This window comes from Schistocerca gregaria, chromosome 6 (genome assembly GCF_023897955.1).
Source record: "Schistocerca gregaria isolate iqSchGreg1 chromosome 6, iqSchGreg1.2, whole genome shotgun sequence".
Lineage (NCBI taxonomy): Eukaryota > Metazoa > Arthropoda > Insecta > Orthoptera > Acrididae > Schistocerca > Schistocerca gregaria.
The window spans coordinates 423055442-423199620 of NC_064925.1; the positions used below are offsets into that span (position 1 = coordinate 423055442).

At 42.2% G+C, this 144179-nt stretch overlaps 1 protein-coding gene and 1 pseudogene across 1 annotated transcript; one reads left to right on the forward strand and one right to left on the reverse strand.

Moving 5' to 3' along the window:
- The first annotated feature begins 25416 nt into the window (after positions 1-25416).
- Positions 25417-25533, forward strand: LOC126279769 (5S ribosomal RNA; annotated as a pseudogene).
- A 4562-nt stretch (positions 25534-30095) lies between these two features.
- Positions 30096-108308, reverse strand: LOC126278900 (splicing factor 1-like). The gene is made up of 4 exons (XM_049979175.1): positions 108169-108308; positions 99391-99571; positions 58597-58840; positions 30096-30277 (listed from the first exon to the last, which is right to left on the reverse strand). Exons 1-4 carry the CDS (start codon positions 108306-108308, stop codon positions 30096-30098), a joined length of 747 nt encoding a protein of 248 aa, XP_049835132.1.
- Between the last annotated feature and the right edge of the window lie 35871 nt (positions 108309-144179).

Sequence of the window (144179 nt, forward strand, 5' to 3'; positions counted from 1 at the left end):
ACATGAAACAAGCATTCAAATTTTCAATGTGATCTTCAGGTGTACGAGAGGCTACGACAATATCATCCAAATAGTCTGAACACTTTGTCACTTGAACAGTCCGCTTTTCCAAATACCGTTGGAAAATGACGGGTGTAGAAGCACTGGTAAAAGGCAAACACAAATATTTAATCAAGCCATATGAGTATTCACTACACACACTTATTGAGATTCTTCATCGAGCGATATTTGAAGATACACGTCACCCAAATCAATTTTTGAAAAGTAGCGATCAGCGCCTATTCTGTCCATGAGATCCTCTGAGCGTGGCAGTGCGTAAGTATCAGTCACAGTTTGTAGGTTGACCGTACACTTGAAGTCAACACAGAGACGAACGCGATCTGAATGTTTGGGGAGCAAAACCAGTGGACCAGCCCATTGACTTGATGTGCGCAATAGATCCTCTATCTTGCAATTCTTTGATTTCAGCAGCGCTTTGTGCCGTAATGCGATGGAAACAGTTCTGGTCCGGCAAAATTTTTGCTGAGCATTGTCTTTCATTGTAATATGTGCAACAAAATTATCAGATTTGTCTAAACTTTCAGAAAAGTGTTCAGGGAATTCTTTTATCAAGCTAGCTACAATGTCTTTGGCATGGAATGCAGACACTGACAAGACATTATCCTGAATGTTAAAGCAAAACAAATCAAATGAATCAACACCAAATATGTTCTCACAATCGCGTGATTGTAGCACCGTAAAAGTCACTGTTTACGTATGAGAGCGATACATGGCAGCCAAAGTACATTTCCCGAGAACGGGAATGTCTTGTCCAATAATAATCCGTCAGATGGAAGCTACTTTTCGACAGGCATGGGGAGCCTAACAGCAACTAACAAATTAGCAACGTAGCAGAGGCAGCTGTGTCCAATTGAAATTTCACACGTTTTCCACAAAGAAGCAAATGAACAAAAAGTTGTTGGACTGGCGTAGCACTGAAGAAACTGTTCGCTTGCTAGTTTTGTTAATGCATGTAGCGGCTCTAGGCGCTTCAATCCATAACCGCGGAGCTACTACGGTCGCAGGTTCGAATCCTGCTTTGGGCGTGCATGTATGTGATGTCCTTAGGTTAGTCAGGTTTACGTAGTTCTATGTCTAGGGGCTGATGACCTCAGATGTTAAGTTCCATAGTGCTTAGAACCATTTGAACCATTTTGAAGCTGTTGCAGGGATTGAATACGACGCATTAATTACATGGGCCTTGTGACTAGATTTTTGTGAGTGGGCAGAACTCTTATGTTTGTTCCGTTGCAAACATAAGGATTGTACATATCCTTTCTTGCCAAAGGTTTAACAATGTGAATAACACCGAGGGCATGACTTAATTCTGTTCGCCTGTGTCACCACCTGTTAAGCGAGCTGCTTACATGGCATGGAAAATTATTGTTTACGCAGCGTGGCACACCCAAGGTGTTGCTTAATAGGCCGGTAGCAGTGAAGGTATGTCTCAACCTGACAAATTGCTGGCTGCTCAAATTTGTCGGTCAACAGGGCACCTGAATCCTACTGATCTAGTATTTGCACTACTTGCTGAAATGATAGATCTGACTGTTTCAGAATCTGTTCTCTGAGTCCGGCATCAGTTACATTGTACACAACCACATCACGCAACATAACATCTGAATGTAATACACCATAAGCATATTTGAATTTTCATTTCCTTGTCATACCCTGGAAATCTGTTACCCACTCGCGACAAGTATGTTCCGACCGTGTCTTTCAATTAAAGAATTTGTGCCTAGCCGCTACCACATTCACTTGTAAGTCAGAATAGTTAGTTGAGAAATCCACAACCTGATGATATAAAAAGGCACTCGGAGTGGCGTTAGGAAAGAGCTTTAGAACGAACTGGAGCACTGCATACTGGGTCTGCTGCCCCTGATAGATTTCGCCCAATTACTTTCTTAAACTTTGATTATAAGACTGTGTCGCGAGGGCAGTTAATAGCAGGATGACGGCTCTGATGGTGACTATTGTTGCAAACTGACAAAGCTGCGTACCATTCCTACCCCTACGCCGGTCGCGATGGCCGGGCGATTCTAGGCGCTACAGTCTGGAACCGATCGACCGCTACGGTCACAAGTTCGAATTCTGCTTCAGGCATGGATGTGTGTGTTGTCCTTAGGTTAGTTAGGTTTTAGTAGTTGTGAGTTCTAGGGGACTGATGATCTTAGAAGTTAAGTCCCATAGTGCGCAGAGCCATTTGAACCATTTTGAGCCTACCCCCACAGTTGAGTGTCCTGGCGTGGTTTCGGTCGCTGCTGTAACATCCGTTCCTTGTACCCTAGCTGTTCTAGACTCCGATAAAACGTTTGACCAAGTTAATCACGACTTTTTCCTTCGGATTCTGTCGACACATAGCAAGCGTCCTCAAATGTGTTTAACTAGTATTTCACCCCCCCCCCCCTCACCCCTCCACCCCCCACCCCCCCCCACCACGGATAAATACCCTACGGGGAGTGCCTCTAGGAAGCCTGCTGTCAATGACTCTTTTTGTGTTGTCTCTCGAACCCCTGTTTCCGACACTGGCATCCCAGTTGAAAGACTGGACGCTTTCCAGACAGACTATAACTGTTCGTGTACACGCGGATGACGTGATGGCCCTACTTCGTAATCCGCTGGAGAGTGCTCGACTGAAGGCTATAATCAATATTATTGTCGGAGTTTCTGGTACACTGCTTATTGAAGGTAAAAGCAGGCTCCTTACTTCTTGAGCTTTTAATGACGTGCTTGTTCCTTGGGCTACTGCAATGGCCCGGGATACGTCTTTCGGTATCATCATTGATCGTACGCGACGGTTAACTGGAAGTCTGTTACGGACAAACTTCAGGGTGAGATACTATAACATGAACTACATTCTCTTACTCTGCTCCTGGAAGTCCAAATACTGCATACATATGTCTTATTCAAAGATTATTACGTGGCTCATGTTTATCCTCTTCCCTCGACGATAGTGAAGAAACTGCAATAGTTGTCCGGGTTTTCCTTATGGAAACGACATATCCTTCGCTTATGTGTAGTAGTGGTAACGGAGGTTGAGCCTGACTGATACAGGAAGGAAGACGCAGATGCTGGACGAGATCGCGACGAGAACTCAAGAAACTCACACATTCACATCTCGTTTATTTCTTTCTGTCGGTCCTGCTTGTCTCGGTCCTCTATTGATGTTGGTCGCACATTTAGGATCTGTTACGGAAACCCGTCCTCACCATGAAGTTCCTAAAGACTCGTTGGAAATCTCTTTTTTTTACGCCGGCCGCTGTGGACGAGCGGTTCTACGCGCTTCAGTCCTGAACAGCATTATTGCTGAGGTCGCATGTTCGAATCTTGCTTCGGGCATGGATGTGTGTGACGTCCTTAGGTTAGTTAGGTTTAAGTGGTTATAATTCTAGGGGACTGTTTCATAGTGCTTGGAGCCATTTGAACCATTTGAACTTTATTATTTATTTATTATTATTTATTGGTACAGTATTACTGTCATTTTGTAGTTTTCTGAGTTCTCTGTTAATTTTATTGTGACTTTTGTAAGTCTTTCGAAGAAATAGATTTCTGTTAATCTAAGTCCTGCCTTAGATAAGGCCATAGAAGAAATCTCCTAGAAGAAACCTCTGTGATTCAGAATCGTCGCAAACCCTACATTTTAGCAGGATAATGCACTACCGCATGTTGCAGGTCCTGTACGGGCATTTCTGGATACCGAAAATTTTCGACTTCTGCCCTGGCCAGCACATTCTCCAGATCTCTCACCAACTGAAAACGTTTGGTCAATGGTGGCCGAGCAAATGCCTCTTCACAATACGCCAGTCACTACTGTTGATGAACTGTGGTATCGTGTTGAAGCTGCTCGGGTAGCTGTACCTGTACACGCCATCCAATTTCTGTTTGACTCAATGCCCAGGCGTATGAAGGTCGTTATAACGGTCAGAGGTGGTTGTTCCGGGTACTGATTTCTCAGGAACTATGCACCCAAATTGCGTGAAATGTAATCACATGTCAGTTCTAGTATATTATATTTGTCCAATGAATACCCGTTTATCTTCTGCATTTCTTCTTGGTGTAGCAATTTTAATGTCCAGTAGTGTATTATTAAGCGCAACGTCGGAAGTGACTGTTAATTTGCTTTCTCCACTTTGTTATTGTAGACGGCTACTTTGATGATTCATCTTTAACGTCATTGTGCGTGATTACTGGCGTCAACCACCCTTACTACGTTGCTTGTTTGGACCACTCCTATCCAAAAATCAGATTATGTATCTCCGTTCTAATAGACTGTAGACATCTCCCTAAATATTAGCACATAGTCGTTGTACGTCTACAGATACGATGCACATCATTTTACTTGTGGAGGTCATACAGCAAATTCGACTTGGATTAGGACTCAATTGACGTTCCTTACTCGAGCTTCTGAGACTGTATACATTACTTGCGCCCAGATTCTTCCTATTTTTCGACGGTCGGAAACCTACAACGTAATATCGTTTCTAGGACACTTCGTGCATTATGTCATAGAAGGTTAGGGGAAGATCACATGACCATCAGGCAGAACATGATTACGGCTTATTAGTCATGCTTGCGACTGCCTCGATATCAAGACCTCTTTGCTAACACGCTGAATCTGGTTTTTTCTCGGCAAGATGTTGGTTAGTTTCATTTTTCTAATGATAGATGTTTTCTTTGATATGTATGTTCTCGTCTGTTTTGCTTCGACTTGTTCTCCCATTGTTTCAGTGATTAGTTTGTTTTGTGTCTTACCTCAGTATCACTTCAGTTCTATCGTATAATTGATATAGAAGAAGCGTATGTACACACGAGCGTATATAATCCTCACAATTAAATTGGAATTTTCCTTTAAATGGAAGACTTAGTGTGCAGTTTAGAACATAATCGTTGTCCTTCTGCTTGTACATTCTATTTAACAACTAAAAAGACGAATATAAAAAAATGAAATAAGTAATGGAAAATGTTATAAAATGTTAAAGAACAATTAAAAAAAATTGTTGTTACATAGCATAAGAGATTGGTAGTGTTTTGACAAGTACGTTCTCAGTTTTTTCTTCTTTTTCTTTTTATTTATTATTCTATTGTAATAATTAAATTTTTCTCCCATTTGCAGCTTATATTACATGAAGATTTTACAATGGTCCACTAACGTTTCATGATATTATCAAGTCACACTCATAATTTTAAAAAAGTGGTCAAGTGATCAGCGTTTGAGTTTCGTAAGACGAGTGTGTAAGAGGCGACAATTCGACTCCCGCTCAAATTCAATTATTAATCTATTTTGTTCATCACTGGTAAAAATGGAGAGGCAACCGGTCGCGTTAAGTGGGACATCCGGGTTCGAGTCCGAGTCTGGGAAAAATTTTCACTGTAGTCATTTCACTCTACAGCTTATGGTTGTCCAGATTCGGAACTGCGAATACATTTAACGTATTTTTTAACGGCTGTAGTCGCTTGCTCCTATGAAGATGCATCGTATTCGGAACAACACAGGTACTGCAATATCGTACGATGTTTTGTGAACTTTCGACCCTCAGCCAGCATAATTTTGGGTATCTAAAACTGTCGTAATTGCAGTAGCATGACCTGTATTATGATCAACTGACTACCTGATTTCTTCGCCACGCAACTTCTCTTCCTTAATTTGGTTCTAATTTGTGACATATTGTTAAAACTTTAACTTCGACTTCGCTAGCTGCCCAGGTGAGCAGATCATCTTGCGTTTTCTCCATACAGCTATTATCATTTAATGCTACCTCGCCAAAGTGTTAGAGTCATTTTGTAATTTCGTCTGAGTTCTCTCTTCACTTTTGTAGTGACTGTTGCCAGTCTGTAGAAGAAATAGATATCTGTTAATCTAAGTCCTGTCTTAGATAAGGTCTTACAAGAAATAGGGATCTCTTAATCTCAGTCTTGTCTGTGATAAGACCCTTTATGTTCTCCTTCAAAATTAGGCAACCCACTAATAACTAAGATAACTTCGTGCACACTCAAGCTTGCTGTTCTCAATGTGACGGCGTTATCATTGTGCACAATATCCAAACTCAACTATCACTTACATCAAGGATCCAGGGTTAAGAATGAGCGTTGTACCCACTCGTCTTGAACGACCGGCAGTATGTTTTAGAACGCCCCTGGCAATTACGGCAACTGCCTTGTCGCAGTGGATACACCGGTGCCGTCACATCACCGAAATTAAGCACTGACGGGTTTGGCTGGCACTTGGATGGGTGACCATCCGCGCGCCATGCGCTTGCCATTTTACGATCAGCCTCGTTATGGCAATTTAGGAGCTACACTACCGAGAAGTAGCTACTCTGGTCACAGAAAGCCATTGTAACGACCGTTAGAGCGTAACGACCGGGAGAGCGTTGTACTGACCTCACTCCGCTCCTATCCCGATCCTCATTTCAGGATGACACGGCGATCGGGAGGTCCCGATGGGCCACTTGTGCTTGCAATTAGGCTCTTCGATTGTGAAACAGAACGGCACCAGTTTTCAAAACGTTCATTTCGCGAGAGGACCATGAGAACCAAAGTACATTAGGGATCATCCGGTAGGACGAATGGAGTCATTTCTCTATCGCCCCATTGTTGAGTGGATCAAAAAAGATAATGAATGTAAAAAGTACCCTTTGCAATAACCGTTTAGTGGCGTGCAGAGTTTCTATACATATGTACTACGGCGTGGTGAAAAATAACGCCTCTAAACTTTTTTGGGAAAACATTAAAACCTTTTAAACTAAATAAACGTTGTTATCATTGTACATCTTTATGTTTCATGTCTATACTCATTTTTCTCACGAGAGACCAGTTTTTGACACGTAATCTCAGGTTACACTGTTTCATCACTTCCTCAGCGAAGTCCTCGAAGGTGTTATTGAAGTACTGGAAACAGATGAAAATCGGATGGGGCCAAGTAGGGACTGTATGGAGGATCGTCGATTGCAGTGAACAAAAGCCGTCAGACTGTTGTAGATGTCGAAGCGATCGTGTGTGGTCTGGCAATGTCGTGTTGAAGGAGAGGGTGCTTCATGAGTGGAGCCTCGTTTTATGCTAAGAGGAACACGATTGCAGCACACTGTTTCTCAAGACCGACAGAGTTAGGCTACAGACCGCCATGGAGAGGGCTACACTACGTACACGTGAACAATAAAGATGTAGAATGTTAATAACGTTTGTTTTATTTAAAAAGCCTTAAGACTTTTCAGATAAAAATTACAGAGAATTGTAGAATTTAGGAATTATCCATCTGGTACTTTAACGCTGTTCTGATCACAAAAAAACCTCCACCAGCTTATGATTTGGTGTGTCTCAGATTGATTTGCAGGGAGGAATCTGGGCTCCAGTGACATCAGAATACCTGTAATCCTCCTCTTCACTTGATAGATATCGATGGTTTTATTCCTGTCATCTCCTCATGGGCGTCTAGTAGGAATACATATATATATATATTTTTTTTCTTCATTTGGAGTAGCCACCTACGTAGCTTCACTAGTTGCCATCCTGAGTGGATGACGCGAAGTAGTATTTTCCCGCGTGGTGGGCGAATCTTCACTTTGTGCAAACCCCCATTTTCTTGCAAAGTAGTACGGACACTAGAGCAGAACCATGATCGTAAGTAGTAGAACCACTTCCATACCATAGAGCTAGACCGATAGGAATGTTCAGGTAGCGTGCAGAATTCTAATCAGCTCACAGATTTCCGTTATTCTCATTTTTTATCGCTCTAGACAGCCTTAGCTTGTTATAGTATGTAGCGGAGTAGCACTCTTTGATAGGCAACACCGAGATACGTAATCACGTTTGGTGTAGACTTCAGCAGCGCACCTAACGCGATTGTGTTACCACCACATTAGACGTTCGTAAACAGCAAAACTGAGGTACAGAATCTTGTTATGTTAACTAGCGGGACAGTTGTGAAAAAATGAGAGCTGTAACTCATGCGCAGCTTGCAGCTCCGCTAGGTCTGTCTACACTGGAGCGTGTGAGGTTTCATGCTGCAACCCAAGATGGTCGTAACTCGAGGGCACAGTTCAGTATGCTAGCTATAGGTCCTCTCTAGGCAGGCTGATAACACCACGTACAGAACAGGTCCTAACACAGAAGACTGAGACACCCCATCATAGAAGAGAGGGAACACTGCCTTTTTGTCTTACAGCTTCATGCGCTAGTTTCAATCAGTGTGTCAAGGGTAGAGAAAACTGACGTGAGATACTCACAAAACATACGAATGCCACAACCAACTAATTAATGTAACAATCCTAGATTCTGCTAAATGTTACAGTCACTGGAAAGATAATTCCATGTAGCATCATGTTGAGGAAAACTCATGTAGAACTGAATGTCCCTTTACGATCGGTCTATGCTTACACATATCTTGGTAGTAAGGGTAATAACTAAAGAGAATATTTTGCCTTAGCAATAGGGATGGATAAGTGATGCAATATATTCGTATTAAATTTATATACGAGGTTAAGATGCTTCGGTGTACTGGAAGGTGTCGAAGATTACTGACTGTAGGATGATACAACGTAACTTAAGATAAAATTGCTAGTTGTGTGATAAATGGCTGCTGGCTTTAAATGGAGGAAAATGTAAGTTAATGTGGATGAGTAGAAGAAACCAAAACTACAGTTTTCGGATACAGCACGACTAGTGCCCTGCTAGTTCCAGCCACGTCGTTTAAACATCTAGGGGAAACATCATCAAGCGATATGGAAACGAACGAGCACGTGGGGATTGTGGTAGGGAACGTGAATGGTCGACTTCGGTATGTTGGGAGAATTTTAGGAAAGTGAGGTTCTTCTGTAAAGGAGAACTCATACAATATGCTTGTGCGACCTATTCTTGAGTACTGTTCGACTGCAATAGGAAAGGAAAGGAAAGGCAAGGAAATGACTTGTAGTTGTCATCCACCGTACTGTGTCTAGCGCAATGAATATGTAACTGTAGATGTAAGAAAATCGACAGGCCACATTATGAGACAAATTTTGTCATGACTACTGAATTATTAAATACTGTTCCATTAAGTATTCTAGTGAAATTTGCGCTTCTGGCAATGGTTTATAGTGTAATTAGCTATAGTAATATCGATGTAATTCTCTTCATCGCAGTATGGTGCTCCAAGAATAGGAAGTGGTAGGCTCGTTTAGAAACAGCAGGTAGTTTTACTCCATATAAAGAATTTAATCTTTATCTAGATATTGCTCACACAGATATTTATGCTGACATTTATTTAACAGCAGGATGCTGTCCAGAAATATTATAGCATAGCTTTCTTTTCCTCCTGCATTACCTAGTGGGACTTGGTGTAACCACCAGACGGCAAATCTTATATATGATGTCAAAAAAGCAATCTCGAATGAGAATCTCTCGCTCCATTTATATCTACGTTTATAACATTGTTCTATAATTCACACTTAAGTGCCTGGCACAAGGTTCTGTAAACCACCTTCAGACTGTTCCGTATCTTTCCACTCTATTACAGTACGTGTATAAACCTTGCACCAAGAGCAGCTTTGCAATGTTCAAGATAGACCAGGTTAACAACAAGAGTAATCAAGCGCACAAGATAAAGTTGCAATAAATTTTGCTCAGAACTCGAGTCATTTGCCACCTACATAAGATTCGTTGAGTACACAAAGCTAAATGTCAATAACATACTCTTCAGTTACAATCTTCATGTTCTTCAAGATATATATTAGGCCGCCTCTAACTGCTCTTTAAGTGCTTTGATATAATAGTTACATATGCCAACATTCATTAAACAATGCACTAGATTTAATATTACACGTATAAGGCGAGGACGGACAGCGATCTCTTGAGCGGTGATGCATAGCAGGCTCTAAGTCTTACGGGAATCAGCGGAATGCCACAAGTAATGAGAATAATAAGGAAGAGCACCACACACATAGTAAAAGGATAAGTTGAGAATTTTGGCTTGACGAGCTATGTGCTAGATTAGCCCGTGAAGTTTCGGCGACCATAGTGTGCGGATGGTTCGTCGACACGACAGCTCAGCGTGTTCGGTCAGAGGGTTAGCTTCTCTCCGTAAAAAGATGAAAAAAAGCTGAGTCCACCCTGAACAAATGCAACGAACAAATGGAGATAAGAGAAAAGATGGATTAGTGGTCAGAGCATCCGCCTTTTAAGCAGAGACTCACGTTAGAATCTCGGTTCGGCACAAATTTTCAACTTTCGCCATTCATTTAAATCAGTGCCACTTGCTGCCAGTGTGTGTAATTCCTTTGTGCCTTAATTCATAATGGCTACTGGATCAAGAATGGAGTCTGTTCTTTCGGAGATGTCAGAAAGGACGGATACTACGTATATGATACACTTATTGTCTTTGAATAAAAGTGTCATTTCTGCTCCTCTTACTGAGCCTATCTTTCATTTACCTTCTGTACTGTATTAAACTCTAGCAGTACTTTGTACGAGGGGCCTAGTTTCATCGATCTATGTTACTTGGCAGCGACACATCAAGTGACAGTTAATTTCGCCCTTACGTTTTATACATCAGTGTAATTTCTGAGCGAATATTAGGAGGGGAAATGCATGCAACGAACAAATGATATCGGGTAGCTCATAAAAGACCATTGCAGTGATACAAAGAGCTGCACATTCGCCAGGAGAGAACAATACAAATGACATAAGAGTAGCTGATTAGAGCTCTATAATATGTCTAAAAAGTCACTATTTTTCTTCTTTTCTAACAATACGGAGTGTAAAGTGCACTGTCAGCTTAATTTGTCTTTGCCCGCAGTGTGTGGACGGCGTAGTTCCGGTCATACGTTGTTCTTCAATGTTGTAGCGGTATTTTTCGCACAATAATATGAGGCATTGCTTCACGTTACTGGATGCAGCAGGATGTTTATTTCTACATTGTCGGTAGCAAAGAGTTGCCCTTTCTTCTAATATTTCTGACGAATATGCTGTGGGCACTTCCTAATTGATAGCAGCTATATTCACTGGGCTGTATGCAAACTTTCCTGGTTTGACATAGACCCAGACACCCTATAACACCTCCACGGACCTGATTTTCACACAGAAAGCTCCACAGAAATTATTATTAACTTTTGGCAACAGCTGCTCAAACGTAACAGTTAACATTCGCGCTGTTTGGTAACTCTACGTGATCTCATCGTCAATGAGTGATTTCATCTGCATGTGGCATATTTAAAGAAGTTTTTGACTCCCTACCGCTCCGAATTGACGCTACCAAACGTTGGGACAGTGTTGCTCAGGGTGATGTCTCCAGGCGGTCAGTCTTTTTCTGTAAATTAAATTTACTTCTATCATAGTCCGGATTACTAGCTATCGGTTGATTAACTGTTCCATTTAACATAAGGGGAACATTTGCTTGTGAATTATCTGTACTTTATTTAAAACATTAATATTAATACTTTAATAATTGTGCTTTTAAACAGAACTATAAACTATTGGTGTCTGGACTTTACATCATACCCCGATTCCGTTTTCTACACATCATTTAATACAATTACCCGAAGATCATTATGTTTATAATCAGTATTATGATGAACGATTTCATATTCATTACAGGATAAAAGTGAATAGACTGGAACACCGAAAGAGCTATAAATTCATTATATTTAAATAACAAAGCATGAGTGAAAGTGAGAAGAGAAAGTACCACCTGGATAGAACGGTCTCCTACCTTTTTTTAATTCATACATAGAAAATACAAGAAGAAGATACCAGTTGGTAGGACATGTTCTGAGGCATCAAGGGATCACAAATTTAGCACTGGAGGGCAGCATGGAGGGTAAAAATCGTAGAGGGAGACCAATAGATGAATACACTAAGCAGATTCAGAAGGATGTAGGTTGCAGTAAGTACTGGGAGATGAAGAAGCTTCCACAGGATAGAGTAGCATGGAGAGCTGCATCAAACCAGTCTCAGGACTGAAGACAACAACAACACATAGAAAATATGATAGACCACTGCACACTACATGACAAGGGGGTTAAAATTGGAGGGAGACAAAATAGTCCTTCTGGCAACAGGTCAAAAAGAATTACGGGATACGATAGATGTTATTGAAGACAAGGGAAAAATTCACGGGATGAAAATAAATACAAAGGAAACAAAAGTAATGGAACTGGGAGGCAATAAAAATAAACATAATGCTGAATAGAGAAATATTAGAACGTGTGAAAAGTAGAGTACAAACCGTCTTGAAGAACAGCACCGAAATTAAAACAGGAAGACCAATGGCAAAAGAGACATTTTATAATAAAAGGAAATTTTCTGCAGGAGTATAGACACAGATTTTAGGAGAAGAGACATAAATTTTTTTACGAAGTATGCTCTTGCATAGTGGTGAAACATGGTGATTGTTGAAGAAAGACAGAGTTAGGCTGGAGGCTTTTGATATGTAGACATAAGGGAGGGTACAAAGAAAAAATGAGAACGTGTGAAAAATGAAGAGCTGCTGAGAGAAGTGGGAGAGCGTAGGAAATTACTGTATGTAACAAAAAGAAGGAAACGAAGCGAGATTGTACATGTACGAAGAGTGATGGAGTGGCTTGTAAGGACATGTGGAAGGAAAGAGAACGAAGTAGGAACAGATATCAGATCCTGGATGATGTGGTGAACGGTAGCACATACATCGGCCTTAAGAAGGAAGCACTGGATGGCATGAAATGAAGCCACCAAGGACCTGGCAGTATAACAGGAAACTATTGATGATTACAGGGTTTTCTCTCTTCTCAATCTTTCTTTATATATTGAAATGCGGGAACAATATTTCTCTGATCCTCTCCTGGTCATTCCCTTAGCTATCTGTCCTTCTGAGCACCACCTGACCTTAATTACAATAACAGTTCGGCCTTCCAAGTCTGACAGTCTCCTGGATCGTGTCATCTCTATAACTGTTTACTATCTTCCTTAGTAAATGTCAAAATGTAGCAGTCTGTTTTTCTTGAATAATATTTGTAATGAAATTAGTATCTCACTTTTAACAAACTCGTATTGTTCCTTTCTGACACAAATGTTGCTTTCCCTCCCTAGTCTACGAAGAGCCGTCTAAGACATTTCCACACTTCTGTTCATTCCTTTAGCTGTACAATCACTTGTTGTCTTCAGCTGCCCTGAAGACAAGTAGTCAACTGCTTGTTCTGTGATTTCATTGTTAATTTGAACATTTTTCTTTTCGCTGTGACTGTTACATATGGTGGTTGTGTCTTTACAATTTATTTCAGGGCAGTTTTCGAAATTCCCATACAGGATTCTTACATTCGGTTGCAGTTTTCCTGTATTTGTGGAAAACAGGACAGTATAAAAAAGAAATATAAGATGGTTCAGGTAGTTTACATTAACATCTATTCCTCTAAAAAAAATCTAAAACCTTCCTCGTCACCTCCTGTGGATGGTTTTAGTGATATAGACTCGGCTTGCCTAACGCATGACCCCCGTTGACTCGCTCTCGATAAACACAAGCTGTAGCGCTGGCGTACATACACCTCAAAACATTTACTTTGGCTTGTTCTCTATATGTGTTCTGAATACACGCAAAAGCAACATTAAAATTCCATGCTGCACAATAATTACTAATCACTGCACTGTTTTACAATGCTGTTCAGAAATTTCAAATGGGCGGTTGTCTTATATCAGTTTCAAAACCCAGCTACTTTCTTTGTTGTTATATATATTCGATGTGGTGTTAGATTTTAGCCACTCAGCTTCTAGTTTCAAATATTAAGAACCACACATTTTTTCAAAGACCTCTTAATTCTTCTTCTTCTCACACAAATGGTACAAACAAGATGAGTGACGCAGTATACTTGCACTTGAATTAAAATAATTGCTACTATATCACTTCACGACTGTGCTTAATAACTCAAAAGAAGACTGAGAATGTCTTTGAAGACTATGATTTAGACTACTGAAAATGTAAACGGATCAGAGAGTCATTTCGTAAGTTCTTAACATTGAAGGTGAGAAAAAAATTTAAGCATCTTTATATCATTTATGTATCTAGAAATAATTTCGACAGTTTGATACAGTGAAAGATATTAGAAGTCGTCAGATAAATAGGTATACATCATAGGCACAAATGAGCCATAAAGAGTGTATACGAGAACTAAAAGGGAGCAGTTAAAAGATGGATTAAAATGCTGTAAGGAAGCTATGAATGAACTAAAGAAATGTTTACATATGGTACTAAAACTCAGGGTGAGCGGGTGTCAATGAAGCTGTTGTATTCACAGAAAGTGAGACAGAAGTACATTATTTGCTAAATAGAGTAAACAGACTTTCGAGCACAGAATATGGACTGAGACTAAAATAAAGAATGGCGAAAGGTGCTAAGAATATTAAGATTATCATCGTCGCAAGTAATCGCACTCTCCAGTATCTTAAACGACACGCCTGACCTAATGTTCGGATAGGACGTCAATTCCGAATAATGTATATCAGCATAACAGAGGCAGTTGCACTGATGAAGAAACGATCCAACACAAAATATGTAATTATGTGGAATAATTAATTTCATCTGTTCATGAATTTGATTTAACTAGGAAAAAAATTTATTGTAACAGTCGTTTAATACAGCAGCCAGCCTGTTTAAAGATAAAAGTTATGAAAGTGACTACAATGAATTCAAATTGAAATTACATAATAATTATTGAAACGTATGTAGGTGACAACGGTCATAACACATGCAGGAGTTCACTTATAAAAGCATGAGGTTATAAAATGTTTGAGAGCTAATTGGTTTTGCACTGAACACTTAAGTATCATAAAAAAAACCAAATGAACATATTCTTGCTACTTGCAACACCGATGTCGGTAGTGAGAGAAATGTTGCTTCGTTTTAATGTTCTATGTCAAGATTTTACTAAAATCATTTCAGTCTGAGGAACAAAATTCGTTACAAGATACATAATAGTCCAGCGCTAAAAGTCACCGCTATGGGCAATAGAAAAACGATGACAAAAGTACTGAAGCCAATATCAGAGAAGTAATCACTTCTAAATTTGAGCGCAAAGTATTAACTTGCCAAAATAACTGCTTTTCATATCCAATAAACTATCATCTCAAAATTTTAGTAGTAGAAGCTATATTACAATGTCGAAATAGTATCTTGAATTATCTTGTGAGCTGTACCTTTTAATTTGCAGGTAACTTGATGAATCTAATAAGCAAGTCATGTACATTAATGTGGCACTCGGTTATTACAATGATAGGAACAGGAGCCTACTTAGGAAAGTCATTAACCCTCCGTCGCTCGCGCGGGTGACACGCGTCATCCACGGGTCTTTCCCACTCAGTTTGGTCTGACAGTGCAGGACTGAGATCGCGCCATTTTCAGTACCTTTCTGTTTACTCTCCAGCAGTTAGATCCAATTGTTGTTGGCTTTCAGTTACGAAAGATACATTGTTTATGAAATGTTATTGTAGTTTGGAGGACACAAGTCATGGGCGCCGGCTATACTGCCACAATCTGAAACAAAGTAAGTCTGTATAACTTTATTGCTTTCTTAAATTCAATCGATCATTCATGTGCGTATATTTGGACTTATTGAAACTGACTGCAGTTACCTTCCGTGTTACCTAGTATTCTCTTTATGTTTAGGTTGTGGAAGAAATGTCAAAAGCAAAAAAAAAACAAAAAAAAAACACGGACATATATTATTTGAGATCCTAATATATGGTTGGAATGGTTCAATGAACTGAGTGATGAAGATGCTCACAGTGATAGCGCTGACTCAGAGACTGTGTTCGTGAAAGCGGTTATGATTCAGGAACAGAACAAGAAGTGTCAGAGAATGATGAATACGAGTCACAGGAAGAAGTAACTTAAGAGGATGCGTTTCTTTTAGGGAAAGGTAGAATAACTAAACGGAGGAAAAATAAATATCCTACCATTGTTAGAAGCAGATCTTGTAATATTATTACGCATTTGCCTGGACCAGGATATCAAGTTCGTATAAACAAGACAGAAATAGATATTAGCTATTTGTTTTGGGATGAAAACATAGTAAGCATTATCGCAACATGTACTTATATATACATCATTGAAGTTCATAGTAACTGATCTAGGGAAACGGATGCGATAGAGATCAGAGATTTCATTGGTTTGTTATATTTGTGAGGATCTTTGAGATATTCTAGGAATAGATACCGAAATTGTGGGATAACTCAAAGAGAAACGGACTTGAATCATGTTATTTATGCATAAGCGAAAAGCGATTCAGGTTTCTGTTGAGATGTCTTAGGTTTGACAATATCCGTGACAGAGGTGTTTGCAGAGAGACTGACAAGTTGGCTGCTATCAGAGAGGTACTTGAACTATTCATAAACTATTGCCAAAAAGATTTTTCACCTAGTGAATATCTTACTGTTGACGACGGGCGTTTGGCATTTAGAGGAAACTGCCCATTCCATTCAGGCAATATATCCCTAGCACATCATCAAAGCAGGGGTTAAAAGTGTTTTCTTTGGTTGATGTAAAAACAGCTTATACTTTGAACTTAGAACCGTACGTCTGTAAGCAACTAGAGGGACAATGTAATGCCAGTAATGCAGCTGAAGCTATTGTTCTTCGAATGGTCGAACTGTTTGAAACGTTAGAATATGTTATACTGTGTACCAATATTAAATGTATCATACTTAGATTTAATAAAAAATCATAAAATCACTCATGAAGCCGTTCGAAGTATACAAGTAGACCGCTTGCTTTGTGGATGACACCTGCCATCTCTGCAGGTAACCATGTCACTAATTTTCGCGCGAGTACCGGAGGGTTAAAGCAGGACAGGGATGAAAGATTGCAGAAGCACTGCGTTATGCAGTAGACTGATTATACAACACTGGCATGTCTTAAATTTTTCTATACATCCTCTGGAATGGCACAGTCTTTCTTTGATGTATAGTAACTGTTAGCGTGACTTATTGCTTTGGCGATAATAGTTATTAGACAAAAATCTCTTCTTCCAGTTACAAACAAATTTTATTTTCAATAATCCTGCAAAAACTTCTTCCGAATAACCATCGTTCTGTATTGCATGCAGCCGTCTGGTGGTTGTATCGATAATGCATTCATACAACTTCCGCCACCACCCCGTTTACACATAAACATATCTTGGATGCTAGCACTATTGAGACAGTCTTTTGTTGTTGTACATTGGAAAGACCCTGACGTTGCCAGCATGTCCACTACATCCTTTACAACACTGTTTCCAATAGCCCTCAACTAGATTATTTTACAGTCAGCAATGGCAGTAAAATATCGAACTATATACATTTATGTTTGAATAATGACGTCGAGCCGTCCGGGGTGGCCGAGCGGTTCTCGGCGCTACAGTGTGGACCTGCCCGACCTCTACGTCGCAGGTTCGAATCCTGCCTCGGGCATGAATGTGTGTGATGTCCTTAGGTTAGTTAGGTTTAAGTAGTTCTAAGTTCTAGCGGATTAATGACCTCAGAAGTTATGTCCCATAGTGCTCAGAGCCGTTTGAACCACTTTTAATAACGTCGAAAATATATATAAAAAAGGAATTGTTACGGCTAAAAGTCAATCGCCGGCACGCCAGTCGGGAACGAGACAGCAAATACGGCTGTGAAGAAGACGTCAGCAAATAGCACGCTGACCGATCCCCCTCCAGGACGACAACGCGACAGCAGTGGCCTCTAGGCGAAGAGGACATAAGCGCCGGCCCCGACTGGTCGCGGCCCATTTCTACGAGAAGCATCCAGACCAGGCACCTGCATAGAAGCGTCAATGCTCATTACTTTGTTCGTATATTCTATGTAGCTCAAACTTGGAATTGTTATATTGAAGACAGTTCTTATTTTGTATGTCATCCTTCGCTTGCGACACATATGTTTATCACGAAGTTAAGTCCTGTATTTTTTGGTTTAGTAATAAAAATCATTAATAAGACTTACTTGAATTGCTGTCTAGCGTTCCGAGAAAGCAGGTTTCCTAGACGCCCCATATTCAACGACTAGGTAGGATTCAACAGGAAGTATGATGTACTATGTTTCAGACTTATAACCTAAGGTTCAAGATAATTGGAGACCTCGTTAGTTGAAGATGTGAAAGATTTGTACAACCTTGCAAACATAACGCACGGTAGATGTATCAGTGAGGAGCTGAGGAGCAGACTACAGCAAGTAAAAAGAACATTTCTGGCTAAAGAGTTTCACAAGTATCAAAAGTAATATTGTGGGAGATAACTGAGAAAGATATTTCTGCGAATGTGTTCGTGGAGTGTGGGTGACAGGAAGAGAAAAGTATCGAAGAGTAGCGAGGCTGCTGAAAGTTAAGAAGAGCGACAAAATATCAAATGAGTCAAATTTGTCGAGAATCGGTGAGGTAACGAATATGAGGAGAATACTAGCTAGAAGTAAAATGAGGATCACGAGACATGAATCAACACGGTACGAAGTAGAGTCCATGGTCCCAGATGGACAAATAGAGCACAAAAAATGTAGGGAAAGTCTGAGATTAGAATGTATACAACCAGTACAGTGAATCAGATCGCAGCTACTATCTGCCTCCATTTTTACCTTGACTGTTCTCTGCAGTTTTATGGTCAGTGTTACTTGATGCCTCGGTGAAGGCATACAATAATTTATTGTAAAAGTTGTTCATACTTTCATTGTCTTGTATGCTTAATATATGGCACACTGTATAACCCGATTTAATAATTTACAAACCAGCACTTACACGTTCACATCGTTCTGTTTCCTCTTGGTGAGTATTTTATTTTCACCCTGAAAATAGAGAAGTGTATTTTTGCCTATCATTTTTCCAACTTGCTACTACATCCTTTAGTTCCCTATGTTACAGAAATTGCATGCGCTCTTGTTATGCAAACGGCGAAAACTTTGGACATCGTCGAGACGAGAGATGTCCAATCAATGGCCTGGTTTCTATATGCAGCCCAAATCAAATAGTCCACATCTCGATTAAGAAATGAACATCTATCAAAAGTTCGGTAATTAAATTTTATAAAGTTCCCTCCAGTAACGTTATGACGGCAATGAAACCTCGTTTAAAAAATCAAATGAATTCGATTTTGCTTTCTTGGAATAAACAATCGTAAATTAATAAATTCCGCATGAGTTCACTCGATTACTCCAAATGTCCCTGTTCTTGCTCATCCGTCACCATTAGTGTTAAATACATTATGTGCGGCCCAAAAATAGTGATATTCTTCCATGTGTCCCAAGGCAGCTAAAAAGTAGGATCCCTCAGTGCAGACTAAAAATAGTTATCCTAAATTTTCACTCAGTCACACATTCAAACGAGCGAGGTGGCGCAGTAACTAGCACACTGGACTCGCATTCGGGAGGACGACGGTTCAGTCCCGCGTCCGGCCTTCCTGATTTAGGTTTCCGTGATTTCCCTAAGTGACTCCAAGCAAATGCCGAGATGATTCCTGTGAAAGGTCACGGCCGACTGCCTTCCCTGGCCTTCACTAATCCTATAAGACCGATGACCTCACTGTCTGGTCTCCTTCCCCAAACAACCAATCCAAACTCAAAAAGTGGTTCAAATGACTCTGACCAGTGTGGGACTTAACATCTGAGGTCATCAGTCCCCTGGAACATAGAACGACTTAAACCTAACTAACGTAAGGACATCACACACATCCATGCACGAGGCAAGATTCGAACCTGCGATTTTAGCGGTCGCGCGGTTCCAGACTGAAGCGTCTAGAACCGCTCGGTCACACCGGCCGGCAATCCAACCTCACTTTCATGAACTTTCGCGTTTTTATTTGCCTTTGGCACAATTCCTATGTTATGTAGTGTGTTTATTCAATGATCCTTCATATTGATTCGTACTTCTAAATTAGCAGCTGCACTTCTCAAACCACCTTACGGTGTATGGCGGAGGATACTTCTAGTAGGACTGTTGTTTTCCGCCCTTCCCTGCTCATTTCGCAAATGATGCGTGTAAAGATCGACTATGGGCGACAGCCATTCAAGCTTTAATTTCTGTGATTTTGTCGATGAGTTCATTTCACGGGAATAATGAGGAAGTAAGTTATGTGTTGCTCGACTATGGGCAGTTCTCAAGGAACGAACGAGTGTTCCGGAAACCACTTCACCAGGAGATATGTTCCATTTCCTGAAAACTATTCCAATGTATCTTAACCCAGCTTCTGATTTTCCTACAAGTAATTCATAACCACAAGTATTGTATCGTTGGCAGGCGTTAACACGAGACTTTAATGGCTACTAATTACAACAGCGCAAAGTTTCTTAATTTAAAAACCATATAAATCAGAATTACTCCTACCTTCTCAACCGAGCGATGTGACGCAATACTTACGACACTGTACTTCCATTCGGATGCAGCTAATTGAACTCTTATTCTTTCTTACTGACCTATATACTACATGGTATTCCCACCGATTAAAGCCATTTCTGAGATGGTTACTTTGGAAAAGGCATTGCTGATTTCGTTCTCACTCCTGCCCCCAACAGAATTTGAGTGTCTTATTAGATGACCACATCATAGACTGAAAGCTAACATATTTATTGATTGTTGACCTTTCTTAAAACATACTGCTCCTTCTCCATTTCAAGTGTTATCGTCGGAACCGCGCGGCTCCTGCGGTCACAGGTTCGAATCCTGCCTCGGCATGGATGTGTGTGATGTCCTTACGTTAGTTAGGTTCAAGTAGTTCTAAGTCTAGGAGACTGTTGACCTCAGATGTTAAGTCCCATAGTGCTTAAATCCATTTTTCCACTCTTATCCCATCACATTTTAGAACCCCGAGATACAAGCCTGGTCATCGGAAATTTTTCCAGTTTCATCTCCACCGTCACTCGTCTGTAATGAGATAAGAAGAGTTTTCTTTCCTTTCCATTTAAGTTCTTAATAAATAACCTGTTTCTGCTCCCTTGCTTTTACGATGACGAAATTTTAAACGTATCCTTTAGATGTTTCCTCATGTCGTGCTCTGTGCTCTTTAGTTTCACTCATATGGGAGCGCATTCCACCATTCATGATTCGCTTTGTCAGCCAGAGTTTCCCTGCAGTCATAGCGATCTCTGGAGGGGTGAAATCACACTTAGTTCGTGTATAAAAACAGAGCGAGAGTAACCATGAATCAAAAGTTGTTTGTACTTTAAATAAAGCAAGTATTTGTGTCTTACACAAAATATTACACTTATTCCGCTGAAGAGTAAGGAAGGAGATATACTGCTGGCTGCAAGAACCGAGTCAGTGCCACTTAAGTTCAACTCAGCCGCAGGTTATCACCCAAACTTAAAATTGAACACAGGACGCAAAGTCTTCAAATCAAAACCAAAGGGAAACTACAGTTTCAAATTTTAATTAAATTACTGAGCCAGATGTCTTTAAAAGAAACGGTGTCCAAACAGATAAGCTAATTGCCATATGTGTTTGAGATGACCAGATGCCAGCGGCTCCTTCAAATAATCACCAATTAAATGCAAAACGCAGGAACACGGCACAACTGAAGCTGAAAACCAAGCGGATGGAAAGAGTCAAGTTGCTTCAAAGAACTCGCAGGCAACTTCGACAGATTCCTGGAGAATGTCAGAAATGACACTCACCCGTAAACAGAAGGACGCACGACGTGGCGCTGTCCTCGACTGGAAACCCAAAAAGGCGTTGGACCGGCGTCCGACAAAGTCTTACCATGAAGGCGAACGGGGCAACCCGAGGCACGATCCGTTAACTCCGCGGTGGTCTCGCGGTTCTAGGCGCGCAGTCCCGAACCGTGCGACTGCTACGGTCGCAGGTTCGAATTCTGCCTCGGACATGGATGTCCTTAGGTTAGTTAGGTTTAAGTAGTTCTAAGTTCTAGGGGACTGATGACCACAGCAGTTGAGTCCCATAGTGCTCAGAGCCTTTTGAATCATTTGATCCGTTAACTTCCCCAATTTATGTTGACTTCTGCAGAAGGGACCCGAAACCAATTGAACTAGCTCACCCATGATCAATCACTACGATTTCTCAAGCATTACACTGGATAGGTTTGTCTTGTAATCCAGAATCAATTTTAGATTCAGTAGTTGTAAACACTCCGCACAGCGCAACACCCTTTGTCTCCAGAATAGTGTAATTTCATTGGATAGCCCTAATGTTATTCGGAGATGAAGGGGCTCGCACAGAATAGAGTAACATGGAGAGCGACAGCAAACCAGTCTTCGGACTGAAGACTACAACTGCAACAACAACTCCTAATGACCAAATGCGAGTCATGATTCTCACACCATGGCAGCAACATGTTTTGAAACTATTACGCATAAAATCAGAGGACATTGGAATACCGTTAGAAGCAAGCAGCTAGCACGCAGTTATTGTACAGGGATTGATTTTTACAAGTGGTTAGAGTAAATTACTGTTCACTGACACACATGCGTGTTTAACCAGACAGAACTGCCCCAGGGATTTTTGAATTGGTCTCACCTTGACGGCCCTTGGCAACGCATTCTCATTGAATTTTCTGGCCCTTTCTGGAATACACAGAGGCTGATTATCGTCAATGCATACAGCTGACATCCATTTTACATTCCAATAAATACAACAACTACCATTAGCACCACAAAAGCTCTCGCCTCTCTCTCTCTCTCTTCTTTTAAGTTTTGTAGAAGATTCACCACAGTCTATCGTTTCGGACCACGGTGCACATTTTTGTTGAACAACTTCGTCAACAAAACGGCATTCGTCATCAAACGAATGGTGAAGCAGAACGCTTTGTTCCCTCTTCCAAGTAACAGAATTCCCAACTTAGAGGTTACCACTTAAAAGGAAACGTTTTCTCGTTTATTCTCAGCTCCTGTCGCACTCCGCGTTTTTCACAATTCTTCCCTAGTGGAATTGTTGCATGGCCATCGTACCCGCACTCTACTGCATGTATTTCACTCTTGGTAGCCTGCTTGAGCACCCAACTTCGCAACAAAGTTCAGAACGAAGAACGAATTTTTCTATTGGGTTTTTAACAAACTTCACAACAGGCAACCTGGCGTGTTCATCCTTACGACTGCCCAAACACGTTATACCGTTTGCAGCAAACTGGGCACCCACCGACGGAGGAAAAGTAACATTGTTAATCTGTCCACATCTGAAACTCACAGCCGGCGGTGTTTTGACGAGTGGAAGCTCTTTGAACCAATAATGTTGAATGTAAATAACAGATGACGCTGCCATGAATTAAGCACCACACGTGTACCTTGTCTAATTCTACAACCACATCTACATGGATACTGTGCAAATCACAGTTACGTGCTTAGCAGAGTGTTCATCGAACTACCTTCATATTAATCATCTGTTATTGCACTCTCGAACAGCGCACGAAAAAAACCAACACCTATATCTTTCCATGAGAGATCTAATTTCCCTCACATTATTTTGATGGTCGTGTAGGTAGGCGTCAACAGAATGCTACCGCATTGGGAGGAAAAAGTTGGTGATCGAAATTTCGTGAGAAGATCCCACTGCAACGAGAGGCATCATTGTGTTACTGATGGCCACTCCAAATGCGGTATCATGTCCGTGACACTCTGTATCTTGTTTCTCGGTAACATAAGACCTTCTGCTCTTATTTGACCTTTCTAAACGAACTCCGTTAATCCTATCTGATAAGGATACCACACCGCAGATCAGCATTCAAATAGAGAACGGACAAGCGTAAGTAGGCAGTCTCTTTAGTAAATCTGTTGCATCATCTAAGTGTTCTGCCAATAAACCACAGTCCTTGGTTCACCTTCCCTACAACATTTTCTATGAGTTCTTCACAATTTAAGTTGTTCTTTATTGTAATTCGTGGATATTAGTTAATTACCGCCTTTAGATTTTATTGTTTTATCGTGTAACCGAAGTTCAGCGGATTCCTTATAGCAGTCACATGGACGACCTAACACTTTTGATTATCAGAGTCAACTATCTATTCTCGCACGTTACAAATATCTTTTCTAAATCGTCTTCCATGATGACTTTACTAGACGGTAGACGACAGCGTTATCTGCAAACAACGTAAGACGGCTGCTCAGATTGTCTCCTAGATCGTTTAAATGGATAATGAGCAGCAGAAGACTTATAACATCACCTTTGGGAACGCCAGAACACCATTCTGTTTTACTCGGTAGCTTTCCGTCTGTTGCTACGATCTTCCTGACTAGAAATTAAAAATTCAGCTTGTTCGGGCGGAGTTTAGTTTTTTTTAGTCGCATAAGTGAGACGATATTCAATAAGGATGCAATTTGATTACAAGCCGCTTCTGAGGAACTGTGCAAAAGCCTTCTGGTAATTTATAAATACGGAATCAGTCTGAAATCCCTTGTTAATAACAATCAACACTTCGCGTGAGTAAAGAGCTGGCTGTGCTTCACAAGAACGATGTTTTCTAGATCTGTGTTGACTGTGTGTCAGTACACCGTTCTCTTCGAGGTAATGTTCAAACATAATGTATGTTCCAAGTCCTGATCCGTATCGACGTTAATGATATATGCATATATTTTATAAGAGTGATATTGAAATGTAGATGTAGTGAACATAAACGTATTCAGCGAATAGCGTATCGTTTCCCGTGACTCTCTCTCGAGAAAGAAATTGCATCGATAAGCATTTATTTATGAAGTATATATATATGTTTCCTTTCAGTCATCTCTGTTCTGACGACACTGCGATCGCTTGATACCAATGGTCAACCTTCTTCCAGGAGGAACAGTACTTTTTATAAGTCTTATCCTTGACGTCTGATTTCATCTGTTTCAGGCATGATATTCTGCTTTACTCCTGCCCGGAAGTTGGCCCAAAATCTTCCTAATCACCGCTCAGCTGACGATACTGGATCCTCTTGTTGGCGATTAATGGGTTCCTCAGCCACCTCCCTCAGCAAATATATGTAAGAGGAAAGGAAAATTCGCTAGGGTGCTGTCCACAGTTGTTTATTGGTTTTTGTGTGGACCAGGATGCAAGACATCTCAGCATTAATCCGAATTGGGCAGTGCATCAAATGACAGCGCCTTGAGAAAATTAGAATGTAATTTTCAAGTTGATTATGCAAGGAACAAAAATTGTAGAAATAAAATGTGACCTTTTTCCCCGAATGACGCAACAGTACCTCGCATCTGCACTGCAAAATAACCCGAATAATGTTCTTGAATGGAAGAACTACATCAATCCAACTTCATTCTTACATGTACGTGTATGTTACAGGTGTGTTGATGTTGGTGAAAGGGAAATGAATATTCTCGTATTTAGTTACTGAGACAGGAACATTGTTAATACACGTGCTTGCCACTGAATGTTTATTTATTAGTGAAAAGCCATAAGTTGGTCCCTAAGACAAACGATGTAAAGTGAACACTACCATTAAGTGTGAGTGTTACTAATTATTAGTATCTCATACTCCTATGGGCGACGGCCTTGCCGCAGTGGATACACCGGTTCCCGTCAGATCACCGAAGTTAAGCGCTGCGGGCGTGGCCGGCACTTGGATGGGTGACCATCCGGGCTGCCACGTGCTGTTGCCATTTTTTGGGATACACTCAGCCTCGTGATGCCAATTGAGGAGCTACTCGACCGAATAGTAGCGGGGCCGGTCAAAGACAACCATCATAACGACCGGGAGAGCGACGTGCTGACCACCTGCCCCTCCTATACGCATCCTCAACTGAGGATGACACGGCGGTCGGTTGGTCCCGATGGGCCACTTGTGCCCTGAAGATGGATTGCTTGTATTCCTATGATCTGTGTGAGATACTATAGTAAATGTACAATGGCAAAGAAATGACGAGAGTTGTCTATGCAACATTTCTATGAATGAATGACACACTTCTTTTTGTAATAGCAATAAAAATTGAACTTCCTAGCAGATGACCCTTTTTGCCGGACGGAAACTCGAAATCATGACCTTTGAAAAGCCCCCGAGTTCTAGTTCCATTCGGGCACACAGTTTCATCTGCCATAAAAATCCATATGAGCACACACTGCACAGAAGAATCAACATTCGTTCTGGAAACAATCCCACAGTTTGTGCCTAAGCCATTTTATGGCAATACCATTTCTTCCAGGAATGCTAGCACTGCAAGTTTCGGAGAACTTCTGTAAGGTTTGGGAGGTAGGATATGAGATACAGAGCGAAGATAAGCTGTGAGTCGCGGACTGACAGTCGTGCGTCGGTTGTGAGCCGTGCATGGCTGGCGTTTACCCCATTTCTTATTTTGGATTTGAGGTCCGCCAGTTATGCAAAACACCGTTTTTCTTTAACACCCAAAAACATGTTTCGGCACCACTGTGCCATCATCAGTGGGTTTCCTTTTTATTTTGCACTTTACATTTGATCCAAAATATTTCTAACTGCAAACACGGCCAATACAAGGAGCTGCACATCAAAATGATGAATACCGCATTTCTTGTTTGTCATCTTATGTTACGGTACTGCAGCATCGTTTTCTTATTCCATTTACCGCCGTCACTAACATCCTGTCTTACCTGCCCGTGAGCGGCAGCAGCAGTGCGTATCGATAAGTGCACTGTCGTACCATCTCTGGAGCGACCGATAGGATTTTAGGGTCGTCGTGTGTCTGTCGGTCAGTTCGGGACGGACCAGCAGTGTAGTCAGTTGGAGACGGACCAGCAGTGCAGTAGTGACGCTGCAGCAGTGAAGTCGGGGACGGCGCGGGTGAGGCGCCGACAGCCAGTGCTCTCCGACCTCTGGCGACACACATTAACTGCCCGACGGAGAGAAATTGGAGCAGGACGACCGTTGGTTGGTCGTTCGGTTGGTCGTCTCATGGGCCAACATATATTTCGTCCTTTACCATTTACGTTTCTGGGGAGTCGGTCAGTTGGCGTGGAGCAGCGAGGAATTCTCCCCGGGACGTAGTTTGGACGGGGCCGCTGGCGGTCTCTTCGTGGTGTCGCTGTGTGTGGGGCTATTCCCATTACTACGAAGTCCATGGCTCACCGAACCTGGACACGAAAGTTGAGTTCTGATTCAATCTACTAGCAAGAAAGACTGTCCACATTGTGTCGTTTGTAGTTCGTTGTCGGCTGTTGGGATATACCAGCGAGCAATGACTTAATTTTCTAAGTTGGAAAATTCTAGCCACCCTCCTGCAGAGTTTCACTGTATTTGGTTACTTGAACTGAAGTGCACCAGTGAAATCTGCCTCGTGACCGTTGACGCAAATTTCAGGCAGTGTAGTTTCCTCATCGTGTTGTTGCTCTCCAACAGGATGTGTAGTTTGACAGCTCCAGGTATTAGTGATTGTGGGCACCAATATCTCCTATGTTGTTCCGTTGAACTCCCTGTTGTGCCTTGGTCGGGTGAAGTGGAAGTTATCTTGTCGGTGGGTCCGGTGACTGTCCGTCGGTTGGGTTCTCGTCGGATCGTGAATGGTGGGCCCGACTGCCTGTCTCACCTAAGCGAGCGTTAGTGTTTGTATTCCAGGTCGACCGTCGAACATCTGAGCGCCTTGGGTGTACTGCCTCTTTTTTATTTGTTCTTGTTGTTTGTACTTGTATGGCTTCTAGCCGATTTTTTAAAAAAAATTAAGGTTAGTTTGCCATTAAGGCGTAAGATTCTTTTGGCCTTCAACCTAATTTAGAGAACTGATACACGTAAGGCCTTTGGTATTTAAAAAAAATTAGTGTTATGGAGCTTTAAATGTTAGGCCTTCACCAAATTTGAATTCAACTTGTTTGCTCTTGAAGTGTCTGACTCTTTGCGCCTTCAACCTAACTAAATAACTCTTTTAAGGTAAGGCTTGCCTTTTAAATTTCTGATTATGCTAGCGTTTGAAGTTATTGGCCTTCAGCCGTTTTTAAATTAAAGTGGCTTTCACCTGGTAATTAAGTCCAAAAGATTAATGCTGTGTGTTTAAATTTTTTTTATTTTTTTGCTTTTGTATGGTTTGATCAAATAATAAAGTTGTATGTTCAAGTGCAGCTCACAGCCCTTTATTATGGCCCCTTTCCACAATTTAAGCTACCTTTCTTGTCCGGCGAGTTAAGCAAGGCGTTTCAGCTTGCTTAATTGATAGGTTACTTGGTTGCGAAAGATAGAGGTACCAGTTGGAGTCCCGATCCGGCAAACAGTTTTCATCCGCCAGGAAATTTCATGCTGCAGAGAGATAATTCATTCCGGTAAAAATATAAATGTACAAGGTAAATGAGCCGTGTGGCTCCATCAGCGATATTCCCGCCTCCGGCGTGCGTCATCTTTCCGGTGATGTGCGCAGAGCACGCAGTGGTGTCAGCTACCGGGCCGATCGGGGAGCGAGGGATAAGGTGTAGCAAGTAGCGAGGATTTTGCTTTGGGACACCCAGCAGTAACATCGTTTGGGAAGTCTGGCGGACAGAACAGGCGCTGTGCGAGGTAGCAGGAAGAGCACATCTAGAAGGGGCTGCTCACCCGGGTGACGGCGCCATAAGAAATATCGCCGGCGTGGAAGCAGTCACGTTACTGGGAAGCCGTTGGTGTATTTCGCTTCCTGCATGTCTCCTGACACCGGGATATGAGGCGGCTGTCTTCGTCGAAGAAGCAAGGGGGTAAGGGTCTTGCTTGTGCTGTAAATTGTGGCCGGAATCGATGCCGGGCTCAGTTACGTTGACTTCATTTTCTTGTCCTGCCGTTGCTACTCGTACTGAGTCTGTCCTCTAATGTGTTAATTTCAGCTTGCTTATTACGCAAGGTTCTAGTGAGAGCTGTATGCGATGTGATAATAACCAATTGCTAGGTCCTGGAGTGCTGATACATTCTGCTTGTAGATTGTCACTATCAGTGTTAACCGCCATTGAAAACAGTTTGGCTGGTCCTTGTCTAAGTGCCGCCTGGTTATTGTATTTATATCACACAATTGAGTTGAGCTTGCCAATTGCTATTGATATATATGAATAAAATTTTCCTGGATATATTTTGCTTCGAATTGCAATAACATTACTGTTAGTTTCTATTTGAAGTGATGCTGTGTCTGAGAGACACGTGTCTAATTCTTACAAGTTACTGAGAGGCCAGTTGTTATTTTGTGTTTAAATACTTTGAAACTGATTCTATTAATGAAAGTAGAAGAATTCCTTCAATGACAGTATGTGGATATGGTAATTAATTCTGATTTAGTCACAAATTTATGTGTGGCTAACTGTAAGTAGCCTTGTGTTTTGAGTCGGGGAAGGGGGGGTGGGTTGGGGGTGTTCCAAATATGTCGTTAGTCTGCACGCTAGTTACTTGCACTTGATTTCGCTTTATCGGGACTTCAGCTGTTGGTCTTGGCAGCGTATGCGGGATCCTGGGTTGCGTCCTGCTTGTGCTGTTGTGTATTTTCTGCCCCCTTTGCCCGCGCGTGCCGGGTCACCGTGTATCTAGTTCACTCGGGGCAAAAGTATAATTGGTCTTACACACATGAGATAATAGATTTGCACTGTTTAGCTGATGTTCATTAATATGTTGTTTAATTCTACAGACGACACGATGCAATGAATTATTGTTTTTCTATTTACTTAAGGCAGATGTCAGTCTGTTGTACAAACCCACTAGTTCTGGAATTTCTCGTGACTGTTCGTGACCGTTGTTGCCCCCGTTTGAGGGTCCATGCAGAGCCTGTATTGGAAACAGTTTAGTGTTACGGTGTCCGCTTCTGGGCGTAGTTTGTTGAATCTCACGAGGTTGCTTGGTCATGTGAAATATTATATTTTATATCCTACATCGTAAGGTGCCTGCCATTTAAGTAACTTGCTCTCATCTAAATAGTAATTTTAAAAATGTGTTGATGGTTTTAAATGTTATTTGTTTGTTTAAATGTGCTAAATAAATGTTCAACACAACTGTCGATGGTGATCGCCTTATGTGGAATTCTGGATCTCTGTCACATGGCTTTTCACAAAGTAGTGCCGTGTTTATAAGGAACGTTTGTTAGTGTTTACATTCACTGCGATCTTCTGATTTGAGCTCTTGAACGGAGGTCAGCAGCCTAACTTGCTTGTCCATTGTGTAGCCCCTCTAACTCATAAGGGGCTCTACGACATTTCTCCATCTGCAAAAAAAAAAAAAAAGCACAGCACCAAAAACATCCATAGGAGTAGCGGCATCCTGTCATCCTTCGACGTCCATAGGCTCGTGGCCGTCTGGGGCTGAAGGCGGCGACGCAGCAGGGGCAGCTGCCGTTGGAGGCAAAGGCTGAGATGGGGGTGGAAGTGGAGTTTCCATCACAGGGTTGACGCCGATGGGCACTGGCATCGTCCCTGGGGCCTCGTGGTCGACCACACGGGGCGGTGCTGGTTGAGGTGCCAGCGCTCAGCGGAACCATCGGCCCACTGGAGAGATGCCATCGCCGGGCCACCGAGCTTAGTGATGTCGGCAAGCGCCCAGCGCGCCCATGGATGAGAGACGATCTACACCCAAACCCACACCTCCTGCCCGACACAGAAGGAGAGTGCTAAAGTGTGGGGGGAAGATGAGAAGTCTTGGGAACAAGGACCGATGAGGGAGAGTGGAGTCGTCAGCGTGATGAATCTTCATGGACTTTTATCGGCATGTGGGGTGGTGCAGTATGTAGCCAAAAAAAGAAGCAATGCTTCCTCTAACGGGTTATGCAACAGCAGTTTATCGAGCTGGCTCTTGAATATCCATACAAAACGTTCTGTCTTCCTGTTTGTCGAAGGGTGAAACGGGGCGATGCGGACCATCATCTGTAACGATCGTTTTGAGAGTCCCTCGGTAGCATAAAGACGCCGGAGAATTTTTATAGTCTCAGCTGAAGTGGTGTTCATCATGCGGAAGATATAAGAGAATCCGACATGTATTCGATCAGAATGCACCATTGGGATCCATGAAGTGCCCGTGCGTAAGCCCAGTGAAGACGTTCCCACAGAGCAGTTGGATCTGGCCACGAAAATCACTGGCGTGGGGGTGCTACCTAACGTGTTTGGCATGTGGTGCAGGCCGTAACGAGGGAGAAAATGTCTTTATCCAATCTGCCTCAATAAATGTGTCGGGAGGCCAGCTGTTTGGTGAAGACGATTTCCCAATGGCCAGCGTGGAGGAAGTAGACGGCATTGCGCCACAATGCCTGCAGTACGACCACCAGGGGAAAGTCCGAATCAGTATGCAAAAGGAAGACGCCACGGCGGAATAAGAGATTGTGTCGGTATCCCAAAAATGCTTGACTTCAATGTCATGGACGTTACGACGTCTGTTCGGCCAACCCGCAGTGATTTGGCGGAGCAGAGTTTTCAGTGTCTGATCCTGAGCGATGGCCTGCTGGTCTGCATCGGCATACAACGGAATCCCGTCCAGAGCTACGTCCACGTTCGGATCCAATTGGAAACAAACCAAGGAGGAGGCGTCAAACTCACTGTCCACTCCGGCAGGCAGCCACGAAAGGAAATCGGCGTTGGTGTTCCTTTCCGTGGTGCGATAGACAATACCAAAGTCGAGCGTCGCCAGGCAGTGTGCCCAACGCTGGAAGCGTCACACTGACCAGGTGGGCACTGTGGCGCCTGGGCGAAACAAAGAAACCAAAGATTTGTGGTCGGTTTGCAATGTGAAATGACGCCTATTCCAGAAATCGTAGAATTTAGTTAGGGTGAAAACCAGCGCCAACGCTTCCTTTTCAGTTTGACTATATTTGGTTTTAACATCGGCGGTGACCATGACTTTCAAGGAAGGGTCGTAAACGGCCAGACATGGAGGTTGGGAGAGAGCAGACTTAACACTTGTGAAAACGTGCTCACACGTAGCGTCCCAAACCCAGCGCACACCCTTACGCATCAATCCGGACAGGGGCGCCAAAATCTCGGCGGCGTGGGGTATAAAATGCCGATAATAGTTAAATTGAACGAGGTTGGATTGCAGTTGCTTCACGTTGGTGGGAGAAGGCAGGTTTTGAATCACCTCGACATACTCCTTAGAGGCTTGTAGGCCATGGGCATCAATCGTGAATCCGAGATAACTGACCTCACGCGCAAAGAAGTCACATTTTCTTTCTGGCAAGGAGTCTAGCCTCGAAAAAAACCTGAAACAGCCCATCCAGCTTGTCCGCAACGTCCACCGCTGATGAGCCACCGACGATCACATCGTCCAGGTAATTTGCCACACCGGACACCTGATTTGTGCGGTGTTCCAAATAACGTTGGAAAATGGCAGGAGCCCTAGCAATGACAGTCGGGAGGCGGTTGTACTGGAAAAGGCCCACACGGGGTATGATGACTAGGATCTGCTGATATCCCTCGTCCAACGGCAGCTGGAAATACACAAGACGCAAATCAATTTTGGCGAAAACGCTTGACCGTGTGAGGTGGCGCCGTGGTTAGCACACTGGACTGACATTCGGGAGGACGACGGTCCAATCCCACGTCCAGCCATCCTGTTTTAGGTTTTCCGTTATTTCCCTAAATCGCTCCAGGCAAATGCCGGGATAGTTCCTTTGCAATGTCACTTCCTTCCCAACCCGATGACCTCGCTGTTTGGTCTCTTCCTTCTCCCCCCCCCCCCCCCCAAACGAAAACGGTTGACCATGCAACTCGTGTGAATATGTCATCTTCCGATGGGACAGGATATGCATCTATGTCGGACTGACAATTTACCGTGACGTTAAAATCACCACAGATGCGAAAACCACTGTCTAGCTTCTCGACTAAAACGATAGGCGTCGCTCAGCGACTGTGCGCGACGGGAGAAAGGATACCTTCAACTTGTCACGGAGCCTGTCTTGGTGAGCAAAGGGGATCGGGCGGGGTTTAAAATACGAGGTATAGCAGAGGGAAGTAGCTATGAGAACAACGTTTCGTATTTCCTGACCAACGCTGCGAGGAGGGTATCCGAGGAGACGATCGAAAACGCCTATACTTCGTCCTGCACTGACAAACCCAGGAGACAAAAACTGCCCAAAGCTGAAGGCTAGTAGTTCCAGGAGAGCCGGTACCAAAACTGAGCGGTGAAGAAACGACCGTTGTAAGAGACTGGTGATGAAATAACGCCTTCGACTGATATATGGTGATTACTGAAACTATGCTAGTCGCGAATGTACGAAGTTGGTGAGCGTAAGCGTTGGTATGTGCCACCATCCACAGTAGAAACGGAAGATGCCGAGTCAATTTGGAAGACCATAGCAATATGCCTGAACTGCAGCGTAAAGAGGAAACGGACTCCCATCTGTGGAATGATGGAGAATACTTGTCCGTCAATGGAATGCGAGGATTCCAGGTTCTGCGGTGACGATTTGGGACGACCCTTTGAGTCTGTAGGAAGCATGGCATCTCTCCAAAGCCTGACACCCGACGGCAGTGTGGGCCGTTCGGCTGCAGGACTCCCGCTCGGTGCTAGGCAACTGGCGAGACGCGAAAACAGCGGGATCGAGACGCGGTGGTTGTAGCCGGTGAGACTATTAAAACGCACGAATGATCGGCAGACATTTGTCGAGGAGCAGGTCCTGCAACTTCAAAATATCAGCCCGAAGACCCTTGTCTGGTGCGTGAAACACCAGCATGTCATGAATCAACGAAGAGGCATGAGACTCCTTGCAGGCAACGGTGGAGCACCGGAATTTTCAATCGCTGGAGAGACCCTGGAGCGTCGTAATCCATTGCCGATATATCTGATCTGGGGACTTTCGACCAGAAAAAGAAGTCTGATGCGCAGAGGTGACGTGTATTTGTGCGTAAAAGTACTCCAAAAGGTAGCCCTAATATGGAGAAAAGAGAGACAGCTCAGGGTTCAGTTGTTGAATTAAACGATACAGCTGTGGACTGACTGCTGCTAAAAACATCCCGACTTCGAATTTTGTTACGGATCCCATGTGCTAGTAAATGTGGTGCTAACCGTTCAACATAATTTGGCCATGGTTGGATAAACTTCTTGAAAGCCGGAAACGTCGGTGGTGCCGAGTGCAAGCGTTCAATTTACCCACTATGGAATGAACTCTGTGAGCTACATCTTGCAACGCCGGGCAGTGAGGGCGATTTTCTGACTTAACGAGCACTGCCTGAATGTGCTGTAGGGTTTCCATCAAGGACTGAAGAAATTCCTCTATGGTAGCAATTTCAAAAAAATGGCTCTGAGCACTATGGGACTTAACATCGGATATCATCACTGCCCCAGAACTTAGAACTACTTAAACCTAACTAACCTAAGGACATCACAGACATCCATGCCCGAGGCAGCATTCGGACCTCCGACCGTAGCAGTCACGCGGTTCCGGACTGAATCGCCTACAACCCCTCGGCCACCGCGGCCGGCGTATCCATTTAGACCGAAAATGAAACATTTACCCTCTTCGCCAAAAACTGTTGTGGGCTGCGGTCGGCGCGAAAGAACTAAAGATCATGTTTGAATACACTTTATTTAACTAAAACGCCTTCTTGGGGTGCACTAATTTCCAGACTCAAGAACAACAAGAAACACAATAATTCTTTTGGTGGAAAAAGCCAGATAAGAGTTACAAGACAATGGAAAGAAGGAAATGAGAACCAAAATACTACGCTACGCTATTTCAAAGTGGCGTTACGCCCAACAAGATACAAATTTTTAAAGAAAGACTACGACGAGTGTATACTGTGCTAGAGCCGGCATGGATATTGGCAGCACCTGTCGTAGCTGTATGTACACACTGTCGGTCTGACTCGGCTGGTGTGCTTATAACATCGATTCTGTGGAATGCTACACTTAGGCACATTAGTTTCAGTTGGTGGATCTCTGTCACATGGCTTTTCACGGAGTAGTGCCTCGTTTATGCGGAAAGTTTACTATATACATTCACTGGCGATGTTTTGATATGAACCCTTGAAGGGAGGTAGGCAGCTGTTGTGGAGGCCCTCTAACTGATAAGGGGCCGCTACGACACGCTCAGAATGTTTCAAGCATGGGGAAGGAAATCGGCCGTGCCTTCTCCAAAGAAACCATTCCTGCATTTATTTGCCTAGAGCGATTTAGTGAAATTACAGAAAATCAGTATCGGTTTGGTCGGACGTGGATGTGAACTGACGTCCTCCCAAATGTTGACGCAGGAACGGTTCATTCGTGCATCATTGTCGCTTTTGGAAAGAATAATTAAACAAGGTGAAAAATCACTGCAATGAACATTCATTAATAATAGAATACGGTTGTTCACTTATACTTACTGATCGTCTTATGCATTAAAGATGTTATTAATGAAAGATTAATTATTAAAGGGTGTCTCGCATAGACATGGTGAAAACCAACTGTAGTAATTAGTGTGCAAATATTTCCACTCTTGCAGAATAGCTGGATTGATGCTAATAAACGATCCTGCAGATATACGGTTAAAGGTACACGTTTTTAACTACTATCGGCGTCATTATTTATTCACAGAAATATCTCTGCACTTTAAATCTTATTAATATCATATACGTAAGCAATTCCTCTCTTAGTTCGCGAGATGGTACATCCATCAGCGGCAATTCGCCCTGTGGTTGTTATTGATGTTGATCCAGGGCAACGGAACCGCGTGACTGCTACGGTCGCAGGTTCGAATCCTGCCTCGGGCATGGATGTGTGTGATGTCCTTCGGATAGTTAGGTTTAAGTAGTTCTAGGTTCTAGGGGACTGATGTTAAGTCCCATAGTGCTCAGAGCCATTTGAACCATTTTTGATCCAGGGCAAAACGATCACTTTCCTCACCATCGAATTCCACATCGGGGTGAAGAGTATGGCAGGAGAGGACGTCTGTATTGTTGCCTTGGGTGGTGGGGCGAATGAAGATTTCATGTAACCGTTTAACGGTTAAAAGTAAAGCCTGATTTTGTAGGCGCTGTGTCGTTTTTGGAGGGGGCTTAGAATAATTACCTAACAACGAAATCAATCATTCTGGAAACGAAATCAAAATTTTGCGGCCAGTCAACTAATTTCATTTACTCCAATATCAAAATGCACGAAATATTTCGACCCCATAGATCATTAATCAGCAACTTTTGGTGACCAGCAGGCTCTATTAGTGTAACGTACGTACTCGGAAGCTCGTGGGCCGGTAGTCACGAGATACGACAGCACCGCTCCTCCCCAATGAAGAAAAATCTCTCGCCCCCTTAACATCAGACTGAAGTTCCCGCCTTAGTCTCAGTCTCATGCTACCGCTCCTCGACAGATGTGTGCAGCCCATAGTAGCTTGACTTCAATATTTTATATTTTAAAATTCTCTGACTAAAGATTTATCGCTTGATATTTATTTCATACGTGACACGCCAGTTTAAATGTTTTATTTATGATAAAGGCACTGTCAGAAGTGGCCGAAACCTAGGTCAAAAAGATTTCATTTTGCAACCGAGGGCTGTTTATTGCTTTGTCTTACGTTGTAACGGACGCTGACAACGCTGCCATGTTTAAAATTTTTTTAGTGTTATTAACAACTTTATCGCTGTAAGTTTCTGCGAGGTACAACACAACGCTAACCCATGAGCGGCATTTTTCGTTACACCTCTTACGGTATTTTATTTTTTACCTCAGATTGCGTTTATGTTTTCAGGATAACACCTGTATAACATGCAACTATGTACATTCAGAATGTTCACATTTTTTTCAGCCCAAATACGTCAACAATATGTTTTTTTCAACAGGCTGAAGAAAAAATGGTTTTTCATTTTAAGTTTTTTGTAACGTTAGCTTTTTTTTGTTTCGTAGCAGCCTGAAATAACTTTCCTTTGATAAGTACACCATCATATTCTGGACTAAAAATGGAACATTCGAACAGTTTTTTCGAAATTTTTACAAGGACTGAATGAAAAGTAATGCCTCCACCTTCGTTAATTGGGTTATGACGGGAATTATATTAATAAATCAGACGCAGAAATAATCCTTTTAATGTGATCTTTAATAACCAATTTTCACTTTTCCATATAATCACCCGGTCGCAGGTTCGAATCCTGTCTCGGGCATGGATGTGTGTGATGTCCTTAGGTTAGCTAGGTTTAAGTAGTTATAAGTTCTAGGGGACTGATGACCTTAGAAGTTAAGTCCCATAGTGCTCAGGGCCATTTTTCAACCACATAATTACCAGCCAATTGGATACATTTCTGCCAACGATGGACAAGTTTCCTGAAGCTGTCACGGAAGAAGTCGACCCTCTGTTTCCGCAACCGCAGTCTCACAGATCTCTCACTTTCTTCATCAGAAGATTAATGATGTCCCCGCAGATCGTCTTTCATTATCAGGAACAGATGGAAGTCAGACGGTGCTAAATCTGCACTGTATGGAGGATGCCGTACGGTGGTGAGAGTCAATCTCTGAAGCTCTGCCGTGGTGGCACGTGAAGTGTGTGGGTTGGTATTGTCATGCCGCAGGGAAACATTTCGCGTTTCCTTTCGGACCCTTGTTGGCCGTGTTCGCAGCGTTGCTCTCTGAACTTACTGTAGTTCAAATAGCTCTGAGCACTATGTGATTTCTGAGGTCATCAGTCTCCTAGAACTTATAACTACTCAAACCTAACTAACCTAAGGACATCACACACATCCATGCCCAAGGCAGGATACGAACCTGCGACCGTAGCGGTCGCGCGGTCCCAGACTGTAGCGCCTAGAACCACTCGGCCACTTCGGCCGGCCTCTTATTGTTGTTCCACGGTCAAGGAAATCAACATAGATAACACCATCTGCGTCCCAGAACACTGTGGCAGTGATTTGTTTGTCACTCAGGTCAGATGTTCCCGCCTCAACATATTCTTACTCTCCTAACGACGCACAGTACTCACATCATCACAATCACCATAAACCTCTTTCTTTCTCTGATTAATCTCCTTTGGCGTGACATCTTCTGATGTCAAGAATTCAGTTACTGCACGTTGCTTAAATAGCATTGACCTACCGTTCCCTGCTTTACACTGTAACAACACAATCGTCCAATGCTAAGGCCTCCGGCCAACTGGAACTGTACAGAAGAGGCTAAGGAAGAAGCCAGTACCTGACGGGTACCAATGCTGCAAACTGTTGGAGAGTTACGAACGTGGAGGCTTTACTTTTCAGTCAACCCTCGTAATAGCAATTGAAATTGTCACTAAATGGCAATGCTGTAAGACGGCGAGATGACCATCAGATGCCGACACATTTTTTTGTAACTGCTGCTCAGAGTGACATGTTAGTCGTGAAGCTCGAATTCCAAAGGCTGGCCGAGCAGCATCACGTCCGTCTGCCCCGCAGTTTTGACGGAATGGACCACTCTGTTGTTCCTATGCCACAGTTCAGCGCGCGGCCGGTGGGCCACTTGCAGGCACAATGCTGCTACGTGGGCCACCTATCTGCAGACCAGACAGTCTACTGGAGGCTGCGCCCAGCTGTTTCTAAAATACCAGCTCCCACAGCCAGAGCAGAACTGGAGCTTCTTCGACTTGTATAAAACATGTCGAAACGTCAAGTTGCGAGGGCATTTCTGACCAACCCTGTTCACATGCCAACTGCGAGCTGAGAGGAGACCAGAACGTTTGATGTAATTAAGTCTCTAACAATTCACCGAAAATATGGATGGCCATCAACCTGGGTTAGAGGGAGACAGGCGGAGAGGATTATGATTCAGAATTATCAATACACTGTTATTCGCGACGGTAACTAATTACTTTTGACACTTGAATTTAATTTGTGAAAGCATGGTGGGCTGCAAGAGGAACCTCGAAAGACTGAGAAATTTTAAGCACTTCACCAAGACAAATATCGAACATTGCCAAAGCTTTTCCTGTGACTCCCTGTTAGGGACAAAACTCACCTTCCTCTGTCCCGATGTGAATGCATAATTCGTAAACAAAGCCAAGCTTGTCAGGATCAGACCTCTGAATATACAGTAATGACGATAACCAGAAGTTAAATTTCCACGCAGAGGCGGGATCCAAATAGCAACTAGTCTACTGTAATAACTGGTGCTGCATTTTAAACAGGACTTATTCCGTGCCTGGTGACTGGACCCGATGCTGTAGGCTTGTGGGCTCACTTGAGGCACCACTAATGCCTATGGCACTCGTCAGTTACGAGGTGTAGTACCTCTGAGCCACTATCGATGTTGGCCAACGGCTGGGTTGTTAAAGATTCAACTAAATGGCCATGTACTAGCAGAATGTGGTTACAGTACCTATTTTTATTCTCTTTCAGCCATTCAAGATGTGGTATTTGCAGGTTCTTCGTTCATTTTTGGGCGTGTTACAAAGTTTTCATCATTAGAATCCAGTATCCACAGACATGCTTTAGGAAGAAGGAGGAAAACCAATTTACCTCTAGTGAAACCTCCATCTACCCATTTAATGAAATCTGGGAATAAAAGTAATTCCTGCATGGCATCACAGTGGCTGTGCACTATTGAAACATCCCCTTAGAACAATTATACAAGACTGTGCTTAAACTGACACACAATATTTTTTTTGCGCAACGCAATCTGACTTTCAGTAATCCCTACAAGAGGATGGCCCTGACTAACATTAATCTATATGTTTCACAAATCACTTACCTCACAAAAATCTTCGTTACTCGAACTATTGCAATACAGCGAGCGCCACTACTGGCACCTAAATAAAAGATTCAAACTACGGAAGTCACTAACTACTGATAGGCACAGTTAGCAAATGAAAGATTTTAATAGAGAACAAACAATGTATTTACCTTAATAGTCATAATATATATAGCAGTTCATGACACCAATTCTTAAAAATTTCAAAATTTCGCCATCTCTCTCCCCACGTCCACCACTGCTGGCGGCTCACCTCCAACTGCACAACAATTCGCTCTATTAGCATCCAGCTGCCGCTGCCCAACACTACAATGGCAGACAACAATGCAAACCAACCACAGACTGCACACGGCACAGCCAGTGATTTTTCATACAGAGCGCTACGTGGCGTTACCAATAAGAAAACGTAAACAGCCTACTTACATAGCCCCCATGCTCCCCATAAAAAATTTAGAAATTGTTTTGGGCAGTGGCCAATACAGATTTGAAATTTTTTTCATAATTATGATTACAATAGCAAAGAAATCAAATGCACACACTTATTGATACAATGCTGGTCAAAAGCTAAAATTTTCTCACAGTCCATATAGACAGTCCTGATCATTCATCACAGTAAAATTGCTGTGTTTTTTTCAAATACTGAGCAATAAAAGAAAATGCACATGGAAGTAATGGATTTCCATGCAGTCTTGAAGAAGTAGTGTTGTCCTTCCAATGGAAAGACAGTGCTGACTCTTGACTTGCAGACAGGTAATGAACCACAACAGAGCAAACCCACAGCAGAGTCAGTCGAAGTTTTGAAGAATATTGGTAGGTAGGTCAACACAGAGTACACCCATTGTAGTCCTGGTAGAGATTACAGTATTGGTGGGCCATCAGAGATGCAGACCCACTGCAGTCCTTGTAGAAATAATGGTATTGGGGAGTCATCAAAGGTGTAGACCCACTTCAGTCCTTGTAGAGATAGCCAGCAGCCATCTGTTTGACTGTGCAGGCGCACAATCACCATTGAAGAGTCTTGTGGATAATATAGCAAGTCCATAACCCACCACTTGTCCACTCACAAAGTTTTTCGAATTGTCTTTAGAACCAGCAATGCTGTTAACCAGTCCCTTGCTGAATTATCAATACACTTGCAAACACTATTAGTCCCTACTTCTCACATATTGTGCATATACTATGACCAACAGAAACGTGTGCAGTGAAATGTAATTTACAAGTTACTAAATTTGATGAACTGGTGTCAATTACAATTTTATAACATAAGAATACAATAACAAAGGTACAAAATACATCATTAAAGAATATAACAATACAGATAACCTTTGTAGTAGTACAGGCTTTACAAAAGAATCGAAATAGCAAATACATCAGTGTTATAAAAATTACGACATAAGTACATACATAAAAGATCAGAATAACTTTTGAAACATAAACTTCACACATGAGCATTAGAACAAAACAGAGTAAATAATGTGTAAACATCTTTACAAAGTAAATAACATATTATTAATGCAAATTATATTTAAGGATAACAGTATTCCTCAACATAGTGAATGTAGCTTAGTATTAGAAAAATTCTGCAACATAAGTCTTATCAGATAAACATATAAAGACAGGAAGAACATAAATACACAAGGGTACACAAACACATAGTGGGATAACACAAGGAATGGACAGGGGTTGTTTTACTGCAATATTTTGCAAACAATACTTTCTTTACTTCTCAGAGATCTCCCTTCGTTCTTCATTATTTCCAAACGTCCTATCTATACCTTTTCTTCTGTACTTTTCTCATATAACCTCTCAGTGCATTTCTTCAAATCCATCGCAACTCATTCTCTTATATAGGCTATCCCCTCTTAAGCTAACTTAAATCTACTGAGCTCAGATGCTTAACTAAGGGATGAGGAAATGCAGTGGCACAAAACAATTAATACAAACAGCTATGACAAAAAAATGCAAGTAAACATAGCGAGCAGCAATAAATGTAATAATTTATATCTAAACATGACAAAGCTGAAGCAAAAAAGATATTACAGTAAAAATGTTTAATACCTATGTCACATCTCAACACTAGAGTGATGCATCACGAGAACATACGCTAGCAGACAAGTTACCAAAACGTAAAAAAATTATTTTTGCAATTCCTGTGAAGGGAAATGTCTATTTGTGCTCTCTTTTACAAGAAAGTACATCATAAAATGATTCTTTACTGGGTCTGTAGACAGAAAATAGTGATATTAGTACATCTATTCAATTTTATTTTAACCAACGCTGCAGTGCAGATAGAAATTGGATATTAAACAAAATGAGCAATCTCTCAGCTAGAAAGACAATAGATATAAAATGTTTCTCATCATTTCATTTCAATAAATGTCATAAATTAAGAACTCTACAGTGTAATCATGTTTTCAAGTTTGAGGGTGTCGTATTTACGATGCTTTCTACAAAGGAATGTCAATAGCGAGGATAATGGCTTTTTTTTACCTGTGCCTCTGAAAGGCACACACTAATGGCTTTTTTCCCAGGCGACTGTCGCACAGCTGGGTTCCCACGACGCATTACGTGCAGGTGGTCACTTACCTTTCTTACTGAAAAAGTTACGACAGCAGTTTCCGCTACAGTGACAGTCCCATATAAAAATATATTCACAGATTGAGAATTTGCGTTACAAATTTGTAGAAACAAAATCCTTTAAATATAATAGTGTCCAAAAAATTTTCACCAGCATAGTGATACATTCACGCATATACACACATTTCATAACCCTTAAAGTACGATTCTCGGTTTCCAACATCCTTTTCCACAAACCAGAGTCCCTAACCACTACTCATTTTTCCTAACCTTATTACACATATACATATTCGTCGACACTTCTTCAATATTTCATCATAACAGATATGTAGCATAACCAAATAACTCATATAGCATCAGCTTAAACATACCTCAGCAGCATAATTCACATCGTCGTCGTCATAGTAACATCATAACACCTCAGTCAAATCTCAAAATCGTCGTAGCTTCCTCCAATAATTTCAAAACCTAAAAAAAAAAATTCTCTGCTCATGTCAAGTGTCATCAGCCTCAAACGTACTTTAAAAATCATGTCTCATACCAAATACATGATTCAAAGCTCTTATAGTATCACAATGGTTCCGAAAAAATATGAACAGTTCACAAAATACAGACAAAATACAATTTCGTGAGTGTGAAGTTATCCAACTGTGTAATTAGGTAAACATCTGTCACTGATGTAGTAAAATAAATGTTTTTTTCTTTCAGTTAAATGATCACATAGCTGTGTAATTCTGCGTTAGAGAAATATGGTACCAATGTGTAGACTTGTATAAGCAAATACCATATTAGCTAGGGCTCCTTGTGCTTGCCAAACACATGGTACACAAAGAAAGCGTGTACCCCCTGAGGATTAATGTAATTATATTCTCAGGTGTTACAGATTACAGCAATGGAATGAAATGTATCATGGAAAACCTTTGTATCATTGTACTTCAAATATCTTTAAAAATAAATGTTTTAAGTACAAAATTAATCACTCAAATACGTGTACTGTAATGCTAAACTGTGCGTCTTGTTGTAAGATAATCTCTGTGCTGTGGAAGTGTCGTAGTTATCGTCCTCTGAAAGCTAAGTTCTGCTGAGGTCAGTGTACTTACCTCATCATAGACGAAAGTGAAATGCTTTCCGATATCGTAGTTTTTACGTACCTTACCATGATCAAGAAAGTACTATAATGTAACGTATTGTTGTGCTACGATAAAGGCTGTCTCATTGTAGCTATACCACAAAAGGTACTACTAAAACACGTTACACTTTCCAGAAGAATTCAGAAAACTGTGCAGATATAAAACAGGAACACCGCAAAAGCAACATTGTAAATTGTCACTCATTAGTAGCGTCGTGATAAAATCGTGTAGCTGTCACATATACTAACCACTATGTCATCTGGTATCTCACAAAAAGTACTTTAAATCCAGAATGTATGTTCAAGTAAACCAAAATGTTGCATTAAAATCTCATTAGCAGTAGTGGTAAATGGTCTAAGTACATGAGCATTACGGTTGTTACGTAATCGTGCCACTAAGAAGCAAGAATATACACACACACAAGAGCACTGTGTCGTCTGTTCACTATAACAATGCATTCGTAATTTCTGTTTAAAAACGTTCTCTTGGTTCTTGATTGGATATTTAACTTCAAACATTGTTGCGTGTTAACAGTTTCTCACTGTGACAAAGCATACTAGTAACGTGAAGTGAAAAATTTTATGGCAAAGACTAAGTTAAAAAACAGATTATCTTTCAATGGACGGTTTTACATGTGAAATGTGGTGCAAGCCTTTACTCTTCCTACTATGCAGAGCTTCAACGCAATTATCATGTGTAATACGTCGGTAAGGAACACTGGAATTTTGGTCAAGGTTAGCTTATTTTATTTTTCTCTGAGCCCGCCGGCGCACGCGGCTGCCTGCGGTGGGAGTCATTGTCTGTTTCTTGGTTGGCGCGCGTCGTTATTGGGATTTGGAGACCTAACTTCTACAAATTCACCTTGCCGAGATGACCCTGTTCTGTTTGAATCCCGCCAGTTATGATGCAATTCAGGTCTGTCGTTACGATCATATCGTCTGTCGTCATGTCGGTAATTTCTGTAATTAATTTCTTGTCGGTCACGTGGTGGAGAATTTCTCCCTGAATCGTAACTGCACGCTGGATCGTTCCGTCTGAAGTTATTCCGTCTCCCTTGATAATAATTATTTTGGTTCCCGTATTGTCTGTTTCTCTGATTGTGTCTGTGATATTCATTACTACGGAAATGCGATCTTTCTCTGTAACTATTACTCTGCCAGTGGTGGTCATATGGGTGGTGTCTGTTTTGGTAACGATTTGTGTTGTGAGAATGGCCTTGTCGTGTCCAGTTATTGTTTCTTTCATCGCGGAATTGCGACGGATGTGACATGTAGTGGTTGTTTTCCTGTTTTCGCATCCCGTGACTGTCTGTGTCAATTTCTAATTCTTGTAAGAGTCCCTGGAAAGCTTCAATGTCGTCTTTGCAACCGCGTGCCAAAATAATATGCCGTAAATGATCAGGTAATTTGATTAAGCAAATGCGGATGAGTTCTGAGGGGCTGTATGGGTTTGAAAGATACTGATGCTTATGTAACATATCTTCAAAATATTTCACAAGACTTGAAGATTCAGATTGTTCGAAATTTTTCATCATTATGATGCCATGTTTTACTCGATCTTGTGTGGCTTGAGACCAATATGCTGAGAGGAAGGCATGGTAAAATTCTCCTTCACTCTGGCAATCGTGAATGACCGATCGCATTCTTAGAGCTGGTTCATTCTCCAAGTAGCCACACATAAATTCTAATCTGTGCTCTAATGACCAGTTGGGAGGAAAACAGTGAGAGAATTGATGAAGCCATGCTTGTGGATGAATTTCGTTGCCAGAATTCTTAAATGTTTTGAATTTACGTGTAGTAATGAACAGCTTATAGTCTAAATCATCGTGTCGGCGGGTCGCATGTCGGTGACTGTTACGTCGTTTCGGCGGTTCCATCTCAAAATTCGGTGTACTTTGCCAATTTCTTTCATAAACTCCAAAGTGCCCTGTGTTATTATTTTGTGGCAGTTCCATATTTTTACATCCCTCTTCCTGTATTGGAGTGCGAGTGTCCTCTGAAATACGTAATTCTTATATTACCTGTGTCAGCTGATCTGGTACTTCCCGGATTTCTCTTTGGTGTTGCGTATTAATTTGATTCTGATTTTGTTTGAATTTCCTAATTTGTTGGAACTCTTCTGTGTCATTAAAGACTACCGGTTTTGTGTCATTCAGATTATCATCTACCTTCGTAGATAAATTATTTAGCTGATCCGAAAGTTCAACTACTTTCTCTGATAATGAACTAATGTCCACCATGTGCCTTTCTGAACCAATTTTCAGAGTATCTACTGCGTCCTTTAAGTTCGCTTGAGTTTTTGCAAGTTGCGAACCGAATCGGTAGATGCAACTCAGTCAGTTTTAGCTTGCAAGGTCTCATGAGTTTCATGAACAATAGTTTGCAGTTCTTTTATGGCTGCTTCGTGATTCTGTAATGCATTTTCATGCCGCGAAAAAGTAGGTTGGAAATGCTCACAAATTTGTGTTTTTACGTCTTTACAGACTTTTTGACATTTCGATTCGGTTTTATGTAATTCAGTAGTTAAATCTTCACGTGTTTGTTCAAGCGTATGTTCCACTGAGTCTAACTTTTGAAGCTTTTGTTCCATTGCGTCAAACTTTTGAAGATTTTGTTCCATTGTGTCTAACTTTTGAAGCTTTTGCTAAGTTTGTCTCTGATTTTGTTCCATGGTGTCTAACATTTGAAGCTTTTGCTGTGTTTGTCTCTGATTTTGTTCCATTGTGTCTAACTTTTTAAGATTTTACCCCATTTGTTTCTGATTTTGTTGCATTTGTTGCATTAATTGCAATAATAATGTATTAGTGTCTGGAATCTGTTTTTCTATGCTTTCTGGCAGTGCATTTTCAATGGCAACATTTACTTTTTGACAGGCAGAAAATGTGTCTTCACTCATTTGAGAAAACGGTGAGGTCCCATAACCTAAGTCTACAGTATTTGCAATTTTGTGTTCTGTCATTTCGGATTCCTGAGGCGAGCTGTTGCCGACTGATCGATCGATTATTGTTCACTGTTAAGTACTTGTTTCATTGTCTACACCATTATTTGCCGCCCGCTCCGTTTCCCTATGCACAATTACCAAATTACTACTTCGAATGTTTGTTAATTCACTACACAGTGGTGCTGATAAGCGACGCTCGTCGTCACTATTATGTCTCAGTTTACTTTGGAGCCTAGTGTTACGTTTTTCACACGCCATTATTGTCACAATATTTCACACGATAACACATAAAAGCACAATTTGAAGAGCAAAAATAAGAGAACACATTAACATAGCACTGAAAATAATATCTAGTTAATTGCAAGCGAAGCTGCGAAATACTTGGTGCAAATCTACATTCATGCCACAACTGTTTTACTGTACAACAATGAAAGACTGCAACTACAAAGGAAATTCTCTCTATGATTACGCGCTAGCAATAAACAAAGGCTACACTAACTACACAAACTACAAGGAAAAATCAGACTGTGCTTAAACTGACACACAATTTTTTTTTTTTTTGCGCAATGCAATCGACTTTCAGTAATCCCTACAAGAGAATGGCCCTGACTAACATTAACCTATACATTTCACAAATCACTTACCTCACACAAAATCTTCGTTACTCAAGCTACTGCAATACAGCGAGCGCCACTACTGCCAGCTAACTAAAAGATTCAAACTACGGAAGTCACTAACTACTGATAGGCACAGTTAGCAAATGAAAGATTTTAATAGAGAACAAACAATGTATTTACCTTAATAGTCATAATATATATAGCAGTTCATGACACCAATTCTTACAAATTTCAAAACTCCGCCATCTCTCCCCCCACGTCCACCACTGCTGGCGGCTCACCTCCAACTGCACAACAATTCGCTCTATTAGCATCCAGCTGCCGCTGCCCAACACTACAATGGCAGACAACAATGCAAACCAACCACAGACTGCACACGGCACAGCCAGTGATTTTTCATACAGAGCGCTACGTGGCGTTACCAATAAGAAAACGTAAACAGCCTACTTACACTATGTCTGCAGTTGCAGCCTTGAGATATGGGCTTGTTAGATATACATATTATTAACTTACAACGAGAGAAAGAGATGGTGTGCTTCTCATTCAAGGCCCTTACAGAATATTACACAAGGGACATTCAAATGAAAAAGAGACGGATGGAAAATAAAGGAAGTAAACTGTCAGCCGTGACTGGCTCATGCTATGCGTTGGATTAAACCTTCGTTGCTCTTCTGTATTTAGTTTCCCGCGGTTATAGCGATTGTGCTGTTATCCTCTCTTTCCTCGGATGGCAGCAGCCGTGTGTGTCCTACGACTATCTTTGGCCTGGCGCTTATAGTTTCCAGTTGGGCTGAGTGCGGCAGTTGGTCGGTTGGTGTGGAGCACCGAGGAAATCTCCACGGCGGGTAGTTTGGCTGGGCCCGCCAGGAGGCTCTATGCGGTGTCGGTGTGTGTGGTGCTGTTCCCATTACTACGAGGTTCGTTGCTCACCGATCCTGGACATGGAAGTTGAGTTTTGGTTTAATCAATCAGCACGTCACGACAGTTAACATTATGTCGTTTGAAGTTCGTTATCTGCTGTTGGGATGATCCCGAGTGCAGCAATATGTGTCTTCAAGTTTAACCACCCTCCGGTGGAGTTTAACTGCACTTGGTTATTTGAAGTGCACCATCAGAATCTTCTGCCTCGTGGCAGTTAACGTTCCGGTTACCTGACCTGGCCGTTGACATATATTCAGGCAATGTATTTTCCTCATCGTGTCGTCGCTTTCCAGCATTGGTGTGTAGGTTGACAGCTCAATGCATAATTGGTTTTGGGCTCCAATAGCTTCTAAGTTGTTCCACTGAACTCTCTGTGGTGCGCTGGTCTGATGAAGCAGAGGTTATCTTTTCCGTCGGTCCGTTGACTGTCTATCGGTTGAGTAGTCGTCGGATCGACAGTGATTGGGCCAACTGCCTGTCTCACCTAAGCGGACGTTAGTGTTTGAATTCCAGGCCGACCCTCAGAACTTCTTAGCGCCCTTGGGTGTACTGCCATCTCTTGTTTGTTCTTGTTGTTTGTACTTATATGGCTTCTAGCCTATTTTTAGATTAAGGTTGTTTTGCCCTTATGGCGTCAGATGGTTTTGGCCTTCAGCCTAATTTAAGAACTGTTTACGTAAAGCCTTTGGCATTTTTAAAATTAATGTTATTGAGTCTTAAGTGTAGGGGCTTCAGCCGATTTTGAATTTAAGTGGTTTGCTCTTAAAGTATCAATTCCTTGGGATTTCAGCCTAGTTAAGGAACTGTTTTAAGATAAGGCTTTGCGTTTTAAATTTGTGATTTTGGTTGAGCTTTAAGTTATTGGCTTTCAGCCCGTTTTAAATTAAAGTGGTCTTGTCCTTAAGGCATGAGATTGTATGGCGCATTCAACCACTAATTACGTTCCGAAACTAGTGCTGTGTTTTTTTTTTTTTAAATTTTTCTTGGCTCTTGTAATGTTTCATCAAATAAAAGGTTTTATGTTCGAGTGTAGCCGACACCCGCTTATTTTGACCCCTTTCCATAACTTAAACTACCTGTTCTGTCCTGGGGGATTAGCAGGGCGTCTCAAACTGTTTATTCTTTCAAAAGCAATCGCCATAAATGATAATACATTATCGTACTGTGAGACAAGACTTTATATTCCTTCATGGAAAAATGTTTGCGGTTGCCTGCAGAACCACAATTGTACCCAGGCACCCGCTTCTACGTCCGAAGCCACGAACGTCTTTGTTCCGGTCTTTCAAAATGAGGATATCCCACGGGGAGAGAGCGGGACTGTACGGAACATTTGTAAGGGCTTATCAGCGAAAATTTTGCACTGTACTCGAAACAACTGTGGAAACATTTGGACTGGCATTATCCTGCAAGAGAACGATACGGCCCCTCACCATGCATGGGTGTTAGGACTCGATGCTGAACTGAAATTTTTGCCAAAAATTCGGTTAATTGCGGTGCCGTGTGATAGGAGTATACTGGGGGCGAACTTCAAATTTTTCAAATGGCTCTAAGCACTATGGGACTTACCATCTGAAGTCATCAGTCCCCTAGGTTTCCACACAGCGCCAGACCGAGGAACACATGTATGTGGCACGAGAATAAGATAAGAATACTAATAAATTACAATGAAACTAGTATATTATAAACGATGCAAGTCCCTGATGGGCTCGATAATGCAGTTCGCTAACAGTGAGCGACCGCAGAGCCAAAGATCTCTTGTCTGACATTATCAGAGTGTTTGAGTGAGACAGCGATGTGCGCACAGTAGTACGTAGCTATCTGTGAGGGAAAGACGATGGAGTAGGCACTTCTGTTGTGGGCTGTGTGAAGCCACCAACAGTTAGATTAATTTGGGTATGTAAGTATTGTTGAATGTGGAAGCAAAATTCGTCATGTAAGCAGGGTAAATACGATAATTATGATTTGTGATTCACCTGTGCGTTAGTCTAGATGAGTTGGCTGATAATTTGTAACTGTTGAGTAACCCCAGAATGTACGTAAACAGTTTTGATAAAAAGGCTAGTTAGATATTTCACTTTGTAATGCTTTTAGGATTTGTTATCAGAGCTATGTGTAATTTGATGATATGCATTTATATTGGATTAATGAAGTTAGATAATACTTGCTGTTTAAATAACATTGCTTGTGAATCAATTGTGAGTAATGTAACTTTAATGGTCAGATGTTTCAGAAAAGACAAAATTTATCTCTGGTATACTTCTGCCAAAAAAAACAAACTATTGTTACTAATTCGCCATGATCAGGACCTCCTCTTTAAGTAAGTTACATTTTCTTAAATGTTCTCTTTTATCAGCCAAAATTCAATCCAAGTGCATTTCAAATATTATAGCCAGCAGTGCACACTGCTGAGCCTATAGCTTGCATGTTGTTGTGATGCTGTTGTTGTGGTCTTCAGTCCTGAGACTGGTTTGATGCAGTTCTCCATGCTACTCTAACTTGTGCAAGCTTCTTCATTTCCCAGTACCTACTGCAGCCTACATCCTTCTGAATCTGCTTAGTGTATTCATCTCTTGGTCTCCCTCTACGATTTTTAAACTCCACGCTGTCCTCCAGTACTAAATTGGTGATCCCTTTGTGCCTCAGAACACGTCCTACCAACCGATCCCTTCTTCTAGTCAAAATGTGCCACAAACTCCTCTTCTCCCCAAATCTATTCAATACCTCCTCATTAGTTATATGACGTAGCCATCTAATCTTCAGCATTCTTGTGTAGCACCAAATTTCGAAAGCTTCTATTCTCTTCTTGTCTAAACTATTTATCGTCCATGTTTCACTTCCATACATGACTACACTCCATACAAATACTTTCAGAAACGACTTTCTGACAAATTTCTCTTCTTTAGAAACCCTTTCCTTGCCATTGCCAGTGTACATTTTATATCCTCTCTACTTCGTCCATCAACTGTTATTACGCTCCCCAAATAGCAAAACTCCTTTACTACTTTAAATGTCTCATTTCCTAATCTAATTCCCTCAGCACCACTCGACTACATTCCATTATTCTCGGTTTGCTTTTGTTGATGTTCATCTTATACCCTCCTTTCAAGACACTGTCCATTCCGTTCAACTGCTCTTCCAAGTCCTTTGCTGTCTCTGACAGAATTACAATGTCATCAGCGAACCTCAAAAATTTTTATTTCATCTCCCTGGATTTTAATACCTACTACAAATTTTTCTTTTGTTTCCTTTATTGCTTGCTCAATATACAGATTGAATAACATCGGGAGAGGCTACAGCCCTGTCTCACTCTCTTCCCAACCACTGCTTCCCTTTCATGCCCCTCGACTCTTATAATTGCCATCTGGTTTCTGTGCAAATTTTAAATAGCCTTTCGCTCACTGTATTTTACCCCTGCCACCTTCAGAATTCGAAAGAGAGTATTCCAGTCAACATTGTCAAAACCTTTCTATAAGTATTGCCTAACGTTTTCCAACATTTCTACGGAATCCACACTGATCTTCCTCGAGGTCGGCTTCTACCAGTTTTCCCACTAGTCTGTAAAGAATTCGCGTTAGTATTTTGCTCCTGTGACTTATTAAACTGATGGTTTGGTAATTTTCACATCTGTCAACACCTGCTTTCTTTGGGATTAGAATTATTACATTCTTCTTGAAGTCTGGCGGAATTTCGCCTGTCTCATACATCTTGCTCACCAGATGGTAGAGTTTTGTCATGACTGGCTCCCCCAAGGCTATCAGTAGTTCTAATGGCATGTTGTCTACACCCGGGGCCTTGTTTCGACTCAGGTCTTTCAGTGCTCTGTCGAACTCTTCACGAAGTATCTTATCTACTATTTCGTCTTCATCTACATCTTATTTCATTTCCATAATATTGTCCTCTCCATTGGTAACATTCTGTTACCAATGGATTTCTACTAGCCCTCGTCTTTTTACCTACTTGACCCTCTGCTGCCTTCACTATTTCATCCCTCAAAGCTACACATTCTTCTTCTACTGTATTTCTTTCCCCCATTCCTGTCAATTGTTCCCTTATGCTCTCCCTGAAGCTCTGCACAACCTATGGTTCTTTCAGTTTACCCAGGTCCCATCTCCTTAAATTCACACCTCTTTGAGGTTTCTTCAGCTTTATTCTACAGTTCATAACCAATGGCCAGAGCATACATCTGCCCCTGGAATTGTCTTTCAATTTAAAACCTGGTTGCTAAATCTATGTCTTACCATTACGTAATCTATCTGAAACCTTCTAGTATCTCCAAGGTTCTTCCATGTATACAACTTTCTTTCGTGATTCTTAAACGAAGTGTTAGCTATGATTAAGTTATGCTCAGTGCAAAATTCTAACAGCCGGCTTCCTCTTTCATTCCTTAGCCCCAATCCATATTCACCTACTACGTTTCCTTCTCATCCTATCGAATTCCAGTCACCCATTACTATTAAATTTTCTACTCTCTTTACTACCTGAATAATTTCATTTATCTCATCATACATTTCATCAATTTCCTCATCATCTGCAGAGCTAGTTGACATATAAACTTGTACTACTTTAGTAGGCGTGGGCTTCGTGTCTATCTTGGCCACAATAATGCGTTCACTATGCTGTTTGTAGTAGCTTACCCGCACTCCTATTGTCCTATTCATTATTAAAGCTACTCCTGCATTACCCCTATTTGATTTTGTATTTATTACCCTGTATTCACCTCCAGCCACCGAACGTCACTAATTCCTACTATATATAACTTTAACCTATCCATTTCCCTTTTTAAATTTTCTAACCTGCCTGCCCGATTAAGGGATCTGACATTCCACACTCCGATCCGCAGAACGCCAGTTTTCTTTCTCCTGATAAAGACGTCACTTTGAGTAGTCCCCGCCTGGAGATCGGAATGGGGGACTATTTTACCTCCGGAATCTATTACCCAAGAGGACGCCATCATCATTTAATCATACAATGAAGCTGCATGCCCTCGGGAAAAATTACGGCAATAGTTTCCCCTTGCTTTCAGCCGTTCGCAGTACCACAACGGCAAGGCCGTTTCGGTTAGTGTTACAAGGCCATATCAGTCAGTCATCCAGACTGTTGCCCCTGCAACTACTGAAAAGGCTGCTGCCCCTCTTCAGGAACCACACATTTGTCTTGCCTCACAACAGATACCCCTCCGTTGTGGTTGCACCAACGGTACGGCTATCTGTATCGTTGAAGCACGCAAGCCTTCCCACCAACGGCAAGTTCCAAGGTTCATGGGGGGTCGGGCCTTTCATATTTAATATTTATATTATTTCACGAGAGACCAGAATACATCGTGTTACTCCTTTGGTGCTTTAGGTAAGAGGACCAAAGTTATAAATTTTGAACATTGCCAGATGATTCAGTGCCTAGGGAGTTGAATGTATGTTGCAGTGACTGTATTTATTTATTGGTATTGGGAATTGGATATTCCAGTCAAATCGTGTGAAGTTTTGCCAACAATAGGACAGAGTTAGCTCACCACTTGCACTTACAACACGGGACACGACAACTCCAGTACAGTCCTCATGCCACAGTTCCGACATTCAATCAATGAAATCTTATATCGTTTATTTCTGTAAAAGAACGTTACACGTTTTCGAAAAAATCAAAAGAAGTGCTCGCCTTTTTAATTAAAGAAAAATGTTTCATGACTTTCCCGGAGCTGACCTGCCCGTTGTTTCGACTACCGTGCAGTAGTTTCGCTTGGATGTATTTACACGTCATAACAGTCACGAACATTACCCATGCGATATCCATGTTTCTGGAGCCCTGAAGAAAGACATTAGTGGTCGTTTAGTTGATTTAAACGAAGAGGTGCACACCTGGGTACCATCATCTTTCCACAGGCAAACTCAAGCATTTCTCTGTGGAGGCAATGATCGTCTTGTCTCTCAGTGAGGTAAACGTATCGACAGATACGGAGATCACTGTTCAAATAATTTAGTTTTTTTTTCATCTGTCTCGTATTCATGTGCCTCCACGGTATGAAAGTCTGCTGTTGAAACTTATTTTTGATACTTCTCTTTTTAGCTTTAAGTTTCTGTTCTGTGGAAACTGAATATTCTATGTTGCTTCTCATTTTATAGACGAAATGATGCTAGACATTTAGCTATGGATCTAGTTATCCCGGAAGGTTTTTTTGTTTGGCTGATAGAAAACTGTGTCAGCTTAAAAACTGAACACTAAAGGAATATAAGACTACGTGTATACTTCCAAAATCTCCTTTACTGTTACTATTTTATGAAGAGAAACGATACATTGGGAATAATCAGATTTGTATAATGTGTCACTTTCCTCAACGAAAAGGTCCGCATTTCACAGGATTATTTAGATATTGGTACCACCTTATTTGTGAGTATAAATAGCATTGCTTTAAGTTCGCTTCTGTAGAAGCCTCAACATGATTACGGGCTTGCGCACGAGCAGTCTGAAAGAACATTAACAAAGTCGTTCGACGGTATACGCTTCTGGCATTTGTATTATATGCATCTATAAAATATTAAAGAGCGATACCCTGTCTGAAAACGTATTTTTCAGACGAATTATGTGCATATAAAGGACGGATCTCTTGGAATAATTATAACAGTAATATTCCCTTATCTGGCGTTCAAAATGCGTAGTACCCTGTTCCTCTGTGAAAAATCACGTTTGGCGACGAGTTTTTATCGGCCGTTCTTTTGCCCGCTACTTTTTTCCCCATCCCTGCTACTTCCATACACTCGTCCTACCGTTGTCAACAGCACGGACATGCCTTTTTTGAATTTTTAAAAGCGCTTTTTCTGCTAGGCGAGGTGCTGTACAGGACGTAGAGAGAGGATTTTGTAATGAATTTTTCAGTTAATTTTGTTGTCGCAATCAACGTTCTATTGACGTTTCGGCCGCCGCCGCCAACGTCGTCGTCAGGCGTCGCAGGGCGAGGTGCCTCGCGCAGAGCAGGTGGGAGGGCGCGATAACGCTGTTATTGAGTTCCCGCCGGCGCAGCCGCCCGGCCGCGGGTTTTAATATCGGGCCCACGTACCTCTTTGTCGCCTCAAACTGGATTAAATCGCCTGCACAGTGGTCATCGATAAAGCGCCGCCAACGTGGATTGTGACACTCTTAGCATCACATCCTGTTCGTAAGGCGTTAAGAATGTAGAGAGTATCACACAAGTTTTCACGCACGTTTTATCGATAAATGAAACGCAAGATGCCTGATGATATCTCTTAGCCAAAGGAATGTTTTCCAGCGCCAATATTATCAAAAAGCATTTTCAAAATTGGCAGGACAGGTAGTAGGATGAGGTAAACATTTTGTACAGGAATTATTTCTTCTACACATCAAATGTACAGTCACCTGAGACGCAGTTAATAGCAGTTGTTTTAATTCTCGGTGCACAATAGCGACTTCTAAATCTGTGTACGTACATGCACCGCTGGCCACCGTACCGTGAATGGTGGAGGGTACCTTGTACCTATGCTAATCATTCCTTCTTGTTTCCGTCTCAAAGGAATCCAGGGAAAATGTATATGTTTCGCTACAAGCCCTGATTTCTCTTGCCTTCAGACCAAAAGCGGGATATTTGCTGGTAGCAGCAGGTTCGCTCAGCGATGTGTTTCAAATTTCTCCCTAGTCTTTCGTAAAAAAGAGCTTCCTTCCAGGGATTCTCTTTGAATTTCTGGTTTCATTTTCATAACACTCGTACGTTGCTCGTACCTACCTGATACAAATCTAGTAGCACACTTTCGAAGTGCTTCGATGTCTTCCTTCAACGGACATGGTGGCGATATACTAGAGCAACACTCACAAGCCGGTCACACAAGCCGCTGCAGCCTTTATAGACGAGCTACTTTGTCCTAGATTTCATTACAACCGACTTTGCATTTTCTTACTAATTCATTTCAGTTAGCCATTTGCGCCCAGATTTATCTGTGTCAACAGTGTATGATAATTTTACTTATTCAACTGTATTACGCACATCTGTCCACATCTAAGTGGAAATCCTATAAAGCTTTACTGTTTCCTTTTATAATTACCCAAAGACGACACTTTCCCGTATAGTACTCCCCCATCTGCAAAGAGTCGCATACCTGGGAGGTATTGCCAACGTACTACAAGAAAAAGACGGACGCAGCAATTCAGAGTTCACAGCTCGCTCTACGAAGAGTTGGGTGGAGGACGGACCCAGAGAGGCTCTCCTTCGACTGTTTCAAACTACTTTATGGAGCGCTTTTAGGAGCAACCTCCGAACTCTGAGATGTTGCGTACGTCTTTGTTCCTACAGAAAGATACCACTACCTTCGGCCACCGCAAATTTCACCTTCAGGAACTTCAATGAGTAGGCTCTACATTGATCAGCCAGATCATTACGACCACCCACCTATCGATATAAATCCGTCGAGGATATAGCAGCATCACCTGGAGGGGAATGACTGTTTATCAGATACGCGACGGTGCATGAAGTAACAGTGAGCGTGCTCTCCGTGTGTGTAATGGGCAAAGCGTACGATCTAGCTGAGACTGACCGAGGGCAGACCGTGATGGCCCTGAGACTCGGCACGAGCACTGGAAACTGCACGACTTGCGTGTGTTCGACGACTGCCGTGATGAATTCTTACGTGGTGAAACCAAGTTGAAATCACGCCCAGACATCGTGGGTTTGGACGGCCACCCCGCATTACAAATGTAGGACAGGTGGCCAACTTTGGCGAAAGTAACATCAGGCTTCAGCACTGGGAAGAGTGCAAGTGTGTCTGAACACACAGTTCACCGAAGACTCCCACTGTTGGGACTCGGCACCCGACGACCCACACATGTGCCTAGGCTAAAACAACAACAGCGGCAATTACGACTGAAATGAGCACATGGCCATCGATTCTGGACGTTGGCGCTGTGGCAGAGCGTTGCATCGCTGAAGACGACACGTCTCCATTCGTCCCTCCATTCACGCCTGTCGCGACACCACTGGGGGCGGGCTGCACGATGTTGGGGCGTGAGCGGTAGACGGCCTAACGGTGTGCGGGACCGTAGCCCAGCTTCATGAAGACGGTTGCGAATGGTCCACGGCGCCACCTCACACGGTCAAGCGTTTTCGCCAAAATTGATTTGCGTGTTGCTTATTTCCAGCTGCCGTTGGACGAGGAATATCAGCAGATCCTAGTCATCATACCCCGTGTGGGCCTTTTCCAGTACAACCGCCTCCCGACTGTCATTGCTAGAGCTCCTGCCATTTTCCAACGTTATTTGGAACACCGCACAAATCAGGTGTCCGATGTGGCAAATTATCTGGACGATGTGATCGTCGGTGGCTCGTCAGCGGTGGACGTTGCGGACAAGCTGGATGGGCTGTTTCAGGTTTTTTTTTCGAGGCTAGACTCCTTGCTAGAAAGAAGATGTGACTTTTTTGCGCGTGAGGTCAGTTATCTCGGATTCACAATTGATGCCTCTAAGGAGTATGTCGAGGTGATTCAAAACCTGCCTTCTCCCACCAACGTGAAGCAACTGCAATCCAACCTTCTTCAAATTAACTATTATCGGCATTTTATAGCCCCCGCCGCCGAGATTTTGGCGCCACTGTCCGGATTGATGCGTAAGGGTGTGCGCTGGGTTTGGGACGCTACGTGTGAGCACGTTTTCACATGTCTTAAGTCTGCTCTCTCCCGACCTCCATGTCTGGCCGTTTACGACCCTTCCTTGAAAGTCATGGTCACCGCCGATGTTAAAACCAAATATAGTCAAACTGAAAAGGAAGCGTTGGCGCTGGTTTTCACCCTAATGAAATTCTACGATTTCTGGAATAGTCGTCATTTCACATTGCAGACCGACCACAAATGTTTGGTTTCTTTGTTTCGCCCAGGCGCCACAGTGCCCACCTGGACAGTGCGACGCCTCCAGCGTTGGGCACTCTGCCTGGCGACGCTCGACTTTGGTATTGTCTATCGCACCCTCGGAAAGGACACCAACGCCGATTTCCTTTCGTGGCTTCCTGCCGGAGTGGACAGTGAGTTTGACGCCTCCTCCTTGGTTTGTTTCCAATTGGATCCGAACGTGGACGCAGCTCTGGACGGGATTCCGTTGCATGCCGATGCAGTCCAGCAGGCCATCGCTCAGGATCAGACACTGAAAACTCTGCTCCGCCAAATCACTGCGGGTTGGCCGAACAGACGTCGTAACGTCCATGACATTGAAGTCAAGCATTTTTGGGATACCGACACAATCTCTTATTCCGCCGTGGCGTCTTCCTTTTGCATGGTGATTCGGACTTTCCCCTGATGGTCGTACTGCAGGCATTGTGGCGCAATGCCCTCTACTTCCTCCACGCTGGCCATTGGGAAATCGTCTTCACCAAACAGCCGGCCTCCCGACACATTTATTGGAGCAGATTGCATAAAGACATTGTCTCCCTCGTTACGGCCTGCACCACATGCCAAACACGTTAGGTAGCACCCACCACGCCAGTGATTTTCGTGGCCAGATCCAGCTGCTCTGTGGGAACGTCTCCACTGGGCTTACGCAGAGCCACTTCTTGGATCACAATGGTTCATTCCGATCGAATACATGTCGGATACTGTAATATCTTCCGCATGATGAACACCACTTCAGCTGAGACTACAAAAATTCTCCGGCGCCTTTATGCTGCCGAGGGACTCTCAAAACGATCGTTACAGATGACGGTCCGCATTGCCCCGTTTCACCCTGCGACAAACAGGCAGACAGAACGTTTTGTATGGATATTCAAGAGCCAGCTCGATAAACTGCTGTTGCATCACCCGCTAGAGGATGCCGTGCTTCTTTTTTTTGGCTACATGTAGATACATCACGGTCGACGACTCCACTCTCCCTCATCGGTCCTTGTTCCCAAGACTTCTCATCTTCCCCCCACACTGTAGCACCCTCCTTCTGCGTCGGGCAGGAGGTGTGGGTGTGGGTGTGGATCTTCTCTCATCCATGGGCGCGCTGGGCGTTTGCCGACATCACTAAGCTCGGTGGCCCGGCGATGGCATCTCTCCAGTGGGCCGATGGTTCCGCTGAGCGCCGGCACCTCAACCAGCACCGCCCCGTGTGGTCGACCACGAGGCCCCAGGAACGATGCCAGTGCCCATCGGCGTCTACCCTGTGATGGAAACTCCACTTCCACCCCCATCTCAGCCTTTGCCTCCAACGGCAGCTGCCCCTGCTGCGTCGGCGCCTTCAGCCCCAGACGGCCACGAGCCTATGGACGTCGAAGGATCCCAGGATGCCGCTACTCCTATGGATCTTTTTGGTGCTGTGCTTTCTTTTTGCAGATGGAGAACTGTCGTAGAGCCCCTTATGAGTTAGAGGGGCTACACAATGGACAAGCAAGTTTTGCTGCTGACCTCCGTTCAAGAGCTCAAATCAGAAGATCGCAGTGAATGTAAACACTAACAAACGTTCCTTATAAACACGGCACTACTTTGTGAAAAGCCATGTGACAGAGATCCAGAATTCCACATAAGGCGATCACCATCGACAGTTGTGTTGAACATTTATTTAGCACATTTAAACAAACAAATAACAATTAAAACCATCAACACATTTTTAAATTTACTATTTAGGTGAGAGCAAGTTACTTAAATGTCAGGAACCTTACAATGTAGGATATAAAATATAAAATTTCACGTGACCAAGCAACCTCGTGAGATTCAACAAACAGAAGCGGACACCGTAACACTAAACTGTTTCCAATACAGGCTCAGCATGGACCCTCAAACGGGAGCAACAACGGTCACGAATAGTCACGAAAAATCCCAGAACTAGTGGCTTTGTACAACAGACTGACATCTGCCTTAAGTAAATAGAAAAACAATAATTCATTGCATCGTGTAGTCTGTAGAATTAAACAACATATTAATGAACATCAGCTAAACAGTGTGTAATACCAATTATACTTTATGCCCCGAGCGAACTAGATACACGGTGATCCGGCACGCGCGGGCAAAGGGGGCGGAAAATACACAACAGCACAAGCAGGACGCAACCCAGGACCCCGTATACGCTGCCAAGACCAAGAGCTGAAGTCCCGATAAAGCGAAATCAAGTGCAAGTAACTAGCGTGCAGGCTAACGGCATATTGAGAACGCCCCCCTTTTCCCCGACTCAAAACACACGGCGACTTACAGATAGCCACACTTAAATTTGTGACTAAATCAGAATTAATTACGATATCCACATACTGTCATTGAAGGAATTCTTGTACTTTCATTAATAGAATCCGTTTCAAAGTATTTAAACACAAAATAACAACTGGCTTCTCAGTAACTTGTAAGAATTAGACACGTGTCTCTCAGACACAGCATCACTTCAAATACACTCCTGGAAATTGAAATAAGAACACCGTGAATTCATTGTCCCAGGAAGGGGAAACTTTATTGACACATTCCTGGGGTCAGATATATCACATGATCACACTGACAGAACCACAGCCACATAGACACAGGCAACAGAGCATGCACAATGTCGGCACTGGTACAGTGTATATCCACCTTTCGCAGCAATGCAGGCTGCTATTCTCCCAGGGAGACGATCGTAGAGATGCTGGATGTAGTCCTGTGGAACGGGTTGCCATGCCATTTCCACCTGGTGCCTCAGTTGGACCAGCGTTCGTGCTGGACGTGCAGACCGCGTGAGACGACGCTTCATACAGTCCCAAACATGCTCAATGGTTGACAGATCCGGAGATCTTGCTGGCCAGGGTATTTGACTTACACCTTCTAGAGCACGTTGGGTGGCACGGGATACATGCGGACGTGCATTGTTCTGTTGGAACAGCAAGTTCCCTTGCCGGTCTAGGAATGGTAGAACGATGGGTTCGATGACGGTTTGGAATACCCGGCACTATTCAGTTTCCCCTTGACAATCACCAGAGGTGTACGGCCAGTGTAGGAGATCGCTCCCCACACCATGATGCCGGGTGTTGGCCCTGTGTGCCTCGGTCGTATGCAGTCCTGATTGTGGCGCTCACCTACACGGCACCAAACACGCATGCGACCATCATTGGCACCAAGGCAAGAGCGACTCTCATCGCTGAAGACGACACGTCTCCATTCACGCCTGTTGCGACACCACTGGAGGCGGGCTGCACGATGTTGGGGCGTGAGCGGAAGACGTCCTAACGGTGTGCGGGACCGTAGCCCAGCTTCATGGAGACGGTTGCGAATGGTCCTCGCCGATACCCCAGGAGCAACAGTGTCCCTAATTTGCTGGGAAGTGGCGGTGCGGTCCCCTACGGCACTGCGTAGGATCCTACGGTCTTGGCGTGCATCCGTGCGTCGCTGCGGTCCGGTCCCAGGTCGACGGGCACGTGCACCTTCCGCCGACCACTGGCGACTACATCGATGTACTGTGGAGACCTCACGCCCCACGTGTTGAGCAATTCGGCGGTACGTCCACCCGGCCTCCCGCATGCCCACTATACGCCCTCGCTCAAAGTCCGTCAACTGCACATATGGTTCACGTCCACGCTGTCGCGGCATGCTACCAGTGTTAAAGACTGCGATGGAGCTGCGTATGCCACGGCAAACTGGCTGACACTGACGGCGGCGGTGCACAAATGCTGCACAGCTAGCGCCATTCGACGGCAAACACCGCGGTTCCTGGTGTGTCCGCTGTGCCGTGCGTGTGATCATTGCTTGTACAGCCCTCTCGCAGTGTCCGGAGCAAGTATGGTGGGTCTGACACACCGGTGTCAATGTGTTCTTTTTTCCATTTCCAGGAGTGTAGAAACTAACATTAATGTTATTGCAATTCGAAGCAAAATATATCCAGGAAAATTTTATTCATATATATCAATAGCAATTGGCAAGCTCAACTCAATTGTCTGATATAAATACAATAACCATGCGGCACTTAGACAAGGACCAGCCAAACTGTTTTCAATGGCGGTTGACAATGATAGTGACAATCTACAAACAGACAGTATCAGCACTCCAGGACCTAGCAATTGTTAATTATCACATCGCATACAGCTCTCACTAGAACCTTGCGTGATAAGCAAGCTGAAATTAACACATTAGAGGACACTCAGTAGGAGTAGCAACGGCAGGACAAGAAAATGAAGTCAACATAACTGAGCCCAGCATCGATTCCGGCCACAATTTACAGCACAAGCAAGACCCTTACCCCCTTGCTTCATCGACGAGGACAGCCGCCGCATATCACGGTGTCAGGAGACATGCCGGAAGCGAAATACACCAACGGCTTCCCAGTAACGTGACTGCTTCCACGCCGGCGATATTTCTTATGGCGCCGTCACCCGCGTGAACAGCCCCTTCTAGATGTGCTCTTCCTGCTTCCTCACACAGCGCCTGTTCTGTCCGCCAGACTTCACAAACGATGTTACTGCTAGGTGTCCCAAAGCAAAATCCTCGATACTTGCTAGACCTTATCCCCATTTTGCTCCGAAAATTTTCCTCAAAATTATGTTTTCAAATACTCTAGATGGCTTTTCATTTTGCACAGTAAGAGACCAAGTCTCACACTCATAAGGCATAACTGGTAGAATAATATATCTTTAAATTCCTGGACAATATCCGTGATGAAAGTAATCTATTGAGTTAAAAGTAGCACTCATTTCCCGTCCGTAATCTCTTCTTCAGTTCGGATTCAATCTCATTTCTTTAAGTGATGTCCACACCTAGATACTTAAATGTGTTCACTTTTTCAACCTAGATGTCTTCAACTCTTAACATTTCCTGATCAACTTCTGTTGGAATTCTAGTAGTAACCAGGTATTTAGTTTTATCTTCACTTCTCCTTAAACCTACATCTTCACTAGCCTTGATTAACGCATTATAATTTGCTGTTACAGATTCTTTCCTATCGCTAATGATGTTTAGATCATCTGCATACCCTAATATCTTAATATTTCGATTTAACTCCACACCCTCCGAATTACCTTCTGCCATTCGTACGATATATTCTATGACTAACTTAAAAAGTAGCGGAGACAGGGCGTCTCCCTGCTTAAGTCCATTCTTTACTACAAATTATTCTGCCTCCAATTTCCCCACTCGCTTCTATAAGTCTAACATACCTCTTAGGTATTCCAAGTTCCAAAAGATTTCTGTACAATTATGATTGCAACCTGAATGAATGGTGTCAAGCACATTATTATGTTCTGTGTCGAAACAGAGAGGGATGGTATATTACCGCTCTTGAATGTTTTGAGCATATACCAGCAGTTTACTGGAAACCAGCGCCAACTGTCAGGTACGTGAACGCATATACTTTAATCTCCCTGCACACAAGGAAACAATTCTGTACATGTTAGTACACGTGGGGAAACATTATTTCTGAAGACGACTATCTATCTACAGTGTGAAGTGTAACATTTCAGACACGTCTTGAGCAAAGTGGTTACCATATGGCTCATCTTGCAAACGCTTTCAGGTTCCATTAACGGAGGATACCTCGTGACTTGGGAACATACACATAGCAGGTTGTATACTTCAATACAGTGGGCCTACGATCACCAAGATAATATGTTCGCTGCAAGCATGAGTGCCTCCAGGATAAGAGACCGGCTATGCACCCCAAAAAAGATAAAAAGTCTTCAGTCTTCAAGTTCCCTACGTGAATGATGTCCGCTGCGAAATCGGCTGCATATACGCGGGACAAAATAACCACATTATTGCTGAACATTATGCTGAGCTCATGTGATATATTAAACAAAGGGTGCTTGATAAGTCGGCAGTGGCTGGAAAACCGAATTAAAAAGCATTTTAGAAAGAAGAGAGTTGTGACTCTTGCGTTATCCTATTGCGATTTCATTACAAAGGATTCAGACGATATTATAGCGGAACAGTATAATTGTAAAAGGAAGCAGAGGTACACACTTGCTAGGGGATGGGGTGAACTTAGAATATCAAACGAAAGGAAAGATGCTTGTAGGGAGGCAGGATGCTTGTAAGGATGCAGGCGTGACAGTTTAAAACGTGACGCCTGTCCGTCGTACCAGCTGACGTCGCTGCCACCGCGGCGGGCCAGAGATGCTACAAGCTTCCCATCTCACCTTCCTCAGCTTGCGTCACTGCTGCCCTCTCTGAAACGATCAAGACGCTGTCATCGCGCTTATATAAGCAGTCGAGCATCCACGGGTCTTTACGTATAAAGAAGATGACGGAGACAGCTCTCGAAACGTTGGGTGTTTTATTTACAAACCGAGAAGGTTTTGTTCAAGCATACCACCGAGAAAGTCTCAGAGGACGATGACAACGGTTTGTGTGGAACAGGAAACCATACCTACTGAGTTCCAGAGCACTTGCACAAACGCTTGAGGAACAAGGAGGTAGTTCCTCGCTCTCCTGTAGTGAAGCACCACTTTTGAATTGCTGCAGTGGACAGCATATTGGAAGAGACTAGCCTCAGCATAGTGAGACAGGTATGAGTTTGAACGTAATGGCGAAAACCTACTTGACTGTCGAATATTACTGGCATCTCGCTTGTGGCCTTTCGATTCGAAGTGGATAGACAAGGCAGATCAACAGCGTATGAGTTTGTGCAAGGAAACATCCAAGCAATCTTATAAGTTTGACCCCTTAGTCATCTCCCGTGCGATTCATCTCTGAACGTCGGTCTAGCTATTAGCAGTATGCTAGAAAAATCTAAGCCATCGAAATGAAGTACGATCCAGGAGGCGTGGATGGTACATACTGGAGGCTTAAGCGCGATCTGGCTCAAGCCATAAGCACAAACACGAGGAATTTATTAAAACAACTCTGTTACGCCTAAGAAAGAATTGGCGAAATTAATGCCACATGTGACCAAGGTGAAGTTTGCTTTGAGTCTGGACGGGGTACTGAGAGCAGTCCGTAGTCAGTCGGCTGCCGCTGCCTAGATCGGCAATGATTTTCTTTAGCTGACTTGGTTCCTGGAGTTGTCAAGTGCTGGGGACCTTGTATCTATTGATACCATTGCATACTGTGCCTGATGCACCCAAATCCAGCAACTGGAAACAGTGAACCTCGGTGTGCTTCTGACAGATCAGAGTGCAGCTAATGTTGGCAAAGTGGTGAGTCGGATCACAAGCCGGTGTGAATATTTCTCATGAATCGAGCTTAATGGTTGGAACAGTATACAACTATTGCTCCTTAGTAATGTTATAAACTTCCACTGTTTTAGTGCACTGCTCCTGTAATTGGTAGCCTTTGTTTATGGCGGTTTAAGTGGTCTGGACGGATCAGTTGATGGAGGAGGGAAGCTGCCCAACTCACTACCAGGATTAGTAATATAGCTGTGACAGAGGAGAACGGGTTGGCTCCTTGGCTTTGGATTACTGACTAAGTTATGTGTTACGTTTATCAAGTGGTAAGGTCCTGTTAAAGTGCCTCGCTTAATTGGCTTACCACTTAATAACTAAACTATATTTAAGTGTGTGGCTAACAGTATCCTGTTACGTTCTGTGTAAGTGCAAGAAATTCATTAAATCACGATTTAATCTCAAAAAATGTTTACTATCCCGTTACAGAATATTGGTTTTACGATTTTAACCAGCTGTCTGTCTTGAGAAACGATTGTTTCTGAAATGAAGTGACTAACTGGTGTATTTGTGTTGGTATTGTTGATGTTATAAATTCAATCAGTCACTATCTTAACGTCAGTACTTGTCAGCTTTATGCTTTGGCACGAATTCAGGGAGCTGTTAGTACTTACAGATATTGATTGCCTCAATAATAAAAATATGTAAAGCAACTATCTCACATAAAATGCCAGTATTCTGAATATGTTCTTGAAATATGTTAAAGCTACTTATGACAGTGTTTTTAAGAATATGTTTATCTTCTTTGAAGATATATTTATTTTTGGTTTATTTTTAAGAGATCTTTTTTAACACACTCTTTATCTGAATTGCTGAAACTGAAATCAGAAAAAAATTATCTCCATAAGACATCATTATCATAACTACCTCATGCAATTAGTTACGGTTGCTATATCAAATTAAGCTTGCCCATTGTTAAGCAAATTTTGTGTTATAATTTTTTTATCTGTGAATGATGTTACTGTTGAGCTATCCCTGGGTTGTCCTACCACACCACACCCCTTGTGCTGGCCTGTACCTTCCCCCTGGTAAAACTGTTTTCAGGCACCCGTCACACACTTCTCACAGAAGAAAAATGGTCCATACCAATTCGTCTGCGACAATGCACAGAAAACAATACCTTCGGGGGAGTCTCGTGCATATGCCACAATTTCATGAGGATTTTCATTGCCCCACATTCCTACAGTGTCTCTCAATATCTGTTTGGAGTCGAATTTCCTGAAGTGCTTTTTGCATTGTGCGAGAACGGTAACTAGGAGGGATATGTTCATGTATCAATCATTTTTGTACTTTGAAAATGTATGGCACGTTGATAGTAGCTCTGTATTTTTTTATATGTTGTCCAAATATCTCAATTAGCGTGCCACTTTTGTACAGAACATCGCTGAATACTTTCCTCATGCTGCGAACGGTAAGCACTTTACGTTTACTTAATTCGCTTGTAAGATCCTACATTTAGTTATTATGGTACGTGAAGAAATTTTTTCACATTTAATATGGAGTGCTTGCGCTTAGCGACTGTTTTAGAAAACGTCGTTGAAAGTAAACACGGCATTCCCGTTATGTCCTCACATATGAGGAAGCTCTAGTTTGTGAAAAGTGGAAATTTATGCACCTGCCTAAGATACTGTCAAGTTTTTTTTGCTACGAGGGATTATCTGGCGGGGCACAGCTGAACGAGAGGGTGGCCACGAGAAGCTTCAATTTTTAAAAACTTCTTTGCTGTTGACTGCTAACAGCAGATGCCTGCAATCTCATCGGCCGCCAATATTGGCTTGTTAAATAATACACTTCCAGGCCCACATATGGGTACATACCCACCATTATGTGGAATAATGTTTTCCTACGTCAATAACCAGTTTGTTCAAAAGCTCAGTGTATTTAGCAGTGAACTGAAGTATGGAAGCGCTGTAACAAAAACGTCTGAAAACGGCCCGACTCTTAATAGCGGTTTGGTGGTGGTGGAAGGATGGGGGAATGGGTGAAATCTTGGGGCTCGTATCTGACATACAAATAGTGGGTAAAATGTTTTAGCATTATCCCGTACCAACAGCCCTTTATAAAGCAATGCGAACATTTTTACTGGTGCAGCTATGTTAGAGTACTTTAAGCAAGGTTTGAAAGACGGTCCGGAACCTGGCGTCGAGGCAGATTGTGCGAATCGATTAATTCCTTTTGCAAAGGATAGTAATTGGCCTGAACTTAATACAACATTTGTATGTGCACCGTTCGATTTTAACGTGCAGAAGAGTCACTCTTAAAAAACTACGGCCTAGAGCAATACTGATGGTTCAAATTTTGACCACCGGTATATGACGAGTTTTAACGGTTTGAAAAAAATTTTGCTTCGTTTGTATTTGGCGTGCCAAAACAAATTTTTGTGGCACGATTATGAAGAGCGCAGCCTCTATGCTTTAAACGTGTACGAATCGTAACATTGTGCGGAAGTAAATAAAAGGCATACACCCAAGACGAACTTCTTTTCATCCAATAATATTTATCGGTTGTCGAGAGACGATTGTTAAGATGGAAGATAATTATAGTACATAAAACTCGTTCTTACGCAAAGTGGTTGCGTGTAAACTCTTAAAAGCGAATCATACAAATAAAGAAGCATTCCTATCATAAAACCGAAAACGGTCTTTCAAAAAAGCTAGCTTCATTCGCATTTTACGTGCAAAAAACACTTTCTTACGAGGTTATCTTATGCGCTTAACTTCTGTGTTTCAAACTTGTGTGAATCGGTTCAAATTTTGTAAGAATAAAATACACGCAATCAGTGTTTCTCCAGTTTTATTCTTATCGCCTTATCCGTTGTCACATTATAAGCGACATGTTCCGAATCACAACAAAAACCTTAAAAACTGTAACTGGGTCAGTTGTCGACCGATACAACAAAAATCAACGTCGGTTGTTAGGTTATGGCAGCCTATGTCAAAATTGTAGTAGAGTAAAAATAGGAACCAGAGTGAAAAATACGCCTGTCATAGCAAAGGAAGGCGATTGTGTCCTGGGCAGAGGCAGAGATGTAAAAAAAAGATAAGTAGCTTTTCGACTTGCCTGGCATCTTCAAAAATATTTGCATAAAAAATTGTTAACATATTGCCGCTTTTCGAAAAGTTAAGCGTACTTCCCTAGCGCTGTGACCTCCCTTAGTTGCAAGGTGTTGCCATACCATTGGTCCATAGCTCAGAAATTAGCCAGACATAGGCATAGGAACCTCAGGAATACAGTAATACGTAGTCAAGTAATAGTAAAGTAAATAGCAAATGTAAGGAAGGTAATGCGATATTGTTGCATGAGAAATGTGGCGAAATCGAAAAAGGTATGATGTCGGAAATACTGATTCCGCACTTATGGAACTCAACACAGCCTTTGGTGAAATTAAAAGCATGAATGATAACATTAGGGGTGCAATAAGATTTCCTTTGTTAAATGAAGAGGAGAGAGCGGATATGTGGGAACAGTACACTGAAAACCTCTATAAGGAGAAAGACTTTCTGATGCGTTAGAAGCAGATACAGGAATCGCTGCAGAAGAGACAGGGGATCCAGTATTAGAAGAATAATTTAAAAGCGCTTTGGAGTTATTAAGATCAAATAAGGTAAAAGGGATGGATGATATTCCATTAGAATTTCTGAAATGATAGAGGAAGTGGCAGCAGAATAATTATTCTTGTTGTGTAGACTGTTTGAATCTGGCGACATAACATTTGACTTTCAGAAAAACATTATCGACACAATTCCGAAAACTGCAAGAACTGACACGTGTGACAACTATAGCACGATTAACGTAACAGCTCATGCATCCAAGCAGCTGACAAGATCAATATACAGAAGAATCGAATAGAAAATTGAGGGTTTGTTAAATGACGATCAGTTGAGCTTTAGGAAAGGCAAAGTCACTAGAAAGGCAGTTCTGATGTTACGGTTAGCAATATAAACAAGATTAAAGCAAAATCAAGAGACATTCATAGGATTTGCCGACCTAGAAAAAGCGTTCGACAATGTCAAATAGTGCAAGATCGAAATTCTGAGTGGTATGTGGATAAGCTATAGGGAGAACCGCGTTGTGTACAACATGGTCAAGAACCAGGACCGAGATAAAAGAGCTCGGATTAGAAAGGCTCTAAGACTAGTGTGCATTCTTTCGCCTCTACTGTTAAATCTATACATCGAAGAAGCAATGACGGAAATAAATTAAAGGTTTAAGAGTAGAACCAAAATTCCAAGTCAAATAAGATTCGCTCATGATGTTGCTATCCTCAGTGAAGGTGAATAAGAATCACAGGATCTGCTGAACGGAATGAACAGTCTAGGGAATACAGAACGTGAGAGTAAATCGAAGAAAGGCGAGGTAATGTGTAGTAGCGGAAATGAAAACAACGAGACACTTGACGTCAGGTTTGATAGTGATGAACTAGATGAATTAAGGAATCCTACTATCTAGGCAGAAAAATAACGAACCATGGACGAAGCAAAGAGGACAGCAAAACCAGACTAGAACTGCTGAAATGGGCATTCCTGGGCAAGAGAAGTCTATTAGTATCAAACATGGACCTTAATTTGAGGAAGGAATTTCCGAGAATGTGCGTTTGGAGCACAGCGTTATATAGTAGTGAATGAAACATGGGCTACGGGAAAGTGAAACAGGAACTGTGGGAAAACAACAAAAGAGAACTGAGGAATTTGAGGTGTGGTGCCACAGACTAATATTAGGAGTGTAAGTAGGCTGTTTAGGGTTTTTTATTGGTAACGCCACATAGCGCTCTGTATTAAAAATCGCTGGCTGTGCTGTGTGCAGTCAGTGGCTGGTTGGCATTGTTGTAATACTCGCCATTGTAGTGTTGGGCAGCTCGATGTTAACAGCGCATAGCATTGCGCCGTTGGAGGTGAGCCGCCGGCAGTGGTGGACGTGGGGAGAGAGATGGCGGAGTTTTGAAATTTGTAAGAATTGGTGTCATGAACTGCTATATATATTATGACTAGTGAGGTAAATACATTGTTTGTTCTTTATTAAAATCTTTCATTTGCTAACTATGCCTATCAGTAGTTAGTGCCTTCAGTAGTTTGAATCTTTTATTTAGCTGGCAGTAGTGGTGCTCGCTGTATTGCAGTAGCTTGAGTAACGAAGATTTTTGTGAGGTAAGTGATATGTGAAACGTATAGGTTAATGTTAGTCAGGTCCATTCTTTTGTAGGGATTTTTGAAAGTCAGATAGCATTGCGCTAAAAATATTGTGTGTCAGTTTAAAAACAGTCATGTATAATATTTCTAAGGGGACGTTTCAATATCAGGATTAATGAACATTACAAATACATTATTGCACAGTTCTTTTTGTAAGGGTGTATCGTTCTTGGAACATCATCAGGTTGTCTGCGGTTTCAAAATCTAGAAATTACTCTAAAAGCTATAGCGTCTTAAAGGATAAAATAAGCTATTAACCATGCCAATGGTCTTATTCGTAGGGATTTTTGGAAGTCAGATTGCGTTGCGCCAAAAATATTGTGTGTCAGTTTAAGCACAGTCGTGTATAATTTTTCTAAGGGGACGTTTCAGGAGGGCTGATAACGTAAGGGATGAGAAGTTTCTGTGCAGAATCAAGGAGGAAATAAACATTTGAGAAACACTAACAAGAAAAAGGGACAGGATGATCGGAAATCTGCTAAGACGTAAGGGAATGACTTCCATGATACTAGAGGGAGCCGTGAAAGACGAAAACTATAGAGGAAGGCAGATTGAAATTAAGCCAGAAAATAATTGAGGACGTGCTAATGCAGTGCTGTCAGTGCTATAACGTATCTTCGATGGCTCGTAACTTCCTAAAGCTCTGTTTTAATGGGACCTTTCATCAAAATGAAGTCATTTGTTTTTGTTAAACGGTTTTTAGTGAATTTTTAATCCAACATGCTAGACTAATTGTATATTTTTGTAATTAATTTTCGTTTTTATGCAGCAATATTTTAGTCCACACAGAAAAAAACTCCCAGGTACCCCGCCAAACTAGATTTCAACTACTATATGGATAATAGGTTTTGCAGCTTCTTTGATCTATGTATTATTTGTTGTCTTTCAAAATATTAGCTAACACTGTATGAGGAAGGCCATTACGTTCTGTAATCTAAACAACATACGTATAGAAGGCTCTCCACATCCACTGTGATGTACCCGGAAGGCAGTTGGGTAATAATTGTGAACAGCGGCCTCGTTGTGATTTGAAATGCTGCCATGGATACTCAAGTAGGACATGCGATAGTGATAATTTGACATCCATATTCCGGGTGCGTTACTTTATCATCTGGAATGGTACAAGGTTTATACAACTATAATACGTCTCAAATCCTGCATATGCTTGTAAGCAGTGATGGCAACTGCACAGTGGGTAGAGTATAGATATGCAATAAACACATTATTAGCGAGTCATTGCTGTATAGTTTCTCAACGTCGATGAATTAGCTTAGTCCTCCACCTGTATACAATCTGAATCACATAAGATGTGCAAACCAAAGATTGCGGGAATGGAAAGCATACTGAAGTGCAGCTTTCACAGAATAGTGTGATAGTCGGGATCACGTACTGTTAGCCAATCCAGACATTGTAATAATATTTAGCAACTGTACTTTTTGTGCTAGATTCACTTTATAAATGCAACAATGCCTATTAAAGAAGTAAATGAAATTATCGAATGGCATTGTCGGCCAGGAGGCCACATACGGGAAATTCGGCCGCCGTAGTGCAAGTTCTTTTTAGCTGACGCAACTTCGGCAACTTAGCGCGTCTGTGATGATGAAGAACACAGAACACCCAGTCATCATGACGTAGAGGAAATCTCTGACCCGGCCGGGAATCGAACCCGGGATCCCGTGCGCAGGAAGCGAGAACGCTACCGCAACACCACGAGCTGCGGACTATGACTATTAACATTAACAAACTAAAAGTATCTTAAATTAGAATGTCTCATTAACAAACTAAAAGTAGTGTAAATTAGAATGTCAGTAGTGATTGTTGCGGCATTCTAAAGCGAGTTGTTTGTGAGATAACGTAGTCTGAAAAGTTTCCACACAGTGTCGTACAACACAAAAAAGGGCTCTGAGCACTATGGGCTTAACATCTGAGGTCATCAGTCCCTTAGAACTTAGAAATACTTAAACCTAACTATCCTAAGGACATCACACTCATCCATGCCCGAGGCAGTATTCGAACCTGCGACCGTAGCAGCAACGCGGTTCCGGACTGCAGCGCCTAGAACAGAGTGGCCACCGCGGTCGACCGTACAATAAACTGTGTGATAAACACTATCCGGACACCTGGCTGAAAATGACTTACAAGTACGGAGCACCGTCCAACGGTAATGCTGGAATTCAGTATGTTGATGACAGCTTACACTCTCGCAGGCACACGTTCAATAAGGTCCTGGAAAGTTTCTTGCGGAATTCTTCACAGAGTACTGCACTGAGGACAGCGATCAATGTCGGTCGGTGAGGCCTAGCAGGAAGTCGCCGTTCAGAAACATCAAAAAGATGTTCTGTAGGATTGAGGTCATCACTCTGTGCAGGCCGTCCATTACAGGTACGTTATTTGTGGTATCATACCATACTTTTTAGGGGTTGAAGTGGCTAGGCGCAAATTGAGACACGTATAGCGCGTGTGGCGCGACGCAGCGCAGCGCGCGTGTTTGTAACATCACAGGTTCAAATGGGACCGCGCAAATTGCGACGCGACGCGACTGGGACGCGACACGCGCCTGCGCCAGGTCGCGCGGCGTTGTGGTTGAGGCACAGTTTCTCGTGGCGCGCGTCGCGCTTGCCTCGCTAGCACCGTGGGAAATTTTAGGAGGGGAGCGGAAAGGTAGCCCGGACATATGCTCACATCGGAACGGCGCATATCAGCAGTGGTAGTATTGCCAATATGATAAATTTTGCCTTACTGTGTACTGAATTTTATTGCCTTTGGGTAGTGTTTCGTTTTTCGCCACTTAAACGCTCCACCATGTTATACTTTTCTGTTATTTATATATGCATAGTTAAATTAAATCCTTTGGTAAGTTTCCATTCCAGTCGCTCAGTGTTAAAAATACGATTCGGTACGGTGATTCCACCAAAATTCCAACAGAATTGCCAATCTGTTTTTGTGTGAGTTGTTAACCTTTTTTCATTCGAAGAAGCATCGCCATTTATGAGTAAAGGCCACATTTCTCTTGGTGACTGGTTTAATTGTACTTTCTTTCTCACAATGTAATATGCCAAACTCATCTCACAGCAGCCATTGAGATAGAAATCAGAAACGGAGGGCCTCATTAAACAAGTAATTGGCAATCACAGAGCTCAATAGCTTACGTAAACCTCATAGTATCGGTTTGCAGTAACATAAAAGAAGACATTTCATGTTTATTTTCATACTAGGAAGCTATTGTTTCGCCAGCTGTCGATAACTCTTAAAAATTTACAGTCACTGGAGTGAAATAAATAGAAAAAGATGTATAAGTAGTGATATATCGCCATAGATAAGAAAGTTCCGTGTGTTTAATAATTGGCTAAACACTCTCCTACTTGTGTGCTATCATTCGCCAAACTTTCGTTTCGATGTCTCGAGCGGTTCAGGAGATACGAGAGATTTCATTCCCACGGGCGTGAGATCGGAAGTGAGCGCGCTACATGGGATCCATTTTCTCGAGATCGGAGGCTGATAGAGATCTCCTCCCCAGTCTAAACAAAAATTGAGCATGTTAGCTAAATTTCATACCCAGCAACTTATGGTGTAATACGCACCAAACGCAAAATCATAGCGACCCCTAATGTTCGTTGCAAAGTTTTTGAGTTCTGTCTAGTGTCTTACTAAAACGTGTACATCACAATAAGAATGGTCATTAGCGAGGTGATGGGCACTTCGTCACGAAGCTGACATATAACGCTACAAGTAAGGCAGAAATAATACATTTTCAGAGAATAGTTTCTGTAAAATCGTTTGAGAAAGATACGTTCAGTCAACGCAAAGCGTCGCCAGTCAGCGCTTGCGAAGTATGGTGTACGCGTCGCAATATGCGCTGGACCCCCGCGACCCGTGCGGCACGTGCGTGTCGAGCTGTAGTGTCGTGTACGTCACACGCGCTATACGCTTCTCAATTTGCGCGTAGCCTATGTGAGGCGTCAGTAGCATCTGTTTATACTTATATGTATGCAGCCAAGAAGAATCCTGTACACACTTATAAGTACAACATACAGTATTTTTTTACCAACGGCTTCTAATTATTTTAGTCGTTGGAGATCCAGACCATGAAGGCAGCACCTTATCGAAATTTCCGACAAACCCGTCATTTACATATTCCTGTTTACCTTTGGCCCCACTGGCGACGACTCCTTCGTCGTCATCATAATAATTTCCAACGAGATAAAGGTAAAGATTTTTTGGGAAGCGGAGTGGTGAAAGCAGAGCTATTAATATGTGTTTATAGACTATATACCCGGCTGCGTGATTGAAGAGTGCATGACATTTTTTCCTACTCTCATTTGTGACGGGAAATCCAGAGGAACAAAATGTAGTGGCAGAACTGTTACGATTACAGAATCAGTAGTCCAACGCACTACTGCATGCCTTGGGACATCTTGTCCAGGGACAAATTTTACCACTAGTCCCGGAGGCGGCCGTAAGGCGGTCCACGGCGGCGCCGTTCCGCGCGCTAGACCCCAACGCGGAAAGCTGGTAGGAGTGGCACGTACAGTTTTCACACCACCTTACTGCATATGACCGCCAAGGTGAAACTCGGCTGTATGCGCTTTCATCTTGTGTCGGCGTGGCATCTTGCAGAATTCTCCTAAAACTCTTCCCGAGAATTTCTCCAGATCAGCACAGTTTCTATGAACTTGTGCAGGCATTAACTGATTATTACAAGGTGTAAGTAGGCTGTTTACGTTTTCTTATTGGTAACGCCACGTAGCGCTCTGTATGAAAATTCACTGGCTGTGCCGTGTGCAGTCTGTGGCTGGTTTGCATTGTTGTCTGCCTTTGTAGTGTTGGGCAGCGGCAGCTTGATGCTAACAGCGCGTAGCGTTGCGCAGTTGGAGGTGAGCCACCAGCGGTGGTGGACGTGGGGAGAGAGATGGCGGAGTTTTGAAATTTGTAAGAATTGGTGTCATGAACTGATATATATATATTATGACTACTAAGGTAAATACATTGTTTGTTCTCTATTAAAATCTTTCATTTGCTAACTATGCCTATCAGTAGTTAGTGCCTTCAGTAGTTTGAATCTTTTATTTAGCTGGCATTAGTGGCGCTCGCTGTATTGCAGTAGTTCGAGTAACGAAGATTTTTGTGAGGTAAGTGATTTGTGAAACATATAGGTTAATGTTAGTCAGGGCCATTCTTTTGTAGGGATTATTGAAAGTCAGATTGCGTTGCGCTAAAAATATTGTGTGTCAGTTTAAGCACAGTCTTGTATACATTTTTCTAAGGCGACGTTTCAAAGGGAAGTGTGAGTGTTGTCGCTCAGCGGTAAAAATTCTTCTTCACAAAACGTACACCTCAGCAGAATTACCGTGGGTGGGTTGCCACTTTGCAAGGCCTAACTAGCGACTGTGAATTTTCGTGTTCTCTTGGCCTATCATATTCTGACATAATGGTACGGAACGCTATTGCACAAAACATGTTAGACACACGCGTTAGAGAGCAAATTCTTAAATTATCCAACTCCACCTTAGAACAAGTGTTGGAGATTTTGGACAGACAGGACACTTTGGACTTGGCTGCACATTCTTTTGAATCGCCTCCCGCTGTCTGTCAGTTTAGCAGACCGGATGCGCGCTCATACATAATGCTGTACCGGCTCAGCGCGTGCCTGCCCCATTCACTTCCAGCAAACAGACACCTGTTATGCGCCGGTAGCAGCCGCCTGCTTTGCGCTAATTCCCGCATGTAATTCAAAGAACTCGCGCCAGAACTGCCCATCGCGCACGGCCGTGTGCCATTTTTGGAACAATTTCCAGGCAGTGTGCCTCAAAAGACAAAAATCTGACGCTCTGCATCACGTTTCTGGACAAAGTAGCTTCCGCCGGAACGGTTTCCGAAATACGACCTCACAACGAGCCACAAGGAATGGAAATAAATGTTGTAAATTCGCTTCCAATACCTGTGACATTGTCCGAGTGTGTCAATTTTGCTTGTGATGCCAGTGCACGCCGGCGTAAGAAGTCCCGCCACATACAATCTGACCGTCAACATTTGTCAGTGAACATTGTATCTCAAGATGACATTTTTCTACGACGGCAGAACCAACATTTTGTAGACTTGAACATTCAGAATCATACGATTCCCTTTCAGATGGACACTGGAGAGTCTCTTTCATACATGAATCGTAAAACTTACGAACTGCTTGGTTCACCTCCATTGCATAAAACAAGCGTTACGTTACCTATCTACAGTGGTCAAAGTCCAGGTTTCGAGAGGGTGCACTTCTGGATGAGATATCGAATATATTGCTCCCCCCTACTTATACCTCCCGAGGAGATCACGAATGTAAAATTAGAGAGATTTGAGCACGCACGGAGGCTTTCCGGCAGTTGTTCTTCCCGCGAACCACATTGGTTGGTTGGTTTGGGGAAGGAGACCAGACAGCGAGGTTATCGGTCTCATTGTGTAAGTAGGCTGTTTAGGTTTTTTTATTGGTAACGCCGCTGCCACATAGCGCTCTGTATAAAAATCACTGGCTGTGCCCAGTGCAGTCTGTGGCTGTTTTGCATTGTTGTCTGCCATTTTAGTGTTGGGCAGCGGCAGCTGGATGCTAACAGCGCGTAGCGTTGCGCAGTTGGAGGTGAGCCGCCAGCAGTGGTGGACGTGGGTAGAGAGATGGCGGAGTTTGATGTCATGAAGTGATATATATATATATATTATGACTACTAAGGTAAATACATTGCTTGTTCTCTATTAAAATCTTTCATTTGCTAACTTACCTATCAGTAGTTAGTGCCTTCCGTAGTTTGAATCTTTTATTTAGCTGGCAGTAGTGGCGCTCGCTGTATTGCAGTAGCTTGAGTAACGAAGATTTTTGTGAGGTAAGTGATTTGTGAAACATATAGGTTAATGTTAGTCAGCGCCATTCTTTCGTAGGGATTTTAGGAAGTCAGATTGCGTTTCGCTAAAAATATTGTGTTTCAGTCTAAGCACAGTTGTGTATAATTGTTCAAAGAGGACGTTTCACATTGACCAGTCTTGTATAATTTTTTCTAAGGGGACGTTTCATATGGCGACCCTGCCAGGATACCACACTGGAATATTCTGATTTTTTCTTGTAGTTTGTGTAATTAGAGTAGCTTTTGTTTATTGCTAGCATGTAGTTGTAGAGAGAATCTGCTTTGCAGTTGCAGTTTTTCATTGTTGTACAGTAAAACAGTCGTGGCTTGCATGTAGATTTGCATCAAGTATTTCGCAGCTTCGCTTGCAGTTAACTACATATTATTTTCAGTGATATGTTAATGTGTTCTCTTATTTTTGCTCTTCAAATTGTGTTTTTCTGTGTTGTCGTGTGAAAAATTGTGACAATAATGGCGTGTGAAAAACGTAACACTATTCTCCAAAGTAAACTGAGAAATGACAGTGAAGACGAAAGCAGTGTGTTAGCGTCAGCATGCAATGAATTAACTAACGTTCAAAGTAGTAATTTGGTAATAGCGCATAGGGAAATGGAGTGGGCTGCAAATAATGGTGTAGGCAGTGAAACAATTAGTGAACAGGGAAGCATTATCGATCGATCGGTCGGCAACAGCTCGCCTCAGGACTCCGAAATGACAGGACTCATTCTTGCAAAAACTGTAAATTCAGGTTTTGCGTCCTCACTGTTTTCTCAAATAAGTCAAGACACATTATCTGCTTGTCAAAATGTGAATGTTGCCGGTGCAAGTGCACTGCCGAAAAGCATAGTGGAACAGATTCCAGACACTAATACATTATTATTGCAATTAATGCAACAAATGAAACAAAATCAGAGACAAACACAGCAACAGTTAGACACAATGGAACAAAATCTTCAAAAGTTGGACACAATGGAACAACACCAGAGAGCAACACAGCAACAGTTGGACACAATGGGACATAATCTTCAAAAGTTAGACACAATGGAACAAAATCATCGGAAGCTATACACCACACTTGAACAAACCCGTGAAGATTTAACTACTGAGTTACATAACATTGAATCGAAATGTCAAAAAATCTGTAATGACGTAAAAACACAAATTTGTGAGCATTTCCAACCTATTTTTTCGCGGCATGAAAATGCATTACAGAATCACGAAGCAGCCATAAAAGAATTGCAAACTATTGTTCGTGAAAATCACGACACCTTGCAAGCTAAAATGGATTCAGTTGCATCTACCGATTCGGTTACGCAACTTGCAAGAACTCAGGAAAACTTAAAGGACACAGTAGATTCGATTTCAACACAAATGGACACTCTGAAACTTGGTTCAGAAAAACACACTGAGAAATGTGTTCACTATTAGAGAAAGTAACCGAACTTTCGGATCAGTTCACTAATTTATCTGCAAAGGTAGATGATGATCTGAATGACTCAAGACCTGTAGCCATTACTGACACAGAAGAGTATGAACAAATTAAGAAATTCAAACAAAATCAGAATCAAATTAATACGCAATACAAAAGAGAAATCCGGAAAGTACAAGATCAGTTGACGCAGGTAATACAAAAATTTCATATTTCAGAGGACACTCGCGCTCCAACACGAGAAGAGGAACTTAGAAATACGGAAAAGCCACAAAATAATAACACAGGGCATTTCGAAAATCATGAAATATTGGCAAGGTGCACCGAATTTTGAGATGGAACCGCCGACACGACGTAACAATGACCAATATGCTACTCGCCAACTAGATGATTTTGACTATAAGCTGTTCATTACTGCACGTAAATCCAAAACATTTAAGAATTCTGGCAACGACATTCGTCCACAAGCGTGGCTCCATCAATTCTCTCATTGTTTTTCTCCCAACTGGTCATTAGAGCACAGGTTAGAATTTATGTGTGGCTACTTGGGGAATGAGCCAGCGGTAAGAATGCGATCGGTCATTCACGATTGTCACAGTGAAGGAGAATTTTATCATGCCTTCCTCTCAGCATATTGGTCTCAAGCTACACAAGACCGAGTAAAACATAGCATCATAATGATGAAACACTTTGAACAATCTGAATTTTCCAGTCTCATGAAATGTTTTGAAGACATGTTGCATAAGAATCAATATCTTTCAAACCCATATAGCCCTTCAGAACTCATCCGCATTTGCATAATGAAATTGCCTGAACATTTAAGGAATATTATTTTGGCAGGGCGTTGCAAAGACGACATTGAAGCTTTTCAGGGACTGTTACAAGAATTAGAAATTGACACAGACAGTCACGGGATGCGAAAATGTCACTGAAAATCGCGGATGCGAAAATAGGGACACTACAATTACAGGTCACATCCGTCACAATTCCGCGATGACAGAAATAATAACTGGACACGACAAGGCTATTCTTACAACGCAAACCGTCAACAAAACAGACACCACCCATATGACAACTACTGGCAGAGTAATAGTTACAGAGAAAGATCGCATTTCCGTAGTAATGAATATAACAGAGACAATCATAGAAACAGACAATATGGCTACCAGAACTATTATTATCAGGGGAGGCAGAATAATTTCAGACGCAAGGGTCCACCGCGCAGTGATAATTCAGGGAGAAATTCTCCACCACTGACAAGAAAGAAACTACAGGAACTACCGACATGACGACAGACGATATAATCATAACGACAGACCGGAATTTCGTCAGAACTGGCGGGATTCAAACAGAGCTGGGCCCTCTCGGCAAGGTGAATTTGTAGAAGTTAGGTCTCCTAATCCCAATAACGACGCGCGTCAACAAAGAAACAATGACTCGCACCGCAGGCAGCCGCGTGCGCCGGCTGGCTCAGAGAAAAATAACATAAGCTAACCTTGAGCTAAATTCCAGTGTTGCATACCGACGTAATCACATGATAATTGCTTTTCAATTGACAGTCTGCGTACTAGGCAGAGTAAAGGTTTACACCACATTTCACATGTAAAACCGCTTATTGAAAGATAATCTGCTTTTTAACGTTGTCTTTGCCATGAAACATTTCACTTCACATTTCTAGTATGCTTTGTCACACTGAGAAACTGTTAACATGCAACAATGTTTGAAGTTTACTATCCAGTCTAGAACCTACGGAACATATTTAGACAGTATTTACGAGTGCATTGTTATAGTGAACAGACATCACAGTGTTATTGCGTGTGTACATTCATGCTTGTTAGTTGCACGATTACGTAACGACTATAAGGCTCACATACTTAGAACATTTACCAGTATTGCTAATGAGATTTTAATGCAACATTTTGGTTTAGTTGAAAATACATTCTGGATTTAAAGTACTTTCTGTGAGATACCAGATGATACAGTGGTTAGTTTATGTGACAGCTACACGATTTTATCACGATGCTACTAATGAGTGACAATTTACAATGTTGCTTTTGCAGTTTATCTGTTTTATATCTGCACAGTTTTTCTGAATTTTTCTGGAAAGTAAAACATGTTTTAGTAGTAACTTTGTGGTATAGCTACAATGCGACAGCCTTTTCTGTAGCACAAAAATACGTTACAGTACAGTACTTACTTCATCACGGCAATAAGCGTAGTAACTACGATATCTATACGCAAAGCATTTCACTTTTGTTTATCATGAGGTAAGTACATTGACTTCTGTAGAACTTAGCTTTCGGAGGACGATAACTACGGCACTTCCACAGAGATTATCTTACAACACGACGCACAGTTTAGCGCTACAGTACGCGTATTTGAGTGTCTAATTTTGTACTTAAAACATTTATTTTTAAAGATATTTGAAATACAATGATACAAAGGTTTTCCGTGATACTTTTCATTCCATTGCTGTAATCTGTAACATCTGAGGATATAATTACATTAATCCTTAGAGGGGCACACTCTTACTTTGTGTACCATGTGTTTGGCAAGCACAAGGAGCCCTAGCTAATATGGTATTTGCTTATACAACTTTACACATCGGTACCATATTTCTCTAACACAGAATTACACAGCTATCTGATCATTTAACTGAGAGAGACAAATATTTATTTTACTACATCAATGAGAGATGTTTACGTAATTACACGGTTGGATAACTTCACACTTACGAAATTGTATTTTGTCTGTAGTTTGTGAAATGTTCATATTTTTTCGGAACCATTGTGATACTATGAGAGCTTTGAATGATGTATTTGGTATGGGATCACGATTTTTAAAGTACGTTTGAGGTAGATGACACTTTTGACATGAACAGAGAATTTTTTTAGGTTTTGAAATCATTGCAGAAAGCTATGAAGTTTTTGAGATTTTACTGAGGTGTTATGATGTTATTATTACGACGATGATGTGAATTATGCTTCTGAGGTATGTTTAAGTTGATGCTATATGAGTTATTTGGTTATGCTACATATCTGTTATGATGAAATATTGAAGAAGTGTCGACGAATAAGGTAAGGTATAATGAGTAGTGGTTAGGGACTCTGGTTTGTGAAAAAGGTACTTGGAAATCAAGAATCGTACTTTAAGAGTTATGAAATGTATGTAAATGCGTAAATGTGTTACAAAGCCGACGAAAATTTTTTTGACACTGTTATATCAATAGGATTTTGTTTCTACTGATGTGTAACGCAAATTCTTGACCTGTGAATTTTTTTATATGAGACTGCCACTGTAGCAGAAACTGGTGTCCTAAGTATTTCGATAAGACAGTTAAGTGACCACCTGCACGTAATGTGTCGTTGGCACCCAGCTGCGCGACAACCACCTGACAAAAGAAAGCCATTAGTGTGTGCCTTTCAGAGGCACAGGTGAAAAAAAAGGGAGGCCATTGTCCTCGGTATTGAAATTCCTTTGTAGAAAGCACCGCAAATACGACACGCTCATTATTGAGAAAGATACTTACATCTGACACCTGATTATAACAAACGTCTTTCTACGAGAGTTGAGAGAATTCTACTAACTTATGAAATGTCACATGACTATTGAATGATATTTTTATGCTTTGTCCATAGTTGCTTATTTCATTTGATATCTGGTTTCCAGCTGTGTTGCAGCATTGGTTTTATAAAATAAAATAAAATGCATTTGCTAATGAGAACACTTTCTGTCAACAGATCTATTAAATAATTATTTTATGATCCACATTCTTCGGAAAAGGAGCTCTTGGAATGGAAAGAGCAATAAGAAGTGACTAATAACAGTAACTGAACATATAATTTTATTTTCAAGTACTTTGTAATTTGTTGTAGCATTAGTTTTTGTGGTGCACCCCTTTAATTGAATAGACATTAAGATGTGAATAGACATTGTCCTTATCTGCATTGTTGTCTTCAGTGTACTATTTTTTCTGCTTGAGCTTTGTCATGTTTAGGTATAGGTTTTTTGCCTTATATTAGTTGTAATAATGCTGCCTGCTTTGACAACTTCCATTTTTTTCATTGCTGTTTGTATTAATTGTTTTGTGCTGCTGCATTGCCTCGTCCCTTAATTAAGCATCTGAGCTCAGTAGTTTTAAGTTAGCTTAAGAGGGGGTAGCCTATATAAGAGAATGAGTTGCGATGGATTTGAAGAAATGCACTGAGAGGTTATATGAGAAAAGTACAAAAGCAGGTATAGATAGGACTTTTTGGAAATAATGAAGAACGAAGGGAGATCTCCAAGAAGTAAAGAAAGTTTTGTTTGCAAAATACTGCAGTAAAACAAACCCTGCCCTTTCCTTGTGTTATCCCATTATGTGTTTGTGTACCCTTGGGCATTTGTGTTCTTCCTGTCTTTATGTGTTTATCTGATGAGAGTTACGTTGTAGAATTTTTCTGATAATATGTTATTTACTTTGTAGAGATGTTAAGACATTATTTATCTGTTTTGTTTTAATGCTCATGTGTGAAGTTGATGATTCAAAAGTTATTCTGATCTTTTATGTATGTAATTTTTGTAACACTGATGTGTTTGCTATTTCGATTCTTTTGTAAAGCCTGTACTACTACAAATGTTTTCTGTATTGTTATGTTCTTTAAAGATGTATTTTGTAAATTTGCTATTGTATTCTTATGTTATCAAATCGATAAGTGTGTGCATTTCATTTCTTTGTCATTGTAATTATGAAAAAAAATTTCAAATCTGTATTGGCCACTGCCCAAAACAATTTGTAAATTTTTTTGTGGGAAGCATGGGGGCTATGTAAGTAGGCTGTTTAGGTTTTTTTTATTGGTAACGCCGCCGCCACGTAGCGCTCTGTATAAAAATCACTGGCTGTGCCGAGTGCAGTCTGTGGCTGGTTTGCAATGTTGTCTGCCATTGTAGTGTCGGGCAGCGGCAGCTGGATGCTAACAGCGCGTATCGTTGCGCAGTTGGAGGTGAGACGCCAACAGTGGTGGACGTGGGTAGAGAGATGGCGGAGTTTTGAAATTTGTAAGAATTGGTGTCATGATATATATATATATATATATATATATATATATATATATATATATATATATATATATATATAATGACTACTAAGGTAAATACATTGTTTGTTCTCTATTAAAATCTTTCATTTGCTAACTATACCTATCAGTAGTTAGTGCCTTCCGTAGTTTGAATCTTTTATTTAGCTGGCAGTAGTGGCGCTCGCTGTATTGCAGTAGCTTGAGTAACGAAGATTTTTGTGAGGTAAGTGATTTGTGAAACGTATAGGTTAATGTTAGTCAGGGCCATTCTTTCGTAGGGATTTTAGGAAGTCAGATTGCGTTGCGCTAAAAATATTGTGTGTCAGTGTAAGCACAGTCGTGTATAATTGTTCAAAGAGGACGTTTCACATTGACCAGTCTTGTATTATATTTTCTAAGGGGACGTTTCAACTGGATTGTGGAAGGACAGGAAGGAAGTCGGCCGTGCCTTTTAAAAGGAACCATCCTGGTATTTTCCTGGAGCGATTTAGGGACATCACGGAAAATCTAAATCAGGATGGGCGGACGATAGATTGAACCGTCGTCCTCCCGAATGCGAGTCCAGTGTCTAACCACTGCGCCACCTCGCTCGGTCCGCGAACCATACGGGACTGGAACAGGAAAGGGAGGTAATGACAGTGGCAAGTAAAGTGCCCTCCGCCACACACCGTTGGGTGGCTTGCAGAGTATAAATGTAGATGTAGATGTAGATCCCGGTTTTAGGACTGTGCATTTTGCAAGCTACGTACCGTGCACAAATTCAAGTGGTTTCTTTTCATGTACTGTGTTCACCCTCATCTGTAAATATTTTTGGTCTTGATTTTTTTGTATTCTCCTTAACTGTGTGTGATGGTGTACTAGCAGTCACTATATATATTCTCACCAATAGTGTTTCCGAACTATGTCAAGAGTTTGCTGACTTTTTCGCCACGTTTAGGTTGCGCGTAAAATTTCCAGGCTCATATTGAATTGAAGGACAATGCATAGCCTAATTTTTTCCGCACTCGCACAGTGCCTCATGCGCTTCGCGGCAAAGTTGCTAAGGCACTGCTGCATGAACTTCAGTAACATGGAGTGGTTGAACCAGTGACAGCATCACTATGGGCTTCACCGTTGGTTATCTTAACGAAACCATCAGGGAAATTGCGACTGTCCATGCACTTGAAAACCAATGTCAATCCTCAACTTGTTGTGGCAACATTTCTTTTGACAAATTGTGTCCAAGCAAATATTTTCTAAATTATATTTGCAAGGTGCATATCTTCAAATTCCTGTGGATGACGAATCCCAGAAGATTCTCGTCGTGAATACGCATTTACGTCTCCACAAATTTAAGACGCTTCCATTCGGATTTGATTTTGCTTCGGCACTATTTCAGCAGTACTTACAGACTCTTTGTGCGTCGATTTCTTCAGTGTGTAATTATCTGTATGACATAGTAGTTTCTGGTTCTATGCAAAATCAACATTTTCATAATTAAAGACAGTTATTTGAACAGTTATCATACTTGAGACACGTAATAAACTCTCAAGGCATCCATCCAAGTCCGGATCATTTCAGAGCAATATCAGAGCTATCAGCACCCGAGACAGTTAAAGAATTACAATCCGTCCTTGGAAAGCTCAATTATTGTCACAAGTTACTACATCTTTCGTCGCCCTACTGCCCAGCGCGGTAAAGCCGACGCTTTATCCCTATTGCCAATAGCTGAAGACCTACTGTTCGACTCTTCCTAACAGCCTTGTATGTTCATTGATGTGCAAAATGATGATGTTGTAGAAAGTTTTCCTGTTGACTTTTGTCGTATAGCTGCAGCAACAGTTAACGAACTAGTATTAAGTGTTGTTTTGCGTTATGTCACTAAGCAATGGCCTTTGTCTAAAAATCGGATTGAAGATCAGTTGGTTCATCGTTTTCTTGTGCACAGACAACGACTTTTTGTCCAACGTGGTGTCATCTTGCTCCAAACGGAGAACGATCGGTCTCGTGTTATTGTTCCACGTTCTTTACAGTCATCTGTGCTACGACTTCTTCACCAAGGTCATTGGGGTATCGTACGGACAAAACAGTTTATCTCGCTGTCACTGTACCTGGTTTGGTATTGATGCTGACATAAGCAAGATTTTATCTTGGCCTAAGGCAACTTTACCATGGAATCGCTTATATTTAGATTTAGCTGGTCCTTTTTGCGACGCACAATGGTTAATTGTAGTTGATTCTTTTAAAGGTTTTCCATTTGTTTTTCGCATGTCCTCAAAGACATCGTCTGCTACCATAAAAGCCTTGTCTTCTATATTTTGCGTAGAAGGATTGCCGCAAGCCATTGTCACCGACAATGGACCTCAATTTGTGTCTGCAGAGTTCGAGACCTTTTGTGAAGCTAATTTTATTCAGCATTTAACTTCAGCACCGTTCTCCCCTCAATCGAACGGAGCCGCTGAAAGATTCGGTCGGACGTTTAAGTCCCAAATGTCTAAATTGCGGGACCTTCATTATCGCTAGGACGCTCTTTTGTTGTTTTTATCTTCGTACCGATCGCAGCCAAGCGACGATGCTTCGCCGCCTGAATTGTTGTAAGGACGTCCACACAGAACTCTCATGAATTTGTTGCATCCTCCGCACCGCATCTGTTCACTACGAGAGACCAACACATTACTGACAGATGATATAGTCTATTTTCGTCATTTACTCGGCAATCGTCGATGGTTGAAAGGGCGCAACTTCGCCATCTTTGCCGCCCTATGATTGTCATATCACGTCCATCTGGTGAGCAGCGCAGCCATCAGAATCATATGCACCTCTTAGTCTTGTGGTCTTTGTCACTTGCCCTATGTTTCCAGTGTCGGCGCCGACAGGGTTGCCCCCGTGGGGATCTCTTCCTTTCACTCCTCTCCCCTGGGTGCCAGCGCCCGTAGCTTCGCCTTTGCCACGCGTCGACACGCCACCCCGGACGCGATGTCTCGCGCCGGAGTTGCCCGAAGTGCCAGCATCGCTGCGGCGACTGGATGACCATACGGACCACGTGCTATCAACTGTAATGGAGCACAGTGAAATTCCGGTTACAACGCCATCCGCCGCCGTAGAACCGACTGCACTTCCTGGTTTCCAGTCTTGTTGCTTGTCGGGTGCCCCTAACCAGAGGAGGTTGACCCTTCGGTTCCTCCCATAGTTGTAGAAGCGCAGTCACCTCTTGTTGACGTGCACCCTGGGGTAGGTTTCCAGCTGTTCCCTGTCTCCCCTCGGTCAGAATGGCGGGGTGCACGTGGGCAGGCTCCTCACCTCCTCGACTACATCAACATCCGGTCCTCCACCCGGCTGTCGTAAGCCATATTCAGAGGATGTTAGCAGATTTGCGAGAGAGGAACTGCGTGCGTATTAGTATCGTTGGACCAGCGAGTCGCGACCAGCGCAGCTAGCGTCGCTCCGCGGCTTGTATCAAGTTTCTAGCAAACTCTCGTCCACTCTTACACGGGACGTCAAGTAGTAAAGTAGCATAGCCTTAGCTGATAGGAAGCAACCTCTAACAAGGAGCTTAGTAACGTATGGCCTAAGTGAGGCCCCAATTGCTCTCTGTTTATAATAATATGTAAGCAGCAAAATTAAGTACAATATATATTACTTTTTTACCTACGACTTCTAATTATTTTAGTCGTTCCAGATCCAGACCATGCACTATGGACGTTACTGACAAGCCTGCTGTGATTTATATGTCTCTATTTAGCATTAGCCACCAGTCAACACTGGTGACGGCTTGTTTGTCGTCATCATTACATTATTGTCCGCCCCCGGTAGCTGAGTGTTCAGCGCGACAGACTGTCAATCCAAAGGGCCCAGGTTCGATTCCCGGCAGGGTCGGAGATTTTCTCCGCTCAAGGACTGGGTGTTGTGTTGTCCTAATCATCATCATCTCATCCCCATCGACGCGCAAGTCGCCGAAGTGGCGTCAAATCGAAAGACTTGTACCAGGTGAATGGTCTACCCGACGGGAGGCCTTCGTCACACGACATTTCATTTCATTACATTATTGTCGTGTAACCATTCCGCCACAGGACATGCATATTGAACAAGTGCTCGATCGTGTTGAAAGATGTAATCACCATCCTCGAATTGCTCTTTAACAGTGGGAAGCAAGAAGGTGCTTTGCTGTAATAGTGACATGCAAAACAACAAGGGATGCAGGCTCCCTCCATGAAAAACACGACCATACTTTAACACCACCGCCTCCGAATATTGCTGTTGGACTACACACGTTGGTAGATGACGTTTACTGGGCATTCACCATACTCACACACTGCCATCGGATCGCCACATTGTGTACCGTGATCCGTCATTCCACACGTTTTTTCACTGTTCACTCGTCCGCTGTTTACGCTCCTTACGCCAGGCGAGGTGTCGTTCGGCACTTTACCGGCGTGATGCGTGGCTTAGCAGCCGCTCGACCATGAAATGCAAGTTCCCTCACCTCCCACTTAACTGTCACAGTACTTGCAATCTATCCTGACGCACTTCGGAATTTCTGTGTGATGGTCTGCACAGATGTCTACCTATTACACATTACGACCCTCTTCAACTGTCCGCGGCCTCTGTCACTTAATAGATAAGGTCGGCCTGTACGCTTCTGTGTTGTGTGTGTCGCTTCACGTATCCGCTTCACAACCACTTCGGAAACAGTGGACCTAGGGATGTTTAGGAGTGTGGAAACGAGTACAGACGTATGGCACAAGCGACATCCAATCACCTGACCACTTTCGAAATCTGTTGGGTTCCGTGGAGTGCCCCATTCTGCTCTTTCACGATGTGTAATGACTACTGGTTTTGCTGATATGGAGTACATGGCAGTAGGTGGCAGCACAGTGCACATAATATGAAAAACGTATGTTTATGGGGGTGTCCAGATAAGTTTTATCACATAGTGTACCTGTGGTAGCACGCTATAAACAAAAACACAAGTGCACAAACTAGATATGATGGTTGTGGCCAGTAACAAGAGAATTGAACATCACTAGTTATTCAAAACGACCAACGTGAGCGTCAACATACGCTTCCAGTCTAATGTGGAACGATTGCTGCACACGTCCTTCCATTTCAGCGGAGATGCCCGAGCAGTCTGAAATAATAGGTCGTTAAATATCACCGGATGTAACTGGAATGTTATTGTAGACTGTGCCTTTCAGTTTTCACCACAGAAAAAAGTTTTTAGGCGTCAGATCAGGACTACGTGCTGGCCAAGGTACAGGTTCAGTGCGTCCACTATAAACGATTTGGAGGCAATTCACTAAGACGTGCTTTAGTACTTCACCGACATTTGGCTGGACAGCCATCATGTTGGTACGACCGGTTCCTCACATTCTGTAGAGGAACATCTTCTAGCATTCGTTGAAGTTGGTGTGTTAGAGTCTGCGACACCGGGGCGCCTTCAGTGTTCCGAGTATGAAGTACAGGTCTATTAGCTGACTTCGCTATGCCACATCACACCTTTACACTACAAGGACGGTGGCGTCCCACCTAATGAAGTCAACGGGGGTCAACAGACCAATGGTGTCTGTTTACCTGACCATAATTGGTAAATGTGGATTCATCGCTAAACGAGAAACATGATACATCTTGAGTATCCTATCTTAATGTCCTCGTACAGAGGTTAACACGATGCCCACAATCGTTTCCATGGAGCCCTTGAAAGAGAGAGAGATTTGATAGGGATTGGACCTATGTCGACGGAGAATGCATAGGGCGCTGCCTGACTCATGTCACTTCCTCGTGCAGCAAGCACGTTAATTTCTCCCACTTCTCGCATAATTTGTTTCCTTCTGTTGTGTAGGTGTTACACTACCACTTTCACGTTATTGGTTGAAGAGGCTGATAAATTACTGCTGAGATCGTGGAAGTCTATTGTGACATCCTGCCGCACACACCGCACAAGAACAAACTGCAGTCTTCATACACTCTCCATGCACCATGCACGTATCGTCGCCCATTCACGACCTCGTTCTTGGAATGTCGCACACTGACTAGAAAGCCGCACTTCACTCAAGTAACACGCAAGCACACTGTAACGAAACATAACGAAATCGTACATAGTAACTAACTACTCAGGATGAACAGCACATGCTAGTGTCGGTGTGGAATCTTTAAAGACTTTGAGAACTCGTAATCGACTCTCACTAGAAGCTGCAACAAACACCGCTGATTTTCTAAGTTATTCTGCTTTTAGTTTTTATTTACTGTCAATACACATCACTCCATTTAAAAAATATGTGTGTTTGCACAAAAATTACAGTTTATAAGTATTATTACAATCGGTTTATCGGCTAACGAAATGAGCCCGTGACTACCAATCTGTTCTGGAAAACTTCATTAGCACTTTCCATTTGCGCAGTATTTGCGGTGCAAGATTCAGTTCATTTACCCCGTACAGCATGTTTCATGAATAAGAGTAATTATATGGTACACAATTTAGCATTAACTCATAGTTAAATATTAAAATAAGGTATTTCAGTTCTTACTTGGTTTTTTTGCGTGAATTTGCCACTGTTTTATAATTTGTAGGGATAATTGTCGAATAATGTCAACTTAAACAAATTTTAATGCATTTTAACTTTGTGCGTATTAATTTTAGCTACACTATTCTGAAGTTCTAAGAACGAAATGTGCTTTGGATACATATGAAGGTAATGAGGATGCGGTTCATTCGTGCAAACTCATGTTGATACAAATTGAGATATATCTGATAGTATAAAATGAAATGTACTCTTGGTGGAATGTTAGTAATAAGAAAGTTAAGGGATATTTCCTTGCATTAAACGGTAAAGCAAATTTGGGTCTGTAACCTGCCGTGCCATTTGAAGCTCCAATCACGTTGTACTTAAAAACTTCGAACTTGTGAGTGTTACTGTCATTAGGAGCACTGCTGACGCACTACCACGCATTCTACATTGTAAGTGTGCCTGTAGTAAGTGCTCACCGCTAACCGTTTGCGAATTTGTGTTTGAAGATTAATTTACAGCGTGTCACGTAATTGCTGTTCAGCAACGACCCTATCTTACTTTGATTTAATTAACAGCTTAAGTACCTGTGGGTGAGAGATTTAAGGAACATTTTACGGTGGTGTATGGTCACTGAAAGTAAGTTGATAATAATTTGAGCTTTCTGGAAGATAAAATCGGTGTGCCGGACCTGTAATCGCATATTAGTCCTTTGCCTTCGCTGGAAAGCCATGTGAAGTTCTGAAGGAAGGAGATGAGAGAATGACGGAAACAAAAATGTGGGACGTGTCTTGAGTTGTACTTTGCTAGTTGAGTGGGAGTGCCCTTGGCAGCTGAAAACAAAGGTCCGGGGTTCGAAGCCTGATCGGTAAAAGTTTTTAATCTACCAGTAATTTCCAGATCAGTGCGCACAGCACTACAGAATGGAATTTCGTTCTAGAGTTTGTCATAGTGCCCATTCAGTGTTCCTCCCAACTCTTGGCAACTTCCCAGACTCTTGATAGATTGTTGGGTGTGACATTTTACCACATGTCGGAACGAAGCAAGCAGCAAACTAAAGCACCGCAAACAAACTATCTGATAGTGAGGCTGATAAATCGCTTATGTATATTGGGAACATTAGTGGAGCCATTACTCTTCTTCGGCGAACAATATATTATAATTCTCCATGTTTATAGTATGGATCACCATGGCGTGTTGCAGATGAATGGAATGTATTGCGGACGTAATGGAAAAGATAGAATTCAGCATTGTATCTTTATGTTAAGAATTTTATCTGCCACGTTCAACTTGTATTCAGTTTCCAAAACCTATTTTAGTTTCTTAGGAAATGTGGTCGTATAACGAGAGCAGCGAAAATATCAACAATAGACTAACGTTAGGTTCTCGTGTTTACAACTATGTAAGCTTATGAAAAAGAAGTAACGCTTTATTGCGTAATGTAATTTCTTATTATTTTCTTAAAGAAACTGTGTGGGTTTTTCGTTACCTCGACCTAGTGTTTGCCCTTACAATTGTTAGCCATATCCTAATGTGCTGGTCATCGAAGAGGGGATGCTGAACAAAGTATATATGAGATTTTTACAAGGTCCAGCATTTGCTCTGCAACCAAGGGGTAAGTCCTGAAAACCTTCAGCTGGCTGCTGTCCCCTTTCGTTGCACCTAGTATGTGGTGGTGCTGGTATGACCTGCAGAGCTCCAGTCGAACTGTATCTCACCCCCTCAAGTGGCATCCCACGTCCTCCCCCCTCCCACCACAAACATCCACTTCTCTCTCTTTCTCTCCTTTCTCTCTGTCTCTCTCTCTCTCTCTCTCTTTCTCTCTATGTCTTCCTTTTGTCTGTAGAGGGACTTCACTGCCACACGGCTTAGACAATGTACATACTGTATTGACACATCCTGTACAAATCGAACCAACCACGGAAAACACGTGTGCTGCTGGCGCTGTAGGCTAAAATCTAAAGTGATGCAGAAGTTGGATAGTATCACAATCAACTTAGTTGCATACAGATGTATATAATTACATTAAAGATTTATTTACAATAGCATTTTGTTCAGCGAAAACTACAAAGTGTTTTGTTTTTGTGTCTTGTTAAAAATATATATCTCGAAGATCTGACGAACCCTGAAGGCTTTTTTATGTGTCGCGCGAATTTATCACGTCGCCGGATTCAGTGAATACCAGTTCTACGGCAGTCCATAGTAACAATAAACCTGAAGTTGTATATCTTGTGATTAAATGATTATATTATGAAATAACTGAGTGTATAATAGATTTAATGATGGTCTTTGACATTGTTGATTCAGCCTCTTCTTGCCTATCCAAGAATTCAGTTCTTAGGAAATGAGTTAAGGTTTGTAAAATTTGTCATACAGCTGTGTATCTCTAGTGGAAATATATCCAGTTGATAGCGTTGTAAGAATATTTAATAATATATGGATCGTGCTTACTACCTAGAGTTTTCAGTTTTGGCTGTCGTAACACACTGGACTCGCGTTCGAGAGAACGATGGTTCCAGCCCTCGTCCGGCCATCCAGATTTAGGTTTCGCGTGGTTTCCCTAAATGTTTCCATGCTAATGCTGGGATGGTTACTTTCAAAGGGCACGGCGAATTTCCTTCCCGATCCTTGCCACAATCCGAGCATGTTGTCCGTTTCTTATAACTTCGATGTCGACCGGACGTTAAACCCAATGTTCGTTCCTTTGTTATTGTGGTAATTTTAATCAGTTGATTGCATATTCCTGAGAAGGTCTTTAAATTGTGAGTAGTGGGTTTACAATATTACACCGATATAGACTTACTAAACTATAGTGTGGTGTTTCAAAGAACAGAGTGAGAATTGAATGTTGGAGTGAAATATATATTCCAAATATTTGGAACTAATCACAGGTTATATAAACGTAGAAAACTCTTAATTTGAAGCATAATTGCTATCGCAGAAACCAGAGATTCATCACTGGTTGCTGAATAACGAACAGAATCAACAACTACATTCCAGCTACTTCTGGAATATACAATGGAAAGGAACTTTCCTATCTTGCGATATTATTCCTCAAATGAGACAAACAGTCAAAAGGTTATGTCATTAACCATATGGAGTCATAAAGCATCACATACCTGAAGAAAATGTGGTGGAGATGGGACAACACACAGTTAGTCAATAAACCAGTCTTTATAAATGTCTAATTCATCTAAGAAGGATCCTTTATGCTGCACGACAATGTGTTATTCTCCAAGAGCTGTGCCGTTCTCATCTGTCTTGGGTCGATTCCAATGGGGTGTCCACAATATCACCAAAAGCGCAGCAAAGCAGTGACTTACGATTAACGTGGCAAATTGGAGGCCGTAATCGTCACTAGGCTGAGAAAGTCTTCAGCACTGTCATCAGTTCACCTGTCATGGGACGTAACAACTACGTGTCTGGACGTCTCGTTAACGCGCCACTTGTTAATCAGTGAGCAGCACTGCGGAACACTGGAGATTTTTCATAGACGTGTATCCAGTGCTAAATACAACTACATCGCTACCATTATGAGTCGGCTCCGTCCTCTACAAAGCTGTTAGACAGCTTGTGCTGGAGTGGACGACAGTTGTATGGGGAAACTCCGCCAATTTCCATATCCACAAGCAGCAGACAGTAACAGACCTCACCGTCAAGTAGGTTCTCGATCTCCAACGGTAAAAACCAACGAATCAGCTGCACATTGTCGCATATTTGCTGCGGCTACGAGACCGATTTAAGTATTCTGCACCATCGTTTTACACCAGAACTGGAGGCGCCGGTAATGTCAGTGACTGTGCCGTTAAGCATCGTCACCAGGATTAAGATGGACTACGCGCTGCCTGGAAACAGTATGATGGCTATTCCAGCAGTCGTAACAACAGCAAACGACTAGTGGTGTATAGCATTTTGCTGAACCTGGGCGTGAATCTTGTACAGTGTGACTGTTTTACAAATTTTTTATGTTATTTATGTGGTGCACATTCATATTTGTCTTGGTAACAAATAAAATGCCCTACTGATGTTGTCTGACTTCGTGTAAAGGAAATCATCCAACAGGATCCAAAATGCAACTTTTTCCGTTTCCGAAGGAAGAACAGTTATTAGAAAAATTGTAACGAGCTGTAATAAGGGCAAGTAGGGAAAGCTTAACTATCGCGAAAACTACAAAGTGAAGCCATTTGGTTACCTTTATGCTTGAACTATAGCGTGAAGTCAGTGACGCGAATATCATCCTTAAATTTACGTATAACCTAGCGCTTACTGTCTTACTGCTTTGTCAGTTTTTGACTAATATCATCGTCACTAACGTATTTGAAATATGGTAATGAGAGATTAAAAATAAATAGCCTAGGGTGGAGCATGTTCTGTGTTCAAGATAAACTCATTCTTTCCACATAAGTTCCTATACATTTTTGTTGAATTCGCAGAAGTCGCGGGCCATTAAACGTCAATTTCTGTTTGGATTTTTGGTGAAAAACTTTCTTGTCGATTTTTGTAAACAGTGCGTCGTTATTTTCTGTTCCATTTTAGTTGTTCGCTCGCCGTGAAAGGGAAGAGTGGTGCGGGACTAGACAGTATTACCGTGAACTTTGGCATTTTTCACTTAACGTCTTTAGAGAGATTGTTTGGTTATTGATTTAGAATACTAGATATGTAAGGGTTTTTACTAGGCTAGCCGAGTTTCTCGTAGAAATATGACAACGTATTGTGTTTGGCAGTTGTTGATTTAGTGTTTCAGCGGACAATTGGCACGGTGCTAGAATCTCTGTTGAAAGGAAGACAGCAAGAGTAGAGATTTTTGTGTTGTTTCCCAGTGATTAGAGAAGGGGCTCTACTTCGAAATTTTATTGGTGTGCAGTTTCAGAGTAGCAACCTACATTTTTCTATAATATGACTTGGGTAAGAAAAGGTTGTCTAATGTGACTAGCCTGACACGGCTCAACTAATAGCTCATAAATATCAGAAACGTAAAATGTAATATTCAGCATTTACAAATATGAAAGCAGTTAAAAACCTGTGTATAGACCTAGAAAGCCATCCCTCCCTGAGTAAGTTCTGGATGCTCAGTGTGGAAACACATACGTTTTAGTGTATCAGTGAATGAAATAGTTTATGTACAACTGATTTCGCTAAAATTGAGATATAAGGCACTCGCCATGTAATACACAGTTATATTTACTGACCAAAGCTCTTAGAGAAGCACCTATCAGTAGATACTGCTCTTGGGTTGAGCAGACTTTTAAACGGACTGCTAAGCGCACAGGCTTTCTTAATCTAGGTGGCGTTGTCTGTAGCCTCGAGACAACTTGCGGACATGTTGCGACGATGTAGAATGTGGCAGCCACGACCATTTGCCCTAAGAGAGGGTTGGGTTGTTGAGTTGTTTTGGGGGAAGAGACCAAACAGCGATGTCATCGGTCTTATCGGATTAGGGAAGGACGGGGAAGGAAGTCGACCGTGCCCTTTCAAAGGTACCAGCCCGGCATTGCCCTGGAATGATTTAGGGAAATCACGGAAAACCTAAATCAGGATGGCCGGACGCGGGATTGAACCGTCGTCCTCCCGAAAGGGAGTCCAGTGTGATAATCACTGCGCCACCTCGCTCGGTGCCCTGAGAGAGAGGGAGGTTGCACCAGCCTGTTTTTATATGGATCTGTCTATTTTATACCGAAAAGAATCATCCATACGAAGAAACAAAAGGAAAATCCAAAAAGTGATGCAGAAATTATGCAAACTCGTAAAATCGACGGCAGACGAAACACGTAGTCCCGTTAAGGCACTAAAACAGGCACTAAAATAACGCGCGAGGTTGTGAGCGACGTTGACACTTAGCCAGGAGGTGACCAGAGTGACGCTCATCGGAACATCGCTCCTTTCGAGAAACGTTGCCCTGCTTTAAGCCCGTCCACTTATCATCATTTTAACTTTCAACCTAAGACATCAAGAGGGAAAAAGGAGAAGCTAAGACCAAGAACGAAGTGCTCGGCTTTAGAAGGATATAAAATAGAGATGTAATCCTTCGCCATACTGTTCAATCCGGATACCGAAGAAGCAATGAAGGAAATAAAAGTCAGGTTCACGAGACGGATAAAAGTTTAAGAGAATAGTATAGCATTAATAAGACACGTTGATGACATTTTTATCCTCAATGGAAGTGTAGGAGATTACGTGACGTGCTGCATTGGGTATCAGCACACATGCACTGAGAGTAATCCGAAAACAACGAAAAAATGAGTAGCAGAAACGAAATTAGCTACCATCTCAACATCAAAACAAGGGACCAAGCACCAGACGAAGCGAATTGGTTGTGATACCTTGGGAGCAAAATAACTCATGACGGACCATGCAAGAAGGATATAGGGACTAGACTACAACAGCTAAAAAGGATTTTCCTAGTAAAAAAAAATTACTATAATACAACATAGGTCTTAATATTTCGACGATGTTGCTGAGAATGTAATTTTGGAGTACGGCGCTGAAATGTCGGAAAAATATAAAAGACGAGAAACGAAAAGTTAGAGGTATGGTGATGACTGTCGACCAACTGCTACGCTGAGATGAAACAGTTTGGCCCACGACAGGAATTCGTGCGGGCCGTATTAAACCGGTCACAAGACTGATGGGAAAGAAAAGCGAGAGTGCATCGAGCATCGATGGTCTGTGTTTTTTCGTTAGTCGTTTATATACGGCCCGGTGGATAAAATCGTGAGTTCCAGAACGTTGTTTGCGTTTGAACCTGTTGTTTATAGAGGCCTGGCAACACAAGGAAATTGTACAGAAACACTTGCAGAGAATCAACACTTGGCCCAGCGTTTGGCCGTTGCACCTCACGATGAAAGTATTGTGTGTAAATAGCCGACAAGACTTCCTGTTGTTTGATTACATGGTGGAAGAACAGTTAGTACAAAAGGTTACGTTCATTCATAAGGTATGACTGTAATGGAAAAGTGACATAAAAATAATGGTGAGAATTTCAAAAGTTCGACTTTAATTCACCACCGACGGAATATTTCACGAAAAGGAAGAAGGGCAGCGCTTTCTATCCTGCAGTCGTTATATAAGAGCGGGAACTTCACAGAGTTGCTTATTCATCGGTAGTGGTAGACACAGAGTGGTTTATAAATTCTGCGTTTCTAGAAGAATAAACCAACATGTTGCTTCCTATACATATATCTCTCAAAAATAGCAAGGAGATAAGATTAGTGAATTTCATGTTCATACAGAGGCTCAGTTGTTCTTCTTGAGCCAATTAGTGACTGGAATTAGAACAAGGGAAAGTGACGAAGAAGCCTAAGCATATTTTTAAGACTGTCGAGCAGTTGAGGCTTACGACATTGAGGCTTGAGACGTACGGGAGTCGGAGAAAAATATGGAAACACGAAAAATACACGGTACATTGGAAAGCCCATTAGTGGGTATGAAACCAATTGGCATTAAACCAACTTCTAGTTGTTTCAGGTTGTATAAATACGACTTATGTGTGATTTTCATGGGACTCTTATACTTCCTTTCAGCAAAATAGTGGCAAATTAAAATAACGTTGATGGACGTGGATAGTGACCACGCAACTTTCTCTCCAAAGCTGACCACAAAGGCACTATAATTTTGAGATCTGGTGCCTGTAGTGGCCAGGCGAAATACGACAATTCATCCTCATGCTTACAAAAGCAGTCCTCGACGATGCCAGTTGTGTGAACAACGGCCCAGCATTCTTGGAGCACAGCAGCACGACTGCGGAACAAAAACTGCATCATGGTATGATTAGCGAAATGGTCACACAATCCTTGTTAGTTTGTGTAACCTTGCCGAGTTACCACGAGGCCATTGGAAAAACACGGTATGACTGCCCAAATAATCGCTAATCCTCCACCATGTTTCACTACTGAAGTGTAAACTCGGCCAGAGGCTGGAACCTGTGTGGAGCAAGACTCAACCGCCCAAGTGACTTTCTTCCATTGCTCCTTAGTCCCGGCTTCATGGCTTCGACATCACGGTTTTAGGTTATGGGTACTTGAATTACTGATGAGTGGTTTTGGAATTCCAGATAGCTATGCAAGAAATGAGCGTATGGCACTGTCGGCCGGGAGGCTGCATCCGGGGAAGTTTGGCCTCCGAGTACGAGTATTATTTCAGTAGATGCCACACTAGGCGACTTGGGTGTCGTTGATGAGGATGAATGGTGACGACGACAACAGCACTCAGTCCACGAGTGGAGAAAATCTGTAACCCGCCCGGGAATCATACCGGGCCCGATGCATGGGAAGCTAGCGCCGCAATTCCGTGTTTACGAAGCTCCGTTCGTAATGTTTTCGTGCTGACAGGGTTCGTGTGCTCTACGTTCAGTCCAGCAGTTATTTCGCACCTACCGTCCTCTTACCTGTCTTCAGAATTATCTTCAATGACCGTTCGTCTGTGTTGTGACTTAGCGGATGGTATTTTCCTCTTTCCCCGTATGCTGTGTAAATCTTCGAATGATGCGGCTTGGAACACGAAATACATCTGCTGCGTTGGATAGGGAAGTACCGGTCGTACAAGCACCAACAATTTTCGCACCTTCAGAGTCACTTAGCTGCCACGTAATATAATCACAACTACGAAGAACACTATCCTGAACACGATTGAGACACACAGTCTACTGAAGACATTCCAACCATGTCATTCGCGGTCAAAGGCCACAGCACAACCTCCAGCCTTGGCTTCCATCGGCATTTACACTCAAGGATGCGTTTATGGAGGTTTTCCATATTTTTGTCCGCTACCAGTAGACAGATGTAAGCTAAATAATAATAAAATAAAATAATTTGCAGATAGTGGGACTGGCTTAAATATTATCATTTACACAAAAACCTGCTTACAGTATGTGCAAGTGTCAAAAGCCATCTTCGATCAGCAAATCTAAGAGTTTGTGGAATTATTAACTGGGACTGCCAGTCGAAATACTGTAGTAATTTCTTATAAACATACTCATCATACTTGCCTTGCCACTGTGGTAACACCGGTTCCCTCCAAATCATCGAAGTTAAGCGCTGTCGGGATGGGCTAGCACTTGGATGGATGACCATTCGGTCTGCCGAGAGCCGTTGGCAAGCGGGGTGCACTCAGTCCGTTTGAGGCAAACTGAGAAGCTACTTGATAGTGAAACAGCGGCTCCGGTGTCGTAAACTGACGTACGGCCGGGAGAGAAATGTGATAACCACATGACCCTCCATATACACATCCAGTGACGACTATGGGTTGAAGATGACACGGCGGCCGGTCGGTACCGTTGGACATTCATGGCCTGTTCGTTCGGGGTTCAGTTTAGTTAGTCTACTTATCCAAGAGAGGAAAAGAGTATAATTGTGGACTCCTAAGATCTAACACCTGAGATAATGCGTATATAAGTCTTCTTATCGTTAATCGCTAGGAGTGTGAAAGCTCCAATATTCTGTGACAGTAAACGTTTGTTGTAGCTTTGGATGCCCTCCACTTTCCTACAAAACTGCTACCGTGATAAGCCCCATACTGAGCAAGAATTGTTTAATATGGTTGATTTGTACCCTGGAAAGACAGAACTCACCAGGAATCGTTAACGGACAAGGATGAAACTCCACTGATATTAAGAATGAATTTTACAGCTGAAGTTACTATATGCTAGGATTACTGGCGCTTTTTTTTTAGGTGCACACGTGCGTGTCGGATGCGTAGCAAAGATGTCGAGGAGAAAAGGGATGCGTGGGCTGCGGCAGCGGGGATAATAGCTGGCCACCTGGTGGGGTGCGCGGCGAGTCACAATGTGAAGTTATTGGACGGCGGCTCTGGCTGCCCACGCCGTGGCCGGGCTCGTGATAGGCTACCCCAGCCAGCCACCTGCCCGGAGTAGCGCTGGCGGGAGCAAAAAAGTACTGGTCTCTCCGCGCAGCGCCTGGCCGCTAACAACTCAACCCCGACGTTCTGCTGCTAATCCCCACCGCTGCGACTGTGACGCCAAACCTGAGGGCGCTGCGTGTCCGTTCGGACGAGCCGGCCTGCGATTCTCATGTTTAATGAGGGCGATGCGATGTAATTTCCCTTTGTCGTTCATCAGAGATCGCGTGAACCCCAGGGAGGTTTCTGATACGACTTCTAGCATGCTCCAACTTACATCCGGATGTACCCTTACGTCCGTAAAATTGCAAAAACCGGAAAACGATAATTTTTAATTCTTAAATTTGACCCTCAAAAAGAATTTTATGATGTGAAACCATGCAAGGCGTTCAATATTCTCTGTGTAACATGCGAGACTGGAATACACACTATGTACAAGAGCGAAACATATGAGTAGCAGAGCAAGGACGTTGTGTTAGGTTAGACAGGGTATAAGAGAGGCATGTAATATTTCACCAGTACTGTTTAATCAATACATCGAAGACGCAATGACGGACTTACATGGAAGATTCAGCAGTGAAGCTGAAAATTCAGGGCGAACCGGTATCTGTGATATGTCGGCAACATTGCTATCCTCTGAAACTGGAGAAGAATTACAGGACATATTAAGTGGAATAAACTACTAAAAGTATGCTATTGACTGGGTATAAATCGATGAAAGATGGAAGCAAAGAGAAGTAGCACAAATGAGATTAGGGGCAAATTTGTCAAAATTAGTTGCCGTAAAGCAGATGAAGTGTAGGAGTTCTGCTACCTTTGAAGCAAAATAACATATAACGGGCATATCGAGGACATAAAAATTGGTCAAATGCGATTATAACTCGCATACTGAGAGTTCAATACAAACTTAGTTATGTACTTATGTAGTTCATCAGTCCTGGGAATCGAGAACTTGAACCATTTTTGTCCTTTATAATTATCGAAGCTGGTTAGATATCGATCCAGAGAATTCCAATATCTTATCAAAATTTTTGTAGTGGTTACTCAGACTATCCCGGTCACACAAAAACAAGCGAACAGATTACTTCAGTTTATATGTGTAGAGAGAGAAGATTTAATGAAATATTTTACATTAGCTACTAAAACTGACTACTACTACTTTCATTTTACTCTAGTATTTACACGCAGTAATGTTCGTCTTTTATGCTTCTGAGGGATTGAGAATGCAATGTATGTTAAAATGGCAAAAAGTTGTTGTTACGTGATATAATTATCGCTTAAGAAGTATCAGATATTTTATTTTACTTGTATTGCGAAACATTGATTTTTGCAGAATTTCAGTACAGCTAACTGTTACAGAGAAAACAATTTTGATTTTAACTAAGGTTTACATTTCACAATCGATCGTTTATTACTTTCTGAGTAGAACTCGTTTAACATTAATCAAGCACAGGTGAGTTCAACGTTCTCAGTCAAGATATTCAGATGCACCAAGAACTACACTCCTGGAAATGGAAAAAAGAACACATTGACACCGGTGTGTCAGACCCACCATACTTTCTCCAGACACTGCGAGAGGGCTGTACAAGCAATGATCACACGCACGGCACAGCGGACACACCAGGAACCCCGGTGTTGGCCGTCGAATGGCGCTAGCTGCGCAGCATTTGTGCACCGCCGCCGTCAGTGTCAGCCAGTTTGCCGTGGCATACGGAGCTCCATCGCAGTCTTTAACACTGGTAGCATGCCGCGACAGCGTGGACGTGAACCATATGTGCAGTTGACGGACTTTGAGCGAGGGCGTATAGTGGGCATGTGGGAGGCCGGGTGGACGTATCGCCGAATTGCTCAACACGTGGGGCGTGAGGTCTCCACAGTACATCGATGTTGTCGCCAGTAGTCGGCGGAAGGTGCACGTGCCCGTCGACCTGGGACCGGACCGCAGCGACGCACGGATGCACACCAAGACCGTAGGATCCTACGCAGTGCCGTAGGGGACCGCACCGCCACTTCCCAGCAAATTAGGGACACTGTTGCTCCTGGGGTATCGGCGAGGACCATTCGCAACCGTCTCCATGAAGCTGGGCTACGGTCCCGCACACCGTTAGGCCGTCTTCCGCTCACGCCCCAACATCGTGCAGCCCGCCTCCAGTGGTGTCGTGACAGGCGTGAATGGAGGGACGAATGGAGACGTGTCGTCTTCAGCGATGAGAGTCGCTTCTGCCTTGGTGCCAATGATGGTCGTATGCGTGTTTGGCGCCGTGCAGGTGAGCGCCACAATCAGGACTGCATACGACCGAGGCACACAGGGCCAACACCCGGCATCATGGTGTGAGGAGCGATCTCCTACACTGGCCGTACACCTCTGGTGATCGTCGAGGGGACACTGAATAGTGCACGGTACATCCAAACCGTCATCGAACCCATCGTTCTACCATTCCTAGACCGGCAAGGGAACTTGCTGTTCCAACAGGACAATGCACGTCCGCATGTATCCCGTGCCACCCAACGTGCTCTAGAAGGTGTAAGTCAACTACCCTGGCCAGCAAGATCCCTGGATCTGTCCCCCATTGAGCATGTTTGGGACTGGATGAAGCGTCGTCTCACTCGGTCTGCACGTCCAGCACGAACGCTGGTCCAACTGATTTGCCAGGTGGAAACGGCATGGCAAGCCGTTCCACAGGACTACATCCAGCATCTCTACGATCGTCTCCATGGGAGAATAGCAGCCTGCATTGCTGCGAAAGGTGGATACACACTGTACTAGTGCCGACATTGTGCATGCAATGTTGCCTGTGTCTATGTGCCTGTGGTTCTGTCAGTGTGATCATGTGATGTATCTGACCCCAGGAATGTGTCAATAAAGTTCTCCCTTCCTGGGACAATGAATTCACGGTGTTCTTATTTCAATTTCCAGGAGTGTATTATATTAATCCACAATAAGTAAGCCCATCGTTCTCAGTAACGGTCATTACTTAATAAACTCAACGAACAAAGGCTACTTTGAAAGGTATCCGTGTAATATTCTCTACTAATGTTGACGGATGGATCCTACTGCTAGACTGCCATTCGTTGAAATTCGAATTGTCTATCTCCAACTAGACAAGGAAGACGTGATTTCTGAGAGTATACATTTTCCTTGGGCACTATAAAACACAGCTGAATGTCAAGCTTCACCAGATGTTTTACCGGCTGTTAGTGATGTGTTCGTTGATAATGTACACACGTCAAATAAAGTTTAGCATCACCTCGGTTCTGAGAGTTGCAGAACCTGTACAGAAAATTGGAATAGCGGTCAACATAAACATCATTTCCGACCTTTTCATTGTTGAAGAAAACCACACATTGTGTGTTGTGCCATCATACAGCGAGACCGTCAGAGGTGTTGGTCCTGATTGCTGTACACACAGGTACCTCTAATACCCAATAGCAGGTCCTCTTCCAGTGATGCATGCCTGTATTCGTCGTGGCATACTATCCACAAGTTCATCATGGCACTGTTGGTCCAGATTGTTCTACTCCTCAACGGTGATGCGGGTGGATTCCTCAGAGTGGTGAGTCGTTCCCATAGTCCATAAACAGCCCATTTCAATCGATCCCAGATATGTTCGATAAAGTTCATGTGTGGAGAACATTCTGGCCACTCTAGTCGAGCGACGTCGTTATCCTGAAAGAAGTCATTCACAAGACGTGCACGATGGTCGTGCGAATTGTCGTCCATGAAGACGAATGCCTCGCCAATATGCTGCCAATATTATTGCACTATCGGTCGGAGGATGACATTCACGTATCGCACAGCCGCTAGTCCCCTTCCAGCAGCATACGTCGGCCCCACATAATGCCACCCTGAAACAGCAGTGAGCCTCCACCTTGCTGTACTCACTGGACATTGTGTCTAAGGCGTTCAGCCTGATAGGGTTGCCTCCAAACACATCACCGACGATTGTCTGGTTAAAGGCATATGCGACACTCATCGGTGAAGAGAGTGTGATGCCAATCCTGAGCGGTCCATCTGGCATGTTGTTTGGCCCCTCTGTACCGCGTGGTGTCATGGTTGCAAAGGTGGACCCCGCCATGGACATCGGGTGTGAAGTTGCGCATCAAGCAGCCTATTGCGCAAAGTTTGAGTCGTAACACGACGTTCTGTGGCTGCACGAAAAGCATCATTCAACCTGGTGGCGTTGCTGTCAGGGTTTCTCCGAGCCATAATCCGTAGGTAACGGTCATCCACTGAAGTAGCAGCCCTTGGGCGGCCTAAGCGAGGCATGTGAACGACAGTTCCTGTCTCTATGTATCTCCTCCATGTCCAATCAAGTGGTTCAAGTGGCTCTGAGCACTATGGGACTCAACTGCTGAGGTCACAAGTCCCCTAGAACTTAGTATTACTTAAACCTAACTAACCTAAGGACAACACACACATCCATGCCCGAGGCGGGATTCGAACCTGCGACCGTAGCGATAGCGCGGTTCCCGACTGAAGCGCCAGAACCTCTCGGCCACCAGCAGCCGGCCATGTCCAATCAACATTGCTTTGGTTCACTCCGAGATTCCTGGACACTGCCCTTTTTGAGAGCCCTTCTTTGCACGAAGTACCAATGAGGACGCTATCGAGCAGCGGTATTGACCGTCTAGGCATGGTTGAACTACAGACTACACGAGCCTTATACCTCCTTCCTGGTGCTTTGACTGGGACTGTTCGGCTGTCAGACACCCTCAGTCCAATAGGTGCTGCTCATGTATGGTTCTTTACATCTTTGGCCGGGTTTAGTGACATCTCTGAACAGCCAAATGGCTGTGCCTGTGATATAACATCCACAGTCAACTTATATCTTCAGGAGTTCTGGGAAATAGGGTGACGCAAAACTTTTTTATGCGTACAAAGCTTACCACGATATTTAAACTGTTTTATCGCAGTTAAAAAGAGCCTTTCTTGTATATTCGGTATCGAATATCAGTTTTTAATTACGAACTTCCATAGGTAAAAGTCTAACGTCACAGACCAATTAAATAAATTGAAAAAAAAGGAAAGAACGCCGACGAAGGAACCATAAACCATAATGGTATTTAAAGTAATTCTCATTTATTCTTCAATTTCAGTTGCATATTTTTAATTACATGATACGTTTCGATCTCTCTGGGATACCTTAAAAAATGGTACAAATGGCTCTCAGCACTATGGGACATAACATCTGTGGTCATCAGTCCCCTAGAACTTAGAACTACTTAAACCTAACTAACATAAGGACATCACACACATCCATGCCCGAGGCAGGATTCGAACCTGCGACCGTAGAGGTCGCGCGGATCCAGACTGAAGCGCCTAGAACCGATCGGCCACTTCGGCCGGCAGGAGTACCTTCATATCTAAGTAGCTGCATCAGCAACCCGTCCTGTCTGTGTCAGTCCTCCTATATGACGCTCTGACATACTCGTGATGGGTTGCTGATGCAACTACACTCCTGGAAATTGAAATAAGAACACCGTGAGTTCATTGTCCCAGGAAGGGGAAACTTTATTGACACATTCCTGGGGTCAGATACATCACATGATCACACTGACAGAACCACAGGCACATAGACACAGGCAACAGAGCATGCACAATGTCGGCACTAGTACAGTGTATATCCACCTTTCGCAGCAATGCAGGCTGCTATTCTCCCATGGAGACGATCGTAGAGATGCTGGATGTAGTCCTGTGGAACGGCTTGCCATGCCATTTCCACCTGGCGCCTCAGTTGGACCAGCGTTCGTGATGGACGTGCAGACCGAGTGAGACGACGCTTCATCCAGTCCCAAACATGCTCAATGGGGGACCGATCCGGAGATCTTGCTGGCAGGGCACGTTGGGTGGCACCGGATACATGCGGACGTTCATTGTCCTGTTGGAACAGCAAGTTCCCTTGCCGGTCTAGGAATGGTAGAACGATGGGTTCATTGACGGTTTGCATGTACCGTGCACTATTCAGTGTCCCCTCGACGATCACCAGAGGTGTACGGCCAGTGTAGGAGATTGCTCCCCACACCATGATGCCGGGTGTTGGCCCTGTGTGCCTCGGTCGTATGCAGTCCTGATTGTGGCGCTCACCTGCACGGCGCCAAACACACATGCGACCATCATTGGCACCAAGGCAGAAGCGACTCTCATCGCTGAAGACGACACGTCTCCATTCGTCCCTCCATTCACGCCTGTCGCGACACCACTGGAGGCGGGCTGCACGATGTTGGGGCGTGAGCGGAAGACGGCCTAACGGTGTGCGGGACCGTAGCCCAGCTTCATGGAGACGGTTGCGAATGGTCCTCGCCGATACCCCAGGAGCAACAGTGTCCCTAATTTGCTGGGAAGTGGCGGTGCGGTCCCCTACGGCACTGCGTAGGATCCTACGGTCTTGGCGTGCATCCGTGCGTCGCTGCGGTCCGGTCCCAGGTCGACGGGCACGTGCACCTTCCGCCGACCACTGGCGACAACATCGATGTACTGTGGAGACCTCACGCCCCACGTGTTGAGCAATTCGGTGGTACGTCCACCCGGCCTCCCGCATGCCCACTATACGCCCTCGCTCAAAGTCCGTCAACTGCACATACGGTTCACGTCCACGCTGTCGCGGCATGCTACCAGTGTTAAAGACTGCGATGGAGCTCCGTATGCCACGGCAAACTGGCTGACACTGACGGCGGCGGTGCACAAATGCTGAACAGCTAGCGCCATTCGACGGCCAACACCGCGGTTCCTGGAGTGTCCGCTGTGCCGTGAGTGTGATCATTGCTTGTACAGCCCTCTCGCAGTGTCCGGAGCAAGTATGGTGGGTCTGACACACCGGTGTCAATGTGTTCTTTTTTCCATTTCCAGGAGTGTACTTAAATGTGAAAATGTTCCAGAGAGATCATAAATATAATATAACCCAAAAATATGGAGCTGTGACTGAAACATAAATGAGAATTGTTTTAAGGATGGATGTTCATTAAAAAGAACCACACAACTTAAAAGAAGCACCAGATCCACAAATTTCAAGATACAGCAATGAAATTTTGTACCATGCTTTACATGAACCAAGACGTTTAGTGTTAAGTTCCTCGTATTATTTATATGTAACTTTTATATGGAATTCAAAACTATTGCTATCAAAAAATAATATAAATACATTTTCTTAGAATCTGTTCAGGAAATTTCTACAAAATGACATTTATTGGATTTTCAGAAATAAGTGTACAAAATTCCATAATTCTGTCTTTCATGGATTCTGGGAGAAATGTACATAAGCTTTAAGAAGAATATTTTTCACGAAGTACAGTTTAAAGGTTAAGCTCACGCTTTTTCTGATGTCACCACTTCAGAAGATCTCGGATTTGTACTCAGGGTCTTTTATCCATTCGAGGCTGAGTTTCTGATTTTTTGTTTTTTGCTTTTTTTCCTGTACCACGTCTTCAACTGGCCATTGAGCTGCAGAGAGGCGCCGACCGTGTGGCCGAGCGGTTGTAGGCGTTTGAGTCAGGAACCGCGCGACCGCTACGGTTGCAAGTTCGAATCCTGCCCCGGGTATGGATATGTGCGATGGCTTTGGTTAGTTAGGCTTAAGTAGCTCTACGCTCTAGGGGACTGATGTTAAGTCCGGTAGTGCTCAGAGCCATTTGAACCATTTTCTGCAGAGAGGCGCTGTAAATCTAATTTCATTGAGCGAAATTTCCTACCTTAAAGCCCACTCTGTCTGATACCTTCATACTCCTTACGTTCCCATCATTATATACGAGTATTACAACATAAGAAATAATTCTGATGGCTGTAGAAGATACATATGGTTTTAGGTCACCGTTTCTATAGATGTGAATTTAGAGACTCGTCTCGATTTTGGGTTTTTCCATGAAAACACTTTTTTAGAAGATCAATATCGGCCAGAGATTTTTAAGGGGGGGGGGGGCGATAGATTCCTGGGTGGGGTTTGGAAACCTCTCCTTGTGAATGTAGGGATTGTTATCCCATTCAACCTGTGTATTTCGAAGTGTCAGCTCATAATGTGGTCTCGACAGGGAGATCGCGTCACAAAAAAATGGTTCAAAAGGCTCTGAGAACTATGGGACTTAAAGTTTGAGGTCATCAGTCCCCTAAAACGTGGAACTACTTCAGCCTAACTAACCTAAGGACATCATACGCATCCATGCCCGAAACAGGATTCGAACCTGCGACCGTAGCATTCGCGATCGCGTCACATATTTACGTTTCAGGCACTTCGGATGCGATTTCGTCATGGAAACATTGGACCTTATTGTTACTGAGTTCAAATAAAAAGCAAACAAGGAATTGCAAATCGACATTTTGAGTCATTTATGGAACGCACTCCCTTAAGGAAAGGAAAACCCCATAGCTGTGTTAGGTGTAAGCATCTCGTCCCTCGAAATTTCTAGGAGGCGCAGAGCGTGGTTAGGTTTCCCCGCCACAGGTCGTTCCCCCCCTAGGGCGCTCTGACCATGTCGTGGGCGTGCGCGTGATGGGGAGAGCGGCAGGCGTCGCCGGCGGATGGGAGCCGGTAGAGCGGGAGAGCGCGGATCTACGATAAGGGAGACGGGACGGGCCGCGCGCTGCCGGTCTGGCGGGCCATCAGTCAAACTGTCTGCGGCCGCCGCCGCCGCCCCCGCCGCCGCCGCCCCCGGGGGACAAACTTGCGCACCGCCCCATATCGACCCTCGTCGCACGCAGGCTGCCGCCTCCCTGGCGCGATTCTATTAGCGCGGGAAGCCGGCGACGCATTCTGATACCGGCCGGCCGCACCCGCCGCGGAATACTGAGTCCTCGGCGGCGGTAGAGACAGAGCGCTGACGATGCCAAGGGGTCAGCTGTCCGTCTTGCCACAACATAAAAATTTTCAGAGGTCACTTCTCTGCTCGTTTTGTATTCATGAAAGAGACTGGTGCCATTATATGTGTCTGATTACTTTCCGTAAGCAAAAGCTTTCTCGTCACGGCACCTGCAACTGAGGAGGAAAAAGTCATGGGAGACCGATAATCATGTACACAGAACCGCTCTAGGTATCAAAAAATACCGCATTGTGGAGCTGTCATTTGTACTTACATGTTGTTGTTGTGGTCTTCACTCCAGAGACTGGTTTGATGCAGCTCTTCATGCTACTCTATCCTGTGCAAGCTTCTTCATCTCCCAGTACCTACTGCAACCTACATCCTTCTGAATCTGCTTAGTGTAGTCATCTCTTGGTCTCCCTCTACATTTTTTGCCCTCCACGCTGCCCTCCAATACTAAATTGGTGATCCCTTGATGCCTCAGAATATGTCCCACCAACCGATCCCTTCTTCTATTCAAGTTGTGCCACAAACTCTTCCTCTTCCCAATTCTGTTCAATACCTCATCATTAGTTATGTGATCTACCCATCTAATCTTCCGCATTCTCCTGTAGCACCACATTTTGAAAGCTTTTATTCTCTTTTTGTCTATTTATCGTTCACGTTTCACTTCCATATATTGCTGCAGTCCATACAAATACTTTCAGAAGAGACTCCCTGACAGTTAAATCTGTACTCGATGTTAACAAATTTCTCTTCTTCAGAAACACTTTCCTTGCCATTGACAATCTACATTTTACATGCTCTCTACTTCAACCATCGAGAGTTATTTTGCTCCCCAAATAACAAAACTTATTTACTACTTTAAGCGTCTCATTTCTTAAACAAATTCCCGCCAAATCACCAGATTTAATTCGACTACATACCATTTCCGTCGTTTCGATTTTGTTGATGTTCATCTTCTACCCTCCATTCAAGACACTGTCCATTCCGTTCAACTGCTCATCCAGGTTCTTTGCTGTCTCTGACAGAATTACAATGTTATCGGCCAACGTAAAATTTTTTTCTGTCCAAGGATTTCAATTCCTACTCCGAATTTTTCTTTTGTTTCCTTTCCTGCTTGCTCACTATACATATTGAATAACATCGGAGATAGGCTACAAACCTGTCTCACTCCCTTGTACTTATATGATTCAAGCAAAAATGTATGTCCGACGTGCTTATGGCAGCACAATGGGAATTGACAGACTTTGAACGCGGAATGGTAGTTGCAGCAAGATCAATAGGACATTACCATTTCGGAAATGTTAATAGAACTCAACATTCCAAGATCCAGTGTGCAAACAATGTGCCGATATTACCAACTTTCTGGCATCACCTCTCACAACCGACAACGCAGTGGCCGACGGCCTCACTTAACTACTGAGAGCAGAGGCGTTTGCGAAGAGCTGTCACTTGTAACAGACATGCAACTCGACGTGAAATAACGCAGTAATCAATGTGAGTCTCCGACGAACGTGTTCGTCATTGCAGCGTGGCCAAATTTAGCGTTGATGGGCTATGGAGGAGACGATCGACGCGAGTGCCTTTGCTATTTGCACGACATGGCCTGCAGCGCCTCTACTGGACTGTTTCGGCTGTACCCTAGACAACTAGAAAACTGTGACCTCGTCAGATGAGTCCCGATTTCAGTTTGTCATAGCTGATGGTAGGGTTCGTGTGTGGCGCAGACACTACGAACATGGATCCAAGTTCTCAACTAGACACTGCGCTACTTGGTGGGGGCTAGGTAATTGTGAGGTCTGTGTTTACATGCAATTGACTAGGACATCTGATCCAACTGCATCGATAATTGACTGGGAATGATTATGTTCAGCTATTTGGAGACCATTTGCCGACATTCATTGATTTCATGTTCCCAGATGGCAATGTCCTGTGACTGGGCCAGAACCATTCGTCATTTTGGACAATTCAAAAGAATGCTTTGGCTACCCAGACCGCTCGACGTTTATGGGACGTTTGTGCACAAAACCTTCACCGGCATCACTTTCACAATCACGGACTGCTGTAGAGGCAGCATCGCTCATTATTTCTGCAGGAGGTTTCCAAAGGCTTGTCGAGTCGATGCCACGCCGGGATAAAGGAGGTCCAGTAGGATATTAGGAGGTATCCCAAGACCTTTGTCATCTGGGTGTATATTGATACTTATACACTTAGGCACGTTATGGACTGGACGTCTCCGCCTAATTCATATTCTAGCAATTAATGTGAATAGAAGTTACTCAGAGGACCACCCCATCACCCACCCCTCGCTCGCTTTATTTTTCGTATCGTATATTCGATATACACAACCTGTCCGAAGTGTTCGGTCACATATTAGTGTGCATTAATATGGGGTGTATCCGCAATTGGTCTTTATGGCCCCTTGAATTCTTTAGGGTTCACCCTCAGTGTGGTATCTGCTAGAGCCGAAGCCATAGAAGCAGAGGCCTGGAGTGAAATCGCCATCCTAACTGATCCCAAAGGTATTCCAATGAGTTCCCTTTAGCAATATGGTCTGGCCAGCCCATTTCAGGAATGCTGCCATCCAAAAATTCTTTGCGTCACGGATGCAGCGTTATGACAGAGTACATTGTTATGCCAATACAAGCCCTTATCTCGTGGTCGTGCGGTAGCGTTCTCCTTTCCCACCCCCGGGTTCCCGGGTTCGATTCCGGGCAGGGTGAGGGATTTTCTCTGCCTCGTGATGGCTGGATGTTGTGTGCTGTCCTTAGGTTAGTTAGGTTTAATAGTTTTAAGTTCTAGGGGACTGATGACCTAAGATGTTAAGTCCCATAGTGCTCAGAGCAATTTAAACCTTTTTTTCTGATACAACAGTCATCTTCAATCTTCTCCTGTGCTATTCGCAGTACACAATGCTGCAAAATGAGTTGATAACCGTTTGCATTAATCATTTTCCTAAGCAGAATGAAGGGGACACACCATTGTCTTGAGAAACGTATCTCTATCTTAACAGCACCTTCTCTATACTGAACTGTTGGCGCTATACCGTAGGATATATTGTGACTCATCGCTCCAAATAACTTCTTTCCAATCATCAGCAGTTGAGTAGCATCGCTCTTTACACCACTACAAGCGCCGCTCTGTATTTGCTACAGAAATGTGTGGCTTACTTTGAGCTGGCTGCTCGCTCATCCCCCCCCCCCCCCCCCCCTCCTTTATGCCTCCTTACACACAGTATCTGTGCTAGCTATACTGTTCGTAGCACTTTAAAAGTCACTAGTGATTACTTCCGCCGATTACAAGAGATTTTGTACGAGCGTTTTTCCGCAATGTTCGATGGCTCTTTCCGTCAGTACATGAGGTGTGCCTAGTCATGGTTTAACTATTGTTTGTCCTTGACGTTTGCACTTCACTGTCATTCCTCCAATAGTCAACTTGGGCAGCTGTAGAAGGAATGATGTTGCGGTATCGGCCGCCATTCTGTGGGCCGCACTTCCAAAATTTGCGTGCCACCGGTTATGCCGCCACCTTTACCACAGCTGCAACCGTGACTCAAGGTCGATTCCACGAATGACTACGCGGCTGCCCTCTCCGGAGCTCCAGCGGGAGGTGTACTTAAGTAGAAACAATCATGCACTGACCCATTGTGTGTGTCTATGTGGTCTATAACATTTACATACCACCAAAGTGGCCAGTGCTCATTACCTACTGACAGAATGGGTACATCACGCAAACGAAAATCAAACTTAATAACAAATTTAAAGGAACAAACCATCAGCAAATCACCAGCCACAACAGAGAACCAAGAACACAAGTTCCAGACAAACACAGGATTTCAGAAACGCCCTACAAAGAGTACAGCATCGCACACACTAACATACAGTAACAAAAACGTACACAGGGTGGGAAACATACTGAAGAAACAAGGGCTATAAATATCATTCCGCACAAATAACACAGTACAGAAGAATCTACGACCTAAGAACATCTCTGCAGACAAATTCTCCAAATCTGGAATGTATCAGTTAACCTGCAATTTCTCCCAACACCTCAGAGCCCTAAGAACTGATAGTATACACTGCACTTTTGCAGACCATCTAATACAAGAAAACCAGCACCAAAAACATATGGAGACTGATACGAAGTTCCCCAGGAAAAGCAACAGACTCTATCAAAAACTCGCTATAGAGGGGAACTACCACATACAATAAGTAATTATACAGGAAAAGAGATTCCTGAATGAAAATACACCACCGTGTAACAAAACGCTGTTTCGAACACTCAATGAATCATACAAAAATGACCCCGCACAAAAAATACAAGAAACATCTGCATTCTTGGTTCTCAACCCACCTCTCTCTCTCTCTCTCTCTCTCTCTCTCTCTCTCTCTCTCTCTCTCTCTCTCCCACACACACACACACACACACACACACACATTCCGAATCAGCGCCATAACAAACACAAGACCAGCGACGAACAAGTGAGCAATGGCAATGACATGACACCTCTCATTCTGTGAGTTGTCAGAAGTGTCTGTGCAGATCACATTTGCCACAGTTTATGGAAGTGCATGTGAGGTGAAGTATTGAGCAGAAATCTGTGATAAACCGAGTGAAAACAGTGCACTAAACAGCAACTAATTGAGACACCAACCAGGGGACACGAAACAGGACAGAAAATGTAAGTACAGAAAGGTACATAACCTCTACCCTCGGAACAGCTCTTCACAAATCCGCAATAATTTTCTTCAAGGGTAATTTTCAGATGGCATTGACGAAAACGAGCACTAAAATCCATGAATAATAATACAGTTCAGTTAGCAGTGTAATTTTAAGGTGTGTGTATAAACAAAACGAAGCAGATTGTAAATATTGTATGTCTTAGGCCTAAAGCAGTTAAAGTATTACAAATATGATATTATACTTTACAGAAATAAAAATTTTACCCATAGAAGATGACACATTGGTGTAGACACATGGTTGGCTAAATATAAAGATAAACTATTTGTGTTTGCATAAGGATGATTTAAAAAACCACCCAGTTTTTAAATCGCAAGAACGGAAGAAAGGAAAGAGGAGCTTCAAACCTTAGTAAAATGAGTACTGACATTTGTAAAACTACGATATCTCTGTTCGTTAACCACGTCTGTTCCTTGCTCCTGCATCACTAAAGAACCCCCAGCGTGCATAGGAAATTATAAAGTAAGTCTCACTGACTGATTTGCTAGTCTACGTTAGACGCCACTGTCCTCTCTTGGCCGACTCAGTCTGCCATTTCTGCTTCTCTCCTGAGAAGACGATACTCTAGGTCAGCTTTTATACTGCCGGCTCCTTCTGTCAGACATTTTATATGCGTACTGTGATCCAAGACAGCCGTTGCAGACGTATCCATTACATGACGGAGGTTCTATTAACTTGCCTTGCCATTTTAGTCTTTATCACGTTTGTTAGATATGGCAACATGCGTTAATTACTGTGCCAACATAGACATTAGTCTATGCTAGAGAACAAACTGTTAAACATAAAATTTATTTGGCATTCACATTTATTGGCTTCGCCCACTCAAGGGCAAATCTTGATGTAATGTCACGTAGACATGGGGATACGCTACAGATGGTGCCCTCTATCACACTCTAGCCAGCCACTGCACGTCCACCACTTTCCTAAGGCAATATAACTCTTAAAAAAAGACTTTGAACATTATATTTCCGAGGGCCTTTAAGTACAATACCTATCTTTATGATTAACATGAACTGTGTATGATTCAAAATCGTAATATTGCTAGTTAGACTTTCGCCAGATGCCAATTCTTTTTATTTCTACTTAAATCTCACATTTATTAATAAATGTAAATGATAATTAACCAATATTGAGTCATAATTTTTAATAAAAATAACTTCATTTTTATTGCTAATTACTATTCGTCTGAGAATGGGGGTATGCAGAACAAATTTGAATCAGGTATGGAAACCCAAAAGATGAAATATAACACTAAATGCTCTTCTGTGCCTTTCTTTCATCTCAGTGTTGTTTCGTGCTTTACGATCTTGTTTTCGTTTCGTCTTTTGTTATTTATTTCGTTCATCCGGTTTCGATTTTGACCTCCTTTTCTCTCTACCTCTCTTTGCTTTGCCATACATCAGTTTTTTCTGTTGATGGACTCGAAATTTTTTATTTATTATATCTTGGTTCAGTCTGAGGTTAAGTCAATAAAAATTTAAACATCTCTCATGGGGAGGGATCGGGACTATGGAAGATGAGTAACAACTGCGCAGTGACAATTCTATGACGGTATACATTTGAAGCAATAAATATTCTACTTACTCTTTACATCTGTCTCTTTTTCATTTGAGTGCCCTTTCATTAAAATTTACTGACGATAACCTTTGCATAATAAGAAAAGTCTCTTCGTTCGTTGTCGGGTTGTCGCGATCAGTGCATCATGAAGCAATCCATACTGTCAGTTTAGTCATGCGGAAAGTATACATATATCGTTAGTAGCTTGAGTACACGACTACGTGATTGTGTTTTATTTATTTTGACCAACGTCAGTGATGTGAATAAAATGACTGATATCCCCTCTAAAATTTCTGCTGCATCCCTTAATAGTGTGCCTAAGCAAGAATCCCCGAGTCACGTAAAGTAGCAATCAACGAGAGTCAACAGTACCTGATCAAGAAACGACGCCTCGCCCACCACTGCGAAGGGTGAAACTACTTGGACCAAAGATACCGGGTTAGTGAAATTTACGGGACTAGGGTATCTCTCCGAATGATTACTATCCAGCTCCGACCATGTAGTGGACTGGAGTCCCACTAAAAATAAGGTCAGTACCGTGGGCACAGTGGTTTCATTTGTGGGGGGAGTGTGCCTTAGAAATTACCATTGTAGGTCACAGACCATCTCTTCTTATTACTGATTTTTTGCTTTGCCCCTGTCGCACGTAAAGTATATGCTATGACAAGCCAGTGTTAATCGGTCCTCTGATTTGGTAAACGTCAACATCTAGCGTTCACATCGAAGTTTGTAGAAGCTTGCAATGAAAAACTATTTGAGAATTACTTCGAGGGCCTCAAAGATCTGGGACCTGCGGCCACTCTGATATTGCCGCACTTCATCTGCAGCACAGCACTGGTCCTAAGTGGTCACGCCGGCCACTGTGGCCGAGCGGTTCTAGGCGCTTCAGCCCGGAACCGGGCTGCTGGTGCGGTCGCAGGTTCGAATGCTGCCTCGGCCATGGGTGAGTGTGATGTCATTAGGGTAGTTAGGTTTAATAAGTTTCTAAGTCTAGGTGACTGTTGACCTCAGATATTAAGTCCCATAGTGATTAGAGCCATTAGAACCATTTTTACGTAGTCACGTAACGTAAATAAGAGTACTTCCTAAATCGCTGTGTGCTTCCATCGCCCCATCGATTTGCATGGGATGTCTTTGGTAGCACATTAATTCGTTTTGGAGACTACCATCATAGCGTATGTACTACAGTAGAGGTACAGAACTGTTAACACAATTTTTGTGCCAGATAGCAGTTAGACTGTGCAGGCAACTGTCTATTGGTGTTCGTCAGTTTTCTCTGTACTCCACGTCCGAGATATCCACTAGGTTTCCATCAGTTTCACCCAATGAGGAATCGAATAGTTATTTCTCGTGAACTACAGGTTGTTAAACTATTGATGCTTAATGTGCTTCCCATTGCGCCCATACAAAGAAAGTGTCACCTACATTCCTCAACCAGCACTGTGCGCCATGGCTCGAAACGCAGCTGCATTTTCGTAGCGTTCTATGTGTAACTAGGGTGTTTAGGTTTTTTTTATATTGGTAACGCCACGTAGCGCTCTGTATGAAAATCACTGGCTGTGCTGTGTGCAGTCAGTGGCTGGTTGGCATTGTTGTAATACTCGCCATTGTCGATCGATCGGTCGGTAACAGCTCGCCTCAGAATTCCGAAATGACAGGACACAATCTTGGTAATACTGGAGATTCAGGTTTTGCGTCCTCACCGCTTTCTCAAAGAAATCAATACACAATTGCTGCTTTTCAAAATGCGAATATTGCCGGTTCAAATGCACTGCCGAATAGCACTAAGGAACATGTTTCAGACACCAGTGCACTGTTATTACAGTTAATGCAACAAATGGGACAAAGACTACAAAAGTTAGACACAATGCTTGAACAAAATCAGATATAAATGGGATAAAATCTTCAAAAGGTAGACTCAATGGAGCAACACCAGAGACAAACACAGCAATAGTTAGACACAATGGAACAAAATCAGAGACAAACACAGCAAAAGCTTCAAACGTTAGACACAATGAAATAAAATCTTGGGAAGTTAGACACCACACTTGAACAAACACGTGAAGATTTAACTACTGAGTTACATAACATAGAACCGAAATGTCAAAAAGTCTGTAACGAAGTAAAAACACAAATTTGTAAGCATTTTCAACCTTTTTTTTTCGCGGCATGAAAATGCATTACAGAATCACGAAGCAGCCATAAAAGAACTGCAAACTATTGTTCATGAAAATCATGAGACCTTGCAAGCTAAAATTGACTCAGTTGCATCTACCGATTCGTTTACGCAACTTGCAAAAACTCAGGAAAACTTAAAGGACACAGTAGATTCGATTTCAACACAAATGGACACTCTGAAACTTGGTTCAGAAAAACACACAGAGGAAATAATTCCACTATCAGATAGAGTAGCCGAACTTTCAGATAAGTTCACTAACTTATCTACAAAGGTAGATGACGATCTGAATGACCCAAGACTTGTAGCCTTCACTGACACTGATGAGTATGAACAAATTAGTAACTTAAAACAAAATCAAAATCAAATCAATACACAGTACAAAAGAGAAATCCGGGAAGTACAAGATCAGTTGGCACAAGTAATACAAGAATTACTTATTTCAGAGGACACTCACGCTCCAGTACGAGAAGAGAGACATAAAAATACGGAACAACCACAAAATAATAACACAGGACACTTCGGAAATAATGAAAGAAATTAGCAAGGCGCATTGGATTTTGAGATGGAACCGCCGAAACGAAGTAATAATGAGCGATGTGCGACTCGCCGACACGATGGTTTTGACTATAAGCTGTTCATTACTACACGTAAATTCAAAACATTTCAGAATTCTGACAATGACATTCATCCACAAGCATTGCTTCATCAATTCTCTCATTGTTTTCCTCCCAACTGGTCATTGCAGCACACGTTAGAATTTATGTGTGGCTATTTGTAGAATGAACAAGCTGTAAGAATGCGATCGGTCATTCACGATTGTCACAGTGAAGGAGAATTTTTTCATGCCTTCCTCTCAGCGTATTGGTCTCAAGCTACACAAGACCGAGTAAAACATAGCATCATAATGATGAACCGTTTCGAACAATCTGAATTTTCCAGTCTTATGAAACATTTTGAAGACATGTTGCACAGGAATCAGTACCTGTCAAACCCATAAAGCCCTTCAGAACTCATCCGCATTTGCTTAATCAAATTACCTGAACATTTACGGCATATTATTTTAGCAGGACACTGCAAAGACGACATTGAAGCTTTTCAGCGACCGTTACAAGAACTGTAAATTGACACTGACAATCGCGGAACGCGAAAACAGGAACACAACAATTACAGGTCACATCTGTCACAATTCCGCGACGACAGAAACAATACACGACAAGGCTATTCGTACGACGTAAATCGTGACCAAAACAGACACCACCCGTATGACAACCGTTGGAAGAGTAGTAATAATTACAGGGAACGATCTCCTCTCCTCGGTAATTACTATCACAATCAGAGAAACAAATAATTTGGGAACCAAAACAATTATTATCAAGGGAGACAGAATAACTTTAGATGGAACGGTCCACCGCGCAGTTACGATTCGGGGAGAAATTGTCCACCACGTGACCGACAAGAAAGAAACTATAGAATCTACCAACATGACTACAGACGACAGATCTGAATGGCATCAGAACTGGCGGGATTCAAACAGAGCAGGGCCCTCTCGACAAGGTGAATTTGTAGAAGTTAGGTCTCCAAATCCTAATAAAGACGCGCGCCAACAAAGACACAATAGGTAATGACTCATACCGCTGGCAGCCACAAAACGTACGCATGAAACTGACGACGCAGTTGTCGTAGCTAGTAATTACGTAAAAATGGAAGGCATTAGGGACATCTTACTCCAGGAACACGACGTAAAACATAACAACATTGCATATCCTGTGATTCACATTACTGTAAATGACGTAAAATTTACGGCAGTACTTGACTCTGGCAGTCCCATTTCAGTAATTAGTGAAACAGCTTTTAGCAAATGCAACAAATCGAACGATTGCCCCACACTTCCGTTACGTAAGGTTAAATTACAAGGGGCAGTCATTGGAAAAAGTGCAGATCTACGCCAACAAACCAACTTAGAATTCTTTTATCAAAGCCACAGCTTCTCTATGAACTTCCTTACTGTTCCATTATTGTCGACGGAAATTACACTGGGAGCAGACTTTTTGAATGAATACAAAGCAATCTTAAACTTTCACGATGCTGAAATAAGTTTTGAGAAAGAAGGTATGTCAATAGCTTTGAAATTTGAAGATTGGCTCTCAAACCATGAGGAGGATATTAATCGGCTTTCCTTCTGTTAGACAACAGTTCTGAATTTTCTACGGAACTAGACACTAACAATCACTCTGAAAGTACTGACAGGGACGATAGCGACGGCATATTTCAAACTATTGAGTTAATTCAGAATAAAATTCAAACAATTGAGAATTGTAATGACACTGATAGGCAAGACCTTTTTGAGATTTTATAAGCACATTCCACAGTTTTCACTCACAAAACAGGAACAATCAAGGGATTTCAATACCAATTTCGTGTTCATGAGCATACTAAATTTTGTGTTAGACCATACGTAATTCCAGCACATTATATGGACCGTGTTAGAACAGAAACACAATCTATGCTTGACGAGGGCATTATGGAGCCTGCAGTAAGTTCATACAACAATCCATTACATGTTGTTGAGAAGAAAAATGGATCGATCAGGCTTGTCTTAGATTCGAGACAAATCAATACTATCATTATTCCTGAAACACACAGGCCGCAAATGATGGAAGAACTTCTTCAAAATTTTAACGGTGTAAAAGTGTTGTCTTCCATTGATCTCAGATTCAGCTTTTATCATATCGAACTTCAACCAGAATGTAGAAAATACACAGCTTTCCTTGTTTCGGCGTTTGTTATCAGTTTCGGAAACTTACTTTTGGTTTGAACATTTCTTCGGCAGCATTCATTCGCGGGCTAAATTCCATATTACCTGAGTTCTTAAAACGTCACATCACCTTATATGTGGACGATATTCTGATAGCAGAAACCTCATGGGAACAACGTAATTGGTTCCTAAACAGCGTGTTACATATTTTCGCAGAATCTGGAATTACAGTTAACTTGGAAAAGTCTGAAATCGGTACGACAAAGGTGAAGTTTGTGAGACATATTATTTCTTCTGAAGACATTCAGCCGGATCCTGAAAAGTTAGAAGCAATCAGAGCCATTCCAGTTCCATCCACAAAAAAACAAATCTGCAGTACTCCGCGTCTCGTATATTTTACCGTCGGTTTCTGTATATGCAAATTCTAGTTACACCAAAACTTTGTTCTCTCACTGGAAAAAATGCTATTGGGAACTGAAACGAACAAGCACAGTTGGAATTCAATTCTTTGAAAGAAGCATTACTTAACGAGTCAATAATAGCTCATCCAGATCTGTCACAAGATTTCTGCCTTAGCACGGTTTCTTCTAAAGTCGGTCTTGATGCCCATTTATTTCAAGAAGCCACAGAAAATGACACTACCATTCAGAAAACCATTGCTTTTGCTAGCCAAGTGCTAGCAAGATCTGAAAAAAATTATACCGTTACTGAATTAGAAGCTTTAGCAATCGTTTGGGCATTTAACAAATACCGTTTCTTTCTTTTTGGTAATCACGTAAAAGTATACAGTGATCATCGTGCATTACAATTTCTTATTAATTAAACCATGACAGGTTAAACGTTGGGCACTGTTTCTGCAAGAATTCCACTTCACAATAGTCTACATTCCCGGCAAGGAGAACATTGTTGCGGACGCACTGTCACGCGCACTGGCTGGGCTTGAGAAAAGTAACACAGAAGGCAACCTCGAGAAAAATTTCAGTATTCTTTACATTCAGAAAGTCGCCTTTGAAAACTTCATCACCACATCTTTAAAGGACATTGCTCATGAACAAGATAAAGATCCGATTTGGAAATACATCAAAAGTAAATGGCATGAAAAGACACACACACAGTTTCGTCATTATTATCTGGTTAGAAACAACATACTGTTCAAACGCTGCACTGTTGATGACAAGCTATGGGTACTTTGCATTCCTGACGATTTTGTTAATAAGCTCATTTGGTACATTCATTTCAACTATGCACATTTTGGTCCACGAAAATGTTACCATATTCTTCGAACGACTTGTTATTTTAACAATAAGAAAAAGAGAATTCGAAGCGTCTTGTCTGTTTGTAAACTTTGTCAAAAGGCGAAACCATCTACTGTCTCACATCGTGCTCCGTCGTTTCCTATCATTCCTTCTAAATTAAAAGAATTTGCTGCTGTTGATCTCTTGGGACCACTTGTCAGAACATCTAATGGATCTTCGTACGTTCTAGTCGCTGTTGAACTTACTTCAAAATTTGTTTCTTTCACTCCGTTACGTAAAGCCAATGGGCAGTCTGTATCCAACGCCTTTGTTAAAAATCTCTTACGTGAAGTTGGACACATTAGTAATGTCATTTCAGATAATGGACCGCAATTCAGATCTGCTGTTTGGTCACGCATGCTTCGGAATCAGAATATCAAACCTGTTTTTATTTCATTGTACTCACCACATTGTAACCCGTCTGAACAGATTATGAAAGAAATCAATAAGCTTTGACTTTATTGTCACAGAAAGAATCAGCATTCGGACAGATATTTACACTTATTTCAAAAAGTGCTGAATGAAATGCCTCATGATTCCACTGCTTTACAACCTATTCTTGTACTGAATAATAAAGTACCACCGAACAGAATCAGAGAGCTTATACCTTTTCCTAATACATGTAAACTTCGACACAAAGACATAATTGATTTGGCTATTAAAAATATACATTCTGCTGGAGACAAAAGGAGAAAATTACACGGTAAAGCAAACGCAAAGAAATTATATATTGGTCAGAAAGTTCTCATTAAAGCTTATTCATTGTCACATAAGAAGAAACACTTGAGTAGCAAATTCTTTCTAGTTTACAATGGACCTTACAGAATCCGACGTATACCACATGATAATTGCGTTGAAGCTGAAACTTTGCGTACTAGCAAGAGTAAAGGTTTACACCACATTTCACATGTAAAAACGTCTATTGAAAGATAATCTGCTTTTTAACTTTGCCTTGCCATATAACTTTTTACTTAACATTACTACTATGCTTTGTCAGACTTAGAATCTGTTAATATTCAACAATGTTTGAAGTTAAATATCCAGTCAAGAACCAAGAGACCTTATTTAAACAGAAATTACGAATGCATTGTTATTGAGAATAGACGACACAGTGTTATTGTGTGTGAACATTCTTGCTTGTTAGTTGCACCAATATATAACGACTATAAGGCTCACATACTTAGAACATTTACCAGCACTGCTAATGAGATTTTAATGCAACATTTTGGTTTACTTGAAAGTACATTCTGGATATAAAGTACTTTCTGTGAGATACCAGATGACGCAGTGGTTAGTTTACGTGACAGCTACACGATTTTATCACGACGCTACTAATGAGCGACAATTTACAATGTTGCTTTTGCGTTGTATCTGTTTTATATCTGCACAGTTTTTCTGAATTCTTCTGGAAAGTAAAACATGTTTTAGTAGTAACTTTTGTGGTATAGCTACAAGGAGTCAGCCTTTTCCGTAGCACAACAGTACATTACAGCACAGTACTTCCTTCAATCAGCAATAAGCGTAATAACTACGATATCTATACGCAATGCATTTCACTTTCGTTTATAATGAAGTATGTACATTGACTTCAGCAGAACTTGGCTTACAGAGGACGATAACTACGACACTTCCACAGAATTATCTTACAGCAAGACGCACATTTAGCACTACAGGACACGTATTTGAGTGATTAATTTTGTACTTAAAACATTCATTTTTTAAAGATATTTGAAGTACAATTATACATTTCATTCCATTGCTGAAATCTGTAACACCTGAGGGTATAATTACATTAATTCTCAGGGGGGTAGACGCTTACTTGGTGTATCATGTGTTTGGCAAGCACAAGGAGCCTTAGCTAATATGGTATTTGCTTATACAATTTTACACATTGGTACCATATTTCTCTAACACAGAATTGCACAGCTATCTGATTATTTGACAGAGAAACAAACACCTTTTTAGTACGTCAGTGACACATATTTACGCAAGTATGCAGGGGGATAACTTCACACATATGAAATTGTATTTTGTCTGCACTTTGTGAAATGTTCATACTTTTTCGGAACCATTGTGATACTATGAGAGCTTTGAATGATGCATTTGGTACGGGATCATGATTTTTAAAGTACGTTTGAGGTAGATGACACTATTTAAAAGAGCAGAAAATTTTTTTAGGTTTTGAAATTATTGAAGGAAGCTATGACGATCTTGAGAATTTGACTGAGGTGTTATGATGTTATTATTACGATGACTATGTGTATTATGCTGTTGTGGTATGTTTATGATCAATAACCTGATGCTATATGAGTTATTTGATTATGCTGCAAAATTGTTTTAATGAAATATTGAGGAAGTGTCGACGAATAGGGTAAGGAATAATGAGTAGTGGTTAGGGACTCTGGTTTGTGAAAAAGGTGGTTGGAAACCAAGAATCGTACTTTAAGAGTTATGAAATGTATGTAAATGCGTGAATGTATTAAAATGCCGACAGAACTTTTTTGGACACTGTTATATCAATAGGATTTTGTTTCTACAGATTTTTAACGCAAATTCTTGACCTGTGAAATTTTCTTATATGAGACTGCCACTGTAGCGGAAACTGGAGTCGTAAATATTTCGGTAAGAAAGTTAAGTGACCACCTGCACGTAATGCGTCGTGGGCACCCAGCTACGCGACAGCCACCTGGAAACAAGCCATTTGTGTGTGCCTTTCAGAGGCACAGGTGAAAAAAGAAAAAGAGGCCATTATCCTCGCTATTGACATTCCTTAGTAGAAAGTATCGCAAATACGACTCGCTCAAACTTGAGAACATATGATTATACTGTGCAGCTCTTAATTTATGATATTTACTAAAATGCCTAACGAAATGATGAGAAACATTTTAAATCTATTGTCTTTCTAGTTGAAAGAATTTTTTTTTTTGCCTTTGGAGACGCCATTTGCCTAGTGAATGATGTTTCATATGTTGCTTTATATATATATATATATATATATATATATATATATATATATATATATATATATATATATGCTCATTTTGTTTAATATCTAGTTTCTTGATGCACTGCGGCATTGGTTAAAATAAAATTTAATACATGTTCTTATATAACTATTTTCTGTCTTCAGACCCAGTAAAGAATAATTTTATGATGCACTTTCATAAAAAAGGAGGAACACAAAAAGAAATTTCCTGTCACAGGAATTGTATAATTTATTTTTTAACGACTTGGTAACTTTCTCACAGAGTACATTTTTATGATGCATCACTCTAGTGTTAAGATGTGATATAGGTATTAAATATGGCCATTTTTAATATAATATTTTTTCTGCTTGAGGTTCGTCATGTTTAGATATAAGTTATAGCATTTACTGCTGCTTGCTTTGACTATTTCCATTTTTGTCATTGCTGTATGTGTTAATTGTTTTGTGCTGCTGCATTTCCTCATCCCTTAGTTTAGCATTAGAGCTCAGTAGATTTAGGTTAGCTTAAGAGGGGGTAGACTGTATGAGAGAACGAGTTGTGATGAATTGGAAGAAATGCATTGAGAAGTTATACGAAATATGTACAGAAAGCAGGTATAGGTAGGATTTTCTTGGAAATAAAGGATGTGGTAAAATACAGGAAAATAAATAATGAGGTAAGAAATACGTGAACATATAAATACAGAAAGCATGCCTTGATAGGATTTCTTTGATGGAAACAAATGTTGAAATAAGACGAAAGATCTATGGAATGAAATTTTGGGTTGGACTGCCGTACCAAATGTTACACTGAAAACAAACCCAGCCTTTCCTTATTTGTTATCCCACTATGTGTTTGTGTACCCTTGGGTGTTTGTGTTCTTCCTGTCTTTACATGTTTAGCTGATGAGAGTTACGTTGTAGAATTTTTCTGATAATGTGTTATTTACTTTCTAAAGATGTTTAGACATTATTTATCTGTTCAGTTTTGTTGCTCATGTGTGAAGCTGATGTTTCAAAAGTTATTCTGATCTTTTATATATGTACTTATGCCATAATTCCTGTAAGACTGATGTATATGTTATCTCAATTCTTTTATAAAGCCTGTACTACAAATGTTATCTGTATTGTTATGTTCTTTAATGATGTATTTTGTACCTTTGTAGTTGTATTCTTATGTTCTAAATTTATAATTTTATAGACACCAGTTCTTCAAATTAAGTTACATTTCACTGCACACATTTCTGTTCGTCATACTATATTCACAATATATGAGACGTTGGGACTGTTAGTGTTTGCACGTGTGTTAATAATTCAGCAAGGAACTGGATAACAGCATTGCTGGTTCTAAGGATATTCCAAAAAAATGTTTGTGAGTGCACAAGTGGTGGTTCATGGAAAGCTATATTGTCCACTAGACTCTTCGATGGTGATTGTGCATCTACACAGTCGCTACAGATGACTGCTGGCCATCTTAACAAGGACTGAAGTGGGTCTGCACCTTCGATGACCCACCAGTACCATTATTTCTAGGACTGCAGTGGGTCTGCACCTCTGGTGGCCGACCAATACAATAATCTCTACCAGGACTACAGTGGGTCTACTCTGTGATGACCTACCTACCAATAGTATTCAACTTCGACTGACTCTGCTGTGGATTTGCTCTGTTGTGGCCCATTACCTGACTGCATGTCAAGAGTCAGCACTGACTTTCCGTTGGAAGGACAACACTACTTCTTCAACACTGCTTATAAAACCACTACTTCCCAGTGCATTTTCTTTTATTGCTCAGTCTTTGAGAAAAACACTGCTATTTTACTGTGATGAATGATCAGGAATGTCTTTATGGACTGTGAGAACATTTTAACTTTTGGCCAACATTGTATCGATAAGTGTGTGCATTTAATATCTGTGTTATTGTAATTATGAAATTTTTTTTTCAGATCTGTATTGGCCAGTGCCCAAAACAATTCTTAAAATTTTTTGTGGGGAGCATGGGGGATATGTAAGTAGGCTGTTTAGGTTTTTTTATTGGTAACGTCACGTAACGCTCTGTATGAAAATCACTGGCTGTGCTGTGTGCAGTCAGTGGCTGATTGGCATTGTTGTAATACTCGCCATTGTAGTGTTAGGCAGCAGGATGTTAACAGCGCGTAGCATTGCGCAGTTGGAGGTGAGCTGCCAGCAGTGCTGGATGTGGGGAGAGAGATGGAGGAGTTTTGAAATTTCTAAGACTGGATGTCATGAACTGCTATATACATTATGACTTTTGAACACTATTGAGGTAAATACATTGTTTGTTCTCTATTATAATCTTTCATTCGCTAAATGTGCCTATCAGTAGTTAGTGCCTGCAGTAGTTTAAATCTTTTATTTAGCTGGCAGTAGTGGCGCTCGCTGTATAGCAGTAGTTCGAGTAACGAAGATTTTTGTGAGGTAAGTGATTTGTGAAAGGTATAGGGCCATTCTTTTGTAGGGATTATTGAAAGTCTGATTGCGTAGCTATAAAATTATTGTGTGTCAGTTTAAGCACAATCTTGCAAAATTTTTCTAAGGGGACGTTTCATATGAACACATCACCTGTCACAGTAGGAAGGGATGTGCCTACTGTTAGATTTCGTGCGATCTTTTGTATAATGTAAGCTCCGTGATTTATGATTGTTTCTGGACAATGTATGGCTAACTTTCCGGTCAGATCTTTCTGCAGATACTAAGATAACTGTACGTCCCAGAGGCAAACCTGTGAAATAACTTATCAGCAAAGTTGCCTGATGTGGTTCAACCAATTATAGTGTCTACTAAGGAAACTTACAAGAATATGTGCAGTGTACCAGCACACAGACTGATATTTAGAGAGGCCTGCTGGCTTTTCAATCTTTTATTTATTTATTTATTTATTTATTTTTTTTTTACAGTTTCACTACCTTCACGAGGTAGAACCCGTTAGTTTGCGTGTTACATTGGAATTTTTACTGTAATTGCTCTACACTACTTCAAAATGCTCATTCTCAAAGTTTTCTCGGTTGTATGGATCACTTATTACTTCGCCTGATTGCTTCATACGTTGCTTTCACTCTCCTTTCATCACATTTGTGATTCACAAGACTGCTTTGCTTCTGTTATTTTTCATCGAATCGACTTTGTTAATTTTTAGGGAGGACTTTCTTCTGATGTTGTTGTTGTTGTCTTCAGTCCTGAGACTGGTTTGATGCAGCTCTCCATGCTACTCTATCCTGTGCAAGCTTCTTCATCTCCCAGTACCTACTGCAACCTACATCCTTCTGAATCTGCTTAGTGTACTCATCTCTCGGTCTCCCTCTACGATTTTTACCCTCCACGCTGCCCTCCAATGGTAAATTTGTGATCCCTTGATGCCTCAAAACATGTCCTACCAACCGATCCCTTCTTCTAGTCAAGTTGTGCCACAAACTTCTCTTCTCCCCAATCCTATTCAATACCTCCTCATTAGTTACGTGATCTATCCACCTTATCTTCAGTATTCTTCTGTAGCACCACATTTCGAAAGCTTCTATTCTCTTCTTGTCCAAACTAGTTATCGTCCATGTTTCACTTCCATACATGGCTACACTCCAAACAAATACTTTCAGAAACGACTTCCTGATACATAAATCTATATTCGATGTTAACAAATTTCTCTTCTTCAGAAACGCTTTCCTTGCCATTGCCAGTCTACATTTTATATCCTCTCTACTTCGACCATCATCAGTTATTTTACTTCCTAAATAGCAAAACTCCTTTACTACTTTAAGTGTCTCATTTCCTAATCTAATTCCCTCAGCATCACCCGATTTAATTTGACTACATTCCATTATCCTCGTTTTGCTTTTGTTAATGTTCATCTTATATCCTCCTTTCAAGACACTGTCCATTCCGTTCAACTGCTCTTCTAAGTCCTTTGCCGCCTCTGACAGAATTACAATGTCATCGGCGAACCTCAAAGTTTTTACTTCGTCTCCATGAATTTTAATACCTACTCCAAATTTTTCTTTTGTTTCCTTTACTGCTTGCTCAATATACAGATTGAATAACATCGGGGAGAGGCTACAACCCTGTCTCACTCCTTTCCCAACCACTGCTTCCCTTTCATGCCCCTCGACTCTTATTACTGCCATCTGGTTTCTGTACAAATTATAAATAGCCTTTCGCTCCCTGTATTTTACCCCTGCCACCTTTAGAATTTGAAAAAGAGTATTCCAGTCAACATTGTCAAAAGCTTTCTCTAAGTCTACAAATGCTAGAAACGTAGGTTTGCCTTTTCTTAATCTTTCTTCTAAGATAAGTCGTAAGGTCAGTATTGCCTCACGTGTTCCAACATTTCTACGGAATCCAAACTGATCCTCCCCGAGGTCTGCATCTACCAGTTTTTCCATTCGTCTGTAAAGAATTCGCGTTAGTATTTTGCAGCCGTGGCTTATTAAACTCATAGTTCGGTAATTTTCACATCTGTCAGCACCTGCTTTCTTTGGGATTGGAATTATTATATTCTTCTTGAAGTCTGAGGGTATTTCGCCTGTCTCATACATCTTGCTCACCAGCTGGTAGAGTTTTGTCATGATTGGCTCTCCCAAGGCCGTCAGTAGTTCTAATGGAATGTTGTCTACTCCGGGGGCCTTATTTCGACTCAGGTCTTTCAGTGCTCTGTCAAACTCTTCACGCAGTATCATATCTCCCATTTCGTCTTCATCTACATCCTCTTCTATTTCCATAATATTGTCCTCAAGTACATCGCCCTTGTATAAACCTTCTATATACTCCTTCCACCTTTCTGCTTTCCCTTCTTTGCTTAGAACTGGGCTGCCATCTGAGCTCTTGATATTCATACACGTAGTTCTCTTCTCTCCAAAGGTCTCTTTAATTTTCCTGTAGGCAGTATCTATCTTACCCCTAGTGAGATAAGCTTCTACATCCTTACATTTGTCCTCTAGCCATCCCTGTTTAGCCATTTTGCACTTCCTGTCGATCTCATTTTTGAGACGTTTGTATTCCTTTTTGCCTGCTTCATTTACTGCATTTTTATATTTTCTCCTTCCATCAATTAAATTCAATATTTCTTCTGTTACCCAAGGATTTCTAGCAGCCCTCGTCTTTGTACCTACTTTATCCTCTGCTGCCTTCACTACTACATCCCTCAGAGCTACCCATTCTTCTTCTACTGTATTTCTTTCCCCTATTCCTATCAACTGTTCCCTTATGCTCTCTCTGAAACTCTGTACAACCTCTGGTTCTTTCAGTTTATCCAGGTCCCATCTCCTTAATTTCCCACATTTTTGCAGTTTCTTCAGTTTTAATCTACAGGTCATAACCAATAGATTGTGGTCAGAGTCCACATCTGCCCCTGGAAATGTCTTACAACTTAAAACCTGGTTCCTAAATCTCTGTTTTACCATTATATAATCTATCTGATACCTTTTAGTATCTCCAGGGTTCTTCCACGTATACAACCTTCTTTCATGATTCTTAAACCAAGTGTTAGCTATGATTAAGTTGTGCTCTGTGCAAATTCTACTAGGCGGCTTCCTCTTTCATTTCTTAGCCCCAATCCATATTCACCTACTATGTTTCCTTCTCTCCCTTTTCCTACACTCGAATTCCAGTCACCCATTACTATTAAATTTTCGTCTCCCTCCACTATCTGAATAATTTCTTTTATTTCATCGTACATTTCTTCAATTTCTTCATCATCTGCAGAGCTAGTTGGCATATAAACTTGTACTACTGTAGTAGGTGTGGGCTTCGTATCTATCTTGGCCACAATAATGCGTTCACTATGCTGTTTGTAGTAGCTTACCCGCATTCCTATTTTCCTATTCGTTATTAAACCTACTCCTGCATTACCCCTATTTGATTTTGTGTTTATAACCCTGTAGTCACCTGACCAGAAGTCTTGTTCCTCCTGCCACCGAACTTCACTAATTCCCACTATATCTAACTTTAACCTATCCATTTCCCTTTTTAAATTTTCTAACCTACCTGCCCGATTAAGGGATCTGACATTCCACGCTCCGATCCGAAGAACGCCAGTTTTCTTTCTCCTGATAACGACATCCTCCTGAGTAGTCCCCGCCCGGAGATCCGAATGGGGGCCTATTTTACCTCCGGAATATTTTACCCAAGAGGATGCCATTATCATTTAATCATACAGTAAAGCTGCATGTCCTCGGGAAAAATTACGGCTGTAGTTTCCCCTTGCTTTCAGCCGTTCGCAGTACCAGCACAGCAAGGCCGTTTTGGTTAATGTGGCAAGGCCAGATAAGTCAATCATCCAGACTGTTGCCCCTGCAACTACTGAAAAGGCTGCTGCCCCTCTTCAGGAACCACACGTTTGTCTGGCCTCTCAACAGATACCCCTCCGTTGTGGTTGCACCTACGGTACGGCCATCTGTATAGCTGAGGCACGCAAGCCTCCCCACCAACGGCAAGGTCCATGGTTCATGGGGGGTTTCTTCTGATACGTACTCTTATCCACCTATCGCTGAGAAACGAAATTATAGATTTGGGTCATTTTGAAAATTAATTTTCAAAATAATTTTTTAGCACTTCAGAATATCTCATTTAATTAGGTTTCTTTCCACAGCTCATTTCACATCTGATTTGTAAGCGCTCTTGAGAAACTTGTCTTTTGAAAATTTTGTTTTAGGGTCTGCAGTTTTGTGATGTTTTCCGTTCTTGATTCTTCTGTCATTATTTGACAGAAGTGATCTGAGAGTCCGAGAAATCCTACGGCTGTCTATAATATTGTGGCCATACGTCAGTTACCGACGCTACTGTAATTGACAGTACAGTTCACAGTCAATGTGCCCCTCATGTCAATTCATTCAGTCGTGTCAGTAATGTTTTACGACTGTTGGTGGTAACATGGAATATTACGGCCACGAGGAGTGCACGGCTATTTCGTGTAGGTTAGGGATGACGGCAATGAGTGGGATGCTACAGGCTTGTACCAAGAAGCGACCGCGGGGGTTTACTGGGGTGTATCAACGCCTGCGAGAAACTGGGAGCTTTACACATGCTGCGGAAATGAGAAGGCCTGTGTAAATTATGACTGAGGCAGAGGATATGATGATGGAAACAGTCGAACACTGTCCAGGAGCTTCGAAAGGGAGACCTGCCACAAAAATTTCTGGAATGAGCCACGGTAATGTTTTGAGAATAGTGCGTCGCAATGAAATGTACCCGTATCAACTTCAGCGAGGTCAGGGGCTTAGTGAGGCGGAAAGTTCTAGAATAACGTTCCGTCGGTGGACATAACAAGCTGCAGGCCACCATATGTTTGACAACTTACAGATGTAATAGGGTTCAATTGTGATGAAATCACTTCTGGGGTCATCTAGGCTCCAGTCCAGAAACTGTGCAAGCGTCTTCAAAACAGTGACGTTTCTTGTTGAATGTGTGATTAGCGGTACTGATTTGATAGTTGTCTTACTGTGCCGTACACGTTACCAATTACCTTGGTTTCTGCGGTATCGTCTTGCAGGCTTCCTTGAGGGTGTCCCTTAGAGCAACACCAGAGGATGCACTGCACGCTTGACGGAGCACCGTCACATTTTGCTGTCATGATGACGCTACATCTAACGCGCCGTTATGGCCAAAGATAAGTTGGATGAGGAGAACCCCTGCCGTAGCCTATAAGATCAACCACATGGATATATATGCTTGGGACCAACTCGAAAGGTGTCGTGTACACGACTCCTGTTGACAAGTTTGAAGAATTGAAGCAGAGACTTGTCAGTGCTTTTCAAGAATTTCGAAACGCTCCAAGCGTGCCCAAAAGGATTCCAAACTCATTGCAGCGACAGGCACACGACTGCTTCCGGGCACACGACTGCTTCCGGGCACAAGAACGACACTTCGAACACCTCCTTTAGCAATGAATATTGTCATGACACTTGTCGAGTTTAGTCAAAAATTTGCACTTTTACTGGATTAACTAGAGTAACTTTTCCTAATGTTGTACATTATTGTTCTCTTTCCTGAATAGAAAGAAGTTTACCCTGATTGAAGTTAGTGGTTGCTGGTAAACATGTATGTAGGCTTTTTAGGTTTTTTTATATGTAACACCATTTGTGTATGTGTGCAGTCTGTGGCTGGTTGGCATTGTTGTAATACTCGCCATTGTAGCCTTGGGCAGTTGGCTGTTAGCGGCCCGTAGCGTTGCGCAGTCGGAGGTGAGCCGCCAGCAGTGGTGGATGTGGGGAGAGAGATGGCGGAGTTTTGAAATTTGTAAGTCTGGATGTCATGAACTGATAAATATATATATTATAACTCTTACGGTAAATACATTGTTTGTTCTGTATTAAAATCTTTCATTAGCTAACTATGCCTATCAGTAGTTAATGCCTTCCGTAGTTTGAATCTTTTATTTAGCTGGCAGTAGTGGCGCTCGCTGTATTGCAGTAGTTTGAGTAACGAAGATTTTTGTGAGGTAAGTGATTTGTGAAACGTATAGGTTAATGTTAGTCAGGGCCATTCTCTTGTAGGGATTATTGAAAGTCAGATTGCGTTGCGCCAAAAATATTGTGTGTCAGTTTAAGCACAGTCGTGTATAAATTTTCTAAGGGGACGTTTCAAACACAAAGAGAAAATCACCCTGCCCCGTTGGCGGATCTCTGCCTACTGAGACTTGTTTGCTTTAGTATCGTGTACTTTCAGTTGTATATCATGAATTATGACTGACTTAGTACATGGAAATGCCCTTCTCTACTGCGACTGGTACACGTCACGAGGAGGGGGCTGTAAAACCGCTGAAAAGATATTTTACTACTTCAGAATTTAGGTTCAAATGGCTCTGAGCACTATGGGACTTAACATCTATGGTCATCAGTCCCCTAGAACTTAGAACTACTTAAACCTAAGTAACCTAATGACATCACACAACACCCAGCCATCACGAGGCAGAGAAAATCCCTGACCCCGCCGGCAATCGAACCCGGGAACACGGGCGTGGGAAGCGAGAACGCTACCGCACGACCACGAGATGCGGGCTAGAATTTAGGTACTTTATATAGTGACGCGGCATTCGATCAGTATTGATTTTTAAGAAATTTTTCCCTGTCGGCAGAGATTACATATTTGTATCCTATGACCCCTACGCAAAACAACTTGTAATACGTATGACACCATTTTACATGCTGGCTGATTCTCTGAAAACGATATACTCTCTAAATAACAAACGAGAAAATCTACTACATTCTTTTGATGTTTGTGGGTGTAACAAATCTTACAGACATTCACTACCACCGAATTAGAATCCCATCGATTCACTGTAATTATTATCATAGAAATAATTAAGTGACAATGTCGTTTTAGAAATTGGAACAGATTCCAAGGGAGACACGATATAAAATTTCGTCATACAGTGTACTGAAATTATACAAAATTGAAACGAACATCGGATGAAGTTATTTTCGGAGTTCTATTGTGGCGTTTCTTTAAATAAGATAACGAGAAAATGTGAACGATTACCGTCCTTTGGGAATTATTGGGGAGGAGATAAAACTATGCTTTTGCCTGTAGTTGAATAAAACCCCCTGGACACGCTCGTATTTCTGCTTTACAAAGCCCTCGTGATTTTTGTGGATTTTCTTGTTTCTATACTGGTCCACAACCAGGCCGAAACAGACACCTGAAATCGGCATTAATGAAAGAGGTAGTCGCTGCAACTAGCCCTGAATGGAAATGACGCAGCGGATAATTGGGGGAGGGGTACATGAGAGCGTTACCTAGAGAACAGTGCGTGTCCTATTTTTCACGTTACTAAGCAAGGGGCTTAAGGGCTCACAAGCTGATGTGTCGGTCCCTGCGTTCTACATTTTTTGTTATTTTTAAAACTCTTTTCCTTCTATAAATGAATTCTCTAAATTGACTTCGTTGTGATGTCAGAGTATGTTGAAGAGTGATGATCATTAATTTAATCATAATCATTCTATTTTACAACAATCAACTTTACAGAGATTACATTTATACAACTATAGCCTGGCTATCTTGTATGTTAATCTGGACGCACATTACTGTTTTACGGGTAGGATGGAACTGCGTTTGGCCAAATGTGTACCACCAAATTCTTTTATTAATTTACATAGAACATCCACTATGTGCAAGGTGGATAACGGACAGGCTGGGGCCCAGATACATTAAAACAGGGGCTGTAAGGAGTTTAGCTGACCGATGTCTGTTTTGTCGCTATTTGAAACTCGTGCCCTCCGGCAACGAATGGTTCAAATGGCTCTGAGCACTATGCGACTTAACTTCTGAGGTCACCAGTCACCTAGAACTTAGAACTACTTAAACCTACCTAACCTAAGGACATCACACACATCCATGCCCAAGGCAGGATTCGAACCTGCGACAGCAGCGGTCGCCCGGCTCCAGACTGTAGCGCCTAGAGCCGCACGGCCACTCCGGCCGGCCCGGTAACGAATGATCGACCACGTGGAATTACAGTACATCCAACTACAAAGCGAGTGGAAACGACAATTGATTTAACTATGCCGTGAGGTGGCGCATTACGGTGTGACCGTTCGATGTTATAATTTGTCTACCCAATGATCAACCACACTCGCTGTTACTAGCATGGGCAGACCACGTGTTCTAACACCCCCTTATACGATGAAACATTTTTTACAACTCAGTTTTTCGACCAAAATAAATCACTAACGTTTGAATATACTTCGTTTCACTCAATTTGCCAGACAATTTATACACTGAAACTATTGATGAGACTTTGTAGCTTTCGACAACACGTAATTTCTATAAAAGAAGGGAGCCTACTCTGTTTCCACAAACAATATTCGGAAATAAACAAGAAAGCAATCATTACGTATATTCAATTCCCTATCTAATCTGAAACTGGAAATAAAAAGAATTAGTTTAAAAATTCAAATACCTTTCTTCCTGTGAACATAGAGACAGACGCACTGAGGGCGCGTCTGCTCATTAACTCGTCTTCTGTAGCACTCCTAGAATAAAGCGGGAACCAGGAGGTCTTCCTGGGAACCTTTGAAAGGGATGGTCGAACCACTTGGCTGTGACCAGCCTCTCCGCCCCAAATTTTATGATACTGGAACGTCTTTGACTTCGGTCTGCCTGTACTGTATCTCTGATCCCCTACCCAGGAGACAGGTTGGCACTACTACACTACATAACTATTTCTGCTGTTTCAGAGCTAGTATTTGGCCACGCTTTCTGGAAAGGTGGAAGGAGGATTAGGAATTGTGACGTGCATGATTTGTATTCAAGTACAAGTAAAACATGATGCCCGACATATGTAAATAAGTATAATGAAGCCTAACACACTCTCCATCCACCCACATGGGGTTCCGCTGCACCCGCGGCCGGCCGTGTCGTGTAATAAGTTTGTATTCCCGGTGTGAACGAGCGACGAAAACTGCTGCTTATGGAACGGTAACTACTGTACCGTTTCAAATGGCTACAATATTAATGAAAACACTAATGATAAAGGTAAAATAAAAAATAGAAAAATTCATAGATTCCAACAGAAACAGTTATAAGTGTAAAGTAAATAACGTAAGACATTTCCGTTTTTGAGCTTTAAGTAAAATTATTTTATAGGTCACATGCGAACTTCGAATTTATTGTTGAATCTAGAGAATACACTAGTTTCAGTATTTTTTCGAGACATAGTATTCTAGGTACGAGAATTATTTACGTCTGATAATAATACAAAGAAGATTAATATATCTCTATATGTGCCTGGCAACTAGGCAATTAACTTTTAAGTGTTTGGAAAAGGGCTCATACAACCACTTTCAGACATTTTCTCTACCGTTCCAATATCGAATGGCACATGAACAGCTAGCTAGATCTTCGAGCTCGGGTTCTGATTACTCTATTACGATTGTCGTTTCTGCCTATGCAGGTGGGATTTAACTGAATATTTGGGTATTCGAAGGACAATGTTGATGATTGAAATATCTTGGAAAGGTTTCGTTGCAGCGAAAAATTCTTTGTTTTAAAGTCTGCCATCCCAAATCATTTGTCTAGTTCGTGACATTCTCTGCCCTATTTGGCAGAAGATCACCCTGATTCTTCGGTATATGTGACTCAAGCCAAAGTTCAGTAAAGCCAATAATGTACGTTTTCTGTATACGTAGCCCGATAAGGAACAAAATATTTAAATTTCAAGGGAGGATGATAAGACTGAGTGCATAAAGTTGATGTGTTATTGCTTCCGACTCATGTAAATTAAACACGTAACCATTTGGTAGTTGCCACACATTTCTTTATTACAAACACATGCTCTTAATGAAATTAACAGTGACAAGGATTATAATAAAAGGCACCTGCCCTACCGAACCACCAACAGGACTCAGATTAAAACTTTAATCCATTTAGGTCCGAGAGACTCAGATATTTCAAAATTTACTGAACCAGTTTTCACTAATTAAAACAATGTTCATAAAACAACAATTACTAAAATTTAACTCACATAACTTAATCATACAAACCATTTAAACATGCTTCATGACTTGCATGGGAACAGGCTTTCACATAACTCATATCAAATTCTAAAACTACTTCCAACAACTATGACATCTCCCATGGACTGAACTTAAGCAATTCTAAGCAATTAAAAGTATTATCAGACTAATACACTCAACTAGGCTTTTCTTTAGTATTCCTTCCAGGTACATACATTTCATCCCTAGAATATAATAATAGCATATTAAGTAGTCTTGAAATGGGGCCGTTTCAATTTTACGTTGAAAATTAGTGACCGACTCGAGGAGACCGAAAGGTTCTAATAGATACAAGCGATTTACAGACCAAAAGGTAAAGTAGAACTATACTCAACTATGAGCTACAATTAAGCTTCCGGAAAACTACAACACTATACCGAAAGGTGGAATTGCAGGACAATAACAACGTTACCATAGACACCGATACAGGTCCTCAAACTCCCCTCTTCCACCGTGATACCCTGATAGGAATTTGCTCGCGTCGAACAATGGCAGTTATCTGTAACATAAACACATCAGCGGCAGACAACAGTCTGGCGCACCAGATACACAAAACATATGTGCCCAGTTGGTTATAAATAAACCCTTAATTATACACGACACAAAATGAACCCAAACGGAACTAACCTATGTGACCACTTTCCCAGTAAGTGCTCTTAAAGTTTGATAAGCCAATTCTCTAGAACAAATAAATAAAGTAATATTATAGAAGAAGAAAACAGGGAAAATTATTTCGGCCCGCTGTCGAACGCCAGACACAGACTTACGCACTACTTGGTATGACTTAGAACTACGCATTAAGGACGGTGTCAATTCTATTTTTTGTGCGCAGTTAGCACTCCCTTAAGTGCCGTCAACATATCAGGCTGCCAGACCAAGTAGTACTGAAACAATCACGGTAGTTTTCAGTGCACTCGGGTATTCAGTTAAGATAAACAGTACCCATCAAGGAACAATTCGACCACTCCAGTTCATTCACTTTGAGTAACATGTAACAGGCGCGAAGGAAACCTGTCCTTTAAATCTCAAGATAATACCAATCACCGTCGGCAGCGGATCTGCATTCCAACTGCTAAACACGCGTCAGCAGCTGCCCACTCTCTTCCGTCGTACCGACTCGGCCACTCGCCACGCTGCATACGTCTAAAGCGCCACACGTCTCTGTCTCCTACACAGCTGATACCCGAACTCCTGCCGCAGAAGAGCGCGCGCGCCGCATTTAATTAGCCATCCGCCAAAGATGCGAAGAAGACAAGCAGCCATCGAAAATCGACTCACAGCGATCGGGATAACAATTGACGGAGTCTGACGCTAGCAGCGCACCAGCTCGACTGTGTAGTACTGAATAAATACGACTTGATACCATAATAAGCTTGCAGCTTACGAACAACGAGCGATGTGTGAACCTTCGTGACGTTATGCACTTGAATGCGAGATCACGTTTCAATTCATTAAAGGTTATGCACGCAGAAAAATGTGGACGCAGAAAAACGTGCTAATTTTTGTATTCCACTGCTGAAATGAACTAAACGTTGCCTGATAACAAACACTAACCTGTGTTCTGTTTTGATACATAATCGCAAGCATGATGAAACCTCTTTGCCCGCAGCTATTCAACAGCCTCTTCCGCGTCCAGTCACGGGACACGAACTGTCTCTGCCGCGCCGACGTAACAGCGACACGATTGAGGTGGCGCACAATCGCTGACCGTCAATAGCTGAAGGATGACCATCCAACAACAACTGTTTCCATTTATGTGGGACACTGACGCTCTAAGTAATTGCTGAACTGAAGGTAGCTTTGAGTGAGTATGTTTGTTCCTAATCTCTCAATTTACATGCCTGAGAAACACACCGAGGTGAAAAAGTCATGGGTTAGCGATATACGAGGGTGGTAATATAGCATACCCAAGGTACAAAAGGGCAGTGTATTAACGGAGCTGTCGTTTGGACTCAGGTGCTTCATGTGAAAAGATTTTCGACGTGATTATGGCACCCAAAGGGAATTAACAGACTCTCAAAGCGAAATTGTAGTTGGAGTTAAGTGCATGAGACATCCCTATTCAGATCGTAAAGGGATTCAGTGTTCTGAGATCAAGAGTGTGACAAGAGTACCACATTTCAGGTATTATCTCTCATTATGGATAACGCTGCGGTCAAAGGCGTTCTCGTAACGACCGAGTGCAGCGGCGTTTGCGTAAGGTTGACAGTGGTAACAGACAAGAACACTGCGTGAAACCAATATGGGACGTATAACGAGCGTATACGTTTGAAAAGTGCGGTGAAAGCTGGCGTTTATGGGTCATGGCAGCTGACTACCGATGTGAGTGCCCCTGCTAGCAGCACGACATCGCCTGCAGCGCCTCTCCTGCGTGAGTGACCGTACCGGTAGGACCCTAGACGATTGTAAAACCGAGGTCTCGTCAGATGAGTCCTGATTCCAGTTGGTAAGAGTTGATGGTAGGGTCGAGTGTGGCGTAAGTCCAACGAAGCCATGAACCGAATTTGTTAACTAGCGCCGGCCGGAGTGGCCAAGCTGTTATAGGCACTACAGTCTGGAACTGCGCGACCTCTACTGTCGCAGGTTCGAATCCTGCCTCGGGCATGGATGTGTGTGATGTCCTTAGGTTAGTTAGGTTCAATTAGTTCTCAGTTCTAGGGGCCTGATGACTTAAGAAGTTAAGTCCCATAGTGCTCAGAGCCATTTGAACTCTTTTTTTCTTAACTAGCACTGTGCAAGCTGGTGATATCTTCATAATGGCGTGGTCTGTGTTTACACGGAATGGACGGGACTAATGGTTGAACATAATCGATTATTGACTGGAAATGGTTATTACTAGCTACTTGGAAACCGCTTGCTGCCATTCATTGGCGTCATGTTCTCAAACAACGATGGAAATTTTATGGATGACAATGTGCCACGTCACCTGACCCTAATTGTTCTGGACAATTCGACACAATAATTTGCCCACCCAGATCGCACAACGTGAGGGCCATAGAACATTTATGGGACATAATTGAGAGTTCAGTTGGTGCATATAATCCTGCATCGACTAGCCTTTCGCTATTATGGACAATTATAGAGACAGCAAGGCTCAATTCATGTGGTCTGTCAACGACCATGCTACATCGAGTTGCTGCAGTACGTCGGGGAAAAAGGCGGTTCAACACGATATTAAGAAGTATTCCAAGACACCTCAGTAAATCTCACTCATGTTTGGGGGAAGACAGCCATTGTATTGCGTCTGCTGTTTGGTATCTGCATAAATCACGACCAAAGTAGAATGGCTTAGCCGTATTTACTTTTTTGGTGAACCCGTCAATACGTAGGCTGTAGAAGATGAGATTCGGAGTGATTCGCTGTGTCGATGGCCTCTTTATACTGTGTTTTTAGGCTTGAGTTAACCCCCGTGCTATTTAAAGGGAGTTTACCAGTTGGTCTGTCTTACACTGGTAGTTTTTATTTATTTATTTATTTATTGTCTCATGGTTGTTTCTGTCTGTTGGCTATGAGCCCTGTTGAAAATAAACGAATATTATAACAGTCACTTCTTTAATCTCTTGTATAGTTAGCACAAGCACAAATGCAATTTGTACGCCTTAGTAGAAGCTTTGTAGTCGTTCTCATTCAAATTTTACTTGTATACTCTTTTAAGGAAGTAACCTCTGCAACTTAGTTTAAAATCATGTCATGTACATTGCTACAGATTTTTCTCTGTTCATGTTACAGGTATTCCTGTCTATCAAGTTCGAGACAGCTTTGTAATTTATCGCTTTTAACTGAGCAAGTTTTAGGGCGTGTTGTTGCAGCCAGCTGTGTGCTTTTCTTTAAATTTTATTTGTGCTCCATTCATTGTTATCCAATCGTTTCACAGCGTTTGCAGGTTTCCGTACCTCAGTCGTTAAAATGAAACCTTGTAAGATCACTTTGTAGTCCGACTGTCTGTATATCCGACTGTTCAAAACCCTTTTTCTCTGGAACTGGTAGATACACCAAGCTGAGATTTATACTGGTTACTGCATACAATCGCTTGGCGCTGTAAAACAGTGAAGCTTCTAATCAATTCATGCAAAAGACAAAGCTTTCTGTGTCACGTATTCTGATACTCTCAAACTCAGTCATTAAAACCCACAGGGTACTTTTGGTTGACTGTCTCGAAATCTTTCATGAAGCAAAGTACCATTCGAAAAATTGTTGATCAGTAGTTTAATCAGATGAAAAATCTCTCTTGTCTTTTATTTTCAGACTCTCTGTTCCTCGGTCTGTTAAGATCCTTTTTTTCTCAGGAACGGGTAGACGTATCAAGTTGAAATTTATGTCACATTCTAACGTCTATGGTCCCTTAGCGGTATAGCGGTATCATAAGTCAGTGTAATGCAAAGATAAAGCCATTTATGCCAATGTTTCGATACTCTCAAATTCAGCTTCGTGGAATAGCACATGTGAGCAATAAAACCAGAAATATTTTGATATTTGCAAACTTACTGATCAAACCGAACGGGATACTTCATATTGACACACAATCATGATATTTGTCAAGAAGTAAAGTCTCACCATACAACCAAAGGATAATATCCGAAAATGTTAATTTGTAATTGTATTACACGACAATTTTTTTTTGTTTGTTATCAGACCGTCTGTCCGTCCGTCCGTTTGTTATGACTTCTTTTTGCTCGGTAATGGGTACAAGTAGCAAGTTGAAACTTCCGTCACATATTTTGATACTCGCAAACTCACTTATCGGAACCAAGCAGAAGCAGAAAATTCGACAAGAAGGAACGTTTCGCAGTACAAGTAAAGGGAAAAACTCGAAATTGTTGATTTGTATTTATATTGCACGAAGAAAAATTTTTTCTTATTTGTGACCCTACTGTCTGTCTGCTCCTGCGTCTTCTTTTCAAGAACTAATAAACATATGAAGATGAAATTTAAGTCACATACTGAGATCTATAGTGCTTTGGTGGTGCTTAAATGTTAAAGCTTCTAAGATAATGTAATCAAAAGATACAGCCGTTTATGTCATATATAGTGATACTCGAGAACTCACTCATCAAAAACTGTACAGTACTTCCCACTGGCGTACAAACATGAAATTTGCTAATAAGAAATGTTTTACAGTACGAGTATAGGAGTACTTACTTTGTAAATGTATACACCAATAAAATATTTGTTTTGTTATTTATTAACCGACTTTAAATCTAAAATTAAGACAGCCATCCGGTGTGGCCAAGTGGTTCTAGGCGCTTCAGACTGGAACCGCGCGACCGCTACGGTCGCAGGTTCGAATCCTGCCTCGGGCATGGATGTGTGTGATGTCCCTAGCTTAGTTGGGTTTAAATAGGTCTAAGTTGTAGGTGACTGCTGACCTCAGCTGTTAAGTCCCGTAGTGTTCAGAGCCATTTTTTTTTTTAAATTAAGACATTCTCGAAAATTTTGGGAACTCTGGGGCCGATATCTTAACAGTATCAGTGTCGGTAACAAGTAAAAATCGTTGAAATCCTCGATTCCCGCAATGGATGTACTGTCTGTATACACAAGTGAGATCGTACGGAACCCCCAGTGCGGAAACTCAGCTCGCATCTCGCTAACTTTTTTTGTGGCTGCACATTGCCTGTTTTGATATGATAAGTGAATGTTTATTCCCGTCAATTAGTATTGAAATACTTGCTAATTGAAATGGTTTCTCTCTTAGTTCGTAATTTGATTTATTTAATCTATGCCGAAACAGAACTTTCTGAGTGGGGTGGAACTCAGCGATTTGAGATGTCAAGTTAAATTTCGTTACTCATTTGCTTGCGCTGATTTATTAAAAAGCACACAACAATTTGGAGTGTCCATTTGAAAACAAAATTGTCTTTTCCTTTTCAAATTTTATATTTTTGTGATTCCCAGAGCGTGACTTGCTATAGTGACAGTGACATTGGTAGCAAAGAATCGCCTAACGACAATCTCAGACATCGTAGTCGTGGCCTCCGAACTGCCATGCTCCGAATCCCGGAACACCAAATGCTTTCAAGACCTTCTGACCGGCCCAGACGACTCCACATGTTCTCGATAGGCTAAGAGACCGAGTGCCCTACCAAAGGCACGCGCTAGATTAACACCACAAAGAAGAACTCTTAGCGTTGTAATCGATTCTCTTTATGGGATGTTCTTGCTGAGTACAGCAAAGACTGCTGTTGTTAAAAACTGAAATTACAATTTAAAACGTATCTCTGTAGTTGTTACACTATTGCAGACTGGCAGCAACAGAACGTTACAGAAGTCGAATTTATGGAGTCAGGTTCAGATAACGGTCATATGGTATTCTGTTTTATTATCTTTCATCATTTTAAGAAGGAATGTGTTCAACGAAAATCCTTTTTAATTCTTAATGTTAATGGGTAACGGACGTTAATCATAGAAGAGGAGAGGTGCGAGGAGGATACTAACTAATACATAATTACCCTCAGGGATAATGATCTCAGAAAGGTTAGGTAGCTGTTTACTTCACTGTTCTTACAACCAGATGTCGCCTCCTACGTAGCTTACATGTTTGCAGCTTCTATTATTGCCTCTAGATATCACTCCAAACGCAAATGAAACGTCTAACAGACAACAATTACATAAACGGATAAAATATCAACATGAAGAAAGGAAAGTGCGACGTAAACGAAGACTGATAGACGCGTTTCTGCATGTGAAAGATGATCTCTGTTCAAATTTCGTGCTTCTCGCAGAACGTTGGTACCAATAGCGCTACTATGAGGATGCAAATCAGGTTCGCTTCAAACACAGGCTGTAGCTGTCGCGAGCGTTAGTTACCATTGAGGTTGGACGTGGTGAGCTGATGTTAGGCAAAGTTGCTGCGACAAAGACGCCATTATCAACAACTCATTGAGTTTGAATGAGGTTGTGTAATAGGGACAGGAGAAGCTGGATGTTCCCTCTGCTATACTGCAGAAATACTTAGCAGGAATATAGCCACTGCTGGCAGGGGAGGTTACGAGAATGTACGGAGACAAGAAGACCGGGCTCCGGACGGCCATGTGGCTCTACGGCGAGTGCAGACCACCGTGTTCGAGGTATGGCTCTGCAGCATCGTACTGCATGTGCAGCAGAAAAACTGAGCGGCAGCTGGTAGCTATAGTGCCAGATGCCCTGTACTGTGCGTTTTCACTGTCCCCAAACCACCGCCATTTTCGACTTCGGTGATTTCATGTGAGAGCTCACTGGAGGACAGAGTGGTAGTGAGACTTTTTTCTGATGAATGCTGGTTCTGCCTCGGTGCCAGTGATGAAGGAGCCAATTGAGGGTCTGCAAGCCATCTGTCTGCTTGCAAGACATCGGACCTGTACCTGGAGTTATGGTCTAGAGGGCGATTTCGTATGACAGGAGCCCTCTCATGGTTGTCCCGCACACCTGTCTGCAAATTTGTATTTGATTCGATGCATCGTGCTGCCGTTCAAAAACAGTGTTCCTGAGGGTCTTATTCGACAGGATAACTCTCGTCAACTATTGTAACCCAACATGGTCTACAGACTGTTGACATGTGGCTCTCCAATCGAGCACACAGAATTCTTCGAAATTTAGCCATAAGGTGGCAGTCAAATGACGCTAATTGGTGGTGCAAGAACAAAAAGTGGCGTCAAAAAGCTAAAAATGTTCTATAGTGGCATGGTTAAAAGTGGCGACACTCGGGTGACACTACAGGAATGTGTGAGTTTCCAAAGGCAACTTCAGTAATGTCACGCGACTGGCACTTAGTCACATGTGAAAACCCGCTTTAAATATATAAGAACCGGCCGCGAGTAGTATTTTCTGCTATGTGTGTGACAGCAAGAGACGACTTCG

What these genes read in the sequence shown, in the direction of transcription:
- LOC126278900 (XM_049979175.1), bottom strand. Translation starts at nt 108,308, where the DNA reads ATGCGTCGCCGGCTTCCCGCGCTAATAGAATCGCGCCAGGGAGGCGGC. An exon ending in GGCGGCGGCGGCCGCAGACA is followed by an intron (nt 99,572 to 108,168) that starts GTTTGACTGATG and finishes TACTCCGGGCAG; the next exon opens with GTGGCTGGCTGGGGTAGCCT. An exon ending in CACCGAGCTTAGTGATGTCG is followed by an intron (nt 30,278 to 58,596) that starts GCAAACGCCCAG and finishes CACCTCAACCAG; the next exon opens with CACCGCCCCGTGTGGTCGAC.